The following is a 125,481-nucleotide window of genomic DNA, read 5'->3' as shown; positions in this document are numbered from 1 at the left end:
GAGGACGTGTTTCCTTTATAAGACGCTCACACAGTCTGCAGCAGGAAAACTGCAGGAACAGAGTTTTACTGACTGATTCTGTTACAGTAACAACAGAAAACACGAGTTCATGTTCGCTCAATAATCTGTGGCTTTCTAGTGAACGATTGACGTCATGATGTTTGTAAACAACTGTGAAATAAACTTTATATTTTCATGGTAAACCCCGCACCTTACAGAGGGTTACTGGGCTCGTGGACCCTTCTGTAAACAATGTAACCATATCTAAAGTTCTCCGTGACGTCACTGGGCCCTGTCCTCCTGTGATTGGCTGTCTCTGGAGGTTCGGTCTTCCCCTGACAACCGCCGCCCCGCCCTGCCGGTCCACCCGCTCACCGCCCGCTGCCACATCCTGGACAGATTAACGGACGGAAGGCGACGGCTCCCGAGCACCGACACGACCAAGGAACGACCGCCGACACGGTGAGCTCACTGGGCACCTGCAGCCCGGAGGTTTGTCTCCTGCGGCCGAGCGACGGAGCTGACTAACGGTACCGGAATCACAGAGGCTTGGTCGGTTTGTTCGCAATGAACACGGAGAGTTAAACGGTCAAAGCGCCGGTAACAGACCCGGAACAGACCTGAAGACACGCGGCCACACGCGCTTTAACTCTGCCGTTATTCTAACAGTCGTTCCGCTGTGAAGGCACCGAATTTAATGTTGAACACGCGTTAGCTGGTTCCATTATCGGACAGAGTCGCTTTATTTTTATTTTCTGTCAAAAAACCGATCAAACCTGCGGAATGTTCCGAGTTACAGCTCGAAGATAACACACCGATAGAAAACCATCGTGTGAGGAGGTGAACGTGTCTGTGTCTCACTGAAGGGTCAGAAACGTTAAAGCCTGATCAGACATGGAAGTGTCCGATAATGGAAGCAGTTGATTAGGTTTAGTGGTAATTAGCGGCAGCTGCGGAAGCTTCGGTCCTGTCTCTTTAAGCTGAGCTCCTCACATTCACCTCATCACTGTCTCTGCCCCGGTGAAGAGGATCACGGTAATCACCAACCGGAATTCACCGTCAGCTCGTGCGTTTTATTGTGTTAGCTTTTAGCCTGCTGATGCTAACAGAGAGGGACTTCCTGGTTCCTGCATCTGTCTGTAGTTTGAGTCCGGACTGCAGAGGTTGTGTGTCTGCTGGACCGAGCACCTGCCTCATTGTGTCTCTGGTTTTATTCCAGGTCTGAGCTCTGTGGTGAAACAGCTGGCTGGAGTCCTGCAGCAGGAGACACTCTCCATCCTCAGTAGGCACACCAGGCTCTGAGGGTAAACCTGCAGAGCGGTTGAACCAGCAGACCGGCTCAGTGATCCATGTTGGAGTGGTGAGTGTACCTGTGTAACCTGGTCCAGGAGCTAGTTAAGACCTAAGCCAGGATCTGACTGCAGCCTCATAATAATCCTCCTAAAGAGCATTAGCGGGCTAAGTTTGTCCTGTTCCAGCTCCAGGTTTGCTCACTATGATGCCAGATATCTGACTCCTACAACCAGAAGAACTCTCTGTTCAACGCCATGAACCGCTTCATCGGTGCCGTCAACAACATGGACCAGACAGTGATGGTGCCCAGCCTGCTGCGGGACGTCCCGCTGGACGACGGTGGTGGTGGCGATGACGTGAAGGCGGTGAGGACCCCTGGCAGCACCGCCCCCGGCCGCCAACCGGCACCGGCCTACTTCCACCAGGACGCCGACATGTACAGCTCGTACGTCCTGCTCAAGTCCCATCCGCAACGACATCGAGTGGGGCGTCCTACAGGGCGACGGGGCGGGGGAAGGAGCGGGCGGGCGTGATGGAGGTGCCGCGGCCGGAGGCGGAGGAGGACGACCTGGAGAAACAGTTCCACTACCACCTGAACGGACTCCACACGGTTCTGTCCAAACTGACCCGCAAAGCCAACACGCTGGACGAACCGCTACAAGGAGGAGATCGGCTGCAGGAACTGACCCAGGACCAGGTCCTTTTAAACAAGTCCCAGAAAAGGGATCAGCTCATTAACCACAGATACCGCACCAACACCAGGGAACAACAACCAGACCTGGAACTCACTCTGTCCTGTCAGTCCAGACCATTTCAGACCTGAGTCCAGTTCAGCCTCCACAGCTCCTGGTGCTGGTTCTGCTCCAGGTCTTTGTCTAAACCTGTGGTTTCCAACCTTTTTGACCTCTGACCCCTGAAAACAAAGTGACTCCTCACAGGATCAGTCCTGGACCTCTACCAGACCACAGTGAACAGTCAGACGAGGAAATGAAACCAAACCAGGAGCTACAGGTCTGAACAGAACCTGGTCCAGAGTGTTTGACACCAGCACTTCCTGGACATGTTCACTGACTTCAGTTCATCTCTGTTAGACAAGTTAAAGAGTGAGACCTGCTGCAGGTTCAGCTCACAGCTCAGCTTTGTACGAGGTTGACTCTATGATAAAGATCAGCAGCAGAATACCAAACATTAAAGGTCAAAGCGTCCTTGAACGCACCACCAAGGAGTTCTCTAATCAGTGCTGTTGAGATAAGCTGCTGTGAGTCCAGGTCTCTGAGGGTCTACAGAGGACTGTGGTCTGTGGTTCATGAGCTGAGGTTGAGGGTCAGAGGTTGGACCCAGGAGCTGCTGATGCTGTTTGTTTGCACTGTGTGTTTTCAGGGTGTGTGTGTGTGTGTGTGTGTGTGTGTGTGTGTGTGTGTGTGTGTCCTCTTCATTTCACGCTGTCAATTCAAAACTATGCAAACGCACTGAGACGAGCTGACGGTCTCTGACCCGCCACGATCCAGGAAACAGACACATGACCACACCAATCACAGAGTGATCGGCCAACATTCATCAATGTTTCCATCACTGATCAATCAGCACAACGGTGATCAATAATGAACTGTCAATAATGAAAGAAATCAGAGGATCTAAACTGTTGCTGGGTAAATTTCCTGACAGTGGTAAAAACCTGTTGGACTGATTTCATTGGCTCGTTAACCTGCAGCTCATTCAGAACTCCAGCTAAATTTTCCTCAATTTAAAAAACAGCAGAATGTGTGAAGATGAACGAGGCGTCGTCTTTATGGTCCAGCACTGAGACGAGCTGTGATGACAGAGAGGACACTGTTTGAACACGATGATTCAGCACAGCTATGCACTTTTCTATTTCATGTCCAGCTTGGTGATTAAAGGTTTTGATGAGTAGTTTGATGTTCTGCTTCTTTCTCACAGATCTGAGATCAGATAGGAAACATCTCTGTATATCAGCCACCAGACTCCATTGAGAAAAACAGGGATTTAACCAGGAGCTGCTGGAATAGCACTGCCTCCATCTGTTAGTGTCTGTGTTGCTGGTGAAGGTGGAGGCAGAGTTTCCAGCAGCTCCTGTTCACATTAACATCCACCACATCCTAGTGATGAGCTGATGAAATGATGTGTCATTAGACAGAAGCTGGAAGGTTTGATGGTTTTCCTCAGATGAGGGGGAGGGGGGTTCCTGGTGGAGGGGTTTCCTGAAGTGACTCAGTTTCCTTCCTGGAACAGGACGATGTTTGACTCATCTCAGAGAACAGACGTCAGGATGAAGCAGGTCAGTCTGATGTCGCATCTCTGTTCATACAGAAGCTTCTACACTGACTCTGCTCATCACACGAGTCAGTGGAGAGGCCACGCTGCACACTGCACCAGACTCCACTGACAAAACCACTGATTTTAGCTGTGAACAGTGTGTGTGTTAGTGAGTCTGTGCTTCAGACAGACTCACTAACTCTGATCCTGCTGTCTGATTTCACACTGAACTCAAACGGTCACATTTGTTTTCTGTCCAAATGTTCAAACCTGTTTGTCTCTGACCCGTTACAGCTTGAAATCACCGTGACAACCAGCAGCAGCTTCCATCACCTATGGTATTCACACACACACACACACACACAGGTGACTGCAGGTGTGTGTTGATGTGTCGTCAGGTTCCAGTTTGTTTTCCTGTGAAACTGAACGTCAGCAAGTTTCATCTTAACAGACAATCTAACCTGACAGTGAACACATCACACCACTGAAGGACCAGGACCAGGACCAGGACTCTGACTTTGATCTCAGAGTTCTAGAATCCTGAGATCAAAGTCAGGATTCTGCAGTGTTTGTGTGTGTGTGCTGGTTCTGATCCTGGATCTGTGACTGAAATAAACTCAGTCATTTATCAGAGGAAACAGAGACTCTGCTGTTCCTCAGTCTTATATAACCTGATCCACTCACCTGTAATCTCCCATAATCCCTCTGACCTCAGAGCTAAACCTCACCTGTCTGCTGCTGAGGAGTCAGTGAACGCCTCATGGACAGAATTTCAGCGTCGATTACCAAAACAATACCTGCTGATTAAACAGGTGACTGGTCAAACGTGATGTGTTTAATGAGTGAAAATAACTTCAAAGATGTGAGGCAGAAATCTGAATGACATTTCTAATAATCTGATCAGGCACTAAACTGAGTGTTAACAGAGTTTAATTAAAGAAATCAATCATTCATTTCTCATCAGTCACAAAATAAGAACAGATACATCTTGACAGAGCGAGAGAAACATGAGACAATTCATTGATAACTGAGATTAAATCTAAAAACAGAATGAAATATAGTTCCTGATGTTGAGAATTGATCACAAACATCAGATGTCAGGATCAGGGTCAGGGTCAGGATCAGGGTGTAGGGTCAGGATCAGGGTCAGGGTCATACAGAGTCCGATGTCTGATGCATGTTGGAGCTGTTGTTGTTTGTCTATCTTTGTTAAATAAAGGTTCAACAAACACTCGACCTCCTCATAGTCTCAGGGACAATGGAGGGCAGAGGGTTACCATAGCGACGCCATGTTTACCGTGTCACCGTGACACTGTGAGACCGAACACTGAGAAACTGAAGTCGACGTCCACAATGTTAAAGCTGAGTCTGCTCCTGACAGAGCTCAGATAAACAACGGCCTGTGAACACACCGTCAGTTACACAACATGAGAACATGACATTATATCAGGCTTTGTTAAAACCACATGACTCAATAATAATATCAGTGATTATTCAAAAACTGTGTCAACTGCTGGAGGAGGCCCCTGACATTGGGGAGTGTATCTGGTCTACAGCAGTGTTCAGTGGTGGTACGAGTCAAAGTAACATCCAGATGACTGAAGGAGCCGGGGCCTCCCAGCAGAACACTGGTGTGAAAGGTTTGTGCAGGTTCTGATGAAGAGTTTTATGGTCGTCGTTTTCTTACTGTGGTTTCAGAAAGTGTTCAGTGAGCTCCCCCTGGTGGTCTCTTCTGTTTCCAGCTGCTTTAGACCAAGAAGAAAACTCAGTGGTTCAGCAGCTTCACTTCATGTCGACTGTCTGCTGAGTCTTCAACTCACCTGAGCTCAGGTTTCTGTCCTTAAACACTGGTCTGAGTGTAGAGATGGAAACACCTTTACACATCAGCTGTGACTCCAACAGAACATCAACAACATGGGGTTCAGGTCTGACTGAGCTGAGCTTCATTCACTGCAGCTCCATGACTCCATCTAGTGGACTGATAGTAGAAGTACAGCAGCTGATGCAATGACTCTTCCCCTCCTCCTCCATTTCCTGGTTAAAGTTTAGTTTCACTTTCTGAACACTGTGACGCAGTTTGTTTTCTCCGTCTGAAGGTAAAGTGACTGTTTTTACTGTTTTACTGGTGAACACCTGTCGTTACCTGAGTTACCTGCAGTTACTGAAGTGTTATTCTAATGTTATTCTACTGTTGTTTTAATGTTACTGTAGCAGAGTCAGAGCTGTAAATGTAAAGATATGAACTCTCTCCTCCATGTTGTGTGTGTAGCTGTATCAGTGGAGTCAGAGTCAGTTGTAGTTGCAGGATTTCTCCTTGTGTAAGCTGCAGTGTGTGATGTTGTTTCTCTTCATTGTGATGTGGTGAAATGTTTTCCTTGTGTTAGTTTTGGACGACAGCTCAGTAGGAACTGAGGACCAACTGTACCTGATCCATGTGATCAAACAGATCCAGAAATCCAGAGAGAAGCTGGTTCTGTCTCTGTGGTTGTTGACAGTCAAACAGAAAAGCTGTTTCTGTTGAAGACAGGGTCTCTGAGTCTCTGTGGTCTGTTGCTGGATTACAGGTCTATGATGGTCAGAGACCAAATACTGAAGAAGCTCCATGACTCCATCTAGTGGACTGATAGAAGAAGTACAGCAGCTGATGAACTGACTGACCTTGTTCACTGGTTAAAGTTTAGTTTCACTTTTACTGAACACTGTGACGCAGTTTGTTTTCTCCACCTGAAGGTAAAGTGACTGTTTTTACTGTTTTACTGGTGAACACCTGTCGTTACCTGAGTTACCATAGAAACAGAAATGTGGCGCTCCAGTTGTTTTAGTATGTAACTGAGTCAGAGCTGTAACTGTTACAGAGCGTTTAGTCCTGAGACTCTGCAGGTTCCATCAGCTCAGACTGTCTCTGTTACTGTGGAGGGAAACCTCAGTCTGAACAGGTAGGACAGGTGAACTTATCAGGAGTTTACAGACACATTAAAACTCATTCTTATTTTCAACAGCAGGATCTGTCAGAGCTGCAACAGCTGTTGGATCAACAGGAAATGAATGTGCAGATATTTAGATCATCATCCACACAGTGGTTTTCTACAGGGAGGCTGTGGACACAGAGACAGTGTCAGAGAAACTCAGTGGATCTCAGTCCTTCTGTGTGTCAGTCAATGAAATGGTCGTCCATGCATCGAGTGTGAGCTGAGCTGCTGTTGACTGCAGCTCCATGACTCCATCTAGTGGACTGATAGTAGAAGTAGAGCAGCTGATGGCAGCTTCCTCTGCCTCACTGCTGTCTGACTGCATTCAACTGACACTGATATGAAAGAGGAAAGAAGAAGATCAGTGGAGGAGCAGCTGAGATTTCTCCAGGAGAAATGATTGGAGTTGATGAGCAGATGAATGATTAGTGTTTTGTGTTTTCTCAGCATGAGTGATGAGGACAGAGAGGAGGGAGTCCCTCCCTCTAAAACCACTCTGTGTGGGGAACATGAGAGCCAGACCAAAGCTCAGAGGTGAGATGAGGATCTCTAACTGTCCATGACTCTTCTCCATGTCAGAGCTCAGCACTCACATCACTGCACCATCATGATTCACACTCACTGCTCTGTGTGTGTTGTATTCAAGCCCAGAGCAGCAGCACTCACCACACTCTGCTGGACCTGGACCTGAACCTGGACCTGGACCTGGACCCAGCTGTGTGTCCATGAAGAGAGACCGATCAGCATCTCCTTCTCTTCTTTCAGATTTCAAACAATCTGTTGATGGAAGGTCAGAATTAAAAACTGACAGAAAAACAAAGTTAGTTGCTGTGTTTATTAAAATATTGAACATATTTTTCACTAGTTTTTATCCAACATGCAGATTCATCAGTTCTGTTTTTGTTTCAGGATCCAGCAGCAGAGACCAGACTCTCCTGGACCCAGCTGTCTGTCTTTAAAGAGCAACGAGTCGAAGGACCCGTTCATTGACTTTAAAGGTCGACGTCCATCAGCTGATCAGATGTAAGCTGTAACTGACAGTGAGACTCAGGTTATTCTAGAAAAGAACTAGTTTGTACGACGTGTTGTTGGACCACGTCTGAAATCAAAGTGTTTCTATCTGTTGTGAACGTCCACACTGGAAGGTGGAGGTAAAACTCCGGCCGTCATAGAGAGGGGGAGACGTGATGTGGTTTAAATATGGAGATAACTCCTCCCATGTTCAGACAGTCTCTCCTGGAAGACATTCATAGTGTCCACCTCAGTCGTTCACATGAAAAGAGACAGAAACAGTTTGTGTTGATTCTCAGTGGGATCAGCAGGACTAGTAAACCTTTACCACTACAGGGAGTCGTCTGATTCACTCTTCACATCCAAATATGACTTGATGGACCTTTAGCTTGTGTCTGTCTCTGTGTGGACAGACATAATGTGAGCTAATTCTTCATGATTCCTCCACAGAGTGGACCAGGAGAGCTCAGAGGTTCCCAGTGGTCAGTCTGCCCAGCAGCATCAAACACACCTGGACTCCATATTTATGGTCTGTACATGGACAACAACTACTTTTACATCTGTTGTGTTGACAATAATCTCCATGCTGCACTTTTTAGACCAGTGGATTGTCAGTGTGTCCAACATGGATCTGATGTTTGGCTCCATGATTTTAGTTTGATGGAGTCATTCATATAGTTTTCTGTTCCAGCTGCTGGAGGAGAACATCGTCACTTTTGTGAAGAAGGAGCTGAAGAAGATGCAGAAGGTTCTGAGTCCAGATTACCCAGAATGCTTAGAGAGTCAGAGGGAGGATGAGGAGGTGTTGGTCGGTGAGGATGAAGAGCAGAGGAGGAGCAGCAGAGAGGAGTTTCTGAAGATCACACTGAACTTCCTGAGGAGAATGAAGCAGGAGGAGCTGGCTGACTGTCTGCAGAGCAGTAAGAGGATTTCTCTAAAGATTTAACATGATGGAGAAATGAGACGTTTACTGACGTCTCAACACATGGAGGGAAATATGTTCATATGTGTGTTAGTTAGAGAGATTAACACTGTCATATATGGTTTATAAATCACTTATTTAGGTCTTCTCTTGGTTGTTCATTTAGGATCTCCTATTGGAGTTTGTCAACCTAAACTTAAATCTAACCTGAAGAAGAAGTTCCAGTGTTTGTTTGAGGGCATCTCTAAACCAGGAAACCCAACCCTTCTGAATCAGATCTACACAGAGCTCTACATCACAGAGGGAGGGACTGGAGAGGTCAGTGATGAACATGAGGTCAGACAGATGGAAACAACATCCAGGAAACCAGACAGACCAGAAACAACCATCAGACAAGAAGACATCTTTAAAGCCTCACCTGGAAGAGATGAACCAATCAGAACAGTGATGACAAAGGGAGTGGCTGGCATTGGGAAAACAGTCTTAACACAGAAGTTCACTCTGGACTGGGCTGAAGACAAAGCCAACCAGGACATACACTTCACATTTCCATTCACTTTCAGAGAGCTGAATGTGCTGAAAGAGAAAAAGTTGAGCTTGGTGGAACTTGTTCATCACTTCTTTACTGAAACCAAAGAAGCAGGAATCTGCAGGTTTGAAGAGTTCCAGGTTGTGTTCATCTTTGACGGTCTGGATGAGTGTCGACTTCCTCTGGACTTCCACAACACTGAGATCCTGACTGATGTTACAGAGTCCACCTCAGTGGACGTGCTGCTGACAAACCTCATCAGGGGGAAACTGCTTCCCTCTGCTCGCCTCTGGATAACCACACGACCTGCAGCAGCCAATCAGATCCCTCCTGAGTGTGTTGACATGGTGACAGAGGTCAGAGGGTTCACTGACCCACAGAAGGAGGAGTACTTCAGGAAGAGGTTCAGAGATGAGGATCAGGCCAGCAGGATCATCTCCCACATCAAGACCTCACGAAGCCTCCACATCATGTGCCACATCCCAGTCTTCTGCTGGATCACTGCTACAGTTCTGGAGGATGTGTTGAAAACCAGAGAGGGAGGAGAGCTGCCCAAGACCCTGACTGAGATGTACATCTACTTCCTGGTAGTTCAGACCAAACTGAAGAACATCAAGTATGATGGAGGATCTGGGTCAGATCCACACTGGAGTCCAGAGACCAGGAAGATGATTGAGTCTCTGGGAAAACTGGCTTTTGATCAGCTGCAGAAAGGAAACCTGATCTTCTATGAATCAGACCTGACAGAGTGTGGCATCGATATCAGAGCAGCCTCAGTGTACTCAGGAGTGTTCACACAGATCTTTATAGAGGAGAGAGGACTGTACCAGGACAAGGTGTTCTGCTTCGTCCATCTGAGTGTTCAGGAGTTTCTGGCTGCTCTTCATGTCCATCTGACCTTCATCAACTCTGGAGTCAATCTGCTGTCAGAAGAACAACCAACCTCCCAGAAGTCTGAAACAAGAAAAGATGAATCTGCAGAGACACAGTTCTACCAGAGAGCTGTGGACAAGGCCTTACAGAGTCCAAATGGACACCTGGACCTGTTCCTCCGCTTCCTCCTGGGTCTTTCACTGCAGACCAATCAGAGTCTCCTACGAGGTCTGCTGACTCAGACAGGAAGTGGTTCAGAGACCAATCAGGAAACAGTCCAGTACATCAAGAAGAAGATTGAAGAGACTCCCTCTGCAGAGAGAAGCATCAACCTGTTCCACTGTCTGAATGAACTGAATGATCGTTCTCTAGTGGAGAAGATCCAACAGTCCCTGAGTTCAGGAAGTCTCTCCACAGACAAACTGTCTCCTGCTCAATGGTCAGCTCTGGGCTTCATCTTACTGTCATCAGAGAAAGATCTGGACGTGTTTGACCTGAAGAAATACTCTGCTTCAGAGGAGGCTCTTCTGAGGCTGCTGCCAGTGGTCAAAGCCTCTAACAAAGCTCTGTAAGTATATAGATAGTTGGATTCATTCATCGTTATATAAAGACACTGCTGTCTTTTCAACAGGAGAGAAAATAAATTCCTTTCTTCTTTAATTCCTTATCATCATCTCTTCAGACTGAGTGGCTGTAACCTCTCAGAGAGAAGCTGTGAAGCTCTGTCCTCAGTTCTCAGCTCCCAGTCCTCTAGTCTGACAGATCTGGACCTGAGTAACAACGACCTGAAGGATTCAGGACTGAAGACTCTGTCTGTTGGACTGAAGAGTCCACACTGTTCACTGGAGACTCTCAGGTCAGATCAAGTTACTGTTAATTTTAAATGACTATAGATGTTGAAGTCCGACAATGCTGATTTCAGAGGGACCCATACAGTTTAAAACCTCTGTAATGATGTTTCACAGCTTATAAAACTGACAAGCTGCCAAGCACAGCTGTCCCACTGGTTAAAGGACAGAGCCATGTCTGAGTCTCTGTGTGTATCTGGAGAGAATGATAGTTAATAGTTGAGGAGGAGGAAGAGAAAGAAGTGTAACAGTCCAGCACCATGTATGTGAGTGTATGTCAAGGAGAGAGTCAAGAGGGTGGACAGCAGGTCAGGGATGATTGGTAGATGAGGAGCTGAACATCCCTGGGTACAAAGGCGATCCCACTCTCTGTATCCCACTGCCCAGGCTGTGGGATACAGAGAGTGGGATCCAGAGCCCCTCTGGACGCCCTCTGGAGGCCACAGGGCGTGGTACTGGTCTGGTGGAATTTTGCCAGCTTTCCTTATTACCTGCTGCTTACACAGGGTGGAGAGGGCTTGGACAGGGAGTCGACTAATTTTCAAACAGATGTTGACAGCACTCTGCAGCTTCTGTTGTGAAGACTGATATAGTGAAAGCAACATGTAAAGGAAAATGTAATGATGCTCTCTACAAAGGAGTAGTAGAATGTTTTGAGGGTGTCCTTGCTGAAGGCAAAAGAATTGAGCCTTTTCAGGAGATACTGCTGGCATTTCCTGAGAATCTCATGTGTTGGAGTTGAATTTCAGCTGTTTATCAAAGATTGTTCCCAAATACTTGTACTCCTCTACCAGTCCTACAGGCTCCCCATGGATGGTGGTGATGACTGCCTCAGCTAGATCTCTGTTTGTTAGAAAAGGTCACAGCCATCTTTGTGATATCTTTGGTCTTGTTCATGTTCAATTCCAGGTTCTTATGGATGGTGTCAGTGATGAATGCTTTGGTAGCTCTTCACCTCTCTGTTCACCTCCTTTTTTCAGCCTCTGAGCCTGAGAAGATTCTCTTTTTCTTATTGAGGATGTCTTGTCTGAATTTTTATGAGGTGTACAGTGATTAAAATTGAAAAAAGACTGTTCTAAGGTGTTCTTCCCCAAATCATTGATCTTTGACCTAAGACAGTCAACGATCTAAATCTTCCCAATGCCCAGTAATGAAACATCACTATGTTATCCCATGTTTTAGCTTTTCCTCTCAAGATAAACCCAGACAGCGAACAGGATTTTAGTGAATCAGCCTCTGAATGACAAGGTGCTCTGCAGTGGAAAGTACAGATATCTGTGCTAATGCTAAAATCAGACAGCAGTTTAGAGTTACCGAGGAGAGTCAGTCTATACACAACAAAGATGGACACAGCCATCTAACCATGGCAAATGTACACAATAACGATGGCTCAGTCACCCACAGCAATGGCAACAAGTTACCATGCAAGGTGTGGGACTGGCCATCAGGAGCATGGATTATAGAATTATTAGCACTGAATAATTTTCATAGATTTCATAGATCATAGTTTTGACTCAAACACATTGAAGCTGAACCAAAGTGAAACAACAAACAAACAGAGCAGCAAGTGTTGACAGAGGGTTCCTGTGTGTTGTGTGTTTTCAGTCTGTCAGGCTGTCTGATCACAGAGGAAGGCTGTGCTTCTCTGGTCTCAGCTCTGAGATCCAACCCCTCCCATCTGAGAGAGCTGGACCTGAGCTACAATCATCCAGGAGACTCAGGAGTGAAGCTGCTGTCTGCTGGACTGGAGGATCCAGACTGGAGACTGGACACTCTCAGGTATGGAGAGGCCTGCTGCAGCCACAGACAATGTCTGATAGAGGAGGAAGAGCTGGAAACATTTTCTCTGTCACAGCTGATGACAGATCTCTACACAAGAGCTTTGACTTCAACAACAACAAGAGAATAATCCAACAGTCTGTGTATGAGAGCCATGTAATGTCCATGTTAGCATGCTGAAAGAGAATGTGCTGGTCTGACCCCCCTCCTCCTTTCAGAGTGGAGCCTGGTGGAGTCCGATGGTTGAGACCAGGTCTGAGGAAGTGTAAGTGTGTTTTTAATGTGATTCCTGAAAACAAAGCAGCTTCAAACTGTCACATCACTGATGTCATGAGTCATCATCAAACTGTCAATCAATGATCAGATCATCCATCAATAACTGCAGCTGTATTGTGTCTTGTTCTCTCCATCAGATTCCTGTCAACTCACAATCGACACAAACACAGTGAACACAAAGATCGAACTGTCTGACAACAACAGGAAGGTGACACTTGTGGATGAGGATCAGTCATATCCTGATCATCCAGACAGATTTGACCAGTGTCCTCAGCTGCTGTGTACAACTGGTCTGACTGGTCGCTGTTACTGGGAGGTCGAGTGGAGAGGAAGGGTTTATATATCAGTGAGTTACAGAGGAATCAGAAGGAAAGGAGACAGTGACTGTGTGTTTGGGAGGAACGATCAGTCCTGGACCCTGTACTGCTCTGGTGGTGGTTACTACTTCTGGCACAGTAGCAGAGGAACATCCATGTCCTCCTCCTCCTCCTCCTCCTCCTCCTCTTCCTCTTCCTCCTCCTCCTCTTCCTCCTCCTCCTCCTCCTCCTCCTCTGTCTCTAACAGAGTAGCAGTGTATGTGGACTGTCCTGCTGGCTCTCTGTCCTTCTACAGAGTCTCCTCTGACTCTCTGATCCACCTCCACACCTTCAACACCACATTCACTGAATCTCTGTATCCTGGGTTTGGGTTTGGTTTTTGGCCTAGGTTCTCTTCTGTTTCCTCATTGTCTCTGTGTTCAGTGTAGCAGAGTCTCCTCCTGTCAGAGAAACTCTCTCTCTGTTGAACAGATAGTTCAGTCTGTTCATATCTGTCTCTGTCACTCACAGTTTTGTCCCTTATGGAAGCTATGATTATTATAGAATGACTCTGTGTAAGTCTGTGCAGAGTCTTGCAAACACAATTTATGCTGATGCAGAAAGTCAAAGTATAACATTTGCTTCATATTTTGAAAGTATATTATTTATAAGCAATAATAAAAAAAACTCACCTTTTGTAATATAGAACCACTTGACACTATAATCAGATCTATAGTTATTTGTTTCTTTGTGGTAAAATTCAGATTTTCTGTATAAAACCTTGAAAAACTGAATCTAGTGAAAATGCTTTTACTGAGTTTTATCTTCCTGTTCTGTCAAACACAGTGAAACAGCTGCAGCTCAGTGTTCACAGAAGAAATCTCTCATATTTCTATTAAACTGTTTTAGAGATTAATATTTACATGAACTATTTTATACTAATACACAGATTTACAAGAATTTATAGACTTTTTCTGGTAAAAGACTTTTTATTTTTGCATTATTGTTTATTCATTTAGTCATTTTGCTCTTAAAGTCTTCAGAATATAGAACATATTAATGTGTGAAATTATCTCTGTGTAAATCCTCTAATATAGTCAGTGTTTGTGTTGACAAATCTTAATAAAGTTGTTATATTTTAAAGAAAATCACTGTGGTGAAGGACAAAGTTCAATATTTCCCTTTGAAGTTTCCAGGAGCAGAAGGATAAAGAAACAGAAAATTAAATACTAATACTAATAAGTATCTGTGAGTTTAGTGTATAAATACTCGTTTATGTATCATGTGACCTTGTTTATCTGCTCATTTCTTTCTGTTTGTCTATTGTAAATTGGAGTTTTTAAATAAAGCTACATTCAAAAACAGTTTTTCAATGACGTAATCACGTCAGCGACGCTCTCTTACGTAGCGGTTGTTGTCGTTTCGCTGCAGAGTCTCAGAGAGAAGCTTCAGCTCGGACCGGCAGCGGACAGAAACGACAGAAATGTGGTTTTAAATATTTGTATTTTTACTTTTTACCAAGCGGACAGCACGTGCTTCCCGCCACATGAGCCGCACGGGGTGTTTACGGGCGTTTAACAAGAAGAAGAAGAAGTCAGGCAGCAGCTAACTTAGCTCACCGCTAGCTAGCTAGCAGCTTAGCTCCGCCAGACATAAGGTTGGTGAATTCAAAGCCTGAGAGCTGCTTTAACTTTATATTAACGACACGGTCATTACATCGTTTTATATGAGAGCTGAACTAAATTGTATAATAACTCTGTTTGCTTTGCCTGAGGCTACAGTTTAACAGAGGACATTCTGTTAAAACTGTACTTCCTACAGGATCTCCGTAGAGAAATATCGCTATTTCAAGTTTTGTCGCTTAGATGGATTCGTACACACATGTTATGATTAGAATAAAGACTTTGCAGGAATTCAGAAGGTTTGCTGACGGATTCGGCTTACGAATAAACCACGAACAGGAATGTAAACAGCAGAAACACGTTATTTTATAGACGGCTGACGCTCCCTGTCTGCTCACGGAGCTCCATATTTAGGGCCCGAGCAACGAGTTGCGTGGGCCCAACGGGGCCATGCAACGAGTTGCAAGGACCCTCTTGTTTTCGTTCGGTTTATTATTATTATTATTATTATTATTTTTTTTCTTCTTTTTCCGCCTCTTTGATCGCCTTTTTGAAGGCCTTAACATGCGTCAAAACTCCTGAAAATTTGCAGACGCGTCAGGCACGGCGAAAAATTTAAGAATTTAGGGGTCTTGAGCATGGGTGTGGCAAAATGGCCTCGGTAGCGCCACCTACATTTTTAAACGGAACAGCCCCTCAAGCCCGTTGCGCCTAAAAATCTGAAAATCTGCACACATATGTAACATCCCATGACGCACCAAAAAGTCTCTTGGAGCCATATTCTAAACCCAACAGAAAGTATTTTTATTTTGACCGGAAGGTGAAAAAATTGTGTGTTTTTGGCCATTTCCAGGGGTCGCTTGAACGCGAACTAGTCCTAGACGCATTATCCGATTGACTTCAAAATTTGATAATTTGTTCTTAAGACATAGACGAAGTTAAATTGCAAAAGTTTCGGACTTTTCATTGAAGGGCGTGGAAGTTATGGCCCCTCAAAGTTCGATTACTCGCAACGAAACAGGAAGTTGCTTTATATTTGCTATATTTCGGCCATACTTTGTCCAAACTGCATCAAACTTTACAGGATTGTTAATGGTACCTATCTGCACACATCCATATGTCAATATTCATACAATTGTTGTAGCGCCACCTATTTATAGCAGGAAATGACATATTTTATAGTGTGATGTCCAGTTTCTAGACGGGTGACCAGATTCACTTCAAATGTTGTCAGCCCCTCCTTGAGGATTTTTTGGAAGACTGGCTCCGAAAATTGTGAGTTTTGGTCGAAGCGTGTGCCGGTTCTGGCCCGTCAAAGTTCAGAAACCCAACTTCCTGTTTGAAACCTCAGATTTTGGGGTAACTTCCTGTTGCGACTCTCTACTTTATCCTATAGATGGAGCCATTGTATTACTCTTTGATGGGTTTTTGGAAGGGGGTCTCTGTGTGTGTGTGTGTGTGTGTGTGTGTGTGTTTGTGTTTGTGTTTGAGGGGGGAGGGGAAGAGGAGTTCATTGAGTCTGTGAGAAGCTGCCACAGAGAGGTTACAGTCAGGAGAGCCAAGAGCTGCTTTACACGCGGTATAAAAACTTCAGTTAAGATTTGAGCTGTCACTTGAGAAAGCATCATGCCAAAAACTAAGGAAATCACTGTAGACTTGAAGAATTGTCGATGCTCAGGAAGCAGGAGAAGGATATACAAAGTTATAACAGTATTTCCAAGCGTCAAGAACTCAAATGAGAAACGTCACCGAGAAATTCAAGGAGAGCCACACTGTGCAGAACAAGCCTGGCAGAGGTAGGAAGCCAAAGATTTCAATGACCCTGGAAAGAAAACCAGTGAGAGACCTGTCTAAAGAACCCATAAACGCTGCCAAGACACTAGTGAATGACTTAGTTAAGTCTGAAATTGTAGCCTCAAAGAAGATTACATGAATTCATGTAATCTTACCATATGTCTCCCCTTGACCAAAGCTGAGCGTGGATTGATGCTGTCTTTACAGTTTGGTTTTGATCAGTTAGGAAATTTCACACGGGGTCAGCTGATTTTTTTCGTGTTACTCAGTGTACGGCGACAGGAAAAGTGCACTAGGTCCACCGGCGTCGAGGTGAACCAGCTGAATATAAGCCACTCAAGTTGACGACAAGTGCATTGAAAAGTAAAAGCTGCTGGCCTTTACCTTTTCTTTGTAAAAGCGCCTGTTCGGCCAGTAGTTAGTAAAGTAATATTTTCAGCGTTGTCCACAGTCTCATGACATGTTTAACACGAAGCACAGCACGCTGGTTAAGCTCATGGCAAACTGTTACTAACAGCTAAAATGAAAGCTTGTCTGTATGTAGTCTAACTGGTTAGTTTGTCACTAATCTCCAAATTTGGCAAATTGCTATAAACTTCACTCTCTTAAACCAGTAACAGTCTGAGCTGGACTGATAGGAGTCTGTATGGATAAAGATAAAATCCTAATGATACCCATCCCTACAGCTGGTTAGTGGCTTCGCCCTGACTTTAGGCAGATGAGATATTCACTGTTCAAATAACTTCATTATAACCCTTGTTTAAGCATAAATGATTTATATATGCACCCAATAACAGAACTTGCAAAAAAATGCTTTTGCTCAAAGCTCAAAGCTTGTAAACTCAAGTTAAAACTGAGTTTTATCTCCTTTTGGGAGGGGGTATCTGTGTGTGTGTGTGTGTTTGTGTTTGTGTTTGAGGGGGGAGGGGAAGAGGAGTTGATTGAGTCTGTGAGAAGCTGCCACAGAGAGGTTACAGTCAGGAGAGCCATGAGCTGTCACAGATGATGAGCTCTGAAAAATATTATCACAGAAAATAATTAGCATAAAAGCTTTTATTTTAAATTTTTACATCTCGGAAGTGTGAACTGTTACGCCAGCGTGTGCCCTGCGACCTGCGTTGACCCCGCGGTTGCCGGGGTCCCGCGGTCGCCGCTCCCCCGACGGGCGCCGGGTGCGAGGGCCCGTTCAACGCTGCTCGCAGCTTTAATTCAGTGGTTGAACTGAGGGGAAATGAGCCGCAGCTGCATGTGATCTCTTCATTAGTTTCATATTCTTCCTGTGAAAGACCTGTCTCTAATGATGGAGTAATGTAAAACTACAACAATGTGAATTTGTTATTTTCTATAATGGAGGTTGTTTATCCGTGTTTTCTGAGTCCCAGGAGCACAGCACTTAAAAACCTGCTTTTTTCAGTGGAGTTCTGTATGGTGACCTCCTTTTAATGCATGGTCTCCATACAGCAGACAGATGGGACGGTGTCTGTAGTTTTGTGTTTTTTTTCTAGGAGGTTTGGTCTGAGTGTGTTTCCTGTGTTTCAGGATGGCGTCTCCCTTTAAAATACCGAAGAAGAAACAGCCTGCAGGGTCTGACTCCGCCCCCCTGCACCTGCAGTCCCCGCTGTCCCGCCTCCAGAGCCCCGCTTCACAAGTTAAGGTAGTATTTCTCACCTGTCAACATCTCTACAAGGGGGTCTGTCTGATGTCTTGGGTCCTTTAAGGTGGTATTATTGATGTTAGAGTTCAGGTGGTATCACAAGGGATTCATTTAACCTGCTCTTTTAAGGTGGTATTACTGATCAGTCATTCTCTCTTTAGAGAACAGATTTGTTATTGTCTGTAAAGGTGGTCAGTGTGATTTATTTCGTTCATTTAAGGTGGTATTACTGATTTATTTATCTGTTGAATGTGTTGTATCTGCTCTGTAGAGACAGTAATTGGTATACATGATCTGCTGACCGTGTTAAGGTGGTATTCTTTGTTTTCCTTTTAGATATCATTTGCAGCATTTGGTAATTAATTTAAGGTGGTATGAATACGCTAGATTAAGTGTGGTATAAGTGATCTTCTAGCTCTTTTAAGGTGGTCTAGACAACCCACTCTGCCATTTTAAGATGAATAGCGGGGTCTCATGGATCTTTTAAGGTGGTATGATGATGACCAAAAACCAACAGATCTGATCTGCCATGATCCTTAAACTTATTTCATCTAAATGTTTTGTGTGACAGGAGCTGGATCTTTAAAGTGCTTGTCTGCTAATCTGTTTAAGGTGGAATATCTAATCTGCTGGTTCTTTTAAGGTGGTATTCTGATAGACATTAAGTATCAGTGGTTTCTGTCAGAGTAAATGTGTTTTGTTAAAAAGATGTTTTCACTCTGGTCTGTCTTGTTTCGTCTGATCAGGGTTATGGAGATCAGTCCAGCAGAAGAGGTGCTGACAGGGTGCATGCTGGGAACTCCCTCGGCTCCCCTACACACAGACAGAGGTTGGTAAAACGCCCCCTACAGGCTGCAGAGTTCATCGCACCTCAAACACAGCTGATGTGTTTCTTTCTGTGTCCGAGCAGCGCGACGTGTAAACCGCTGTTCAGGGACGTGGTGAAAACGCTGCTGGGACTCAACAGCCCGGACAGAGGCGGAGCTTCAGCAGCCAATCACAGATCACCAGGAAGCTGGAGGAGCCAATCACAGGCAGGAGAGAGGGCGGAGTCGTCCTCGGCCTCAAACGGGTTCGTTAGGAGGAGTTCATCGTGTCTGAACTTTAGGATAAACAAAGACGTTTTAATCTGAACTGATTTAAACCAGTTTCTCAGGTCAGAGTCACCTCGTCTCTGTTTAACAAGAACTAACTCTGACCTCTGCTGTTCCATGTTTCATCCACCAGGTGGCGTCCTAAGAGAGCGTCAGACCGGCTGCTGCGGCCTGAGGTGACCTCCGAGTGCCTGTCTCCACCACAGAAGAAGAAAAGTGATGAATCCTCAGGTGAGAACAGTTTGATATCTTATGTTTCAGTTCTTTAAGGCGGAATTACTGATCTGTCTGATGTCTCAGTTCTTTAAGGTGGTAACACTGATCTGTCTGATGTCTCAGTTCTTTAAGGTGGTAACACTGATCTGTCTGATGTCTCAGTTCTTTAAGGTGGTCGTCCTGTGGCTTTTGAAGAAGCTTTATTGTTACAGTTGATCATCAGAACTGAACAGTAAAGACTCTGTTGGTGTTTTCATCTCCAGGTTCGTCCTCAGGGACTCGGAGCATCTCTGTGGAGTCGGTGGACTCTCTGGCGAAGCTGCGAGGTGAGGTGCATGCTGGGAGTCGGAGTCCTCCGACGCTCGGAGCGAGGACGTGGAGGAGAGTCGAGCCCGGCGGAGACACGACGAGACGGGACGCCGCTGAGGGGAAGGTAGAGGTCGAAGGCCGTTTTTTAAATGTTCAGTGTGGAGGGAAAGATGATTGACAGCTCTCTCTGCCAATCAGACAGCAGCAGGAACAGAACAACTGATTATTGATTATTGAGATGAAGACCTGAGTGTTCTCTTGAATGTGATTTCTCTAAGACACCTCAGAGGACGTGGGGTCAGAGGTCAACAACCACGAGGAGGTGGTTGTAGTTTAGTACAAGAAATGAGTGTAAACATCAGAGTGCAGCAGACAGGTGGAGGTGTGTTTATTTGAACTGGAGGTCTGTCACTGTCTCCGTCTGTTTCAGAGCGACGCAGATAAATCTCCTGAGAAGAAGAACTCATGTCTCTCAGGTTCAGATCAGACGTCAGACGACGACTTCGTCTCTCCGTCCAGAACCCTCGGCCGCAGACCTTCCTCCTCCTCCTCCTCCGTCTCCGCGGTGATGTCACCGGGGACGACGCCGGGCAGGAGGCGGAGTCTGGACAGGACGGCGTGGATCGCCGCCAGCAGCCACCTGAACGAGGACGTGAGGGAGCAGGAGAGACGGAGGTGGAGGGAGTTCAGAGAGAGGAAGACCCGAACCCTGCAGCCTCGACCGAAGAGACCCAGACAGAGTCCAGCAGAGCCCAGTGAGTACGACCAGAACCCTGAGACCTGAACCCAGAGACCAGGTTGTATTTCCTCTGATGTGGTTTGTCTGTGATCGTCTCTCCATCTTCAGTTGTGCTGTCGAGCGAGGAGGAGGAGGAGGAAGGAGACGGAGCGAAGAGGACGTCCCTCAGCAGCAGGCGGGCGGAGGAACCCCGTCCAGGAAACTCAGGACAGAAACAGGTAAGAGACACACCTGAGACAAACCAGACCAGACAACAGTGAGTTTCCTCTGAGGGGTCAGGACCCAAACATGATCTGAACTGTTTCCACTTTCCTCTGGTTTCTGTGGATTAGTGGATCGTTCTGTGACTCGCTCACACGCTCCAAGTTTCCGCTCAACATTTCAACCAAGTTTCCAGAAAATGTTCCAAAATAAAAACCTGGGTGAGGACGAGCCGATTCTCCGCTCGCTGCCCGTTAAACCACCACAGAAGAAGAAGAGCAGCTCCAGTCAAAGCCGAACCCTCAGACGATGAAGGACACGGTGAGGAAGACCTCCAAACCGCAGAGTCCAGATCAGCCGGACCGGCTGCTGCTGGTTTCTACGTGAGTCACGTTGAATGACAGCAGGATTTCATTTACTGAGTCCACCTGCAGCTGTTCAGATACAGGACTGACCTCAAAACCTGCAGCTGCTGGACTCATGTGAACTCTGAACCCAAACTCTGCAGTGACAAAAGTCAGCATATATATACCAACAGTACGTCTCTGTGGTCTGGTCTGGTCTGACCTGGTCTGTGGTCTGGTCTGGTCTGACCTGGTCTGTGGTCTGGTCTGTTTCCAGTTCTCGTAAGGTCCAGGTCTGGGGCACTGACCCAGTTTTGGTCTCTGGTCTCTGTTGCATGTCTGAGGTTGAGGTGAGTCATGTAGTTTGTTTGTGGCTCTTCAGGCCTGTAAACAGCCGTCAGACCCCCGCTGGGACTGTAACCAGATCCAGACCTGGACCTGGACCTGTTTACTGACGCCGGTCCTGAGACCAGCTGAGCAGCTTCATAAAAACCAGTAACTGAAACACTGACCCAGATCTGGGTCTGAGGAGACGTGATGTGGGTCTGTGCTGTGTTGATTGTGTACCTGGGTTTTATCTGACAGGGTCTCCAGACCAGGAACCAGGTCTGTTCCTCCAGAGCTGAACCAGGTCTGGACCAGCCACGGACGCCGCCGCCGCCTTCGTTCCTGCAGCTGGAGTTCACCTCGCTCCACGCCGGCCTGACGCACGCCGACGCCGACGGAGACGTGCTGGTGGGTACAGACCTGAACTCACCTGAACTCACCTGAACTCAGACACACCTATGCTCCTGTACAAACACTGCCAGCGGTGCGTTCACTGCCAGGCGGCTGCTGTTGGACATTTCAGCGTTCCCCATCTCCAACACTTTCACCGTGTTTCTCTTTTTCTTTTTCCACATCCTGCTCCAGATCTCTCACACACACACACACACACACACACACACACACACACACACACACACACACACACACACACACACACACACACTCTCTCTCTCTCACTAATTTGATTGGCCCATAACTGCACTCTGCTTGTTCTGTAGGTTTAATAATTCACATGTGTTTTCCAGCGTCCTCTCCTCTCACCAGTTGGTTTTGTTTGTTTTATTGTGTGTGTGTGTGTGTGTGTGTGTGTGTTCATACCTGCACTCCTTCAAAATAAAAGTAGAAATATGAACAGAAGTGCAGCAGAGAAACTCCTCCACTGAGGCCGTGAAGCGTTTAAAGAATCAGACGTTAATGAGCGATTGGAGGACGAGAGACTTCTGTCTTTATTAGTTTTTGTCTGATGGTTTGTCGTCTGTTTCTTTCCACAGCTGGAGCTGAGTCGTCAGTCCTGAGTCTGATGGTTTGAGTTTAATGAACAAGTCAGAACAGAAAAGACCAGAGAGCGACTCTGAGTCTGTGAACACAGCGTCTTTTGTTTCAGATCCACAGCAGCTGCTGTGTCACTGGTTTTTCTTCCTGAGCTTCATGTGCAAATAAAAATAAATGCGCTGTTTGTAAATCTGTGAAAACTCATTCAGAGATTTATCTTCTCTCTTTCTGTCCAGATCACTGAAAACGGCATCACTGTTCCTCTGAAAGGTAAAACACCTTCTCTAAATATCACAAATACTCTGACTGTAACTGTTAATATATTATTAAATATGATAAATATAAATTTACGTCTTCAGATTCTTTCCTCTGTAGTTTTTTGTACTTTATTATAATGATTCCTGTAAATTCTGTAAATCACTGAACTTTTTCTCCCTGAACAGTTTTAACGTCACTGCTGGAATATTTGGACGTTTCTCTTCAAACATTACGACATTTTACTGAAACATATTTTGACTTTATCGTGGTTTTGTTTCCCTGACGACAGAGTTAAAGTTTCTCCTCCTGTGTGTCAGTATCAGGAGCAGAGGAGCTGGATGTGACCGTGGTGGCGTCGCAGCTTCGTGGTTACGGCGTTTGGGACGGAGGCGTGGCTCAGGGCGGGGCTCTGCTCGCCGGTCGGGAAGGCCCGGCGCCGTCGCTGCTCTTCCTGTGGGTGACGGACGCTCAGGCCAACCTGCTGCACAGAGAGCTGTCGGCCGGCCGGAGCTCCGCCTCCTCAGGTGAACACACACACCTGTGAACACGTCGCTGCTGCAAACACACGTCAGTGTTTCTCTCACAGTTTCCAGCCTCAACACTCGAAAACAAGTTGCTGTGTTCTGCTGATGAATAAACAGATAAGTAATGTGTTGGCACAGTCAGAGAAACTCTGTGTAGTTTCCATCATCACACTCTTTCCACACACACAGTCTGTTCTTGAAGTGAAATGGAGGGAGGTCTCACTCTGACGCTGTTTCCTCACACAGCACAGAGAAGATGAGACAGAACTCCATTTAAAAAACAGGTGAAATAAGAAGCGTGTGCAGCTCTGAAACAGCAGTTACCTGTGGCTGTGAGCTGAACCTACAGACGACACAGAACATGTTATTGTACAGGTGGAGTCTCTGCTGTGTTTTCATCGCGTAGTGACTCATCTTCCCACACCGATGATCTCTGCTGCAGCGTGTACCCTCCAGTCCAAAAACCAGGATTTTCTGAATGAAAGCTTGACTGGAGCTGTGAAGCTTCACGGAAAATTAACTTTTGACAGCTTCTGCCTCCCTCCAGCGCTGGGCAGGAACCAGGCAGCCAATCAGACGGCTGCTCCCGAGCCGCCCGGCCAATCACGGGGCAGTTAGAGGGCGGACTCCGTGTCCGGCTGCACGTATTGATTACGGCTCTGAAATCATCCGTGCTGGGAAAACACCGATCACTGCCAGAACTCCTGTGGGTGGAAACAGGAGGGGGAGGAGGGGGAGGAGGGGGAGGACACCCGCCATGTTTCTGTTGTTTACTGGGAACCACACGGCACCAGAACCTGGTCTAAACTGGGCCGAGATTCAAATGTGAACGTTGTCTCCTCAGGTCCGCCCTGCTCCTTCCTCCTGCTGGTGTTGAAGGAGCAGCTGCAGGAGCTCCAGGCCGCTCTGCTGGCCTCCATCCTGGACATGGACGAGTACAAGAAGGGCCGCTCCTCCTCCTCCTCCTCCTCCTCCTCCTCTGGGCTGACCTCCCCTCTGGACTGGACCGACGGGCTGCTGCTCCTCCACAGCTGTCCTCCTCCTCTGGACCAGCACCTCCTCCAGCTGCTGGGACACTCTGCAGTAAGACTCCTGCCTCCTCTCCTCCTCTCCTCCTCCTCCTCTCCTCCTTCTCCTAGTTAAAACCTCTCCTCTCTCTTCTTCAGAAACCCAGTGAAGTCAGAAACAGTCAGAGGAAGAAGTCCGGCCTGAACTCCTCTGGTCTGCAGCAGCTTCCTGCCAGGTAAACCAGGTGAACCAGGTGAACCAGGTGAAACCAGGTGAACCAGGTGAAACCAGGTGAACCAGGTGAACCAGGTGAAACCAGGTGAAACCAGGTAAACCAGGTAAACCAGGTGAAACCAGGTGAAACCAGGTGAAACCAGGTGAACCAGGTGAAACCAGTTGAAACCAGGTGAAACCAGGTGAAACCAGGTGAACCAGGTGAACCAGGTGAACCAGGTTAAACCAGTTGAGTTTAGTGCTTTAACCCTGAATCTGGTCTTCAGGTTGATCCAGTACCCCGCGGCACCGTGTAAAGGCCGGATCTCCGTGACGAAGGAGGACCTGGCGTGTCTGAGCGACGGCGAGTTCCTCAACGACGTCATCATCGATTTCTACCTCAAGTCAGTGGAACACAGGTGTAATGAGTTCAGTGTAGTTCCTGTCAGTCACCACTGGGGGCGCTCAGACTCATGTGCTCCTCTCTCAGGTATCTCCTCCTGGAGGGAGTGGGAGGAGCTGTGGCCGAGCGGAGTCACGTCTTCAGCAGCTTCTTCTACAAACAGCTGAGCAGACGGAGAGCGGCCGGAGAGGACGACGCCCCCTCTGTCCCGTAAGAAAAACTACATCCAACATGGAGGACTGTCAGGAGTCCAGCTGATTGATCCAAATAAAAATATGAACTTTATTAGTTTAAATTATTGATCAGATATCAATTTAAGTTTAACAGAAACATCTTGACAGAAACAGGGATTTAACAGGAGCTGCTGGAATACCACTGCCTCCATCTGTTAGTGTGTCTGTGTTACTGTGTGACTTTCAGTGGTGGAAGAAGTAATCAGATACTTTACTGAAGTAAAAGTACCACACAGTAACACAGACACACTAACAGATGGAGGCAGTGGTATTCCAGCAGCTCCTGGTTAAATCCCTGTTTTTGTCAATGGAGTCTGGTATGGTGATATATAGAGCTGTTCCTCTGACACTGAGAGTAACTGAAGCTTTACTGATCAGAGACTCGTTAACTCTTCGTCCTGATCTTCCTGCAGCGACCGTCACATGAGGCATCAGAGGGTGAAGACCTGGACTCGCCACGTCGACATTTTCACCAAAGACTTCCTGTTCGTGCCTGTCAATCAAGAGTAAGAGACTGTGATGTAGTAAAGTGTGTGTTTTTATGGTCAGCACTTTGTTGGAGGTGGAGGTGGTTTCCAGCCTCAGATTCTGGAGTCGCCGGAGCCGAGCTCAGCTCTTTGTCCCAGATTTAAAGACGCCAGTTTGGAGTTTTGACCTCTGTTGGGACGTTTAAATAAACCCTCTGTGATTCCACTTCCCTTCAGCCACTTCATCAGCGTCTCCACCTGCCAACAGGGCAACAGACTGACCGGCTCAGGTCACCTCTGCCGGATCAGCTCTGATGAATCTCAATGGCTTTACCAGACTCTGCCTCTCTGCTGAGTTCAACTCTCATTTCACCAAAATCACAAGAGCTCAGATCCACAAACCTTCATCAGCTCATCACGTCTCCGAGGGACTCAGTCATCTGAATTAACAACTTTGTGCCATTTGAGTTTAATATTTCTGACATTTTTACACCATTTTCATCAGTTTTTGTCCCAATTTGTTCCAGTTTTTCTACTTTTCTCCCAGTTTTGTCTTTTTGTCTCATTTTTTGAGACAAGAACGAACATTTTATAGAATTTTTGTTTATTTTTATGCTGTTTTCATCAGTCTTCCACCACGTGTGTGCACTTTGTGAAGTTTTTGCTCAGGTTTTTCAGCTGCAGTGTTTATAACACCACACAGTAAAGCTTCCATCTTTTTGTGACATTTTCATGAGTTTTAATCTGTTTTTGTTGAATTTTGTTTCCGTTTGCAGCACAGTTCTGTTCCATACAGACATTCAGTTCAGTTTGAGATTAAAATGATGTTTCTGTCCTGATCTTTCAGAGCTCACTGGTACCTGGTGGTGGTCTGTTTCCCGGGTCTGGAGGAGTCTCAGTACGAGGACTTTGAGAGGAGAACAGGTGAGCAGTTAGTTTTCTGTCCTGGTTCAGGAGAGTCCAGAGTTTGTGGCAGCGTCTGTAATCGTCTGCTGCAGGGAGACAGTGGAGGGGTATCTGGGGTATCTGGGGTATCTGGGGTATCTGGGGTATCTGGGGCAGAGTGTTCCCCCAGCGCTGATTAAATCTCCATGTTGGAGTTTTTCACACCAAACATTAAAGGATTAAATGTTCCAGACGTAAATATCTTCTCCTCTGAACACTAAGCTCCAACATTTGGTCCCAGAGTCGACTTCATTCATCACTTTATACTTTTATTGTCTATAATTGAACTTATTAAAAATTCAAAAGAGGGAAAAACTGGTTTTATTTCAACATCTCTGGTTTGAGTTTTGACTTTTTCCGTCACTGTGTCTTTAGAGAAGCTTGATCATTTATAATCCTCCTCAGCTTTTTGTTCCTGTGTGAAGTCTACTCTTTCTTTTTCTCTGCATCTGAAGCAGCGAGGCTTTTATTTTGAAGCAGCCACAGGAAATTTTAGATTATTATTTATTTTACAGTAAAAAAAAGTTCTAAATTCTTGGAAAGTGTTTTTTTTTGGCTCTAAATACTACATTACCCATGATCCTCAGCGACAGCTGCTGAGGAGAAGAAGCAGCCGATCACAGACTTTTTGTCATCGACTGAATTGAGATGTTTTTTATTTGAAGACAGAAGTTTGAAGCTCAAAGATAAACAGAGAGATTTCAGAGTTTAGACCGAGGTCCGGCTGTGAGCTGTGCTGGAGCTGAAACTCAGCTGTTTGTGTTTCAGGTGGATCAGAGCAGACGACAGGAAACACAAACTTCAGCCTGAGAACACAACAACCACCGGTGAATATAACACAACACCACAACACTGAAACACACTCCTGAGCTTTTCTTTAGGTTTCATCGTCTGCGTTTCCTCCTGACGTTTAACTGGAGAGCGAACAGACAGGTTCCTTTGTCTTGTTGTTTTTGTAAAACCTTTCCCACAGTGGATAAATCAGAGTGTGGGTGTCAGACCTTGTTGAACATCAGGTGTGTGTGGTTTTTGCAGGAGTGCACTCAGCAGGGCTGGCAGAGGGACACGGTGATGAAGAGGTGAGTCTTCAGGGAAGAATCTGCTCCATACACCTGTAAGCTTTTATCTTGACGTGAGCTTTGTTCTCTCCAGGCCGTGCATCCTGGTCATGGACTCTCTGAAGCTGTCGTACCATGAGAACGTGTGCAGGCTGCTCAGAGAGTGAGTCCTCCTCTGTGACCACAGAGACGTTTTTAAATTCCCCTCCCGTCACCACATGAACTAATGGAACCGTTCCTCCTGGTGTTTGAAGCTACCTGCAGGTGGAGTGGGAGGTCCGGAGACGGACGCCTCGACTCTTCACGTCCGACAACATGAGGAGCTCCAACTGCAGAGTTCCTCAGCAGGACAACAGCAGCGACTGTGGACTGTACCTGCTGCAGTACGTCGAGAGCTTCCTGCAGGTAAACACACACCTGAGTGTTTGTTTGCTAATGTCACAGTTTCACAGGTCAGTCAATAGAAAATGATCTGATGTGCTCAAAGTGTTAAGGCAGAAATCTCAGACGTCTGCTGCTTGTAGCTTCATAAGATTAGATGCGACAGTGAAACAGATTCTGGAGCGTTGCTCAGATGATGAAGATGTTTTCTTTGCATGTTTGAAGTCAGAGCAGCTGATTTTAATCCACTGGTGGTGAAAATAGTCTTTCGTTGCTCCTCAGTAAACAAACTGCTCCTGAGATTAAAACACAGTGAAACTCTGTGATAAGCAGCTGACAGAGCGTCGTCACCACAGTCACAACATGCAACATGAATTATTCTCAGCATCCATGACTGAAAACAGATTAATGTCCGTCACAGTCTTTAAATGTCCTGTCGGGTCCCAACAATCCACAACCCAAATCTGTTCCTCTAACATCAGCAAAGACCGAGAGAAACTCACCTTTCCTCCTTCAGAGAGAAGAAGAGAGAGTTCTCCCTGATTTATCCAAAAACATTCAAAGTAAACGTGAACACGTGAACTCAGAAAGAGAGAAACCTGAAAGCAGCTTTTGGTTTCATGGGAGAAAAGTGGAGCAGCTGAGCGACTCAGCATTTTCTCAAACTGATATTAAAAAATCTGGACCCCTCCCTCCCCCCTCCCTCCTGCCTCCTGCCTCCTGCCCCCTCCCACTCACCTCTGATTGGCTCTGCAGAATCCCGTCGTGCACTTCGACTTCCCGTTGTGTTTGACCAACTGGTTTCCGCGGCAACGGGTGCGACAGAAGCGCGAGGAGATTCGACGTCTGATCATGAGGATGCACCAGAGTCAGCGGGTCAACGAAGACCAGAACTGAAACCACTGAGACCAAAACAGACTGTGGCACCGAGCCGTTAATTCACCTGTGCAATAAATAACTTCTATTTTTCTAAACTGTTCACAGGAATTTTCCTCTTTTACACGTTGATGTTAGAAACTTTCTTACTGAAGATCTGAAATGATTTAGTTTGGTTTGCATTGTAAATATGTTTCTACTCATCGTTCAGCTGCTGAAATAAACTTTATTTATTTTGATTTGGAGCCGTCAGTGTTTTTTCAGAGGAGCGGGGCTTTTATTTTGAAGCTGCTCTTGTCTCAAACATTCAGAGCTGGTCCAGAAGAAATAAATGTCCCTGTGGTTTCTGGAGAGAAAACTGCTTCATGTTGGTCTCATAAAGTCTGAATGTAAAGAAAACAGCTGAAACAGTTTTTCAGTTTCATTGTGATGGAGAATCTGGCTGTGATTCAACAATGTAAAGAGACGAAGAGACGACGTAACAACACGAAACCTCAAGGACGTAGAAACAGTTAAACACGATAAAGACCAGAGGAAGACGTCACGTTCATCTCGCTTTATCCAGGACGCGTTTACAACACGTTCCTTAATGGATCCAACGAGAGCAAATTTCCCCCAAAACAGACGCGTTCAGTCGCCTCCACTGTGGAGGAACAGCTTCATCCTTTCATTATTCATTATCATCTCATAACAGCTGTAAAGTTTCAGTTCCTGCTCTAACTCAGGTGTTTCTAATTTTCTGATCGCCTCATGTGAAACACAAACAGCTCCCAGTACAACAACAATAACAACAACAACAATAATAATAATAATAATAATAATAATAATAATAATAACTGTCTTTATTAGCTGAAGAAATTCATGTTTTTATTCTTTATAACAACAGTGAAGAAAGTGATGAAACTAGAGAAATAATAAAACCGTGTTAATAAGGACAGTGTTGATCAGTTGTGTGATGTGAGCTGAGTGTGTCCTCGGTGTCTAAACTGAGGTCAAAGGTCACTGGGTCTCCGTCAGTGTCATTTATCAGATTTGCTCTGTTTTTATTTCCCTGATCGTTTGGACTCGTCTCCTCTCATGCTGTCCTCTGTGTGAATGTCACTGTGTGTTATGGTATATTTGTGTGTGTCTGTGTCTGTGTGTGTGGGCTGCTTTCATAATCTCGGGGTTTTATCAGCCCCCCCCCCCCCGCTGAGGACCAATCAGCTTACAGCTCATTAACTGGATCAGACTGGAGGGGGTACAAGGCTGAAGACAAAACAACAAGCACACAGCTCATTAACAGAAAACACAGCGAGAACAACGACCACTCGTTATTTACAACCACAACCTCAACAACACTCACTCAGTGTAAAGGAAACAGATGCAGAGACATTTACATGTGTGAATAACTAAAGCTCTGACAGAGAAATAGAAATCTAATGTTTATAATCACATCAGAAATGTTTGGTAACACTTTCACAAATGTGCCAGTTTTTGTTGAAATATTATGATTTAAATATTTAATATTTAAGTAAATATACTTTTCATCTTTAAACTGAACAGCAGGAGATGGTCTGATCTGGGTCTGGTCTGGTCCAGGTCTGGGCCTGGTCTGGCAGTAGCCGGTGTAGAGGTCATGTTTAGTCCTGTAGAGGAGTCTAATCTGAGCGATGGGAGGTTAAGATTAGACGGTTTAGGCCTCATGAAGCCTCCCAAATATAATCTGAGTGAGTCCTGAAGATGGAAAACTGATCCTGATTCCCTGCTGGACTCAGATCTGTCTGTCTGGGAGGAGGGAGGACGTCTGTAGATCCAGAGTTTAAGATACTGTTAATAACTAAATTCACAGCATCAGGACTTTTAAAATCATTTGTGTGACTGGAGTTTAAATTTCCGTGTTTCAGTTTTCCCTCCTCTCCTCGTTTCCTCTCTTCTCCTTCCTGTTAATCCAATTATCCAATAAAAGATGTCCGCCATTGTTGACTGTGTGAAGCGGCAGGGGGTGAGGAGGGGTGAGGGGGTGAGGGGGGGGTCACAGTCTGGACGAGGACGAGGCTAATTATAGAGAAGTGACTGAGTGCAACAGCTTCTAATTTAATGATCAGTCTGTGGTGACTGTAAAAATACTTTGTTTACACATCTCAGCTCTTTATTTCTAGTTAATATGTACAATATATATATATTTATATATATATATGTATACATATATATAATGACCATGATAAATATTTGTTAATGTATTTTAACGTTATCACATTAATACAGTTTATGGGCAACTAAATAATTATGTTATTTGGCAGTCACTGCATTAGAAAATTGCCTAAATGCATTTTGTTTTGTTTCTATTATTTCTATAATTTCTATATTACACACAAGACAAAACTATTAAATTATTTTACTGTAGTTTACAAGATAAAATAATAACAAATCTTATTAATGTTATAAAGACATTTATAAAACTCAAAATGTAAATTAAGTTTTGAATTAATCTGTAAAAATACAATCACTATTGTAAGAGGTTCCGTGTATTTGGATTTTTGGTGATTTTATATTAATGTACTTAAGATGAATAAATGTTTAAAAACCCATTGAATCAGCCAGTAAAGAATTTATCATGAATGTATGAACAGTAACTAAATTCACACTGCTGAATAGTTTTTATAGACTGCAGGTGTTTTATTCTGATTTAAACTCTTTCTAACGAGCCTCTTTTTTATTTTAATCACAGTTGAAGTTAATTTAGTGAAAACAGGTGAAAAGTGTGAGTCCGTCGCTTCATTATCACCTTCAACCTTTTAATGCTTAATGTGACCTTGCAGCGTGTTCATGTAATCCACTCCGACTGGTCCATCATAAAGACCACCTGGCTGACTCCTGGCTTCCTCAGCGCTGAACTGTGATTCTGGCTGAAGTCCGGCTGAAGTCCGGCTGGATTCTGGTTGGATTGTGAAGCAGCTTTGTCACATCATTGAATGGAGATCTCGCCCCAGAAAAATAAATCCAAGACATGTTTAAGTTCATAATTGCAACCAGTGGGCCCAATAGGACAATATTTGATGGGAATGTGATCCAACCAGAACCAACAGGAACCCAACAGGAACCCAGCTGGAATCCAGAGAGTATTTATCAATAGTTCTAACTTGCTGTTCATTGCATGTTTCTACAGTGTTAATAGTCTGTTGATGATTCTGTCCTTATATTAAAGGTTTATGGACTAAAACCAGACCTGATCTGGACACATTTCCACATTTGTAAGAAGCTATGAGTCATGCATCACCAGTTTTTTGGACTAGAGTAGAGTTGTAGCAGAGCCCAGGTAAAACATACGCGTCATACCTGAAGTATCGTACGTTCATTTTGAGTTTAATTCAGCTGTTTTTAACCTGATCTGTTGTACGAAGTGGAACCTTTCTTTTCAACACAATCAGTGTGTTAGTTTGATTTCCTTTAAGCCACACTGACCCGTTGCTCTGGTGCACCGTGGCTCTGACAGTCATCCACTCCAGCAGCTTAACAAATAGGATTAGAGCAAAGAGAAAAAAATCTCCAGCAGCAGCAAAGTCCCATCTGCTCACCTGACAGGGAGCAACGAGCAACCCGGCGACGCCACGTCAGGACCATCCCGAGCCTCTGGACAATATCCCTCCATTTCCTTTTTAAACTTTCTGACAAATGCTGTGCAGAGTGGTGGATGGATGACTGTGAGAAGGAGGCCGCTGATGAGCTGAGGACGTGGAAATAAGAAGCAGCGAGTCCGGGGGCTGGAGCTCTGGAGGAGTTTTTAAAAGAAATGTCTGGAAAGCGTGGGAGGTTGGTGCTGTGGGCGCTCGGAGCCGTGCTGCTTTCAGGGTACATGTGCATGGAAACAGGTTTGTATGAAGTCTTTAATACGTATTTATGCTTTCTTTAAGAAGCATTTAGATCCTTTAAGTAGCAATACGTGGATATAAAATACTGAGCCACTCCAGTGCAAAGTAAAACTACAGTATTATCAGCAAATATACTCCAAGTATTGAAGTAGAAGTACTCCTGTTACTGATGAAACATTAATCACTTGAACAGTTACTGAAATGAAACCAATGGAGAGGTTTAGAGGGGAAATGTTTCTTTGGTGGACCTGCCACTATTGAGTCAATTAATTGATGACTTGATCATAAAATATTTTCAGTTCAACCTAAAATATAAATCAGTAAAAGTAACTAACTGTAACTACAAAGGTCAGTATATCAGTAAATGTACGTTTGCTTTCACTGAATGTCTCTGATTTTTCGGATGCCTGGATAGATGCCTCACATGACCTGAAGGTGGATTCGGAGGAGCATGGTGGACACCTGGGCGAGCCAATGGTGGACTCAGATCAGCTTTTATACAGACGACACGCCGCACTAACTCGAAGAAAAAGGGACATCTTGTTTCCCAGCGGCGTCAAACTTTGCACTCAGGAGACGTTCGACCAGGCCGTCGTCAACCATCTCTACTACTTTCACCTCAGAGGTACGTTACTGTTCACTGGGTTTGGATTTCTTTACATTCAAGTTCAAAAAAGTCTCTGAGCTGACTGATGTTTTATGTGTCGTTCAGAGTATTTCAGGAAGTCAGATATTCCCTTTACCTCATCTTTTCTATCTTTAACACTGGAGGTGTTTCACTGAAGCCCTTATCCAAACGGACTTACAGGCTTAAATACCAAGTCTGCCGTCATTAATGGCAGCCGATCCCACAGGGGTCAGAGGTCATGCAGAGCCAGATGCACTGCAAAAACACGACCTTCTTAATACGTCATTTTGTCTCAGGTTTAAGATTTAGGTTTTTTTTTTTTTTTTTGCTGCTTCAAGGCTTCATTTGTTGTTTTAGAGCCTCACATCTAGAGATAAAGCCAGGTTCTGTCAGTGATCTCTTACAGCATGAACTAATATGATCACAGGTCTGTTATACCCTCAGATAATCATCAGTGTAATGACCTTTGTGATGTTGCTCACCTTGGTCACTGAACAGCTGATGTTTACTGACATTTTATCCAAATGTGGTCTGCTCTGTTGCCATCATCGTCTAAATTTAAGTGTTTTGGACCCAGATTAAGTCAACGTGGACGTCTATTTCAGGCTGTTTGGTTTTGCACAGTAAGGGTTGCTTTGTGAAAACATCCTGCTCATCAGTGAACGGTCTGACCTGTAGCTTTCAGGCTGAAAGGACTCCAGCAGTAAACAATAAACAGGATCTGCTGATGGCTTCACAATATCAACTTTTCAAGAATACAAACAGCTTTGTTTTAAACTTTATTTAGTTTGATCCAAGGAACATTTTCTAAGAATCTGAGTGAGGATCGTTTGGACAATCTGAGAACATGTTACTCACACAAGTTACCAGATGATCGAAAGTCAAACATGTGGAGTATAGTCGGTGACGGGCCAGTTAAGGTCATGTCAGGACGAGTTTGTGTGTGTTTTAGTGTGTCAGGAGACGGTGTGGGAGGCCTTTAAGATCTTCTGGGACCGGCTGCCGGACCGGGACGAGTACCAGGACTGGGTCGGTCGCTGTAAGAACGGCTCCATCAGCGTCATGGACATCGGCAGCTTCTTCAGCCAATCAGAGGAGCACATCAACCTCATCAAGAGTGTGAGTGTTTTATGTTCAACCAGAAACTGTTTCTCGCTGTGATTGTGTGTTTGGGTCTTACGGTTGACTGGTTGGTGTAGGAAACAGATAAAACATGTTTATGATTATAAGAACAGAACAAATCAAGGTTCTCTGTTTATAATCGATGATGTGTTTCTGTCTTTCAGAGAGTTGCCATGGCGACTGCGAAGAACAGGTCAGTGTACAATCGTTTCACGACTGTTTGAGAGTCACATGTTGTGTTCTTGTGTCAGTGTTCATGAAACTATAGAAAAGGAAAAATATTGATTTTAACAGTCATTTAGCGACGTGTCAAGTCTCTTTTCTTTAAAATGTGAAAACTAAATCTGCTCACTGGTTGAAATGAGGTAAAAATACCTTATATTTCTCTTTTTGACTTAAATTCTTTTAACCATCGTCTCAAGATACAATTATTCCTTATTTAAATAAACTGACTTCTGTGGAAAACTAGATGAAATATTCTCACTGCACCAGCACATGATAAGATAAAAGCTTTGTTGTGTCCTTCAGGGGCGTTTAAAATAAAATAATCATCCTACAGCGTCAGAGAATTTACAGATAATGTAATTTAATGTTCATTTAACGTGTTAAACACCAGTGGTGATTAATCAGAGGTACAGACTGAAGGTCTCTGTGGTTGTGTATTGACACCTGTGCTGTGTTTCATCACCTGCTGCAGTGTGCCCATCACCTCAGGCCCTACTCCATGCAGGTAGGCCTCAAACACCAAACACCCACCTACAGAGCTGGAGTCAGTTCACCAAGAGAAACAGGACAGAAATATACTGAAGATAAACAACATATCAGTCACATATATGTGTACAGATAATACTATTTGTCCAATATATTGGACTTTTTATTGAAAAGCTGATAGTCTGGTATAGTACATGGATTATTTTTGCATGTACATAAAACTAGAGAGAAACTGGACTTTTCAGTTTCAATGACTCCATCCCAGAAACAGGAAACAGGGGTGCTTTGCTGCTTTCTTTGCGTTCAGCCAGACGACTTCTTGTTCTTGTGTTCGGAGGAGTCAAACGCGAGTGTGTTTGTGTGTGAGAAGCTTGTTTGTTGTTGTTGTTTATTCGGCTTGTTGCGTATTTTACAGTCGTGTGGTTTTTGTTAATTTTCACTGTAAAAATGCTGCGGTCCAGCTGTGTTGGAATGGCTGCGTTTTAATGAATTTAAAGGGGAATGCCAACTATTTTAAGGCTTTGCAGATGTTTTTCTACATTAACAATCACTGGGACTCTGTGTGTTGACTTGTTAGGTTTATGTGTGAGTTTCTGCAAATCCTAAAATATAGACTTTGATTTGGAGACTGTGATTTTCTTTGATTTTTGTAGCTTTGAGATTAGAAACACTGACTGACATACAGGAAATCCTAAAATAGGTGAAATTCCCCTTTAAAAATCATAATATGAAGCTTTATTCTGCTTTTGCTCAGCTCTTTTTACTGATGTCTCTTTTAAAAACAGCAGGTATCATGTCTGTTATCTCGAAAGTTTCACTCTTGGACACAAGTTTGGACACTTTTGCTTTTATTGATTTTATTTTCATATTTTAATATCATGGATTTAATAAAGCTGTAACTGTAAACTTACAGTTTACAGCATATTGACATGAAATCAGATGAAGAGCAGGATTTTCTGTGAGACATCAAGCTGCTGATTGACGTAGATCATCTACTGACGCTGGAGAAAACTGTTTGAAATGTCTCTCGGTCTCTCAGCTTGTTTAGGTTGTTAAAAGCTTTGCTGTCCTCTCTCTTTCCCCTGCAGCTCTGAAACAACAACGGTCCAAACTGGAGACTCAGCGACTGAGACCCTGCCAGGTAAATACAAAGCTGAAACCCACTCTCTGAACCTTTTCATCTTAGCATGTTTAGTTTGATGCTTGTAAACATGAAGACATGGAGAATATTAAATCTTTCATTCACAAACAAGCAAATTCAGCTTTTTCTGTAGCTTCATTGACATTTTGAATAAAAACAGAATGTTCTGATGAACAGATCCAGGAAAATATCTTTTCTATCATCAGAACTATGAATGGAAAACACTTCCTTCTTCATTTTTAAAAGCTACCAGGCGTTATGCCTTCTGTAATAGTTTAAATCAGTTAAACTCTTTGGATAACAATCTGTTTGTTTAGCAGATGCTTTTATCCAAAGTGACGTACATGTTCACACGTTCATTCAAGCTCAACAGGAACAACAGTTAGGCATCATCAGGCATTTGAAGGGATGTATTTTTACAAGAAGTCTATTCATTTGCATGCTTTTTTTGTGAAATTCACAAACAGGGTTTATTTTCATAGCTCAACAGCTTCAGTGTCTTATACTTTGCAGCTTTTACAGACACTACAACAGTTAAAATGTTTACTTGAGGTTAAAATTTAAATTGTAAATATTTGTTTAAAAGCAGGGAAGCTGTTTTGACAGACTTTGGCTGACGACAGATGGGTAGAAGCATCTTATTGGTGACCCCTTGGTGACCGATTCAATGTCCTCCATGACCCCCCTGACGGACGACGACCCACACTTTGAGAAACAGTAGTTATACAAACCTTGATGTCCATCCAAGTTTACAAGTCTGTTGTCAGCGGCTGCAGTCGCTCACCTTACACCCCCAATCTGTCTTATGTGAGGGACGAGTGGGTGCTGATTCCCGTCACACGCTCTGCTCTCAGAATAGATCTGTAAGCCTATTTACAAGCAGCAGTCTGGTCAATGAAGGGAGGCTGAGCGGAGGACCAACAGCAGAGATGTAGACGTGACTGAGTTACCGCAGGACAAGTATCAGGGTTAGTGAGATCACAGCTACAGGTGGTGGAAACGCTGGGTTTGTAGCAGCAACAGTCTTATGTCTCTGTTTAAAATCTTTCAGAGCATCAAACAGTAAGTCCCATCCAACCCCCCCAAAAAAACAAAAGCAGCAAAAAAACTCCTTTAGAGGTCACATATATCAATTTCCACACCACTTGCAGTGTTGTGGGCCAGTTTCTTTCCTCGTGGAGATGCCATGGAAGATTTCCAGTGGAGCAAGTAGAGTCCTGTTAGCTACCATTAAAACAGCTACAGAGTTCACGGTTCAGATACATATATTGTTTCTGTTACTGTCATTTTACAGGAGAGGATGTTGTCATCATTGAATCAGAGACAATGGCAACCGACCAAATCAGCGGTACACCAGGCTTCAGGGTCACTGCTTCAACCCCTCTGCTCTCTCCAACTGAAGGGTCGGATCAAGAGGTTCCTGTAACATATTTAACTGAGATTCCTGTGGATTTGACTTCTGCACCTGCTGTTGCTGCCAAGCCAATTGACACTGAAGACATCCAGGAGACTGGAGGCAGCATCACTTCAGATAGTCCACCTTCAGTCATGACTGACATTGAGATTCCCACTGAGTCTGAAGATGGAGATGTTTCATACATTGCTGAGAATACTGTGGAGGTTGCCACAGAGGTTGCTGACTCTGTTACCCATAAGCCCCTTGATGGGAAAGAAGACAAAACTGTCCCAGATACAACAAAAGAGACAATGGATGTTGTAGAGGAAGATAACGAGATCCTTGAGTTTGTTCCTGAGGATGTGGTTTTACCTGATCCAGGGCTGATTGAGGAAGTTACCCCAAAAGGTGAGGAGCCCCCCTCAGAAGCTGTGGCTCAAGAGGTCCTCACTGAAGCTACTGTTGCAGTTTTTACTATGCCCACTACAATACCTGCTACAGAAGCTGTCACAGAGGAGGAAGTAGGGCAGGGAGTATCTCCAGAACCTGGTACAGAGGAACCATCAGAAATCATGACGGAGGTTATCCCAGAGACAACTGTTGAGGTCATCGTCGGCCCAGATGTTGAAGAAATGCTAGACAATCCTTTGGATATCACTCCAAACATAACCTTGACTGATAAGGTTTTAGAGGAACCCACTGAGGATTCACCTGGGCTAATCACTGAAACAGGACCAGATGTACCTGATCCAGTTGAGGCAGCAGTTCTTGAAGAACCTGAAGGTGAAATACAGAAACCACCAGTTGAACACCCGTCAGAGGCTGTTGTAGTAGTTAGCCATGATGAAACTGAAATCAGCACAGAAGCAGTTCAGACTGTGTTTCTGATAACAGATTCAGATTCAGAAGATAAAATATTCATAAATGTGACTCCAGAACAAGAATCTGTCTCAAATGTAGAAACAGAAATTCCATCCCAGGCTTCTATTCTGGTGACAACAGACAAGATAGAAGAAAGAGTTACTGAAGACAAACCGACATTAATGGCAGAGGTTACTCCTGAGCCTGCTGTGGTGATCTTACAAGGTGAAAAGGATGAAGACACCTCTCATGTCGCTGAGGAAATACCACCAAATACTACTGTGGCAGAAAAAGAGACAACAGACAAAGATACACCTGGTGAAACTGTAGAAGAAGCAGCAGTGGTTGAAACAGACAAAGCAGACGGGGAAGTAGAGGTAGAAATCAAACACGAAGAAGATAAACCGACAGTTGTTTCTGAAGATAAAATAACTGAAGCTGCTGTTGAGGTGGAGTCTCCTGAGGTGGTAACAATAAAGACAGATGTAAAAGAGATAGTTGAGACTGTTGTTGAAGAAACGGCTGAAGAAGAACTAGCAGTTCAAACAGAAAAGATCAATGTGGCAGAAGGAGAAGAAAAACTGGCCAAGGAAGCAGAGGGGACAACATTTACTGTGGAGGATATTGAAGAAGCTCCAGTAGAAGTTACAAAAGAAGAAGAACCAGTTGAAGCTGAAATAGAAACAAGTGTTGTGGAAGAGCCAGTGAAGAGAGTAGACACAAAACAAATAGAGAAAGAGGCAGTTGAAGCTACAGGAGAACCAACTGAAGGTGGAGAAGAAACACCTGAAGCACCAATAGAACCTGCTGAGGAGGAAAGAGGAGAGATAATCGAAACTGCAGTAGAAAGTGTACAAGAGCCAGAACCTGTAGAAGAAACTGTAGACATAATAGAAACTACAGAGGGTTCTGTGAAAGAAGCAGAACCTGCACAAGAAGTTGAATCTGTAGAAGAACCACAACAAAAACCAGAACTTGTAGAAGACATTACAGAAGATATCAAACCCACAGGAGAATCAACACAGGATGTAGAAGTCATAGAAGAAATTGTAGAAGAGTTAGAACCCACAGAAGAACCAGCACAAGAACCTGAACTTGTAGAAGATGCCTCAGAAGGGATAAAATCCATAGTTGAACCAGCACAAGATGTAGAACTTGTAGAAGAAATTGTACCCACAGAAGAACTAGTACAAGAACCTGAACTTGTAGAAGACATTGCAGAAGCCATCGAACCCACAGGAGAACCAACACAAGAAATTTTAAAAGAGTCAGAACTGACAGAAGAACTAGCACAAGAACTAGAACCTGTAGAAGAAGTTGCAGAAGAGAAGAAACCTACAGGAGGGACTGCACTAGAAGCAGAACACAAAGTACCTGATGAGGATAAAACCGATCCTGGAGTTACATCTGTAGATATTACAAAAGAAGCAGTTGGAGGTGAACCATCTGAGGAAAGAGAGGAGGCAACTTCTGAGGCTTCTGAGGAGATAACACAAGATATTGATTTTGGAGAACCAGGAGCAGGGGGAGCTAAACCAGATGTTACAGAGGAGGTTCTACTAGAGATTCCTTCAGAGTGTGACGAGGACATCACTCCAGTTGTTGTTGTTATTCCAGAAGACACAGAGGAATCATTGCCAGGGACTGAGGTGGAGGAAACACCTGAACCAGAAATAATGGTAGAACCTCCGGGAGATTCTGAGGTAGAAGTACCTTCAGAACTCACCAAGGAGAGTACTACCCAGGCGGTTGAGCCTTCAAGTGATGTCTCAGAACCTGGATACTTTCCAGAAGTTGAGGAAGAAATCACCCCAGAGGTTCCAAGTGAAACTCCAGAAGCTGTGACTCACATCCAACCAGGGACAATTTCAGAGGTAGAAACCCCTGAGGAGGTCATCCGCGAGTCACCTGAAGAGCTTGCCCCAGAATCTGCACCTAAGGAAGACAGCACACCAAGTAAAGACAGTATCCAGGTTGTTCCAGAAAAGGTTGCCCCAGAGGTTGAACCTGAGGAAGATGGTGGTCCCAGAGAGGACAGTGTCCAGGTTGCTCCGGCAGAGGTTCCCCCAGAGAAAACTGATGGTATCTCTCCAGAAGTTGCAGCAGAGGATGCAGGGAAAATTATGACGGAGGCTCCAGCTGAAGGACCATCTGAGTCTACAGATGAGATCATCCCAGAGACTGTTACTGCCACTGAGGAGGCCACCCCTGGTACCTCGTTGGAAGTCACAACCAAATATGAAGTAGAGTACAACAATGGCAACTTCCCTGACTCAACAGAAAGGCCTTATGTTGTAGATGACGACTTACTGGGAAACAACGGCTTTGGGTTGGAAAACGAGGTGGAGAACTCGGTAAGAAAATGTGGATTTGTGGTAGAATGTCTAATTATTGATTAAGACACCAGATTTTCAATACCAATACCAAACCTATATCTATATAATTTCTGTGTATTTTCCTCCATATTCAGATTGGTAATGAGATCGACGACACCTTGTTGCGACCTCTGAGGCCCCTGAAGGACCATGTTGTGGAGCTGAGCATCAAGCTGAGAGGAGAAACCTACAACGACGCTCTGAGAGACCCGAGCAGCTTCCACTACCAGCAGCTGGCCAGACACTTCACACGCAAGGTAAGGCCATTTTTACAAGGTCCTGATGATGACCATGGGATGGGATGTTACAGTCTTACTTTGTAATACATTTCAAACACTCATAAACAATCATTCTTAATGTTAGTTTAGCTTTATAGTTCATAGCATATAGTATACTGCATACAGAAATACAGACTGTATGAAAAACGTTTAATTGAGACTTGGACTATACATTACATACTTATAAAAGTCGCTTCATGTTCAGTCCAAAAACAAAACAGAACATCTTTTCATTTGCTTTCTCTGACATCACATGTAAAGAACAGCTATAAGCTGACATTTTTAGCCCTGCTAAAAATTACAGATCTTTGTGGAGATATTTGTTTGACAGAGTTTTATCATTATACGCCAAAAAAAAAGAAATGAGTAAGGCTCAGAGCTAACACTTTAGCATGTACCGTGTAAGGCCCCTGGCTAACTTTTAGGATAGGTTACATTATATTTAGTGAGGCTGCAATACTAGCAAGCAGCTCTGAAGTTCAACATTAAAACTAAAGTTAAGTAATAAAAGACAGTGCTACTCAACATTGTTGATGCCAAGTTGTTATTGTAGAGCTGCTGTAGCATGAAGCAGTATTTTCTCAGTATGACCCACACTGTTGTCGTCATCTTATTGTGTAAACTGATGAGTGTACAGAGCTGTGGTTTGTTTATCTGCCAGTTTTGTCATTCTTGTGCTTCCTGGCTACACCTCCTCCTCCTCTTCTTAACTCCCTCTGTCATTTCTCCTCCTTTGCTCCTCTCTCTGACGTCCAGGATGCATGCTCATTACCAAATTGACTTGCTTTGTGGTTTCCTACAAACTGCAGACTCAGGAGTTTGGCTCTGCATTAAAGGCCTGTTTTTCACGCTTTAAGGATCTTCACGCTTTAAAGCTCAGTTTCCTCAGCCCTGCCAGCGATTGCTATACGAGCCGGCCGAGGCAGAAACAGAGCTGGAAAACTTCAGAGGACGTACAGTATACGAGCAGTGACTCACTTCGAACTGTTGGAAAAACCACTCCTGCCAGGAAAGCAGAGAGTGCCGGTGTGTTCCCGTACCGCTGGGAGGTTTTCAGGCTCAGTGACGCGGGAAGCCAGTTTATGGTTTGTGTGTCGGGGTCAGGGTCATTAATGAGGGAATATGAAGTGGATAACAGGGCTAATAGAAACAGCAGGAGTTCGACTGCAGCACAGAAACAGAGTAGAGGCAGTAGAGTGCAGCCACGGGCCACCGCAAACTGAAGATGGTGATTTTTATCCCAAATAAGAGCAACAGATTTCACCAACTAACACAAGTTTACCAGAGACACATCTAAATAACCACAGATATAAATTTAAAATCAGTCATCAGAACATCCAGGTGTTTATGTCAGATGATCAAACAGCATCTGAAACAGTTAAATCTCTTCATCTTCATCTTCTGTTCAATAACAAACAACAAAACTTCATCACACTCTACAGCCCACTGATAACATCTGTATTTTATAATAAAATAGACGTACTGAGTTAGTTAGTCATTCTCATTGACAGATTTTTCTCTTTCTGTCGTCAGACACTGAACTAGGAGGAAATAAACACCACATGTTAACCAGCTGTCAGCCTCAAGCTGCTGCTGCTGAGAAAATCACTAATTTATAATGGAGATGTCGACATTTCCCTTATTATTCATACAGTTGAATCAACACCTCTCAAACAGATTGAACACAAACTGAAACTCAAACATTATAACTTTGATTTAGGAAGAGTTATTGTAGAGCTGTTACATGAGACTAGATTAGTTTTAGCTTGGAGTACCTAATAAACCTAATAAACTGAGTGTATTTCTGAATAGAAAATATCTCCAGCAACCCTTTGTGATCAGATGTCACTTCTCTACTCCATATCGAAATAAACACAGATAATTTTTATGGACGTCAGTTGAGTAGGCGGTCCTTCAGCGCTCATGGTCCAGACCACCTCCAAATGTGGTCTGAGCGATCGGATCTAAATGCGTCTTTTACACCTCTACTCAGAGCTGTCCACTTCCGATCGGATCACCCAGGTGCCAGGTAGGTCACTGACTCTGGGTTAAGGTGTAAACTAAACTTTCCCTCTCTATAACTTCCAGATTGAAGACGCCTTTGAGAGGCTGCCAGGCTTTAAGAACGTCTATGTCGTTGAGTTCAGGTACGAACTCTGCTGAATGTTGGCATTTTAAAAGGTTTTAATCAACAGGTAGAGCACATAGTAAAAGCCTTTGTTTGGGTTTGTTTTTACATGCTTTTGTGTTGTTTTGTTTCTGTTCTCAGGCCACAGAAGGACCTGGAGCGGTAAGTCTATCAAACCTTTGTCAGTTTTACATCATTGGCCTTATATTGGAGGGAATTTAGCCTCCTTTCAGACACAGTTTTATCACTAAATATCAAAAAACTACTGTACTGGAATCTTTCAGCTGAAGGAATACATGATGGCTCTGTGATTTAGTGATATATTTTAAACCTTTACGGGTCCTGATCTCACCCAGAGACCTCTGAAACAGCAGAGTCTGATAAATCCATCCCATCAACCCGTGACTTTACTGCAGAGTCCACCGTCCCTTTAGTGTGTGCAGGGCCTGATTGGAAACTCAGCTGCCATGTTTGGGACGATGCAGAAATATTTTGTTTTGCAAATACTTTCTTCCTTTTTGAGATATAAAGGAAAAGTCTAACCTCAGTAATGTGTTAAGATGGTTCTTTTTTCACTACATTATTAGTGTATTTTGTGACATTTCAAACACTCATAATGTCTCATCAACTTGGTTTTTATATTTCCAAATCTCTCCTCTATCCATTCAGATACTGATGTTAACTGTGTGAGGGCATAACAGACAAAAACCTCCTTGGATATCTCCAGAACTTAGATACTTAGAGTTAGAGTTAGAGACTTTAGATAAGTCCTGTTGTTGTTGGTTGAGTGTAGGAGTCTGAATCTGACACGAACTGACTTCAGAGGGATTTCCTCACCTTGTAGCCTTGTCCTCACAGACCGTCTCCCCTCTCTGAAAGCCCCTTTCACCTGCCTGTTGCAGTAAATAACGACTCTGCTGCTACTCTGCTCTACTTTCCACTTAATGTCCTTAACAATAGTCAATCAGCTCTTAAGTGGGATAAGACGCTCGCTGCTCGTCGGCCACCTGCAGCAGCCGTAGGATTATTGTTAAAGGTTTACGACAGGCTCACTGCCCCCCCCCCCCCCCTCTGTCCAGGAAAACCCCCTCCCCTCCACCGCGGGTTAGTCTGTCACTGTCTGACCACACTGATAAATTCACTTTGTGAGCTCAGAGAGACTCTTAATCTCACCTGAACTCTGCGGAGTCGTAGAACGTCGACTCAGCGTGAAGCCCGAAGCTGCAGGAGGAGAAAAACGATCCGGTCGTGAAGTCGTCAGGTTCTGGGTTTCTTAAACGCTCACCTCAGAAATTAATCTCAGAGTGAAGGATCGAGGTCAGGCAGACAAGATGAACAGATGTTAAACCACAGGACGGTCATCATGTCAGTGCACAGGCTCTCTGTAGGAACTGATTTGGTGGTTTGCAGGTTTAAAGAGCTGGAATCAACATTAGGTTTGGTTGTGATATAAATCCATGGCCAGTTAATTTCTAGACAAAAACTGTTGAGATGTAGATTTTAGCAAACACACTGAAGTTTTGACCACTGACTCGTCTTCTTGCCTCTCAGGGGTTTGGTGGTCCTGGTCCACTACACCATCACTCTGGAGGTCGACAGCGGCGGCATCACCAATGACACGCTGGACTTCATCTCTCTGCAAAACAACCTGGTGGAGAAGAACTACCCCGGAGCCGCCGAGCAGCCCACCGTCGTCTACACCATCACTGACTTCCGCAACTATATCACTGAAGCGCTGCACAAAGACAACTTCATGACCAACAGCAGCCTGGAGACGCAGCCCGACCCGCTGCAGCTGGAGAACGGTACAACACCAGAGATACACCACAGATCTTTAACGTCACTGCTGCAGATGTTAATAGCGACTTTAGAAATGTTTTGACTCTAACACATTTTGACTCTTTTCTGCAGCTGAGAACTTGTTGCCTTCTGGGAAGCCTACGATCCAACCGGTGGACACCTACGACAACATGGTGAGTTGGACTGACCATGGCGTTAACTGCATCACTGCTGCACTTTAAGATGTTTCTGTAACTTCATCCTACATTCAACTCTTTAATCTCTTTTCAGGATAACGTACTTGCTGCAGAGAAGCCTCCTGATGCTCCGAGCCACGAGGTGGACAGTAGTGATGTTTTCCTGAAGAAGGAGGACTTCCTGTTCGACCCCTTTGACCCATGGAAAGGTCCTCAGAGTGGTGGGGTGAGCGAGAACGACGTCTTCATGTTTGACGAGAGCACAGCTCCTCCACCGCCAGCCAAAATCTCCGAGAGGACGTTAGACCTGGAGCAAACAACTCAAGATAGTGAGTGAAACAGAAAAGAGACAAATGCAAATTTTTCTTTTAAGTTTGAACTAAATTCATGAGTGGTTCAGACTTTTTGTACGATGTTTCATCACCATGGCTTCAGATTTACTGAAAAGTTTTGGATTTTTCCTTTCTTTATTGTGATTGTAAAATGCTGTTATCAAGCTCCGATGGGTCAGAATATATTTTTCTCTTTTTTTTACTCAATTATCAATATAGTCAATTGGCTAATTGATTAATTGCAACTCTAATATAGATAATTCATAAAAACAGAAGTCAGAATACAAAACAGAAATAGAAGTGGACATTTGCAGAAATTTAATTAGAGAAACAGCTTCACATCTGATCAAATAACAGTAACTCAGTGTTTTACAGTGATACTCTGAGTGAGAGAGAGAGAGAAAAAAACACCTAAAGAGACCAAAATGGTATCAATACTCCTGGTCCTATCAGGTTTTCTCATTGCGATGTGAGATTGTAAACACATATTCTGTTGGAGTTTGTTTTAGTTTGACGTCCATCTGGGCTCTGACGAGGGAGATCCCAGCCGTAAACCTCTCCATGTGTTTTTCTGCTTTACAGATAATGGAAATATTGAAGATGAGGGATTTCTCCTCAGTAACACTCTCGGCGCCGGAGACAATACCCCCCGAGGGGACGATGTAGTCAGTCCTGAAGGCTCCTCTGCTGCCCCTCCTCCACTGCTGAAACCTCAGACTGGCTCTGAGAGCACACTGGATGACGGATCTGGCTCTGGTTTCTCTGGAGACGGCCAAGGAGCTGATCTCTGGTCCTGGCAGCCCACAGCGACATCTGACGGGACCGGCTCTTACAACAATGGGGATGGTAGCCTGGAGGTGCTACCACCACCTGATCTTGAGGAGAATGATGAGGAGGACGAAGACCAGGAGGAGGAGGAGGTTGTGGCAGAGTCACCAAACACTGAGAGAGATGATTTGGTTGCAGTGGGAGTAGAATTCACCAGTACTCCCAGTTTACAGACAACAACAGCTCCTGCTTTTGAGGAGTCAGTGCTAGATGGAGGCATTGAGGAACCTTTTCTGGATAAAGTTCTGGTCACACCACACATCAGCACTGACCCGCGGTATTCAACCACGATCCAAGCACCTGTATTCTCGCCCAAAGGAACCCTGACTGTCGAACTGTCAGTGCAGACAGTCGAAGCATCAGGCACATATGATGACTATTCCATGACGGAACCACATTTGATTGTGGCGCCAGTCACAGATTATCCTGAACCCGAAGCTTGGACTCATGAGGCCCCTGTTTTTGCAGGACTAACTGATGCAGCAATCAAGCTTCAAGAAACCACTGAAGTGGTGGAAGTAACTACTGCAGCAGCAGTGCAGCTTCCAGTAGTTACAGTTGGGTCGTCATCAGCAGAAGATCTACCTGAAGAGGAGGAAGTTGAAGTCATTGTTGCGCCTGAAGTGTCTGAAGACCTGGAAGTCCCTGTTACTGATGTCTCCTCAACAGAAGAGTTTCCTTCGTTTGTGGAAGTCCAGGCAGTCACAGTCAAAGAATCAAGCTTTGTTACAGAAAAGCCGTCAGATGTCAAGGTACTTACGGAGAAACCAGAACTACTGGATGAGGTTGAGATTTTGGAGGAGCAGCACATAGGTGCCACTGATCCTACAACAACAACAACAGCCTTAGCGGTTGGAGTGCTAGACAGAGACCTGGTTGTGGATGAAGTCATGGTCGTCACTACAACAACTGCTGCTCCGGTTCCAACTGCATCCATAAGCTCAGACCACAGCAGCTACATTGTGCTCTCACCTGAAAAGGACTCACCGTTCACTCGAGTGTCGGATTCTGTGCCAGAAGATGAGGAACCGGTTCAAGATGAGCACCTAAACCATGAAGATGTTCACGAAGTTCCAATAAGCACCACGTCTTCAGCTGTTACTCAGTGGCTACCGACAGTTGTGGTCACAAACGAAACAGAAAGTGCTCCAACAGATGCAGCCAGAAGGTTTGCAGGATGGAGATTTGGCTTCAACCTTGACAGGTACTTTGCAAGAGGAAGAAGATACAGGTATCCTCCAAACAACAACTTCCTCGCTTCAGGAAGTCAAAGACAGCACTCCAGCTGCCGAAATCCAAATCTTTGAGCACGATTTCTCCAACATACCAAGCATCGACGTCAGCTTTGATGTGTTCCAGTATGGTGGTGTGGCAACTGAAGGCGACAGCAGTGGCTTCTTCAGCGGGGCTCAAGGGTCAGATTTGGACGCCATTGCATTACCAACCCGACCTGGCAGGGCCCTCACTGTGTTCTTCAGCCTGAGGGTGACCAACATGGCATTCTCCATGGACCTGTTCAACAAGAGCTCCTCTGAATACAAGGCCCTGGAGCAGCGCTTCCTACAACTGGTGTGAACTCAAAGAATCTGGTCTCAGTGATTAAACGTCTAGATCCAGGTGTCATGTTTCTCATGTGTCTCTGTCTTCATCTTGCAGCTGGTCCCGTACCTGCAGTCCAACCTGAACAACTTCCAGAACCTGGAGATTCTCAACTTCAGAAACGGCAGCATAGTGGTGAACAGCAGGATGAGGTTCGGTAAGCCAGTTCCCAGAGGCGTCACTAACGTTGTCTACCTGATCCTGGAGGACTTCGCCAACACCGCCTACCAGACGATGAACCTGGCCATCGACAAGTACTCCCTGGATGTCGAATCAGGTAAAGTTACGCCTGGAGCTATAGGCTGTCGCCTCTTCAAACCAATTTTAACGTTTAAATGTTTTTGTGTTCGACCAGTCACAGCTAACGTCTCTCTGAAAAGTGTTGTTTTTCTTACTTTGACTTTGTGCAGGGCTTCCCAGTGTTTTTGCTAGTGAACCTGTAATGTGAAGCAAAGTCTGCTTGGAACACTTTGTTACAGGGAGAAGACTGGTTTTACCCTCTGAGACCGTTTCATTTAAATACTTGTTAAACTTCCAATGAGGTTAAACCATCCTGTATTACACACAAGACTGGAGAAGAAAACATAGTGTTAGATTTTCTTATTTTCTACTGAGGTAATCAGTGATTCCTTGTTCTAGAGACTTTTCAGATTTGATGTTTGAGAAACCTCCAGAAGACTGTAATCTGTTTAACAAAATACTCTAGTTTGGACCTTCAGATGGTGTTTTTGGACGCCTCGGACATCTCGGCATTGTTATAAGACGTTTCAGGCTCGGTTGAATCCTCTGTGTATCTGCAGCGGCTCAGCTGCTTTGACAGGGCTCTGATCTAATACCTGAGATAATCTGTCTGGGAGGAACGTGAGCAGCAGCAGCAGCACACACTGACTCACTCTGATGAATCAACATCATGGCAGCTGTTTACCTCCGTCTATCTGAGCCTGTACACCGTGTCTCTGTCCACTCCTTATATCTGCAGCTTTATCTGCTTTGTGGCTGAAAGGTGTGTGAGGATGTTGATGTGACTGAGGCTAAGACTCAATCTCCAACTGGTATTAACCTGAGATCTGTATCTGAATATGTTATCTTCATTGTAATCGCAGGCCTTTGCATTTACGCTCAGTGTACACCCATCAGCAGCAACATTAAAGCCAGTTACTGGTTAATGTTGTGACTTAATGTTGTATATAGATATACAACATTGATGTTGGACCTGTCTAACATCGTGTAGGAAACCCTCATACCGCCAAAACAGCTCTGACCTGTTGGGCCAATGACACGACACCTCTGGGGGTTCAGTTCATTTATTTATTCCAGATAAACTTGGTTTGCAGTCAGGTGACAACAATAAAAGACAACAGCACAGTACAGAAAGAACAAAACAATACAAAAGTACATATATATTATCTGAAATATCTCCATCACAAGATGCAAAAACAACAAAACAATCTCTAAAATGCTAATAGCTAGAAAGAGCTAAACATTTTAATTTACATAGAATTACATGTGCAAATTTAGCCAGTTTATTGCACAAGGAATTAAGTTTTTACTCCTGTTGCTCTTGAGCCATTGTATTATGAACTGGGGCTGTCCTCTGGTGTCTGGCACCGGGACACTGGCAGTGGATAAATGGCTAAAAAAGTCTCTCAACATGACGTTTGAAGAAGTATGATCGCTCCAGCTCCTGCAGTGCGACACAACTGTTCTTAGAACTTTGAAAAAGTTCCTCTTGAAACACCGATGGTAGACCAGGGTTCACATCTCCTACCAGCAGTTGTCATATGGAAGATAAAAGACAACAACACAGTACAGAAAGAACAAAAGTATAGTAAGTAAGTACATACGCAGTGGATTCTTTGGGTCCTGTGGGTTGTGGCGTGGGGGGCTCTATGGGTCTGACATGTTCTGGATTATAACACAGATGCTGGAAGTTAACATCTGTTATATAAGGTTACATCAAACATGAAACATGTGAGCTCTTGTCTTTTGTCACAGAGATGGTGCAAAAAGAATCTTAAATTAATAATACAAAACATGCCCAGTTTACATCTGCTGTAACTCAACTGTGGTTGGCTTGGTAAGCTTTTATTTTGACAGGCAGGATGTAGCTAAGCTGTCTAGCCGTCATTCACCCCTGAGTGAGATGGAGAATTTTCTGTGTGATAGTGATGCACAGCAGGATGGTTTCTCCAGCTAAGGTGAATCAGTCATGTGAAATGTTCTGTTGTTTCCTCCACCACGTCCATCTCTGCTGAGCTGCAGCTCTTTAATCTGTCTGAGCCAATCAGAGGAGCTCCTGACAGCCCGATAACCCTAATCTACAGCAGTGAGTCACCGTGGTCAGGACTCACTGTGGACACGATAATCAGTTTACTCCTCTCATCTTCACTGCGCTTTGAGGGAAGGTTTTCCATTGCACCAGCACATGATCCGCCCTGTCATAATACAGCCTCTACTTTAGAGATTAATGTTTATTTCATCTTATTTTATTTGTGTGGCTAAATCTGATTAGTTCTAACCCTCAAACGTCCACATTTACTTGGGTTTTACTAAATGGAGAAGAGGGTGACTTTTACCTGAACCTTAATGTATCACTGTGACGGTTCAGTGAATGTAACAGGGAGAATGGAGCCTCTCAAACTCAGCAAGGCTCAGGCTCAGCAAGCTCCAGAATAATGCTGAACTGTAGAAGTCATTAGAAACCAGTGTGCATCTCTGATATGCAGCCAGGAAACTGACGGAAACGTAGAAACAGTTTGATGCGTTTGTTGATTCTGTTTTAGGTTAGAGTCAAAGTGTGAAGGTCATCTTCTGTTGTTCATTCAAGAATATTCCTGTCCTAATAATTTGTTTTTGTTTTTTAAAAATGTTGTTCTGTTTTGCTTTTGTCCAAATGTCCTCATGTCAGAAAGAGACACTTCTGAGGAAGCACAGAAGAGGATCTCTCAGTAAAACATATTATTTATTTGTTGAATTTCTCAGTTTTGGTTGTTTGAATATGTATTACTTTGAATGTTTACTGTAAAAGTATAAGACTTTATTCTGATGTAACCAGAGGTCGTCCATATTACAGGCAAGGCAGACTGCCTCAGCTCAAAAAACTGAGCAGGTTATAGAAGTAATTCGCACTCATCTCTTCTTCTTCTGTTTATTTGTTGTTGCTGTTTCTTCTCAGGTGACGGAGCGGATCCCTGTAAGTTCCAGGCGTGTAACGAGTTTTCCAAATGTATGGTGAATCAGTGGTCGGGTGAGGCCGAGTGCGTTTGCGACCCCGGGTACCTGAGCGTGGACGGTCTGCCGTGTCAGAGCGTCTGTGAGGTGCAACACGACTTCTGCCTCAACGATGGAAAATGCGACATCATCCCTGGCAGGGGCGCCATCTGCAGGTCGGAGGAGGTTTCACACTCTTTGGTCCTAAAATACCAACATAAGAGTACTCAGATTACTTTCTGTTACTTTATTGATCAGCATATTTTACATAAGTTTTTCCAAATGATTCACTGGGAATCAAACCTCTAACTCTCCTGCAGATGTCGGGTTGGAGAGAACTGGTGGTATCGGGGTGAGCACTGCGAGGAGTATGTTTCTGAGCCACTGGTGGTGGGCATCGCCATAGCCTCGGTGGCCGGTTTCCTCATGGTGGCAGCCGGTATCATCTTCTTCCTGGCGAGGACGCTGCGAGAGCAGTACGACGGGGAGGACACTGAGGACCCACTAAGGTGAGCAACTCGTTTAAAGTCCAGCTTAGTTTTTGTTTAGATCGACCAAGTAGCTGCAGAATTTTAAGAGTACTTTAAGAGTTTAACACTTAGAGTTTTCATTTTCTCGCTAGACGTGGTGACAGTGTACCAACACTGGAGCGTGCTGCCAAGTTCAACCCAATGTTTGAGAGCGACCCGGTCACCGCCCAGTACTACCGTCGCTATGAGGACGACATGCCCCAGTACTATCGCCGCCGTGACCCCGACATCCCCGAGTACAGCAGCTCTGCAAGTGTAGACGGCTCCAAAGACTTCAGCAGTGAGGAGATACAACACATTTATCAGAACACCACGCTCACTAAAGAGGTAAGAAAACTGTGTTTATTATCACATACATAGTTTATTTTGTTTATTTCTGTCAGATGGTTCTTCTATGAAAGGCAGCACAAACTGGCTTCGTACAGCAGAGTGTCATCAGCATAGAGGTTTACTTCAATATTAATATCTGATTGTTAGCAGCATAGTCACACCAGGTAAACGGAAATGAAACAATTAACTATTTTTGTTCTCAAGTTAAACAAGAAATGTATTAACTGTTTACACAGTGACAGTGCAACAGTTGTTCAGTCCCACCCAGGTCCATTCAGTAGCTGTTCTAGAGCTTTTCATTCATATTACGATCTTTATCAGCTGAGAGGGCGCTCAGACAAATGGAAATTTGAACATCTACAATGCAAGAACAGCAACTAAACGGACCTCATGGTGAGAAGTTTTAAATTCCTCATATGTTCAAAGAGGAGTTTGATCTGAGCGAACAACACTCTTTAAATATCCTCGTAGACCTGGATCGGGCGCCAGCTTCTAAAGGAGGCGAAGCTGTTGGTTCTTTTCTCTGCTCCTGCTTTACTTTCTCCTTTTACAGAGAGACTTGGCTTCAGTCTCTGAAGCTGCAGGAAGTATTTAGAAAAGTGAGCTTGAGTCTTTGAATAGAGCCGACCGGGTGTTGTGACATTTTTCTGGCTCAGTGGTTTTCAGTCTCAGCAGGAGGTCTGTACGCTGCAGACAAGTATTTTTACCTACAGGACCTCCTCCTCCTCCTCCTCAGTCTACACCTCTTCACTTCTGACCTCTCAGTCCCGACAGTTACATAAACATGTTTTCTCTGTGTTGACCTCTGACCTCTCTGCAGGAGATCCAGGAGCGTCTGAGGATAATCGAGTTGTGTGCCAGGGATCGACACTTTGCAGAATTTGTGCAACAGACTCAAGTGTAAGTGATTTAATGTCTGTCTGTGAAGTTACAGTAAGAGATGTTCATGTTCATTCGTGTCATTTTTTAAATGTAAAAAAAAAAAAAAAAATATAGATGATTACTATTACTATTATTATGACATACAATACTGCACCTGTTTTATGATAATAGAAAACAACAACTAAAATGGTAACATTTTAAAAAAAGTAAATATATCCTTTAAAAAACAGAAAAAACCTCTGCAGAAGTTTAAAAATGTAGAATAAAATAGAAGAGAAAGAAACACGTACTGTTAATGTAAACAACCAAAATAAAATCAATAAAAATAGTAAATAAATGCTTTTCATGAATGCATGAATACACTATATTTAAATATTTTCCATTACCCACTGTTGATTGGCTCTGTCCCTGACCAGTCAGATGGTCCCAGCCTCCTGCCTGCTGTCCTCATAGAGATTATGGAGTCTGTGGAGGCGTAAAGACTCCACCTCCACCTGTCGGCCTGAAACAGAAATCCACCTGTACCTGAGACTGAAACATCTATCTGCCATTACTCTGTAACAGCAGATGAGTCTTTCTCTGTGGAGACAGATATGAATGAAATATTCAGCTTCTCTAAAAAAAACTTTTGTAATTTGAGTTACAGACTCTTTTCTCATCTGTAGTTTAGATTTGACTGCAGATTTTCTTGTCCTGAGCTGAGCTGACTGTTTTTATTCACCACAAAGACAGACACTGTTTTTCAAAACCATTTAAAGCTTTTGATGAGTCTCATTTATTCATTTTTTATCGATCTGTTTTTGCTCCAGAGAAGAAAATATCTCAACATATCACCTTCCTGCTTTAATGAGCTCCTGACCTTTTCCTTAAAGTCAAACTAATTATTTCAAACAAACCGGAGCTGTGTGTAGTAGAGTGTGGAGGTGTCGTCCACCTGCTCCAAGTGTCCATTTCCAGACAGAAACTGGACGTCCAGACGAGCAGACTTCCTCTGCAGATGGAAATTTACTAGCATGAAAGACAAAATGAAAGATGAGGAAGCGACTGTCCAGACCGAACACCTCTGATGAACTGTCAAACATCAGAAGTAGTAAAAGGAATATTCTTGTTTTTACTTATTTTGGAGCTGCTGCTCAGTCATATAACTGAGGAGAATTTGAAGTGAACTTTTGAAATGTTGCAGAAAAGAAAATGGTTTGGAGAGAATAAATAAATAGACGATGCTCTTTCAAGAACAGAGAATTCACACAGTTCTTCACAGAGGAGATAAAAACAGAATAAACAGGATAAAGTAGGTCTTCAGCTGCTTTTTGAACCAAACTAAAACTAGTTAAAAGGTCAATTCAGGCCTGGAGTTTTGAGTAGCACTGGTTAGAAGATATTCTCTGTAAAACCCTCAGTATCAGACCGACTAACACCATCTGCAGCCGTTTTAGACCAAACAAACAGCAGGATTGTTGCACAGAAACCCCACAGAGTCCAGTTTTAAACAGAATATCCACCAAACTAATCTGCTTCATGATCTGGATTTGGATTCTTGTGTTGAAGGAAAAAAAGTAGGAAACATTTAAAAATAGCAGAACGGTTTGGAGACGCTCCAGCAGCAGCATCAAAGAACCAAACAAACAGCAGTTTGACCTAAAATATGTCCAGATACACAGACAATAATCTTCCTTCCTCTCTCCACTCATCTGTTTATGTTTGGGGTTCTACTCTGAGGGTTTTTTGTGGTTTGGACGTCGCCTGTTTGTGCCACATCCCTGAGCGGCCAAAACCACCAAACTAATCCAATTTACTCTTGTTTTGTGGAGCAGATTCCTGGAGAGAAGAGGCAGCTCCACCACATAGTGAACAGCGAGATGGTGACCTCGAGGTACGAATGTCATCTTGTTCTGAGACACTTTTCCCAACTTTAATGGCTGATTTTTATCATTTTTATCTGTTTTTTCATGACTTTATAAACTCTGTCCAGATGTTTCAAACTCAAAATCAGTTCTGTGACATAGAAAACATGATTCTAGTCTAATGTGTCATAAGAAACGTAGGAAACACCCCTAACATTGTGACCTGTCTGTCTCTACAGAAACCCGCCTTTGTGTTCGACTCTGGGAAGGAAGAGGAGTTTGTCGTCACCTCGCTGCGGCCGGAGGTTGAAGGTGATGAGATGCTGAGACTTTTTGGGAGTTTGTTTTCTCTAAGGACTCTTTCTGCTCTGTTGGACGGGTTTCCTCCTCCTCCTCCTTTTAAGGACTTTGAAATGAACTTTGACCTTTGCAGGGTCACCTGTTCCTCTTATCTTTCCCTACTTCTGTAAATACTTGTGTCGTTTGAATTTTGTTTTCCTAAGTAACACTTCAGTTTCTGTTCAATGCTTTCACTGTTTCCACTGCTGCGTACCTCTGTCTTACACTTTCTAAAGGGTTTCATGGCTTTCATCTTTAGCCTGATTTTAAGGGTTTCTGTCTGCGTCCCAATCTGCATGTCACCGCTAGAAAAAAAACATGTCACGTCATTTTTCTGCGATCGTTGAGTTGAGTTTAGGGGCCTTGCGACTGGTCACCAGAGAAAAAGGTCGTATCTTTGTTTTCATTCCACAAAATCATTTAAATTTTCTTGCTTCCTTTCTTTCATTTAACTTGGACGTTTTTCTGATGTGGTTTCTCCTTTAAAGCCGTGACTCCTCCCCATCAGTGCCTTCACCGCTCTGTTCGCTGCTTTTTTTTGGGATTTGATGCGTAGAACCTCAGAGCCCTTGACGTTACATCAGCGCTCCCGTCACTCCATGACAACCCGGATCAGTAAACTGCCTGTTTTCTGTCTTTTTATTCATCCAATCAGCTGCTTACCGAACGCGAGCCGGCACGCCTGCGATTCACATGAATGTTTACATTTCTCAATCAATGCTGGAGTGTTAACTGATGCATAGATCATGTGTAGTCTGTCAGTGTCTTGTATGTGCATGTTTTTCTAAAGAAGTCCTACCTATGAATGTTCGAATTGGGTTCCCCAACAGGGAACTACAGGGACCAGTTTCTGACAGTCCTTTAGATTGTCAACGACCGGAGAAATGTTGAACGTGTCAACCAAGTTTTAATGTTTCCATCGTATCAGCTTTTAGATAATATCTTGCTCATGCAATCTTCAGTATATCTTGTTTGCTAGTGACTTTGTTCTTACAAGTTATCATCTTATTCGTGAAAGATTTTATCTTGTCCACGCTACATTCAAATGAACTTGTTCGTACATGACATTATCTTGTTTGAACAAGAAGAACAAAGTAATAAAAAATATTGATACTGACGTGTTTAAAGACCCTGGAGACCTTGACACACAACGACTAATTTAAATAAAGTTATCGGAGTATTGAAATCCCAGGACAACTAGCAACATCTCTCCGAACCTTTTTCAGTTTTTAATGATTTGATTTTTCTTTGTTGCGTTTACTTGAAGAGTTTCTGCTTAAACTCACCCACCTGAAATGTAAATGAAGTATATTCCCATAGACAAACAGCTGATATTTATTGTTGTATGTTTAGATACTGAATGTTTCAGTGTTTTTTCACTAGAGACCCCTCAAACCCAATACAGCTGTTTGAATCAGCGAGTCGACAGGTTTCCTATCCCCACGATTCACACAGGAACGTTAAAATCAACTGATGCTTGTGTTGATGTTTGTTTGTGCAGGTCGGGGTGTCTGTTGTCTGTGGTGTTTTGTATTGTGTTTTCTATACTGTGCGTCCAACTAGAGTGTGAAGAGGAAAAAACTAAACTATGATGTGTTAGTGCGAGCAGGCACGCTCATACTTTTCTAAAATAAAGAGATAATATTTTTTACAGACTCGTCTGCCTGACTTGCTGCTTTTAAAGAGTGGAAAGTACAGTTTTGTCATGAAGGGATGCATTGTGTATATTGGTTTGTTTTTAGTCCTTTATCCTTGAAAAATAACTCTCAATATCTTCTTAAAGTTTTTCAAACCTAACCTGTTAAAAGGCCTCAGGCATCAGTCTATTTACTGGAAGGTTTCTACTAAGAATCTGCTGATGTTCTGTTGTGAGAGCAGAGAAAAGACTCGGAGGAATGTGACCAGGTTCAACAAATACCTAAGACGGGAGGGGGGGGCTCCACCTGTCAGTCAAACTCATCATCATAACGACCTGATGACAGCAGAGGTGTGTGTAAATAAAGGTTTGAACAAACGAGAAGATTTCAGGTTTTCATCACTGAGATGTGAAGCAGAGGTCGCTCTCCTCCTCTTCATCATCTTCATCTTCTGCTGGTTTCTTTTTATTTCTTTATTTAGATTATTTTATTTTTATCATTTCCTTTTTAATTAGTTTTAGTAAAAAAATATTGGGTGGTTGATTTTTTCTTAAATGTTTTGTTCCCTATTTTGTAAATTATTTACATATATATTTTTTTATCTGTAATGTGTGAGCCTTGTGTTGTCTCTGGATCAGTCTGAGCTGATGTTATGCTGATGTTGTGTGTCAGGATTGTGTAATAATCTGCTGCGTGGTGTCTCATCACCTCCTCACAGACTCGGCAGCGACGCTGACGTGAGCGTTGACAGATTTCAGTCGTCGTCGAACACAAAGACAAAAGACTGACGACAAACGGTCGACTCTGGGGAAGAGGAAATATTCTCCGTTTTCATCGAGCGCTGCAGGAAGGAATGTGTGAGGGTCTCACAGGACGACTGAGTTCTGTAACAGTAACTGCAACACAGCACAACAGAGGACATGAAAACACAACAACCAAACAGAAACTGACAAAACTCAACATTTCAGACAGGAAATTAGAACACGTTATCAATCGATCGATTATTGAAGAACAACCATTATCATCACTGACACACTAAAACCACAACTTTACAACAAATACAGACTAATACAGCTCAGGTTTATGGTCTAGATTCTGACTCTACAGGACCGGGACCACATGGTGGAGGGTGGAGGACCAATCAGTGATTCATCAGACCATGCAGACCCCCAGGATCCTGAGTAAACTTGGCTTTGGGGCTCTGGACTGTTGCTGTTGCAAACTCTGTAGATCCCAATCTGATCCAGCATCTGTGGGATGATCCAGAACAAGCCAGATTCATGGAGCCCCCCCAACCTACAGGACCCAAAGGATCCACAGAGCCACCACCCCCCAGCGGTTGGTTTAGTGGAGGTCAGTATGTGTTATGTAACAGATGTTGACTGATCAGCTGTTTGTCACTGTTACCTCGTCCTCTCTCTAAATGTTTATTTCCATAGTGACCGTGATGTTTCCACCGTCCGATGTTCGGAAAGTTTGTTTCAACACTTTTGAAACTCCGGGCTGGTTTGTGTCAGACGTGTGAAAACCTGAACCTCCTCCTCTTCTTTCTCCTCCAGTTTTCTATTTTTGGGTTTTTCCAGAGTTGGGTTTTGTTGTGGAGGAGGAACCTCGCTGCACGTTCTGGACTCTGTTCTAACTCTGGACTATGTTTTTCATTTATTCTCTCCTCTCTGAGCAGCTCTATTTGACAGAGTTAAAGCTGCTCTGATGCAGCGTGATGTCTGTTAACTTTAACTTTTTATGACCTTGTCATCACTTAGCTGTGCTGTTGGCCTGTTTTAGCCTCCTTTAGGACAAAACACACATTTTTAAACCCACAGAAACTCAAACGGCTTTAAATTCACACTGTAAAAGAACTACACAGGAGTCCAGTCCACAGCCACAGTGACAATGATGCACTGTTAGGACCAGAAATAAACCAGTTGACTCTGGTGGTTCTGATGGATCAGGTGGTTCTGTTGATTCTGTTTGACCTGCTGGATTAGGTGGTTCTGTGGACTCTCTTGAATCTATGGGATCCGTTTTATCTGCTGGATCTGTTGGATCTGATACCTCTGGTGGTTCTGGTGATTCAGGTTCTGGTGGGTGATGCTGACAACAGTAAACCCAGTCACGTAGTCCAATGTGTTGTTGCTGTTACTGTGGTGTTAAGTTGTGTGTTGTTGGACCACTCTGGTCCGTGTGATCCGACTCATTGATGAATCCAAGTCACTTCATGTTCTGATCATTTTCCAAATCAACTCGTCCACAAACTGATGCATGGTGTGGAAAATGGAAAATATACAAGAGCTGAATCGTGGAAAAACCCTGGACTGGTCCTTTAGTTCCACATGTTTTCAGTCTCTAAAGTCAAACAGGGAATCCCCAGAAACCCTGAAGAACCCGGCTGCCAAACTCAGAGAGGCTTAAAGTGAAATCCCCCATCGTTTCCCTGGAAGAGAAAACACAAAGCTCCAACATAAACAGTTGGTTCTGATGTAAAACAGCAAAGTGAGCCACACAAACACAAACTGATCAGGAAACTTTCACTTTGAATACGTTTTCTTTTTCATTTTCTCTTTTCATTTCAACAACTAACTGTGAAATGTGAAACATTTTAGACTGAGACATTGTTGTGGACACGTTTCTCTAAAACTCAGTGTAAATAATGTTAATGTCAGAGGATTAATCTCCCTGCAGCTCTGTGTGGATTAAAACTTAAAGGGAACTCGAGGTCACTTTCCTCTGTTTCACCTTTTCTTGGAGCTGGTTTGAGTTTTAATTGAGTCTGAGTTGAGCACCTTTCAGTAACCCTCACAGAGGAAGTTATAAAAGTCCACAACATGTCCAGGCTGCCAGCGTCTGACAGGACGTCGTCTCCAGGCTTTTATTTTGGAGACTGAGGAGACAACACGGAGCAGGAAGACAAAATAAAAGCATCAGGAGTTCTGTCCTTTTATGTGACTCCAGTCACTAGATTTTGATTGGACAGATAGCGGCTGACACTGTCCTCTGTGAGGCCTCGATGACCCTGAGAACCGAACCAGTCTAGGACCCGGTCCAGGATCTGAGCTGAGCCAAGAACCTTTATTACATAAACTCTGTCCACACTGCAAAAAATAACATCTGACAGGCCGATGATCAAAACCAGTCGCTTCACGAGGGACTGATCTGACCTCTGATCAGATTCAGGTCTGACTTTAATCAACTGAAGGCTGCAGCACGGAGTCTGTAAGAGTCCAGGTGACTTTAGAGGCAGTTTAGGGTTTGAGTTGTGTTAAATTATAGAACAAATGAACTTAAATCAGTCAAACTTTGATTCTTCTATTCTCAAACTGAACTGTCTTAACCTCCTTTACATTCTCAAATCCTTTAAAGCACTTTTACAACTCGACTGAAAGCTGAACATCTTAAATCAGATTCTGTCCAGCAGACATTTGGAGACCAGATCATGACGGCAGCAGAGAGGGAAGGATTCTGGGATGGCGTTATCATCTCCGTCTGTTATGTAACTCCAGTGGAGGAAGACTCTCTGTTTTTGTTTTGGAAGTTTGGCAGAGCGTCGAGCGTCTTCATCACCTTTCCACTCGAACAAATGCTCTGACTGTCAGGTGTTTCCTAAGGGTTTTTGTGTGTGTGTTTTATTACCCACAATGCTCAGCTGCTGTTTGGGATCGTCACCATGGACACGGTTATGTAAGATCAGACTTTGGATGTGAGGAGGAAGATAAAAGAAAGAAAATAAAACATCATGTATGAAAAGAACAATAATGATAGATGAATGTTTAATTTGAGCGAGGACGTAGAAGTGACTTTGTTTCTCACTTCCTGTTTGTTATTCAGCATTGTTTTTGTTTTTATCTAACAGATCGAGTGTTAGTTAGTTAATTAGTTTTTGTTGTGCAGAGCATTTAACGCCTCCACCGAAACCTGAGGGAAATATTTAGCTTAGTATTTACAAACACAAGAGAAGTTTGTTCAGGGTTAATGGAGTTTATTGCTCCTGTTCTTGTGCTTTGAGTTGAGAATCTGGAACTGACACACTTTGTGATCATGACATGATGTTGTTGTGTCTGACAGATTTCAGACCAGAATAAGAAGGTGGGGAGTGATGAACAGGTCTTGTTGTTTGACATAATTGAAGACCTGCGATGTGGCATCTGGAACGACCCAAAACACCAACAAAAAGTCCAGGACGTCAGAAGTTATTTGTATTTTTCTGCCTGGTGTGACGCCTCCTACAATCTGTTCCTTCACATTGACCAATAGGATGACGGAGCGCTGTCTTATGGTTACATCAGCACCTGTTGGTTTCACATTGTGTTTACGAGCAAGGACATGAACTGTGATTTGTTAGAGTCAGACTTGTAGCGCTGCCAGTTTCCAGACCAAGCCGCTGCACAAATTTATGGTGCTATGATCAGTTAATCTGACATGGTGACAATGGTGAAAGACGAAAACATCATGGAGTCTGATCCTGGTTCAACCCTGTGGATTGAAACCGGTCTGATTTAGAGTGTTACTCTGATTTTAAAGTCAGAAATCATCTGAGGTGGTCCTGGACTGTTATCAGCTGAGAGCCGTCAAACTACAAACCTCTGAGTCTGTAACAAACTCAGCTCATAAAGCTGAGGTTCTTACAGAAATTAATTTGTTTGCAGAACGACTTCCACAGTCCTTGGCTTGCTTCAGGTCTTCAGTTCACTGAGACCAAATGAAATAATAGTAAAGTAAGTGTGTGTTTGGAAAGCCACAGGAAAACCAGGACACACTCTGCTGACAGTTAAATCAGCTCATGAAGAATCACCGGCTGGAACACAGGATGACTTTTTACTCATTTAAGGCTGAATTATGAATCCAGAGGTTTGTTTTGGTTGGCGTCAGTGCTGCGGTGAAACCAGAGACGCACGACAATGCTGCAATAACAACTTTTACTCAGAGTGGATGGAGTTGGTTTTATGACTGTTACAGATGGTTTTATGTCGCTCTGTGGTGGATGAGTGGACGTCTGCAATGACAAACTCAAGTTAAAGCAGGAAAATCCTCCCAGGAGCCTCAGCTTTGTTACCCTGCATTAACCTGTCTCATCTTGTTGGACTGCACTTAGGGCTTTCCTACATTTCTCAGCATGCCTGTTGACAACTCCTGGATAATAGATGGTTAAAATGAAGTTTTTCACATAAAGAATACACAAACGTTTGATAAAATTAGGTTTTACAGTTAGCTCCTCCTCTGGTTTTAGATCTCACAGCCACTAATTTGTAATCGGGGTAATTAGAAATGATAGAAGTGCTGATTCTAACCCGGACTATTGTGTGATGTTTCAGTTGGAAATGACAGGTCCATGAGTCTCTCACAGGGAAACAATTAGACTGTGGAGGACTGATGATTAAAGTCTTCAGTTTAATCGCAGGAATGATTTCCCAGCCTGCTTTGTGTCGCGTTATTAAAACCAGGCCAAACGTCGAGGCCGTAGCCGGCGGCAGGTGGCTCACACGTGGACGTCAAAGAACATGATCCGTGTTGACAATCAGAGGATCACAAATATTATCTCCTCCCTGTTGTTGGGGCCCTGGGGCCAAACCGAGGCTCTGACAGCTCTTAACCTCGGCCCCCCATCAGCCGGGATGACTCTGAAACCTGAACCCTGACGCTGAGCGAGGATGACGACTGCTAATGGCAGGATTAACTCTGAGAGGCTTTGAAGGACGATTCAGGAAATTGTTGAGAAACTTTAAAGGAGCAGTCCAACTCGCTCTAATCTTCCTCCGAGCCTGATGTTTCAGATGGATATCAGTTTAATCTTGTCTTTCATCAGCCTTCTCTCAGTTGTTGACTTAGTGACAACAATTCAGTCAAACACATGGACAGTTCATTCTCCTGTCCTCAGCATCTCCAAATGTCTTGTTTTGTTCAACCAACAGTCCAAAACACAGGGATGATGAGTTCACATTGATTTCAGTCAGCTGTGCATCATTACATTGAACTGCAGTTATCATCGAGCGACTGGTGGGGTACAATCCATTAACACACCGTTTATAATTCAACAGATGGTGATGGTGGGTTGGGCTTCTGGTGGTGTTGGACTGGACAAAAGACAGAGTAGAACCAATGGTTAAAGTTAAAAACTGCCCTCCCTATAGACCAAGAGCCACAGTGACAGTAAGCAAACTGTACACCTCATCATCACCCTGCATGGGTAAAGGACCAGAGACAATTGATGAGAATTGAGTCAAAGATGAGCTGAGAGATGAATGTGGTAATGTTAGAAGACAATAGTTGAGGTGTGGCAGACTGCAGAAATGTCTAAGATGAGTAAGAATAGTATTCTTCTAAAGTAAAACCGTGGTGTATTGACATTCTAGCAGGTTTGGATCAGGCTAGGATCATGTCAACAACTTGTGGCTCTTTTGAAGTGAAACCTGCATTTGAATTTTGTGGGTTAAAGTTCAGGATCTGAACGTGGCAGAAACCCTGGTTTGAGATTTCAATGCCTCTTTGCAGGCACTCTGCACGTACGTGAGCTGGCTGAGCGTTAAAACCTGGAGCCAACGCTGTGATAATGCATCATTTCCAGGAGGAAGAAGGTGAGGAAGGCGAGCCAGAGCTAAAGTCAGAGCATTTGGCAGCAACGATGAAGGTTTTTCTTTAAAACAAAACTACATTTTGGCTGTGAAGGAGCTGATCTGAGGTTCACAGTGGTTTTGGTCGGACAGGTGCCTCTTTGAAAAGTTATCTTACAGCGACTGGAAAGTATCTGGACTTGGCCGTGTGGGGGTTTAATGCGAAACACAGTCCTCAGTTAGAACAAGTGCCCCTCTGATTGTTTCCCTCCTCGGTCTGGACTCAAACTCAGTCGACCTTCCTGTCAGAGGTGGTTAGCTTCGGTTGCGTAACTGCTTTGCAATAAGAATCTTTAAAAAAAAAAAAAAAAGAACCTCAAAATGGTGAGGTGTGTTTTTTTTTCTTACAGCTTCAAGCGATCAATTTCATCTAATGTGAGGCAGGTTGTGTTTCATTTACTGGAAAAAAAGCTGAATTCTGGGATTGAGTATCAGTTTGACGTCGCTTCAGACAGAACAGGTGACGTCTGGAACACCTGTGACTGTCAGGAGCTTTAATGAAGACGACAACAGAGGTCACAGGTCACAGTTTAGGTTACCTGAGCTGCTGCAGGGTTTTATTATTGACAGTACTGAGAGAGGGATGCTGGTACTGGACAAAAAACTGAAGTATTTATTCTTTGAAATATGTTTCTGTGGCAACGCTTTGCCAGGATTAAAGTGATGATTTCATGAATAACTTACCTTTTCTCTTGTAATTATGACGTATAAAATTCTATTTTTAGTGCAACTTACTTCCAACTTTATTGTCAAATTTGTCAAATGTTAAATGTTGCAGGTTCAATTCCAGAGTTTACTGTTTTCTTGATACTGTCAGTGGTGTAGAAGCAGATCATTTCCCTTCTTTTGTTTTTGGCCTGCAGGTTGTGGGTGGAGCTTATCAATTAACTCAGGTGTGTTCGGTGCCCAGCCAGGCTGTCTCTCTTTGGACCAGCAAGGACAACAAAACCTGAACAAAGCCACTGACACTAACTCAAGGTAACAACACAAAATCAATATCGCTGCTTTCATCTGCAAGGTGGTTTTGAGTCTCTTTTGTCATTTTGTTTTTGACATTCAGGTGAAGCCCAGCAGCTCAGGGCGTGTGCTAAACCAAACTCTATTATAATTGGTTACATTTAATGATTAAAAGCTGAAATCACAGAATAAATTCAGTTGGAAAGGGCAGAGAATGTTTGTGTTAAAAGCCACTGAAGTAAATTTACCAGTGATATACTGGTAAATGTGCAGTTTACCAGTTACACTGCTAATGAACTGTATTGTGTCATACCTGTTTCTAATATTTTATCCGTTCCTTTTATATCAAGTAGAGAAATAATATGTCTTATTCCGTCAGTTTATTTCAGTCTTTGACTCAAGCCTTCAAACTCAGTAACTTGTTCCACTGCAGCGGCCGTTCACAGTGACAAGACAGAAATAGTTTGTTTCGTCACTTTGACACAGAGAACACAGAAAACCTGTCGTCTGCAGCTGGAGGACGTTCAGGAAAGTTCAAAACCCTCGAACGTGATGTTTTTCAATTCAGCACGTTTTAGCAGCTAAAAAAAGGCACGAATGCTGAGCCCACTATTAAACCTGTGAGTCATCTGAAGACTCATTGAGCGCTGCTGCAGTTTCTAAATATCGACGTATTTCTGTAAGAAGCAAAACAGTTCCAGCTTAATCATACAGCCTTTCAGTTTGGAGTCATTTTCAGTTTGGGTGTAGTCATGGAAAAGAGACATTTGTCTTTTGTTTTTACATCAGAGATTAATTTAAATTTGAGTCTCATGTGTTCCTAGAAATACTGAGGAGTAAAACTGAAAATGCAGAAAGACGTGTGCAAAACAAGTAATGAAAACCGTTAGAGGCTCCATATTTTTCATGTTTTCCTGGGTTTTATTTGAAGTATTGATGCTTAAGAAGATATATTTGAGATTAGATTTAGGTTTCAAACATCAGAACAGTGGTGTTCATCTGTGAAGGTTATCTGATCAACTAAACCTGGAAGGATCAGAAACTTTCATTTATTTTCTGTAATAATGAAACTTTTTGTTGAGGAAACCAGGGCGATGCTACCTTCTGGGCTGGATCCCTGCAGCTCTGTATTAGCCATCAGTTTTTAGATTGTTTTCCCTCCTTCCAGATCGACAGTGGCTGCAGTTTATTTCTATTTTATCAACTTGCTGCAGACAGAGTTTGAAACAGTCGATGTTAAGTCAGTCTTAGTTGTTGAAATTGTAATACAGCTGTGAACAGAGAGTTTTCCTTTTGTTGCATTCAGGAACTTGAACTTCAAACAAATCCACCCTAACAGAACTGTAAAATTAGCTACAGAATAAAATCTATCTGGTATTTTGGGGGATTTCCTTAAATTGTGGAAGAACTGGTCTTATTTAAGTCTTTCACTAGCAGCTGAAGAGGGGGATTATTTTGGTATAAACTCTCTCTGAGGAGGCGTTCGCTCCTCTCTGGGCCTCACAGAGCTTTTTCTTCATGTAAGCTGGCATGGAAAATAAGCCATCCTCTTCTCCGCTCTGCTTTCCAAACTTAAGACGATCCAAGTGGGGGAGCTGACATGGTGGCGTTGGCCTGCACAGGCGACATCTGCAAACACTTTCCAAATCACTGCACCAGCTGAGCAACAAGAGGAGGAGAAGAAGAAGAACAAAAAAACCCAGTTTCTAATGTGATTTTTGGATGAGTCCGTTCTCCTGGGCAGCTGATCTTTGTGCCCTGATGTATCATCCATCTTAAGCAGCTTTAGGTGGACGTCTGTAAATCTCTGCATTCATGGCTCCTTTTGCAAAACAGTTTCACAGGAGGATTCAGAGATTCTGCATGTGCACAGGTGTCATTTTCACCTGAACAGAAAGGTTTTATAAAAGGTTGAACGTACTTGAAGTGTTTCTCTAAAGACACCTGGTTTCAGACCTCTGATTTACAGCCTGGAGCTTTTTGGGATTCAAGGTTTGAAAATTCCTGTGTCGGAGCTATAAAATGGCTGAATGATGCAGCTGTGGAGGTTGTTATAAGCTGACTTGCAAAAATAACAAGTTAAATCAACACATTTGTTAAATTGACGTGACAAACATTAACTTTAGCTAGCATCTGCTGCCTCAGCTTTTGTGTTGACTGTATCATATTTGGATGTTGGTGCTCAGATACAAGTCTGGATTATCCAGTGTTGGTACAAAACGTTCATGTGATCAAATATGACCCAGAGACAAACCTGGATGTCCTGGTAACTGGGCATCCTTTGAATGCATCATATGGACAAAGGGACCGGTTATCAAATGTAATATGTAAATGTAAGTCTGAGGATCAGCCTGCTCATCAACCTCCATCCAGATTTCTTTAGAAAGCTTTTTGGATGATCAGATTCATCTTTATACATCAGGAACAACATACAATAATCAACTGGTGTGGATGAGTTAATTCACTGCCAGAGTATTATGCCCTACACCAACTGAATACAAGATTTTTGAAGGCCCAGATTTGATTTTGCAGCATGCAGATGTTTTGAAGGGTATGTTTATATTTTCATAATTGGAAGTTTACCATTTCAGTAAACAGAGAGAAGTGTGAATGCATCGTTGACTTTGTGGATGTTTTGGGGCTCCAGCTGCAGATTGAGGCGATAAAACAAACCGACGAGGAGTTGACAGTGGAGCAGAAACTGTCAGAGTCACTGTGACCTACATAATCCACTGAACTACATCCAGAGTGGAAAAAGCACAGGAGTCTTCCTTCGTGATGGATTGAGTTAGAGCTGATTTACAGCTCCATGAGAGCCGAACATGGAATTAGAGGTCTGCTCCTCCACACTAGAGCCTCCTCTGGGTTTAGCAGGAGTCAAGATTTATTTAGAAAGCTTCTTTGTCTTTATACAGTGGACTTTCTCTGAGCTACAGGACATAAAACTTTCTCTCCAATCTATATGACTGTATATGAATTAACCAGGATAAAAGATGAGAAGGTTACTTACCTTGCTTCCTTCCATTCCTCTTTCCTCCAACCTTACTCTGTTTACACCACATTGTGTGTGGTCCAATACACTGGAGCGCTGAAAAATATTTTAGTTTCCCAGTCGTAATTATAGCTCCATAGAAGCTCACGAAGATAATAACTTGTACTAATAAGGCAATAACTTGAGCAAACTATTTAAACACTTATATAAACATGATTATTACGTGCACCAACCAAATAGCTTGTTGGAACGGGATTACTTGTGCAGCTAATAATAAAGCTAATAGAGTGGTGACATGTTTCTGTAGTCCAGTCCTGAAGTTAGCATCAGCCTGGTTCCTCCACAAAAAGCCAATTAAGATTTTTTCATTGTGTTTTTGATTATTCCAGAAAATAAACTGTGACTAACTAAAGTTTCTGATCCTTCAGGTTTAGTTGATCAGATAATCTTCACAGATGAACACCACTGTTCTGATGTTTGAAGCCTAAATCCAATCTCCAGAAGTAAGAAGCTAATGTTAGGCTATAAACCAACTACACCACGGTCACATGACGTCAACGTCTCCACCACTAAGCTTCCAACTGGTCATTTCATTTAGCTCTGAGCTCTTCTACAAAAGCCTTTCTTCTTAGAAAGTTAGTGAGAGTTTGAAAGAGCGTGAGTAGAAACACAACCGAGGCTGTAAAGGTGGACTGGTGAGTAGATGGGTTTTCATGTTAACGTCCCCGACAACCTCTGTAGTCTCATTTAGACACTCGTTAGCAACCGCCTTTTTTAAGACACGTAAAAGCGGAAAAGCTTCAAATAATCAAGGGAGGTAATTAGATGATAAGGTGACGTCAAAGTTATATTGGAAGTTCAGCCTTATTTTGATAGTTTTGTCGATTTCTCTCATGATCATATTTTTAATAAGAAGTCAGATGATGTTTACATCAGATGCTTTACGTTTCAATTTTAGTTTTTGTTTTCTATTCCAAATAAGTTTGGTTTACCTCGAAGGCCGACTCATCTCCATCACCAAACCGTTCCGTCACCGTTTCCCTCGTCTCTTCTCCAGTTTCCTAGCAGCCCCTGAACGCTGCACAGCTGAGGACTAAAGACCTCTTTGTGTTTTTAAACTTTCCTCTTTCTGTCTCGTCTGCCATTTCATCTGAAGCCCCTCCACCCTCCTGACAGGAGTCTGAGGCTCTGCACACTCTTTGGCTCGAGTCCTGCAGACTCCACATGAGTCTCTGGGAATCTGTTCAAGGTGTTCGGAAAGAAATCGCTCCGGTAATTACCTCATTACCCAGCACCCACCTGTGAGCCGGAGGAGGTGGCTGGCATGGCCCGTCCTCGATCGGTGACCGGCTGGAAGATGATACTTCCTGACAGTTTAGTCATGGAGTGAAAACTGGCGTTCGCTTTACTGCACCTTGAAAGGAACAGGTGGGAGAAAACTGGAGGGCCACCGGTTGGAGCTGTCAGCAGTGCTAGATGAGTTCTTGAAAATGTGGTCTTGAATTCTTGGACCTTCTTGGAACTGAAGAGTTCTTGGTCCACCTGGTTCATCAGGATACTGTAGGGGCTAAGTGACAGATCATTTTTTGATGGTTGATCATTTTCGTCCCTTGGACTTTTGTTTTTCCTTGTAGATTTCTGATATGTGGTCGGTTTATCCAGATAACGTCTGTTTGAAAATTTGTTCCAATGAGATCTCAGCAGCTAACACCCCGACACTAAAATAACAGTCTCTGAACCTTGTTTTTCCTGTAATTAAAACCAATTAGTTTTGTTCAGGAAATTATTAGGAAATAACAGACCTGTTAAACAAGTCATACACAAGTCTGATCGTGTCATAATCCAGACTGAGAAAGACCCATGACAGACATGTCAACAGCTAACACATCCACTGTTATGGTGGGTGTTTGTAGCAGAGCATGTTTAGCCTAGCTTAGCACAAAGACTGGAAGCAAGGTGAAACAAAACATCCTTCGAAATCGGTTTAATCTCATTGTTTTATCTTGTGTTATGGAAATTTTCTTGTTATCCGACAAGCTAATCACCAATCCATTCAACAGTCTGGTTTTGGTTGACAGGGGAGTTAGCTCTAAAGCTAAGTGATGCTAAAGCCTCAGTATCTTTATTTTTCTTGTTTCGTGTTCAACAACATGTAAATCAGACAAAACTTGAGTTGTTGGTTGTTGTTGTGTACTTAGTGATGTATAAAGGGAAAAAAAGTACTATTAACAATCAGATTGAGTCCAGATGAAGCTAATCGGTCAGGGGTCATTAAATACATCAATTTAATGGTTCTTTTCACATTAATAACCCTGTAAACTGCACAATTAAATCCCTTAATTACTGTCGTCTCCATAATTCAAACAGTGAGAAATCCCTTAAAACCCCCTCTCACATTTATTATGCATAATTAATCCTGATTTAATGCACAAATTAAGGACATTTAAAGGATAAGCTCATGTGTCCTGGGTATATTTTTACTGTTAAAGTTGTGTATTTGAGCTTTTTTAAAGGTTTCTGTGCTTGTTGTGAGTATTTTTTCTGTCTGTCTTCAAGCTGTTGCCCAGGCCCGAGGGCAGACAAAGGCAGCATTGTACAGCAGGAACAATTTTCCCTTAAAGAAAAAGAGAAGCAGAGAGAAGGAGGTTATATAAGCGTTGCTGGGTTTTCTCCTCCTCTGGCTTCAGCGTTCATCACCATGATGCGATGCAGGTGCCGCGTGGGCTCTGGCACACCGGATCAACGCCGGCACTTTGGCAAGAAGAGACGTTTGATTGGTTTAAGAGCTCCCTGTTCCCGGGAACAGCTGGGCCTATCAGCTGAGGATGGAGGTACACTGTAAAAAATATGTCAGCTTCGTCTCTAAATTATCTATTTAGAAAGATTAGAAAGTTTTTAATGAACCTGTCACCATGTTTTAAAAGTTTCATTGAAGTTACACAGAAAAATGTCAGTTTAGTCTCAAATCTTTTCGTCTAGCTCATTAGATTTTAAGCTTAATGAGACTGAGATCATTTTACAACCTTAAAATAGAATAAAATAAACCTTCATCTTTTTTCTTTAGTTATAAAGATGATTATGTGGCAGGACTGGACTTTACTTTAAACTAGAGGAACTATCTCACCTGTTCTGCAGATTTTTACTTAATAAGTCTGATTATTAGAGGAAATTATTGAATGAAATGGATGTTTTACAGTGTTGTTATCTTGTGGCTCTGCAGCCTCACAAACTTAAAGGAGATGAGCTCATGTTTCCTCAGTCTTCAGGGTGGGATGAATTCATCATCCTCCAAACTCAGCTTAGTTTTCTAGCGTTCTAACGTTCTTGACTCCAGTGACGTCAGACTGGATTTATTTTAAGACGTGGAAGCTCCAGTTCAGGAATATTCTCCTCCAGGAACTTTGGAAATTCAGTTGTTTGGAAAGCCTGTTGATGGATCGTTGTTTTTGTGTTTTGAGAACTTAAAATAAGATTAATAATTCAGATACATGTTCCAACAACTTCAGCTTGTTCCTGGTGCTTCTTCTCTTTCATGACTTTTCTAGGATTAGCAGAACACCTGACTAAACAGACAGAACAAGGCAGATTCATGGCTTCTAGAAAAGTCAAATCTAGTTCAGTTTAAATTATTTTTTTCTTAAAGTGAAGACTAAACATAAGTGTAAACTGTTCTCAGGTCATTTGGGTCAAAACTCGTAAATATGTCGATCAGATCATGGAGCCAACACTGGCCCAACGTTGGTCGGCCTGATCCCATTTTCAGCCTGAAGTCTGCAACGCCAGAACTGGCTCACAGTTCATCCTCCCGTTCTTCAACATCCTACATTTCCCATCATGCACTTGTAAAAAAAAAAACTGTGGAATGCTTCTTTAAATGTCTTGGTTTTCGAGATTTTCCTAACTCGTCCTTCAGTTTCCAGTTTAAGTCTTTTATTGTGAAGGGCTGTGTGTTCAGCGCAGAGTGACAGTAAAGGTCGTGAGTCGGAGTGAGGCGCTGGCAGCTCTCAGCCTCCAGAGACTCTGGAAACAAACTGCTGCTGGCTCTCTAATAACAGCTGCATTGTTTCATGTGTTCAGTCTGAAAAAAGAGAAGAAGCTGCTGGAGGTGTAAATGTTGCTGCTGAGGGACGGAAACACCTCTCTGATCTGTTTAAAGTCCTGTTTTTGTGCTTTAAATAAACAGGATTTACCTTCCTGTGAACCAGAGAAGTGACCTGATACCTGACCTGATCTGATCAGGTCTGAGTTTTAGGATCTGAATTAGACTTAGACGGACTTATGTCTAAGTAATTGAATTTCAATTTGTGAAATAAAGTTTTTAAAATAACCAACAACAACAGTGTAATTAATGCAGTAACAGATATTCTCCCAGTTCAGATATATGCAGACAATGTACGACTTTTTGTGAAAGGTGAGTTTGACTTTCACTGCTTTCTCAGGTTGTAAGGGAAATATAAAGTTTTTATTGTTGTTATTAGCAGTAGTAACAGTGGTCGTATTAATGATAAATGTTTGCCATTAGACTTTAGTTTTATTTGGTAATCAACTTGTTTTCTGTCAGAGTTGACTCTAAATCAGCCACAGCAGCTCGTTAGCCTAATTGGAGGTGTTAGCCTCGTTAGCCTAATTAGCAGAGTGCAGTGGGAGCGTTGAGCCTCGGGCTCTGAGCGTGTTTGTAATGACACCGTCTTTAATTAGTCTGAGCCCGTCGAGCCTCGCCGCTGTTTGATGTGGGAGCGTTTAAGTTTTACAGGATGAGGCGTGGAGCCGCTCAGCTGCTCGCCGGCAAAAAACAAACTATGTGAAGGTGAAGGGAGAAAGAAAGAGAGAGGGGGAGAAAAGAGGAGTGAACTGAAGTGTTGAGTTTGGCCGGCAGCGAGTTGAAGCTTGTTGTTTGCAGCTGTCAGACTCTTTACTGCTGCTTTCACACTTCAAAGACTCAAGATGAGAATCTGATCCACGGTTTCTTCACCTCATGTCCTCAGGATTTTACCTGGTGTCTCTTTCTTTCCTCCCTGCACGCTCAAAACATGCTGCTGTGTTTGAAGTTTTAGTTCCTTAACTACAAATCACATCGACTTTCAGCTGCATGCTGTACTTGGATATTTAGTTTATTTAGTTTTCCTACCACTGCAGACACTTGTTTGTTCTTGTGGCACTGATGTCTGACATCGCAGAACGGGTAAAATGGAGGAAAATGGGATGTATGTTGGCTGAAATTAGGGAGAGAAAATGGGGTAAAATAGTTTGCGGTAAATACGGAAACAGCAGGAGCAAGCTAACTGCTAACAGAGTGGAAATAAATGGAGGAAATTGGAAGAAAAGTGAGATGTAAATTAGTGAGTAGTGAAGTTAGGAAGGTGAAATGTGTGAAAAAAATTGAGGTTGACTTGGCAGAAAATGTAATAAAAAGTAGAAAACTTGAGTGGAAATGAGACTTGACAAAATGCTTCCGTGATTTTTAGTTGTAGTACTGCAGGTGGCCACAGGGGGAGCTGTTGATAGGAGGTGTAACTTTGATCAGCCGTGAGTTGTTAACGTGACTGACAGGTGCTTTAAGTATCAGGTGTAAAACTCTGTTCACACCTCGTATTTCTTCTCATCTTTCATCACGTTCTCATTTCTCGCAGTTTTCCGACGTTTGTCATCAGCTCCGATCTTTTGTCCTGTTGCTCCTGAAAAAGCTGCTTTTTCTTTCTCTTTCTTTCTCTCTCTGCTTCAGCTGCTGTTTGGCAGCGCTGCACCTTCCCTGCGTCCGGTCGCATGCGACGGCACGTGTTGGACCGACTGCGCCCACAAACCTGAGTCCAGGGCCGGTGTTCGGGTTTTCCCTCTACCCTCCTCCTCCTCCTCCTCTTCATCACCATCCCTCCTTCACTCCAGCTCGGAGAAAACATGTCAGCAGTCCTGGCTCCTCAGCTGTTCCCAGCATGCACGTGTGAGGCGGGCGGATGTGTTGTGATGCGGGTGGGGTTTGTGTGTGTGTGTGTGTGTGTGTGTGTGTGTGATGTTGTGGTGTTTCATTCTTCCCATCATGCTCTGGGGCCACCGAGGACGCTCTGATTTCATGAGTGTTTCTGGAAACACGTGGAGAAACCTCAGCGACACACACACACTCACTGTGCTGCTGGGTGTGTGTGTTGACAGGCGTCCCACTGACAGACGCTCGTTGTGGTAATTTGCCGGGATTTTAGTGTGAAAGCGTAAAACGTCCACAGCTGATTTACATTCCTGTGATTCCTGTCGCTGCAGAGCTCAGAGCTCCTCCTACGACTTTGACCTGCAGCTGCTGCTCGTCCTGCACAACAAACTGATTCAAATCATTTAGCTTCAATAACAACACATCTGCTTCTAATTACACTCTGATGTTGAAGCATTAAAGGACCAGAGGAGCTGGTTATGACAGACCGCTCATATGTTCACACTGTGTCAGGGTCAACTCAGTCAGGGGCCCAAAGTCTGTTTGAAATGACTGGTAACCTCTCTCTGGTAAAACAAGGGATGTCCTGATGGAGAGACACAGAAAGATTAGAGAGACATAAAACTCTACACATTAACCTGAGCTGTAACTGTAACTGTAACAGTAACTGTAACTGTGGTTTGATTGTGTTGTTGTTGTTTTGTGATCTCAGCTCGTGTCTTTGTTTCCTCCACAGCTGTAATCTGCTCAGTGAGTGGATTATAAAGTGTCAAAACTCGACTGGAAAACAACACATTAAGAAGAGGGAGGAGTGAGGGAGGAGTAGAGGAGGAGGAGGAGGAGGAGAGGAGGAGGAGGTGAGGTGTACATGATGAGGAGAGCAGGGAGGGAGTAAAAAGAAAAAAAAGAGAAGAATTCATGTTAGAGGTCCAGAAGGGAGGAGGGGGGAGGGCAGAGAGAGCTGCAGAGGGAGGGGGGAGGGTACAGTACGTGAGGACACTGCAGGGTTTGGTTGGGCGCGGTGGGGGAGGTGGTGGTGGTGATGTAATCCAGGCCCCGCCCACCTACCGAGGATATAGATGGTGGTGTTTTGGTGGTCCACCTCTCCACACCGAGGACGTCCGACAGCTGAACAAGTCCTAAGACCGACCGACCGACGCTTAGTGAAGTTGTCCAGCTCCTGGTCGCTCCTCATCCTCCTCATCCTCCTCATCCTCGTCTCCTGGAAGCTGAAGCTCTGAGAGGTCATGGCGGGCATCGCTCTCCTCCTCCGGGTCCTCCTCCTGCTGCTCGGAGGGACGATTCTCCTCAACGGCATCCCTGCACAGAGGATCAGAGGCAAGTGCACCGAGCATTAACTTTTAAAGACAGGAGGTTTAAATCTAAGTTTAACAGGATGAAAATTAACTGTAAACTGGGAGAAATAAACTTTAAATAGAAGCTGAATGAATAGAAAAGCAGTGCAGGAGAGATGAGGTGCAGAAGATGGAGGTAGATGGGAAAATAAAGAGAAGAAAATGTGACATGAATGAGCTGCAAGGAGAAGAAACAAGGCAGGAATAAACAGTTTGTATTTCTATCAAAACGAGGGAAATAAAATGCACAAATAAACTGGTAACTATTAAATTAATAAACGAGTAAAACTGGATAAAAAACAAACTGTGTAATGTGATGCAGAAATAAGCAAGGTGCAAAAAATCTGCGAGCATATTGATTAACTTCCAGTAAAATAAACAGAAAACTGAAGAATTTCAGCTGAAAATGTTTCAAAGATCAAACTTTTCCTGCAGCTCAGCAGGAAATGAGCTTTGCAAGATGAGGGAGTCATGTCTGCAGCTTGTGTTTAAATCTCAGTATAAATAAAGTTTAGATTCTGATCATATCTTCAGATACGGAGACGACTGATAAAGATTAGTTTCCGGCGTGTTTGATCTCCCGTACAGGCTCGTACTGAACTGTGCCGGTGTTCGATTCTGACGTCGACCCTTTTCTCTTCTTGTGCAGGTTTTTGCTGAGTCAGCATCTGGCACTTTTTAAAACTTTGAGCTCTTCTGTTGAACTCTGCTGATGCATGTTGAGGTGGATTTGGTTTTTGCTCTGATGTTCTGCATCAGTCAGGTGGTGCAGGCAGGTGTGCAGCTCGCCCTGAGGTGGGCGGGGCTAATTCATGATATAACCTGTGATTGTTCCGCCTCATTGAGAATTTAAAGTTATGTAAGATGATAAAACCCCTTCAACAGAGGGGACGAGTATCAGAGCGACACAGTGGTCTGATGTGACGGAGAGGAGAGGGTTACGTCAACGAGCGAGAGACAGCCAAGACCGAGAGAGAGAGAGAGAGAGCGAGCTTCTCTTTCTGCAAAATTTTCATGTGTTTCTTTATATGGAAGTTTATTAGCGACAAAACTACTGAGTGAGCAAAAAAAAGTAATGAATGTTGTAAAAGAATAAAGAGCACTGAGGGACAGATCTGAAAGTGCAGAACAAGTTTCATATAAAATCCTGATTTGGTGTTTTTTTCTTTTTGTGTGAGGTTTTTGTTTCCTGCATCTGTTTTGTTTTGATTGTTTTTTTTTAGTTGTTTTGAAGAATGTGTGAGGACAACACGCCCGTATCCAACTGTGGGACTCATTACTTTTTCACACTTTAAGATGTTAAATAAAAAATAAAGAAGTTGATGGAGCTCCAGTTTACTGAGAGGACAGGATCTAAAACACATGTCACTTCAGCCTCAGGTCAAATCTGTTAAAGAAAAAAAAAGAAGTTGTTTACTGTTTACTTAATATGTAATATTAGCAATACCACATTGTAGAAATACTGAGTAATCTAACAAATCTTCATGCTTTTGTAGTAATAATTATAATAATACATCATTCAGATTCAGATTCCTTCATTTGTTTTTGTAGGAACATAAAAACAAAATAACATTTCACAGTAAAAAAACACCTTTCAGTGCAACATAAAAATATGAAATAATCACTGGATAAAAACGTATTAAATCAGTGCTCAAAGTGCAGTGGTTAGCAAAAATTAGCTAACTTATGTTTAATTTTAATTTTTCTGCACTCGTTTCCTCTCACACACTGGTATAAATAAAACATTTGTGTTGATCTGTAGGGGGCGCCAAACTGCCCCATCACTTTTATTGACATCATGACATTGAGAGTCGTTTGTTTTGTTTCATTTCCCCAGTAAAACGTCCAGAATTGTTCTATTTCCTTTCCCTGAAACTGGGCAGCCTTTAAAAGTCAAACTAAAATGTTTTTGAGTTGATCTGTAGGGGGCGCTAAATCACCTCTTGACATTTGTTAATTAGCTGATGCTCAGAGTCGTCGATTGTTTTAGTTTTTCGCCTGTTTTGACACGATGGTGCAGCCGTTTAGAGTCAAACTAAGATGTGTTTGAGTTGATCTGTAGGAGGCGCTACAGCACCACCTTATTCTGATTTCTACAGAGTTTGGTGGTAATAAAGTATTTCAGAGGTTTGTGATAGTCGGCAGTTTGGTTTTCCCTCTCGTCGTGTGAACCCAGTTAACCCAGTAAAACCAGCAGCAGCTCATTAGATGAGAGAGTTTGTATCAGAGAGTTTATTTTCCATCCCAGAGTTTTTTACTGTTCACAGCCACAGAAAGACTTCAGGTGATTCCTCTCATTAACACCACGACTGCAAAACATTATCGAGTTATCTTTAACGATCAATGAGCCTGTGAAAACAATAAATAATCAATATAAAGCTGCAGACAAACAATCCGAGTGTGAGTGTTTACCTCACTTTGCAGTACTTTGTGGTACTCTTACTTCTTCACACCCTGTACTGGAGTACTTATGTGTGTGGTACATTGTTATGTACTTTGGTTCTTCTTGTACTCCTGAGTACTTTAAGTTACTTTTGATTCTTTGTGGTATTGTGGGGGGGTGTGGTACTTTTTGTGGTATCTGTGGTAATCTTTGTGGTACTTACTCGGTCATATTGTACACTTTACAGTGGTTTTTACTACATTGTGGTACTTTTCATCTCTCTAGTACTTTACTGTGCCCTCTACTTTTCCTGTTTTACTCATGATACTGCAGTACTTGTGTGTCTTTAAACTGTCATAGCAGTTCTGTAGTACTCATGTCACTCAGTTACTTCCTGTGGTTGTTGGTTGGTCTTGTTGTTTACAGTACTTTGTTTTACCTTGGTTGTGTTTCTTCTCTGTGGTTACTGCTGGTACTTTGTTGTACACAGTTGCAGTACACAGGACAGTTTGTGGTACTTCAGATTCTTTGTGGAGCAGTTTGTCGTACGTCTTCTCAGTACATTCAGAGTTATTTGTTTTGGACTTTATTTCCTCTTCTGCTTCATGTTTTTCCTTCCTCTTGACTTATTTGCAACAGCTTAGCTTCTATTTTACTTTACTGTACTTTACTGTGGCAGTGCTTGTGTTGGAGGTGAAATATCTGAGCTGTAGTCGTTGTTAAAGCAGCGTTTTGAAGACAAATGAGCGTCATTAGGTTCATATTAGCCTGTTTTGACACAGAGTTTCTGTGCCAGCGAGTGAATAAAACGACTCCTGAACTTCTGCAGCTGTCGGCCTGTAACAGCAGAGTGAGACGTTATCCAGGCTGTTAGGAGGGAGGACTTTCCTCTATGTTAAACACAGGGTTTTTCAGAGGGGGGGGGTGATGTCTTTCATGTAGAGGTTTATCCCCTCCACTCAATCAGCTGCTGTTGGAAAGACTTGGACAGGCCGAGCGACGCTGCCAAGAACGAGCTGCATGACTCCACATGTCCGGCGTGTCGACCTCTCTGCAGGCTTTTCCCACACTGATCTGCAGGAACAAACACCCCCTGAACAAAACACCCTGGAACAAGGCCGATGTTCTCAACATCGAACACAATGTGCCTCTTGGAAAATCCAGCCCCCACCCGCCCCCCTCGAGGAAAACCAACACCGGGCTAATGATGGAGGCACAGGCTGTTCCTCGCGGCTCTGTTGACTCGTTCAGATCCGAGCAGGAGGTTTTAATGCCTAATTAGACCTGATTGTTTGGCTGTGCGGCAGCCCAAGGCGACGCAGAGAGTTAATCAGCTACAAAAACACAGTTCAGCAGGAGAAATGATCCTCACACTGAGTTTATCCCCTAAACTGTCCCATTACTTCATACTGTAAAACCTGAGCAGATACCTTCAGAATATCCAGGATCGTCCTGAATTTACAGGTTTATCTGCTAAAGAAGTGAATGTGATTGAAAGCACTGGAACAGCTACTAAATGGATGTTGTTTTGTCAGCGTATAACTTTGTGGAATTTGGTTCAAGTATTGTTCAGATTTTTCAGGTGAAATTTCTTCACAAAGGAAAACCAGTTAGTTCTGCAGATATAAGGAGCATTTTTTCTGGTTTTGAAATGGGTTTATAGAAATGATCCACAGTGGATGTTTGAGGTATTGACAGTGTCTGAAAGCTGAGTCCTCCTCTGTCTCAGTCCGTCAGAGCTTCTGAGTCCTGGAAAAATAAAAGAGTTTATAGTTCCTGAGGAAACCCAGTGGGACTGAAACATTCTGTACTTGTTAAAGTTTTAAAAGTCGACCGTGACGTTTGGTTTGAACCCTGGAGGAGCAGAGGTCAGGTCGATCTGCTGCCCAACGCCAAACATGTTCATTAACTGTTCAACCAGAGGGGGAGTCATAAAAACTCAGGGAGGTCAGTTTGTAGATGAGATATCCATCTCAGAAATGAGAGAGCATGAAATGAAATCAGTGATTCCTCGTACAGAACAGACTGAAGCTTCAGACTGAGAGGAAACATGATAAAGGTCCCGATCGTCGTCCTGAGGATCGTCGCTGTACACAGAATATTAATGTTTTCACATAGAGGGTGAAAACAGACGTTTGGATGATCAAACAAGACAAACGTCAAACAAACACGATAGTTTGTTTCACGTAGAAAACCAGTAAAGTACAGTAAAGAAACACAGTAAAGTAAATAATTGCAGTAGAGTACAGTAAAGACGGGATCAGAGTTTGATGTGCTTTATGTTTGAGGTGTTTCCTATAGATCTGTAATATCTTGGCATCTCTGAGCCTCTGTAGTAGTAGTGGAGGTATTTCTAGCAGCACTACTCCCAGTGTTTTAGTATTTATAGCAGTAGTAGCAGTAGCAGCAACACTAGTAGTAGTAGTAGTAGTAGTAGTATTTTTAGCAGAGTACTCCCAGTGTTTGAATCTGACCTCAGCTCAGTCTTTAAATCTCCTCGGAGCCAAAACAAACGAGTGAAGCTGCCAAACCTCTGAACAGGAAGAGAAACGTTACAACATGTCGAGGATCCACTGACTCACATCAAACAACAGCACAGGTTTAAATCTGCTGCTGCTCAATGGCACTATGGCAACAACAACAACTGAATGAGTTGGTTCTTTAAAATAGTTTCTAACTGTCCTTACTGTCTTCTTCTTCTTCTCCTCAGTTCGCCGTCAGAACATGAAGGTTCGGATCAACGCCACCGGCGACACCATTGTGATGAAGTTTGTGCGTCCGAGTCCTGACGTGAAGTTGGAGGGTTACATCCTGGGATACGGCAGCAGCATGTTCTCCAAACAGTTCATCCAGCTGCCTGAGAACGGACAACCCTACGAGACCGAGATGGGTAAGATTGGAGGGGCGACTACGGAAGCCGAAGGGTTTTATCTCAAAGGATTTCTATAGAGAGAGACCAGAAACATCACTGTATATCAGTACCAGACTCCATTGACGAAAACAGGGATTTTACTGGGAGCTGCTGGAATACCACTGCCTCCATCTGTTAGTGTGTCTGTGTTACTATATATATATATATATATATATATATATATATATATATATATAACACTGTAATATACACAAATCTTTTTTAGACTGATTAGTAAACACTAAGAGTTTTATTTTTAAAGTCTAGAATTTTCTTGTGGGACTGAATGTTTTTGTTTCTGTGTGTGACCAACAACCCTCCCACCCCCATGTCTAAACCCTGGTACCCGTGGGAAGCTGAATTTCTGCAGAAATACTTTTGGGGAAAACCAGAACGTGAGAAGCTTTGAGAAGGACTCTGCAGCAGCAGGTGGTTCTGATCCTTGTTCTGAAGCTCAGCCAAGAATTTCTATCCCATCGTGACAAGAAAACACTAAAAGTTATGATGGCGTGATGTGTTGAAGGGAGCGTATCATCAGCCGAAGCGAGAGGGTTAACAGAAAACCTGCTGAAAGTCGTCCTTCAGCACCAGGTCCTCCAGAGACCGGTTCTGTTTGTGCTCTCGCAGATTTTTGGGTAAATCACTGCAGCATGTTCTCACAGTTTGACCTCAGTGTTTGTGAAAGCCTGATAACTTTAATAACACTGATGCAGAGACATTAACTTTGTGTTTAAAAGTGTTACATTTCAGCTGGAGTTTGGTGGTGGATACTTGGAGACTTCTCTTGAATCTGTAAAACGTGAGAAGTCTTATTTTTCCTTTCCTAATAAGGGCCCAGGTTTCTCCATATGTCTGCAAACTGTGCGGTCAAAATGCCTCTAAATTTGGCTGAAGTTTGGTTGACAGATCACCACCACATAAGCTCTGCACTGTGTTTAAAAATGTCTCTGAATTTGGCTGACGTTTGGTGGTAGTCTTTTGGATACTTGGTCTCAGTTTCTCTCTGTGTGTTGGCAAGATGCTGAGTTAAAACGCCTCCAAAATTGGCTGGAGTTTGGTGCACAGCTCACTTCTTACTCAAGCGATCATGACTTATGCTGTGATAAAAAACATCAAGACGTGGCTGGAGTTTGGTGGACGTCTCTTGAATACTTTGTGCGAGTGTTAGCAAGATAAACACCTCTAAATTTGGCTGGAGTTTGGTGGACAGGTCACCAAGTCTTCAAGTCAGTGAGAGCTTTATGACCTTTATAAAATTGTCAAACTTTTGGCTGGAGTTTGGCAGTGGACTTTTGTATTCTTCCCAAAGAAGCTGAAGAGACTCTACCCCAGATCCTGAGTCAAAATGTCTTAAAATTTGGCTGAAGTTTGGTGGATGGATCAGCAACAACAATCCAAACATATTTCTTTGTTTAAGTCTTATCGACTGTGAGAGCTTCATTTCTTTCCTGATGATGGCGGAAGAACATTACCTGTTTAGTATGTTTAAAAACGTCAGAATTTTGGCTGAGGTTTGGTGCACAGATCTCCAACAACCCACATGTGTAGTAAATCTTTTATTTTAATAATTCAAATATGGTTTTTCCATCAGCTTCCTTTTTTGGCAGCATGTGAGGTGCTGTGTTCAAGCGCTGCTGGGAATATCAGACATCCCAGTCGTCCATGTTGCGTTTACTTTCCACTCTGAGGTTAAATTAAACCCAGAAGATAAATGACAAACAGATATAAACAGTTAGTTTCAGGAGGAAGTTCCAGCTCCACTGGGAGACTTTTAATTTAATCGCTGTTTCCATTTTCGTCGCTGCTGTTTCTGCCTCGAGGGCAACTGTCAATCAAAGAGCAGTGGGCGGGGCTGCGGTGTCAGAGCTGCTCTTAAACACTTCGTGTGGTGTTTACCTTCCTGGTTAAAAGCTTCAGTCGAGGACAATCCGTCAGCAGCCGAGGGAGGAGGAGGACGACCACAGTGTTGACTCTGTAAATCCGACGCTGCCGGTGGTTTCTGGGCTTTGGTTTGTTTCAGCCACAAACGTTGCTGCAGTGAAACTTTCTCTGCACCTTCCTCATGACAAACACTCGGCCGGGTTGAACTCCAACCTCCGTGACAAACGCAGCCAATAAATTTTCCCCCAAGACAAAAAAAGAAACAGTGAATGGCGATTAGCTCAGCTGACAGGATAGATGAGGTCAGGAGTGTGTAAAGAAACTGAATGAAACCTCCTCGGCTGAGTTTGTTTTAGGGACAAAGCTCCATCTCACTGCAGGAAATAAATCTAACTTAGTCCAGAGTTTAGTCTGAAGGAAGTCTGGTGCGGGGGAGAGATCTGTTAAAGAAGACAGTGTCATTCATCATCAGCAGCAGGTAGAGAGGTATCCACAGAGGGTTGATAAACAAGAGAGGGGCCTGTATTGACTGTAAACATTCACAGAAGTGTTAGTTAAAGGTCGTTCTGCCACAAAATGGAATGAATCTGCCTCGACCTGAGTGGAAGTTCACAGGAAACCTAGAAGTTGACAGTTCACATGTGAATAATTTCCAACAAAACTTCACTGTCCGCCTGAAAAACTGCAGAAATATCAAGTAAACAAAGGTTTTACAAAGACAACAGAGCAGGAAAAACCAGAATTTAATGGTCATTATAATAAAACATGTTAGCAAGATAAACTGCTTCAAACCTGGCTGGAGTTTGGTGGTCAGATCAACAACAACAACACAAACATTTACAGGTTCATTTATGATAATGTTTCTTTTCAATGTTTTTTTTTCAGTCTAATCCTCTGTGAGAGCTTTATTTCTCTGCTGATGACAGCAAGAACATTAAAAACGTCAGTATTTGTTTGGTGCACAGATCACTAACAACCAGAGGAAGCAAAAACCTTTGAATTTTAAAGTAATAATTATCATGAAAAGAGCAAATACAGTGTGTCAGACCTACAGCTGTGTTTGTGCAGTTTAAAGTGATAAAGACTGAAAGTAAAGCAAAGAAAAAGGAATGAAAAGAAGCTGAAACAGAGGGAAGAAAAGGAGAAAAGGGGCCGAGCTCTGGATGAAAATCAGATTATTATGAAAGAAGCTGTGAGTGTTTTCACATGTGGATGTTTAAACTGTCGTCCTTGTGTTTCAGCAGAAGTCGTCCTCTGTCTGTAATCGCTCACACGTGTGCGTCTGTTTTCTGTCCGTCTACCCTTTAAGGAGGTGGGGGGGTTGAGGGGGTTAACGGGCCAACAATACCCGCCATGACATCACCATCTTCATCACGTTTCCAAAACACAGTCGAACATTCCTCACATGTTTGTGCTGCTCTGAGCTCCCACAGGGGATGTTCAGGGTGGAGGAAGAACCTGGACTCGAGGTGGTTTTCAACGTCCTTGGTCTTGATTCTGGTCTTGATTCTGGTCTTGACTATGGCGCTGATTCATGGATATGTCAGTACCTCACAGAAAAACAAATGTAAACAGTCAAATATTTAGAGAATAAAATCAGGAGCAGAGCAGAGAGACCTGAGAGGAAAACCACAGTTTACTGTAGAGACATTTCATTTCTATCAACAAACAAAGAGACTGTTTGTTTGTTTCTGTGTCAGGAAAACAAACCTAATCTGATCTAAACCTGGATCCATGTCTTGTTTCAGACGCAGAGCCAAAGTACCTGGTGGCTGTGCAGCCAATCCCGGTCAACGACGTGAAGAAACACTGCACAGGTACGTCAACCACTTCCTGTTAGGGTTGAACTAAACCCGACAGGAGGTCTCACTCTGTCCTCACCTGTGTGCACAGGTAAGGTGAACCTGGAGAAGCCACTCCACCTGGTGATCGGCTCCGTCAGCCCGACAGCGGTGCTGCTGTCCTGGGGGAACTACCTTAAGACGCCCTACGAAGGGAACATCATGAACGAGTGTCTGGAGGACGGGTGAGAGCCGGGGAGGCGGGTGAAAAGATTTTGTAATTAAATGATGTGTTAGTCGTAATGAAAGAAGTTACGTGTACTGTATGTCATGCTAATGAGAAAAGAACTCATCCTGTTATCCACAAATCTAAAATATCTTGTAGTCCTACATCGTGATTGAGAGAAATCTGAATTACATAATCCAAATGTCATCTTTACAAGAGATGATCGCATTAGTACGTGACAATACAGTTTTTACATTTCATCATTATTTGATTGATTTGTCGTAATTACGAGAAAATATTTTGTAGTCATGAGAATGTGTGTGTCATTGTTACAAAAACTAATCTTGTAATATTTAAAAATGACGATACATGATAATTAAGAGAAAATGAGAGAAAAGAAACTGCAGTCGACAGATTTGTACATCACACTCACAAGACAAAAAGTCGTAATGATATGATTTGTGTCGCAATTTTAAGAATAACGTAATTTTCATGTCATAAAACAAAGTTATGAGAAAAAAAGCTGTAATTATGTCGTCTGTACCAAGAAAATATTTTAATTATGTAATTACGTGATCCGCATGTGATAGTTACAAATAAAACATCTGATAATTAGATGATCTATATATGATGATGACAAGAAAATGACTTGTAATTTTGTAATTGTGATCTAAAAAAACAAAACAAAAACAGGCTCCGACCTTTAACCCCACAGGAAACCAGATGTTTTCCTCTCTGGCAGCTTCCTGTCTGCAGAATTGAAAGAGTTACTTTCAAAATAAGAGCTGTTCCAGACAGAGAGAAACATGACTGATATTTATCTCCTGTAGAGAACAGACTGTTTATCATGTAATGGAACTGATAAGTTAAATCCAGGCTGAAATGAAACAAAAACCTGACATTTAAAACAAATGGAGCTGATTACAGGCGGAATATTTTAAGTTAGTTTAAGTCAGAGGGATTTTATATTCATTTTTTGGATGGGTTCATCTTTCTGGATCTCAGCGTTTTTCTAACTTTAAATAACCCAGAGACATTTTGTTTTTAGGAGTTTATATTATTGAATTTAATAAAGATGTTTTGGTTTTAACACTGCTGTGACCAAACATTAACACCTTCCCGTCTTTTTTCTTTTTTTTACAAAACTGTTTCTCCCTTATCAACATTTTAGACAAATTTCATTTTCCTATTCATACGATTCATCCATTTCCTTTACACTCTAGTTTTGAACGACCCCGTTCATTTGAAGCAGACTGAGGTCTTCAGATGTTGTTCTAGGGGGATGAAAATATCCAGTAAAGCTCAGGAAACCAACCTGTCAGTGACGGAAACAGTTTAAACTGCTATGTGGTAAAATATAAAATACAAACGACTGATTGTCAACCGATCAGGATCACCTTTATGGTCAGGACCCTCACATATGTTACAGATTCATCATAAAACTGTTCAGACTCTTTCATCTCTGACACGACAGGACGTCTTAGGTTTTCTGAACATGAAAGATTTTACCTCCTTTCATGTGTGTTTAAGGGCCTTCAGGCCTTTTCTCTGCGCTGAGCGGCCAAACCTTCAACCAATCAAGAAGATGAATGGTTTGACTTGAAACCCTGAAAACTCTGCTGCTGTTGTGTTTGAATCGTCCAAGCGTGTTGAGTGATATTACACCGACTGCAACGCTTTTTTCCATCGCCTCTCGCTCTCTCCCGCCTCCAGTTGTACATATTTTTTCCTTCCCTGTCAAATGAGTTGGAGGAGTCATTGGAAAGCCTGACCTAGGCGTCCTCTGCCACTCTGGGCGTCTTATTAAAAGCTAATGTCGGCTCCATCTGTCGAGTGTTTGGCTGAAAAACACAACACGAGGGGGTGAAAGTGGAGATCGGCCGAGCTGCTCGCCAGAATTAACAACACCTAATGGGAGAAGCTGTTTCCACGCTGAGGTCAGAGAAACCACATGGGCTCAAGACTTGGCCTCCGATTGTTCATGTCACTCATAACTCGTGCTTCGGGGTCTTTTAAGCCTCGGGAATGAGCATTAGCAAGGCGCTAAACTCCAGTCGTGGGCAAAGTCAATGAATCGCGCTAAGTCGCCTTTGATGTTCGTCAGGTCAGCAATGTAAATTCGTACTTTGGTTTACGACCAAATACCTACAGAGCTAAAGCTGTTCCTGGTTGTAACTTTGACTTTTTTAAATGTGAGAATTAGCTTGATAGTTTTGCTTAAGAGAACCTGGGAAGTACATGTTGTTCAACTCGTCTGTTTCCACCTCCAACCTCTGTCCTCTGTCTGCAGGTTTTACACCATCCGCTACAGGGAGAGGAACAGGAAGTGGAATTACCAGACCTGCCCGACCAGCGACACGGTCATCGACAACCTGAAACCCAACACGCCCTACGAGTTCGGCGTCCGATCGAACAAGGACGACCGTAGCGGCATGTGGAGCAAACCGGTCATCCACAACACCAACATGGGCAGTAAGGAATTGATTTTTACCAGAATTAGAGGCGTTGTTGAACTTGGTGTTTGCCAACAGCTTCGTAGTGTTTTCTACAACTAAACAACCAACTGCAGAGTAGATGATCTACTTCCTGTTTATGGAGCTAAAACTCACCTGGACGGAAATCGTTTTAGTTTTAAACATAAAAGAAGTCATATAAAGAACAAACTGTCCTCACTGCTTTTTCCCTCAACTGATTCTCAAACACCTTCTCTGTATTTCACAGATAAAAATGCACAGAAGCCGTACAAGATTCGCAATCCTCTCGCCAAGCCATTGGTACGTAACCACCTCTGAATGATCTTTAATCTCTTTATTCAAGCTTCAGTAACCTTTAACCAAATAGTTGGACTGTTAATTGAATTAAAAACCAACAAAATGAACCAGAATTACTCGAAAAATCGATGTATTAACTTTACCCACTGTTTTAGTCTTACTCTGATATCATGAAGGGATAATGAAATATTTATCGTACAATCACAAAATTCAACATTAATTTAGTAAATAAGTAAAGTAAATAAACGTAAATAAAGATGAACATGCTTTTTAGTTTTATGTTTCATGCTGTACATATTTCACTGACCATAGTCTCCATTTAATCAACAACAGGCCTAATGTGACACCAGTCGTCCACCAAAAGTCAAATGTATTCCTGATTTAAACTCTGTTTAAAGGTCAGAGCAGATTTCAGCTCAGATTTATGTGAGAGGAAGATAAAAGCCTTTAGGACCTCACACACACATTTCTGTCATGTCTCACTTCCTGTGGGCTCCTCTGCCTGTTAACATGTCCTCAGCACATGTATGTAGTATGACGTACAGCTCCCAGCAGACACACAGGTTCACGTGTGTGTTCTTTAAAGGTTAAAGGTCAAGGTTGTGTTAGTCTTAGCTGAGATCTTATTAAATTATTTTTCATTTTGTATTCCTGTGCACATGATTTATAACGAATTAAAGTTTATTTACATCTGTTTAAAATCAAAAAGAGTAAATTAAAGTCAAATTTACATTTTCAACTAAAGTAAATGTATATATTTTTATTTTACTTTTTATTGTATAACAACAACAAATAAGAATAATACTAATAATGATAGTAATAATGATGATTAATGAAGGAAAACATTGATTTAAAGGGGAAAAAACAACAGATTCAAATACAGAAGTCCAATTTGGACTTTTATTTTGAAGGTGTGTCTGAAATCTGAGATAAACCTCACCTGTCAGAAGTTTCTTTTGACATGACAGACAAAATCCGGGGGGAAAAACCCAGCATCCATTACTCACTGCTGCTCACAAACCTGAACATCACACAAATCCAGATTTAACAGAATAATAAAGGTTTATCTCGCTGGCTTTCAGCAGAATTTGAAGCTCTCCGATTGGATGTTTCTTACCTAGTAATTCAAACTGAAGAGATTAATTTTATAATAAATTAATCCTGAGCCTGAAGTCAGTGTTTTTTTGTTTTCCAGAAACCTCATGGACCTCACACTCTGTTCCCTCCTCGTCCTGGTAAGATTTAAAAATAGAATTAACAAACAGTAAAATCTGACTTGTTGAGGCAGCGTTTGTTGCTGCTTAGTCGTTATTTCCACCTGACATTACTCAAGGAATCTGTTCAGTGAGTTCACTGCAATCCACCTCCATCTGTTTCCATGATAATAAAGACAGAGAATAAAGGCTCTGACAGTCACTGCATGTTCAGGCTGGTTCCAAACTCAGTCTGCAGGAGAAGCTGCAGAAATGTCACAGAGCTCAGGTTCAGGACAGAAATACAGATCTGAGGTGAAATGTGGGCTATGTGTAATGTCTGAAACAAGAAATGTTCAGGACAAAATAAGAGACAGAGACAAGTCTGAATCAAAATAACAGAGACCAAGACGAGTCAGAGTCGTTGACTGCTCAGACTAACAAAGGTTAAACTGTCAGTGGTTTTATTTCCTGTGATCTCTCGACCTGTTCGCAGCTCTGCACAACCGGACGCAGCCACGACTTTCTCCTCCACTCAAAAACCCAGGTTTCTCCGGAGCTCCACGCACTTCTTTTGGTGATTATCTCCTCTTCTTCTGTTGTTTCCTCCATGCACACAAACACATTCAGACTTTTATTTTTCCACTCAGGGCTGCAGAGACATTTTCACTTTCATATACAGGAACTCAGCAGCTTCTGTTGGGTTCGACTGATCGGAAAAATACATTTTTGTCACAATAATTGCAAAAAACCTGCAGAAAAACCAGCATCATTGTCCAGTTTCATGCTGGAAACAGGCTCTGTTTTAAAATCAGCCTCAAAGTCCACATCAGTCGAACCTGACCGCTGCACTTTCACCTGTTTTACTTTGATGTTTATTTTCTTTCCCCTCATATAAAACCAAACATATTATTTCCCACAGCGCCACCTGAGAGCCAGCAGGAAACTTTACCTCTCCCCGGCTCTGCTGAGCCTAAATGGCCTCATGTGTCACTCGGTAACAAAAAAGACGCTCCTTTATTTGTCTAATCATCCAGCTTTATCCGCAGCCAGTCTTTACCTGCTTCGGCTGAGCCCAGTGATGCACCTGGGAGGGGAGGGGGCGGGGTCTGGGACATGCAGCTGTTGTGATTGGCTGCATGCTAGCATGCTTTGAGCCTAGTTAGAAAGTCCACACAAGTCTCGAAGGTGACGTCAGGTGATACGAGTAAGTTCACTTTGCCCCACGCAGACAGCGGCCGTGGCTATTATACTATTATAAACCACGCTGCTAAAGGTCATGTCTTAGCCACGATGCTTCATCTGTGCATCCGAAGAGTTCGTCGGCCGCCAGTTTTCTTCTTCTGCTTTTCTTCTTTCACTCTAAAATAATCTGTTGGTTTACGCATCACCTCCATCTTTTCTTTCTTACCTCAAAATTCAGTATTTTTCTCCTCTCAGAGCCTACTGATCTAAAATATATTTCTAACCAATTTATCAGTAAATCAGTGACAAACTCGAGTTCCATGTTCAATATTCAGTATTTACTCTTGATTCTGTAAAAAATGTCATGTTTTACACATATTTCACCAAATCTCCAGAGGGATCTTTGGAAACTTTTGTTACGTTAGGTTTAGCTACAAGTTTCATTGGATTTGAACAACATTCGTCAAACAACATGAGCCAATGATCCAGCAGAGTTAAAAGGTAAACAGAATGTTTTAGAACTTAATAATGGACTAAATAACTTGGTAGGATGGATATTTTAGCTCCATTTGTTGATGTGAAAAAAATGGTTGAGGTCAAAGGACATTTGAAGTTAATGAATCCAAACCTCTCTCATCTTATTTTACAGTGATTCAACTCACTTATGTGATGAACTCACATAAGAACCACTATTACTCAATGACCCCTCATCCATCTTTCCATCCATTCATTCCTCCATCTCTCTATCTGTCTGTCCACCTGTTCCTGTCTTCAGTCCTCACTGCCATGTTCGATCAGTCTGCATGACAGGACTGCATGTAACCAGTTCAGACGCAGACGTGGTTGGACTTTCCCACCAGGGAAAGACAACACAAGTCGTTCTGCTTAAATCCTCAAACTCCTCCTTGTCTGTCTGTCTCACAAGAACATTGTCTTCTGGACTTTTCTGTATTTCTATGAGGTACATGATTATGGGACCAGAACCAGACATTTGTTGGCCAAACAGAGAATCTTGTTTGAAAGTAGGACTGGTCAGAGAGTAAGTCAGCACATTACAGATCAGACCTGACATTCAGTACTTGGTTGGTTTTTAGGGTGAATACCCAGCCCTAAACCAAAGAAAATGAAAAAGACTTCCAAGCTTTCAAAGACATGTATCTGGTGACTTTCATTTCTCCATAACTGCTGGAGATGATGAGATGAATCAAAATACATGTCTGTTTACTTTAAGATACATTTCATCTGCTGTAAATCATCTGCAGACAAGAGGAATGATCAGACGATCAGATTCCCATGATTACAGTACCTCTCTCCTCTCTTGCTCCAGACAAAGGAAACACTGTTAAAAACGACTCCGACCAACTGGTGGATCCTCCTACTTCTGCCCTCCCCCGACTCCTGCCAACCAAAGCCCCTTCTGCCAGCACCACAGCCTCCCCCCTTACTAAATTAAACTCCTATGGTGACTTGCTTCAGGGGCAGACTACTAAGGCGCCCACTAATACACCTGAGAAGCCTCATAACCCTACTGGTAATTTCCACTTACCAACTTCCCTCTTTATTTTCTCTTTTTGTGAAATAATCGCCACGTTTTGGAAAACTGGATGGAAATCTTTTTGGATTACTGTGCTGTAAATTAATAAGACCCTTGATATTTAGAGGAGAGCATCTGTATCTCCAACAGACTCTTTATCACCTCCATGAAAATAAAAGTGTCGTCTACAAACAGTCACACTTTATAGACCAAGCTGCTGTTTACATTTCAGAATTGCCTCCTTTTAACATCAAAGTCAATACCTTGTGACCTTTTTTTAACTTTTCAGCTGAGTGTGAAATAATGTTGAAAGATGTTTGAAAGATGTCCACAAACATAACTGTTATTCTGCAGACAGCTAAAATGTTTAAGTGTTGTTTTATGTTTTTCTTCCCTTGATCTGTGTCTGTGACTTTAACCTCCACAAACATGACAGTGTCATCTGCAAAGAGTTAAATATCCTTAAAATATTTTAGCGCTTAGTCTGAATGTGACAAGCATCCAGGCTTTACTTAACTTTCATTTTAATTTGACAGGTTGTGGACCATCTCTTACACCAACAAATGTCTGGGTCTTTCCGGTGTTAAACCTTCTTTCTCCCACACAGCTTTCGGCAAATCACAGGATGGATCATCGCTGCTGAGAACAGCTCTGGCCAATGAGCGGGCCAAGAGTAACACCTGGGGTAATAATGACCTCATGAAATGCTTTCTGCAAGGCAGCCTTGCTCTTTCTGTCTTTGTCTGCTGTTAATCTGCAACCATCTCATTCCCTCGAGCTTCCAGTCGGCTTCCAGTTGAACTTGCAGCTGAGGTTTTGTCCACAGGAATGGCTGCTCGCTCCAGGAGATGCAGCTTTACACATATTTCGTCCAACATGGCCTCTTGGTGTCTGCATGCAGCACACAATCTTACAGTCATGGTTGAGTCATCTCAACTCATCAACAGCTTAAATGACTGTGGTTTCCTAAGATTGTGAATGCTTAAAGATTCATCATGATCCCATCAAATTCATATTGAGAAATATCTTAGATGTCACTGTCCATCAGAGAAACAACTTCCATCACTAACATCACCGCTCAGGGCTGCTGCAAGCTCGCTTGACTGGCAACTCAGATAAAGACAAAATCAGATTGTAACACAGACCTTGCAACTGTTTTTGGTCTTTTAGGTCAAGGCAGCAAAAGAACTCTCACCCCGTCGCTGCCTTTGCAGCCCTACAACTCGGCAGATACCACAGCCACCAGATCCATGAGGCCTGCAGCTAGAAACCCCCTCTTTCCCTACTCTAATGGCTTCAGACAGCCCCACTCTTCTTCTAGACCCAGTAACTCGTCCCCAACCACCGGGATACTCGGGGGTAATCCTCCTTGTACCTGTTTCTTGACTCTTCTCACCCTCTTTTGTTTCAGTTTGCCCCCCCTGAGACTTATGCTGCCCTCCAAAAAAGCCTAGAAGTGACGGAAAATTTTGACAATTTGTGCCCTCAAAATACCAGTTTACAACGGGTATACTTGGTTAATTCAAATATAATACGAAACACAGATTGCATATGGGTTAAATCTGATCTTGACCTGAGGGATGTTTGGATTTATGTTGGGTTTTATCTTTGTTACTTTGTGTTACCTTTAATATTGTGTTGAAGTTAAATCATCTGAAATGTAACTTTTAATTTAAGAATGATGTGAGTCTGAATTATCCAAATAAGTTTAATTAGTATTTTGAGGGAATGATTTGTCAAAAGGTTTCCTCATGATACTGGCCAGGCTTCACAGTGTGCAGCATAGGGGAATGATCTTAATCAACACAAAATGTGAAGTTACGGTCTCAAGGGGCTCAGGTTGATTGGCCTCCTTTTGATTTTTCTCATCAGTGCTTGGGTTTTGCAATTTGTCACGATTGTCTGTTTCATAAACACTCAGGTGAAGCTGACTTTGGGGTTTTGATTTGATTTGGTGTTGAAATCACTGGGTTCTGGTTTTGTCTCAGCTGATTTGCTGCATCATTTGACTTTCCTTTGATTTCAAAGGAAAGGAAAGGAAATCCTGACAGGTTGAATTCATCTCCTCACCTCACAGAGTCACATCTGTTTTCACACTTTAACAGTTTTACTCTGTTGTTTTTGACTTTTGTTTTCTGACTTACACCCACTTTGTTTTACTGTTGGCTGCTACATGAATCTGGCAGTTGAACAACCAAACAAGTCCATTTTAAGTTTGAATCCCTTGCTTGACTGAGGAAGTTAACTCATCCCATCTCATGATGTTTTACAAATAACTTTAGACTTATAAAAACAAATCAGATTTCTTCAGTGTTATTACTATTCCAAGGACTTGGATGGTTGTTCTATTGCTGGATTCGGTTTTCAGAGACAGTTTCTTTCCCTTCGTAACACTCAGCTTTCTCCCAACAGTAAATGGACAGCCGCACCGGGGCATTTCCCCACCTAAACCAGCCTTATGGTACAGACCTCGACTGGGTAAAACAAAAGACCTTGTTCGTTTTTTTTTTGTGTTCCATCATTAACCCTCCAGTCGCTTTCGCAGCATCTTCACCTCCGCAGCTCATGTTGGTGTTTTTGTCTTCATCCATTTTGTTTATTAATACTTTTATGTCCATTCACCCATCCATCCATCCATCCACCCATTGGTCTGTCCGTCCTTATTGCCTTTTTGTCTGACGTGTTTGCTGTTTCTAGTCGAGCTTCTGCAGGTCTTCAGCAAAGCTTCTGGCAGCGACTTCTTCAAATAATCAAGTGGATGTTGGAGTTGGAGCTTGATTATTTGAGTTGGTTACATAAGTCCAGTAACAGCAGCAGATTATGTCACTGTGTGTTCTTGTGGTGGTGGTGGGGGATGTTTTAAACGTCTGAGTTTGAGGTTGTGGTGGGGGGTTTTGAGTCTCTCTCAAAGTTCTCACAGAAACCAAAGCAGTTTCTCTGAGACCTGTTGGGGCTCTCTGGGCTACAGAAAGTTTTCTATTACAAATTTTATCTGATAAACATGTAAAAATGATTTGGCAAATATACAGAAATGTGAAGGAGATCAAGTTTCATTTAGCTTTCAAACTTTCCTCAGTCTTTCTCAGGAGATTGAGTTTAAATAAATTTATTACATGTGTAAGAAAATTCCATCCACTGAAGACCAAGAGATGCAGTTAAAAAGCCCCTGAAAAAAGCTAGTGGACCTGAGTTAAAATGTTTTGTCTGAGTATTTTGTTTTACTTTATACCAAGAGTCCTGAAATCTGGGAAACAGATTTGTCATATTTTACTATTTTTCATGGTTGTTAATCTCTTTACTCTTTAAATTATCCCCAAATGTTTTTAAATCTTTTCACAAATATCCAACATCCCCACATTTCCCTAAAAATATCTTTGGAAACTTTGGGTTCTCCACAATATTTAAAAATAAAAAAGGTTCAATCTGTTTGTAGAGTTCGGAGGTTAATAAGTGACATTACGTGTTGTTATGTAATACGTAATTGAGTATGTTTATACAGAATTGTATAATTATTAACACGTGTTAAGACGTAAATAGGGCCTTTACTTTTCCACCTGGTATTAATAAGTGTTCTTGTTATCTGAATTCTTTCCACTTTATGATCAAGTGGTCCAGACCACCTTCGAGTCTGGATGATCCAGTTGCATTCTGATCGCAATTTACAGCAATTTTTTCGCATTTAGAAAGAGATCCAGATACAGATCCTATGGTAATACCAGGTGGAGACAGGGTCTAGATTCTTGATGATCTTTGTCATTGTGCATGATTTCATGGTGTGCATGGGGCATGAGCTGGTTTTTGGTTTTCCTTTGTTCTGCTGTATGTTAATATCTATAAAAGGTTGATCCAGGACATTTTGACAGGAACTCCTTTGTGTTAAAAATGCAAAACAGTGGAATGCTCGAGGAGTTGAAAGCAGCAATGATTCAGTGTTCAGACAAAGGTAGAAATAAGTCTTAATCTCAGTGCCTTTCCTGCTGCAGTGAACAACTCATTGCTGGAAGACAAGAAGTCTGAATTCCCTGATGTGTTTGGTCGTTCGGGTCCCACCGTTGAAGAGCGGTTTTATGGTTGGTAATGGCATGAATCTCGCCTGTCTGCACCCAGAACTTGCCCGTGCCGTGTGCTGACTGGCGCTTCAGTTGCTCTACAGCGCCAAGACTGCATGGTTTGGCCTTGTTAGATGTCCAGAGATGAAGCTTTAAAAGGACCAGGAAAGAAAACACCAGTCGTCAGCTTGAAAGCTTTGGCTAAAGGCTTCAGCAGAGCCTGTGGAAAATACTTTCCCTTGTCGGAAAGTATGTGCTCTTGTGATCGTTAGCTTACTTTTTAAGAACTTCACTTTGCCGAGCTTTGAGCTTTTTGTCGCCACAGAAACTTAAAGAAACTGTTTCTAATTAGCCTATGACCAACCTGCCGTCTGGATTGGACTATTTGGTGTTATTTTAAATTTTCCTGTCCAGGGTCCACGTGCTGCAGCCTTTGCTTCTTGCTTGATTGCGAGTATTGTAAGTGCCATGAGCTTCAGACAATGTTGCTGCAGAGATGCCGTGTTTAGAAAAGCCCTCACGCAACCAGGACAGCATGGCGTGCATTGAGCAGTTTTCATCAGAATGTGGAAACCGCTGTTTGCTTTTTATTTCAGGGTTGTTTGTGTGAAAAGAGAAAAGCATACGAATATTTATTTTGTTTACTCTTGCACTGTAATCACGAGACATTGCTGAATATGGAATATAATTACAGCAGTTTCCACCATGAATTTGTTTGAAACACTTCTTTGAATCATTTTCTGAATGTTGTACCTCTAATAGCTCCATATTGTGTTGACAGAGCTCTGATTGTATGTTCAAGAATAATAGAGGCTTTACACAAGAAAGGAGAAGAGTTGTTTGAAGCCCAAATAATTTCATGTAAACTATATTTCAAAGAACAGTAAATATTCACTGAAGCACAGTGCAACAGGCAGCCTGGCGTCTCCTCTGCCATCGTACAGATTTACATGTGACTGATTGAAAGGAATGCGTCTGTATTGTTTCATGTTACGAGCTAAAATGTTTCAGGACTCCACCATCTTTCATGTTCCTGGCTTTGCATTTATTCCATTTAGTTTTGGAACCAGATCAATTCCTTGATTGTGAAGAATTTTGGCTTCTCCCTAAATGAAAGAAGGGGGTGGGGAGGGGTAATTGGCTGCAGGTTCTGGACTTCAGCCTGAAAAACACATACTCTACAACTTCGTGGAATTACACGGGATTGTTCATGTTTTCAGGTTCATTTGGCATTTGGAAATGGGTATCGAGTTCCACCTCAGGAGAGAAGAATAGATTTTCCAGGAGATTAGAAAGCACCTAGCTAGAAAATGTTGATGTGAAACCTTCAGTGTTTGCATTGTTTAGACAGAAAAGTGAAACATGTCTGAATTTGATTACAGCACAGACATGTCTGTCATGTAATGTAACACTTCAAAAAGTTATGAAAGCATTTTATATTAATGGTGGTGAATGGAGTGTTCCACTGTTTTCCATTAAATACACCCTGAAATGTTCAAAAGCATCGTCTTGTAAATGTATTCATCTTTTGAACAGAGCCACAAATCGTTGGCTTTCGGCTGTTGTAGGAAGTTCACAGATCAATATATGATGTATGTTGTTCCAGGATCCCCTGCTCACCCGTCCATACCGATCAACAAGAGACCAAATTTGGTGGGGAAACCTGGAGAAACAGGTAAGACCTGAAAAAGAGTCAAGAAATGATGAACAGCATCTGTTCCCTCAGGTGGATGTCTTCAATCAAAGCATGTTTAGATATCACAATGCTATTTTTTACTTGAAGACAGATGATGATCAAGTTTTCTCTATGTTCTCCATCAGACAAGATGAACAACTTTAAGGAGACGGACAAGTTGCCAATCCTGAAAGTCCCACCAAGCAACTGCCAAGCCAACCAAACAGGAGCGGAAACAGACCACAACCATCACACCAACAACAACTGGTACAGAAATATGCAGTTCTTCTTCCATCTTCCTCTCCTCAGGTGCATGTTTAACCAACACAGGACTCATGTTTGAACATGTGAACGTTCTGAGATCCTCTTCTTTCTTTGTTTACTGTTTTAGCAAATCGACAGGAAACTTGGGAGGACTCTGACCTGTTTAAATCTCAGCCGACCTCTGACCTTGATGCCATGGGCAAGAAACGTTACGTGGGTGAGCAGAAATAGACTCCTTGGCACTTTGCACAAGTGAATTGATCCAAACAGATCAAGGACACTGACTAATCAACCCCCTCCTCCTCCTGCAGCACCTCACGTTGTCTACCAAACAGGCAAGAGGCCAGACGAGCCTTGCTCCATCACCTCCTCTCTCAACTACTTCCCTGAGGATGAACCTGGCGAGGCGAATGTGACGGCACCGCCCAAGAATCCGCCCTCCAACCTCACCGTGGTGACGGTGGAGGGATGCCCCTCCTTCATCATCCTGGACTGGGAGAAGACTGACAATGACACCACCGGTACGAACAAATAAGATGTTAAAATTTTTGAGCTTTTCACGGCTTCATTTTTTAGTTATGGCCTCCATTTCCAAAAGGCCCTTCAGAGGATTTGCAAACTTTACTCATTCCAATTTTTATTTCTAGCAATAACTTGCTAAAATTTCATCCAACCTACCTTTTACTCATAAATATCCCCATAAATAAGCAGAAAATACACAACATGTAGTAGATTTGATTGATCTTGTATCCCAGTGAAAACCATGTTCCTCTATTTAAACAAACATTTTGGGGAATCTTCTTTCTTGCAGTCCTTCCCAAAATCTTTCTTGAAATGTTTCAGATGGATGTTATCAGCTCAAAGACTGGACCTCACTTCAACAAAAGGAGTCAGGACCAAAGCTGACCAGTTTTATAGAGTAGTATGATTCTGTTGGTCATGGTCATTCTGTTGTCCTCTCCTCAGAGTATGAAGTAATCTCCACCGCCAAAGGACCTGATGGCGAGCAGGTTTCCATCCTGACCACCAACCAGACTCACACTGCTGTAGAGAACCTCAAACCTGAGAGCAGGTACGCTCGACAACAGGCTTTAGTCAACAAGTCGTCTGAGTCAACTCAAAGTTGATACCAAGATCAGGTTTTTTGGATCTGGTCTTTAAAGGTCAAAACCAAGGCCTGACTAAAACTGGTGAAGAGCCGTACCAAACCACAGAGATTCAGATCTGTTGACTTATTTGTAAGAAAATGACTCGAGAAAACATGAACATGAAAAGGTTATATATGACCACATGGTGCTCGCTCTATTTTGAAATTTAGGATTTAAACATTGCATCAGAGCAGGTCTATAAAATGAAGCGTTCAGATCTGACAGAACGTCTGCTGCTTCCCGCTCAGCTGTCCAAACACGCCAAGGCAGTCGAGCAATTAGAGTCGAGCCGAGCGTCACGGCCAGACATTCAGGGAGTAAAATAAGCAGAGTTTGTCCGTCACGCTCACTGAGGTTTTAATGAGCCTGGAGATGGGAAAACTATTTGGTGTGAAGGAAGGTGGTTGGAAATGAAGCCTGGCACGTGTGGACGACTCTGAGCGCCGACATCAGCGTCCAACAGCACATAGCTGCAGGCTGAGGTGGTTTTCTTCACTGAGGTGAAACCGTACATGACGTTAGAAACTATTCCACCTGTTAAAAACCACTGCAGCAAAATAACAAGTAGAGTCATAGTGGACTAATTCCACTCTGTAAAAAATACTCCACACATGACTGAAGGAAGGTTTTGAATACAGGGCTTTCATTTGTGATTGAGGTTTTTACATTGTTGTATAGGGACTTTTACTAATGTGAAGGAAATAAGATCAAAGTTTTATCTCCAGGACGAACAGGAAGCAGAATTCCCTCCAAACTTAGCTGATGTTAACGTGGAACTGTAGCGCCATGTTCTTAACACAATGAATTCACCTTTTCTCTGTGTTTGTTTCTAGTTACGAGTTCAAGGTGAAGCCAAAGAACGAGCTGGGTGCAGGTCCTCCCAGTGAGCCGGTCTCCTTCAACACTGAGTCAGGTACAGTAACGCAGAGTTCCCCTCCACCAGTCTGCTGGTTTCACTTCAGTGTGACTAAAAACAACTTTCAGGATTTCACAGTGTTTTCTTTCTTTTCTTCTTTTAGCGGATCCTCGAGTGAGCGAGAACGTTTCAGGTGAGGTTTAGTCACTCACATGATCATGGTCATCAGTACTGAGCAGTACATTTTAATCAATGAAACCCTCCTGTCTCTGTAGGTAAAGACGCCATCTGGACTCAGTTCCCCTTTAAGACGGACTCGTACTCTGACTGCCACGGTAAACAGTACGTGAAGAGGACCTGGTACCGCAAGTTTGTTGGCGTCCAGCTGTGCAACTCGCTCAGGTACAAGATCTACCTGAGCGACACGCTCAATGGTGAGTGGTGAGATGGATTTCCCAACAGAGCATTGGATTGTAACAAGACTGTGGTTAGATGTTGATCAGCTGATCCGTTTTTGTCCATTTTCCTGCTCAGGTAAATTCTACAACATCGGAGATCAGACCGGCTTTGGTGAAGATCACTGTCAGTTCGTTGATTCGTTCCTGGATGGAAGAACAGGCCGGCAGCTCAGAGCCGACCAGCTCCCAGACAGACCTGGTGAGAACCTGACTTCATATAAAACATTTAGTTTGCAAAAATCACAGTCCTTCTGTGTCAGATAATGACACATATATTTTTAGATTTAGTGTGACTTCCTGAGGATACCATTATCTCTGATGTCCTTTCAAAATAAACCTCCAGAGTAGAGGTCACAGAACTACTTCAGTATCACAGTGATTCAGAGCGTCAGGAAAGTACCAGAGTAATCAGTATTCATCCTCTGGGAATCATGAATGTTTGAACCCAGTTTAATAACAATCCACACAGTAGTTGTTCTGATATTTCATGGGTGTATTTTTAAGCTACAAGCAGTGGTTTCTTTAAATTTCAGCTGTTGATGCTCCAGTTTGTCGTCTGTGATGTGTTTCTGCTGCATTCAGGGAACAAGTAGTCGAATAGTAAACCACAGTATTTAAAGATTGGACTGTACAGCCTTTAATCTCCAACACAAGTCATTTGTCACATCTGGTTTTGTTGTTTCTGGTCCAGGTTTCTACAGAGCTGTGCGTCAGGAGCCCGTCCACTTCGGACAGATAGGAGGTCACTCCCACGTCAACTACGTCTCATGGTACGAGTGTGGAACGCCCATCCCCGGCAAATGGTAAACGGACTCAGAGTCGTCCTCGGAGAAGCCTGAGAGAGGATCGGTTGCCCAGGCTGGGATGGCGATGACAACAGGAGGAGGGGGACGTCCAAACTCCCTCCACTTCATGTTCCACCACCGTACCCAGTGCTGTAAAAACATGTACAGGACATACTCGTCAGGGAATTTGTAATGAGAGAGCATTTTTTAAAAACATGTAATAGCAAACGTGCATCATCTTTACTATTTATCAAGCAACAAGGCTGAAGTGATAAAAGAGCAGGAAGATACGTGGAAGTTTGGTCACTCTCTGCAGCGTTGGGGGGAGGCAAACTCACGCTAGATATATTTTATTTTGTGTTAAAATAATGGGAAGCTGGCTCCCTGGAATACTATTTTCATAACTTGTGAGATGTTATTTATCAAAAGGTCTTTGATTACATTTGGTCACGAGGGCGAGAAGTCACAGGATTGTCTGGTGTGCAGTGCTTCTGCTGTTCCTCTGGTGTAGATTTACAGAACATTGTGTTTGTTTTCAGTTTGAGCTCGTTCCTGTTGATTTGCATTAAAAAGGCAGAAGGTTTAAAAAAGGAAACCAGGCAGCATCCTGCTTCACTTTCACACAAGTCTGTGCGTTAACAACTGTCTCCTACTGGGGGCTGTGAAGCAAGATGGATGCTCAGTGTAGAGAATATAGAAACTGTGTGATAAACTTGCTGGATATTTGCTATTTTCTGCCTCATGAATGTGCTCTAAGTACATTAACTGACTACAGAAGACCCTGACAGTTAATTACCAACCTGCTCCACTGACAAAAAATGCCAATTTGGACAAATATATTGGATGAAGTTTATCCTTTTCTTCTATACAATGTCAGAGAATAGAGGATACTGTTCTCTAATGGCTCTTCTTTGTCCAACCAACAATCCCAAACTGAAACAAAATCACATTTGAGAAGCTGAAACCATCAAATATTTGGCCTTTTTTTGCTAAAAAATGGACTTGATTTAGTTGATGAATCATTGCAGCTGTGGTCGTAGTCTATAAAACATATCATGCAGGTCTTTTTCTCGGTGCTTCAAACTAATCGTACATTTTTGGGGCCTGAAACTCATCAGTCAGACGTCGACACACCAGCTGTGTTGATCAAACGCTGCCTCCACTGCCTTCAGCCTCACACAGGGGAAACTCGCTGGCGTGAGGCTTCTACACTTGCAATTTGCACAACAGAAATGTATTTATATGTATATGGAGAGAATGTAGTTTTTCAATACATTGTTGCAGATGCATTTCCCTCATCATGGCCTTTTTAAGTGTACTATAACATGTCTTCTTCTTCTTGTTGCCTCATGCTAAAACAGGGCGGGAAGCATACCATTCAGCGAAATGGCGAGTAAATCATAAAATACATGGATTCAACAAACCTGCTTTTTATTTTTCAGAAGAGTAAAGAACCTCTAGACTTCAGCTGTGGCCTTGGCGGGTATTTCAAATGATTAAAGAAAGGCTAGCAACATTAGCAAAGCTATATCAATGCTGCGTGATAGCTACATGGCTAGCTAACTAAAGTTTCCTGCCTCCCAATGAATTCGTATTTTCCCTTAAAGAATTGTACAAACTTCTAAATGACTGAAATTTCCAGGGCAGGAACCTAATCACATAACCCAACTACTTGGAAGTCTAAACCAAATCTGGGCTAGCTAGGTTAGCGAGGGTAAAGCTATGGCTAATTGTTTCCATGGCTATCTTGATAATTAAGCTTAGACACCAGCTTCATTCGCTCAGACGTTCATAAAATTTGTTTACGTTCATAAAATATCTGGCTAGCTAACCAGATACTCGTAACAAATAGCTGAACTAAGTAGCCAGATAGACATGGAAACATTGTGACTAGACATCTCGCAGTTGATGTAATTTTTTTCTAATTTTACAAACCGCTACATGACTGAAATGTCCTAAAATGCTAATTGCATTTTATAGTTTTAAAAATTTTGCTTGTTGCTGCCATTAATTTCCTGTCCCGCCCTCACCCCTCACCTCACCCACCATAATATGGAGGGTGATGGAGGCGGGGTACGCCATCCAAATGATGCAGGGCATTTTCTGATTCTTTTTCAGGATGTAGCACCGTCCTGATCAGACGCTGTCTCCTGAACGTAAACAGTGTACTGTGCCTTTAACTTTCAGCTGGAGCCCTGACTGTATTCATGCATAGACCCCATTATTATAAAACAGGGATCATTTAAAACAAGAGAGTGCTTTAGGGAAACCAGAATGTATGTTAACATGAGGCTGTGTTGTTGATGTTTTTCTACATAAGTTTGTTTCTATATTGATTTTCAACAATAAAGAAGTTTTGATTCCTTTTTTAAAATTGTCTTCTGTCATGTTTTGTTTCTAGGTAGCTAGTATCATGTTGTTATTCAGGCTATAAACCACATCTTGATTGAACAGGACAAGTTAAAGTACTCTAACATGTTTTTCCAGAGCATGTCTAATTGGTTTTATCCAGTGTGTTAGCAGACTGGCACCAGAACCATCCAGTAAACTGTCCAACTGCTATGCTAACTATGTAGCATGAGCTAACTATTTCAGAGGGAGTTCAGAGAAACAATTGAAAACAGTGAAAATATTGAAACAATGGCGTCCCTCAACATCATACAACATGAAAAAAGATACTGGGGGTTTGTTATTCTTTCTCAGTCATGTTTTAGGGATAATCATGCTCTGTATTGTGGAACTACAGCCCCCACAATGCTTTGGCGCATGTGTGCCGGAAGTGGAATGGCACCGTTGTCAGTGAGTTAGCCGCGGGTCTTTCTTTAGTTTTTATCTTGTCTTATTGGCGCCGAATTGTCCGTGATTAGCTCCTGTTTGCAGTGAACTCGTGGATGTTCAGACACCGGTCGCTAAATCACTGTGGTACTGAAGAAAAGTTGAAAACACGATGATTCTCAGGCAGGTTCGGGAGCTGACAGCTGCGTCTTCTCTCCCGTCACTTCTCCTCGGATTTATGGACGTTTAATCCCGGCAGACATCAGAGAAAATGACACACGGTGAAAGTGTAAGTCAAACTGAAGCTGTTAATGTGAGGAGAACGGGTTTTAATGTTAATCTGGCGCCATTTTTTACCATAGTCGCGTGCCTGTGTTTTCAGGCAGCGGATGTTTTTGTGTTTGTTGTGAAACAAACATCGACAGTTGTTTGAAAACATTAAAGTCAAACAACAGTTGAAACTGAGCAGAGCTTCAGGAAAGCACCTGTTTGATTTTATTGTGCAACAAACAGAATTTCTCTTCATCCATCAGGTGTGTTTGATTTAATTATAGCCCCGCCCCCTTCCTCACCTGACCATTTGTGACGTCACTTACAGGTTTCTGATGGAGGCGGTGGGAGGAGCTTCACGAGGTCACTGTCAGGAATCAAGGAACAGGTAATTGCTAACTTCCTGTCCTCAGATCATGTCTGACCTGTGTGGTAACCATGGTAACCAGGGTCCAGGCCGCCCTGTGATCCTGCAGTTAGCCCAGAGAGGCCGACCCAGGTCACATATTCCCCTCCCTGCTCTCCTGTGGCAGCCATCTTTGCTCTGTCTCTGTTAGCACCACAGTTAGCGTTGGTGTAGGCTAGCTGTCATGATGCTAGTTAGCTCAACTGTCCAGACTTTACTGCTCCTTTCAGCCGTAAAGGATCAGGGCTGGCTCACCTGACAGACAGTTGGTGTTTAATGGAGGAAACATGCAGCAGGTTGATTGGTTGTTGTTGTTTGTCGCTCAGTTTATGTAGCGGAGATGTTTCTGATTGGTCGTCAGTGTCAGTTTCAGCTCCTCAGTGTTTCAGAGAGACAACGTATTAATGAGACGGAAAACTGAGATTCCACACTGACACATGGAGTCATTAAACTGACGGAGGGATCGTATTGTGTTAGCCTCCCCCCCGCCTCCCCCCTCCCTCTCCTGACCAGACCATCCATCCTCATATTACCCATCACCCCCCTCTTCGGTGTCACTGATCCGACCGCAGCCTCAGTTAGAAACACCAGCGCTGATGTGACGGATTACATCACTTTTCCAGACACGTCTCTGAAAAGAAAAAGAAAAAACCACAGAGGGGTGAAGATATGGGCTTTATGTACTGTCGCCGTGGCAACCGGGGGAAAAATCTGACAAGTTCTTGACTCCGTGAGGAGTTTTTATTCACCACAGAGGAGGGAGGGAAAAAAAAGAAAAATAAGAGCAGGAAATCTCGTCAGAATAAGAGCGCGGAGCTGTAATTTCACCCTGCTGCAGAAACACACAGCGTTATGTAACACATGAACACATGAACACATGAATGCTCCCACCGGGAACCAGAAAAAGTTCCATTAAGGAGAAATGGGACAACTGCAGGGTGAGGTAATGCCCTGTTTTCATCTGACAGAGTGTGAAAGCTGCAGCTGCTCATCACTCACATGTTGTTACATCAGGAAAAATAAAAGACTGAACAACAAGGATTAAAAATAAAGATAATAAAGACATCTTATTGTCAAAGTTATCAGTACCAGACTCCTATTGACAAAAACAGGGATTTAACTGGGAGCTGCTGGAATACCACTGCCTCCATCTGTTAGTGTGTCTGTGTTACTGTGTGGTACTTTTACTTCAGTAAAGTATCTGATTACTTCTTCCACCACTGAAAGTCACACAGTAACACAGACACACTAACAGATGGAGGCAGTGGTATTCCAGCAGCTCCTGGTTAAATCCCTGTTTTTGTCAATGGAGTCTGGTGGAGATATATAGAGATAAAATGTCCAGTAAAAGACAGGAAGTGATGTCACACAGTGCAGTTTGATGTGTTGGAGTCAGATCTGCTTGGTCGTACTTAACGAGGAGGAGTTATGTAACGCTGCAGAAACGAGAGGTCAAAGGTCACTGATCTGCAGCTGGAGAGAAACATGTAGCTGCTGCAGCCACACTCCTCCTTCTGTGTGTACTGATGAATGAAGTGGTGCATGCTGGGAAACTGAGTCCTGTTTGTTTTTTCCCTCCCTCAGGTGTCAGCAGCAGCAGCAGACCTGAGGTGTGACAGAGCAGGTACAGTTTAAACTCCTCCTCCTCTCACCTGTAGAACAACACCTGAGTATCTGTTAGAGACGAACAGCAGCTTTGATTTCAGAGGTTTCCTGAGGAGAAACCTGAGCTGAGGAGGACCAGGGTCTGCAGAGACTCACATCTGTGTCAGGTTTATTCAGTCCAGATGTTGAAGAGGTGTGAAGATCACACTGAGGTAAACTCACCTGGACTCAAAGATGCACTCATTATATGTTGGCAGTTAAAGGTCAAAGGTCACTGACCTGACAGAACATGTCTTGATCATAACTCAAGAACTGGGACGTTGATAAACTGCAGCTGGACTGACAGCCACCAGGTGATGATCCTCGTTAATCCTGACGTGGATGTAAAATGTGCTGTGATTGGTCGAACACGAACCAATGACGCTGTTTTTCAGTGTCTGGTTGAAGCTCAGGAATAAAAATGTCACATGATGTTTTAGTTGATTGTGTTGAATCAGATGACATCGTCTCGTATCGATGTCGAAAAATCAAACTGTATCAGATTTTTACATCGAGTCGTCGTCTGTTCCTCAGAACCGTCCGGGCTGAATTCATCCTGTCTTTGCTTTGAAAACAAAGATTTCTCAGTCAGAGCTCAGAGGCAGTTGTTTGAGTGAAAGAGGCCGACTGTCGCTGCAGAGGAAACACACAACACCTCATGAATCAAACTGCTCTGAAACCTGATCCTGGTCCTGGTCCCTGAGACTCAGAGCAGAATTGAGTCCACATGAGGCCCGAGGACTCTCACCATGAAACCTGGCTCGGATTAAAAAAAAAAAAAAAAAACGTGTTGCCGTGGGCGACAGCGATGTCTCCTGGAAACACTCACCTGCCCCCATCACCGTCTGACGTTCCTGGAAAAGCCTGATCTGAGGCCAGACCGAGGGATTCTGGGTAATTCTCTGAGGTCATTTCCTGTGGAGTGAAAGTCTTGTTTGGTAACGATTAATTTCACAGTCAGAGGTTCTGGAGCTGTGAGTGTTGGTCTTGGCGAACGTAACTTGGATCAGTCGTTGTCTTTCAGAAACCGATAATGTGATCACATAAATACTCCGATCACGATGTGTTTTCACTCTCAGAGACCTCCGGAGACTCCAGCTGATTCACAGAGTGAATAACTGTCCAGGAGCGACTCTACAGACCAACAGAGTTTAGAAATCCAGAACGCTGAACAGCCCACATCTGTTATTATTTAGTTAACAGCACTAATGGAGGAGCGCAGTCAGTTTGGTCAATTTAAAAAAACCTTACAACACACCAGGGCAGGTTTCAGTTTTCTCAAGATGCTTTCAAATTCAAGAGTTACTCATGAAATGTTTTTGTTGGTGATTTTAGCAACAACTGGCTGGAAAATCCTCCGATTCTCTGCTGCTTCTCCAGGTCGTTTTTCAAAGACATCATCAGGAGTAATTGTCAGGAACAGCTGTGAAGTCATGGACTAATCCTAGACCTCATCAGCCCTGCTGATTCTCACTGAGGCAACGGTCTTAATGATAAACTTTATTTTTAAAGCAGCTTTCATTCACAAACTCAGCTTTAAAATGTTTTTTGTTGACTTTATTTGTTTGTAGAGTTAAAAAAAAAAATACAGTGACTATAAAACTACACTAAGACCTGCTGAGACCTGGACTCTATAAGACCTCTGAAGGTCCCTGTGGTACCTGGTGGTCTTAGCAGCATCTGCAGGTCCCGACCAACCTTGACTATGACCTGGTCCTGGAGGTGGGACCTTTGGGGTTATTATTCATCTTCAATGAATTGATTGTGATAAATACTCCGACATGGATCCAAAGTAAACCTGAGTGGGGTTGGAAGCTGAGACGTCTCCTAAACACTCCTGAAGACACCACTTTGACTTGGATAAACTCAATGCTTCGGTCCTCCTGCACCTGCCCACACATCAACCTGCCATCTTGACCGACAGTCTTGTCCCTGAATGCCTCATCCATCTGTTAAACGTCCTGTTTCCGTCCATGCAGGAAGTTATTGGTCTGCAGAGGTTCAGTTGTTAATTGTTTTCGCAGTGATGGAGAGTTCGACCTGCAGCAGCGACTCGGCCCTGTACATCACTTTGTGTTTGGATGTTGTGATGAATGTTTCACAGGATGTTTGTACTTGTTACAGAAATCTGAGTTTCCAAATTTCTGTTCTTTCCTCCAACATGTTATCAGTCTTTACACACTTCAGGGACTCCCTCATTTTTCTACAGATTCCGTGGCAGTAGTTTTATTTTCTTGGATTCTTTTTTTTTTTTTTGGACTGAACCATCAGTGTCCACTCCAAAGTATTTCACTTATCCCAGGAGTAACGGACTTGTTATGTAATGTCTTGGATTAATCACTTCATTCCTGATCTCTTTGTGCTGAAAGTGTGATTCTGAGTTATTCTGCTGTGGGCAGACTGGACGGTTTCCCACACAGTTTATTGGTCAGTTAAAACATGTTTTGACTTGTTGGTGTTGTCTCTGGACCTGTTTAACATGGATCTTATCTGAGCTGACTTGGGATATGACTCGGGACTTAGTCTTGTCTTTGTCCTTAACTTGGGATTTGTTGGCCATGTCCAGGAACTTGTCGGTCTGTGTGGACATGATTTTGTAATTGTCTTGATGTGGGACTTGCTCTTTTGGACTTGTCGGTCTTGGTATTTGCTGATCTTTAAGTGTGACATAAAGTCAAGTCTTATTAGTCTTGACTTGGGACTTGGTGGCCCTAATGTGGGACATGACTTTGGACTTGTTGGTCTGTATATGAGAAATGATTTTGTACTTGTTGGTCTTGACCCTGGACTTCTTAGTCTTTATCTGGACCTTGACTTGGCTTCAAGTCCAACTCGAGTCATGAATCTGATGACTTTAGGAACTTGAGACTTTATAGATTGATTGATCTTTGATCAGTAAATCAGCTGATAGTTCTCTGATCCTGTTTAAAGTTGTAACAGAAGGATCGTCTTTGCCGGTCTCCTCCAGAGTCTCTGATCTGGACTCCAAATCTTTCCCTCTTTGTTCCCTTGTTTTTCTTGTCATCGTCCTCCCTCGAGTCTCTCTGACAGATGAGTTACGATGCATAGCGCCCCCCACCCCCCCCCCCATCTCATCTGGCCTGGCCTGGGATTCCCTTGTTTTAGGAAAATCAGACTTGGCTGGACTGAGCAGAGAGAACAGGGGGAGGACGAGGGAAGGACGAGGGGAGGACACGATGAAGGACGAGGGCCGTTTGTTAGGGAAACCCCGGACGCTGCCGAGGCGAGAATCTCAGAGATTGATAACCTCTGCTGCCGGTGATGAGTTCCTCCTGTTGATCTATTTCACAGCAGTTTTTGGTGAAGTTGACGACGTCCTTGCTAATCCACATGAGCCCCAGTCCTGACGGTTCATTGACCTGGACCATGAGAATCCGTCTCACTGTTGGGCTGAAGGCTTTAAAACTGACCTCAGATCCCCTCTCCGCTCATGTTTCACTCAGAGGCTCTGTTCACACTGAAGCTGAGAAAGTCTGGATTGTTGCCCATCACACATGGATCAGATAAATCCTAAAATCAGCCACTCAGACGGACGCTTCAGTAAAGAATGTTTAAGAGGAAAAAAGAGAGTTCGGGACAAAACATTCACAAAAGCATCGAGTAACAGTTAGCTGTGTAAAATAAGTAACGGTGCTTTAAGTAGGAAGTAAACCAGGCCAACTTCTACAAAATAAAGCATAAGAAAGTTTATTTCTGAGGCAGTGTAGTGGTGCTCCACTCTATTACACGCTTTTATTCTGAAAAGTCTGTTGCTGGTTGACAAACAGCCGACATGTGATGTGTGGTATGAAATAAATAAAACCAGTTCCACACATGTGAACAGTAACAAAACAAATTCCAGTTGAATTTTTTATCAATCAGTTTCTTAAATTAGCCTTTGATTATGTTCTGGACACCATCTGTAACCCTGCTGTGACTCGACTTTAACGATGAATCGATTATTGAAATGATTTTTTGTTGGCTGCAGCTGTTGTTCATAAAGTAAAAAGGGTAAAAAAGACAAATCAAACTGTCAGATTTTCTTAATTTATTTTATTTTGAACATTTCTGCATCAAACTCTAGATAAATGTAACTTTTCCTGGTGGGTCAAAGGTCAGACTCCTTGACAAGACGTGTTGTTTTAATGTCTGTGGGGAAATCAGGCAACAGAAGCAACCTGAACTTTAACTGAAAAGCACACGAACGTCAGTCCTCATGGTTTGTCCTGACAGCAGCGTGGACGTGTATATTTACTGTGAATCAGGTTTAATCGATTGGGAAGCCGACAGAACGGACCGACGCTAAAAGGCTGAAAATGTAAACCAGAGGAGGACGGAGGGAAACGGAGACTTATTAGTTCGTCAGCATGCACATGGAGCGGATTTGTGACGATGGGAAACGTTCAGAGGAAAAAGAAGAGGCTGTTATGTCACACGTGGCCGGAGGTGAAGCCAGATTCCTGCAGAAAGAGCCGGCAGAGATTTAAAGAATCCAGAAGAAATGAAAAGATTTATGTCGAGTGTGTTTCAGTCTCCAGGCGGTAGGAATAAAAGTCAAACATCAACAGGTCCTCAAAGATGGAAAATAAAGCTTTTATATATTATATATTCTCTTACATTTGTCTTCATAAGAAACCAGATTAGAGGCAGAAATCAGGTCAACGCCAAATGAGAGCGTGGGGCATTCAGGGACTAAGAGGAACATGGGACATTTGGGAACTATGGTGAACTTATACAAGACGTTGGATTATGACTTTACATGTTTGGAAGTCTGGAAAGATTTAGATGATAATAACATCATTGCTCGAGTCTGCTCCTGGTGAATAAAGGACTGGATTTTGATGATGAACTAATGCTAACAGCGGCTACGTAGCATGTACACAAACGTACACATAGCACCTTTAAACAGAATCTGATTGGCTGGAGGTGACGGTGCAGACCTGAGGCCTCTCTGCTCAGTGTTTTTCCCTCCGTGAGCTGACATGGTGTTTTTTGTTGGCATTGACGTTATTGGCGCTCAGCTGCTTCCTGTTGTGTTCACAGTAGAACGTCATCAATCAGGCCTCCATGACTCCATTATGTCCCACACTGTGGTGTTTCCAGGGTTGCCCAACTCAGCGTGAGCAGATTACAACAAGATGAAGCTCAGCGGGCAAAACAGGAATCAAGAGTTTTGGCAGAACCTCGACCTCTATGAGCCAGAAACCACCAGCTTTCAAAATAAGAGCGCTGATGGCAGCTCACACCGTGACACAACCATCAACCCCCTGAATGTTTTTCCTGAGTGAAGAACTCCAAAACTGTTTCTCCTTAAATCTGGAGGTTTTGATCGTTATTTGGATCATGGAGGTCGTAACTCTGATCTCACTCACATCGTCTGGGTTCGTCCACATTTGAATATTAATCTCTCAACAGTTTTGTCCAAAAGCAATACGTCGGACGTCAGATTTTGGACTAAAATCCTGAATATTTTCACTTATTCAACGTCATTTTATTGAGGAGGTGTTGGAGGAAAACCAGACAGGAGCTCACTTTATTTGATTTTACAACACGTGGCTCAGGAGGAAGTCCATGTGTAGAAAGAACCTGTCCTTGAGCTGCAGAGCTGCTAACCATCAAACCCAGTTACATAATCCAGGATCTCAGGTTCAGGTCCAGTCGTCCGTCCTTGAATCCAGAGGGGACGTCAGAGTCCTCGTCACGCCTGAAGCACTTTCTTCCTCTGTGGTGGTTTTGTGTGTAAGGATTCCTCAGACATTCTTTGAGTAATGTCTGGCTCGGCCTTGGCGAGCGGCGAGCGTGACCCCGATCATTAAAGACGACCTCGGCACATTTAAAACACCTGTTCGTCCCGAAACACTCGTCCAGCTCACAGTCGCTGTGGTCCAGGACTCAGATCACAGACTACTGGCTTTATCCCTGCGCTGCTCCGCGGTCCCACTTCAACACAAATCAGAAACTGATCAGATCAGTTTGATTCATGTTCAAATAAATGGTTTACAAAGGATAAAGTGGGATCAGTCCTTTAACCTGAGGTCTGATCTGTTGATTTTGAAGTGTAGTATCATCATCTGCTTCTTTACACTGCAGCACATTTATACTTTCACTGATGATACTGTGACTGAGTCTGAGCTCAGGAAACATTCTCAGTCTCAGTCTGTGGATTGTCACACAGAGCGACAAACAACAAACAAGAGACGTCATCGTCTGCCATGTTTGTTTCCTCTGAAGCCGTGTTTGACCATGAGATGTGAGTCCAGACTCTGGTTGTTGATCTGTTGGTGTGAGATCAGTGACACACTTCCTGTTCCTGTCGTCTCAGTTCCTTATTAAGCGTCGTTTTAATTTTACACCTGTTGTTATTTCATGTCCTAAAAGTCCCATGTGGTTTTGTTTGATGTAAATATGAACAGCACATAAAGGACCTGAGACCCCTGCACAATAATTAGACGTGTTGTTATCTGAGAGTGAGAGGCTGATTAATGAGACGACATGTTGTGTTGTTGGTTTCATGTCGGACGTGTTGTTGCTCCTCTCTGTTTCACCATCTGCTCTCATGGAGATTTTCCTCTGAGTTTCAAACAAAAGCCTGAACCTGAACCAAACCAGCTCTTCCAAAAGACATCACTTAATCAGCGTTGGCCCCCAGATCTCCCACCAGGGGCCCGTCCAAACCGGGGTCCCACCGGGTCCAGGAACCTGATTACTCAAACAGACTCAAACGAACCGGGGTCCAAAAGAAAAAGCTGATTGTTTGAGCAGAGAGAGCAGAGAGAGCAGAGAGAGCGAGGCTCGGCGTGGCTGTCAGTGGGTTTAAATTCCCAGAAGGATGATCTTAATCGAAGGTTTCTTTCAGAGGAGGAGGAGGAGGAGGAGGAGGAGGAGGAGGGGGAGCGCTTTGTGTGGAGGTTTCACTCATTTCCAAAACATCTGTGTGCGGCTGGTGTGTGTGGTTGTAATTAGGCTTTTAGAGGAGTTATGTGCAGTGTTGTTGTTGCTCTGACAGGACGCCTCCGGACAGCTCTGGCTTGTAAAGCGGCAGATCTGACGACATGAGCGCCGTAAACATCTCAGCCCGAGGATACGGCCCCTGAGAGACGATTCGTCGACCTTGCAGCTCAGAGATTTAGTTAAAAAAAAAGCTCTTTTAAAATATAATTGGTCGTCCCCCGAGGGGCCCGGGGGCCTCACGTGAGCTCGCTGTACCCGCGGTTTAAGAGGCGGTTAAAGAGCTGAAGCAGGTCCAGCTCTGCTCTGCATGGTTCTCATTTACCAGAGGAAAATGGCTGCGAGCTGAGAGGTTACACAACAGGCCCGAGGAGGAGACTGATGGACGACATGTCCACAGATCAGTCATCATGTTTCACCTTCAGAAATCTGACCTGATGAGTCGGTCTGAGAGGTTTGTTAACATTCACTTTGACTTTCAAGTATAAAAGAATCGTACGGCTGTTTGTGCAGGAATTCATTTACTGGAGGACCCAGCTGAGGAACTTCAAGGTCCTTGTGGCCTGATTCTCTGCTCAGTGATGTGGACTTTGTACCGGACCTGAGCCTTGAACACAAATATTCAGGAAGGTAATGAAGACATTAAAAGGTCAAAGGTCAGCTTCTCTGTGACATCATAACCTGAAAAACAAACGCTCCAGATGTTAAAACTTCCAGAATTACCTCCATCAACAAGTCCAGCTGACCTTTGACCTTTAAAGCACAGGTAGATCACACATGTTCTGATGTCTGTGAGAAACAGAGGACTGGTCCTTTAGTTCCTGTTATTCGGTCTCAGATGAACTCAGCCGGCTGCGGTGTGATCACAGGATATTTGAGGCTTTACCTCCTGACGAGTGAGGTTTCATTTCGAGGCGAACTGCTCCTTTAGGGAAACATTTGAAATGAAGATTAATGCCGTTCACAGGCCGTTTAAACCACGTCTGCGGCTCCGTAAATCTGATTTACCGCCCAGCTTCTCTTTCAATAAAACCTCAATTTGACACAAGATGGATGTTGCTCTAAAAGCTTTTTATTTTGTGCTGCTCTGTGAGATCGGAGAAGACGTCTGAGCCGACAGCTTCATCGCTCTGATGGACGACAAAGGTGTTTTTTTCTGCTCTCTGTCAGAGTGACTGGCAGAGAGAATCAGCTAAAGAGGTTAATGAAGCAGAAACTGACAGAAACCAGGAACCAGATCCTCTCCTCACTTTACACCGTCGACGCCTCCCGGCCTGGAAGACGAGTTTTGGAAATATTTTGGACGCAGCTGAAGTGTTTTTCATTTTAATCTTGCTCAGTGAAACTGCTCACATTCCTGCTGAAGTGATGTTAACACACTTCTTCCACCATGTGTCGTCACACGTGCAGTCGATGGTGTGTTTCATATTTACACAACAAGAACCTTCAGTTTGTTTAAAGGACAAATCCAGGTCCAAACGTTTGAAAGGATGAAACGTTTTGGGTGTAAATGATGGAGAGGATTCACACAGAGTCAGAGCTTTAAATTACAGAGGAAGATCCTTCTAGTTTAACCAGAATCATCTCTATATCTCCACCAGACTCCATTGACAGAAACAGGGATTTAACCAGGAGCTGCTGGAATATCACTGCCTCCATCTGTTAGTGTGTCTGTGTTACTGTGTGGTACTTTTACTTCAGTAAAGTATCTGATTACTTCTTCCACCACTGAAAGTCACACAGTAACACAGACACACTAACAGATGGAGGCAGTGGTATTCCAGCAGCTCCTGGTTAAATCCCTGTTTTTCTCTATGGAGTCTGGTATTGATACACAGATGTTTTTGGGTGCAGTCCTCTTGATCAATACTGCACTGATTCCAAAACAAAAACATAAAGAATGAGTAGTTTCATTGGTAAATACTTTGCTGCCTTCTCTTTACTCCTCAGAAAAACAAGTCTTTCAGTTTTTCCACCGATCCAGATCGTCCTGGACGAGGCTGCAGAGGAAACACTGAGCGTGAATCAGATCACATCATTTTCACCTCCTTCATGTGGAAAAGTCAAACCTCCTGCTGAGGCTGGATCAGGCGCTGATGTTTCTTTAGCCCCTGAACCTCACAGCGAGCGAGAAAGACAGATATTTCAGACCTGTTTGATTCCCGGGACTTGTCGATGTAGGGGGTCCTCTCTGGAAAAAAAAAGAATCTGGACTGCTTCACCTCCACAGGAGAGATTTGTGAGGAAGCTGTGATCCAGCAGCTCATACTTTACTTTATCGTGTAGAACGAACGCCGGAGCAGCAGAGGAATAAAACTTTAACCTGTCAGGAGATAAAACCACAAAACTGTTGACAAACTCTCAGGCCTGCAAACAGCTGGAATCAAACCCCTGTAGTTAAAGAACATTTAGAGAATTTCATTGTCAAAATGAAGCAGTTTAGATGTTTTGAAAAGCTTTAACAAGATGCTGTTAATCAGAGAAACAGTTCATATATGGATCATCACCAGACTCCATTGACAAAAACAGGAATTTTACCGAGTTGATCAGATCAACACTGTTCTGATGTTTGAAGCCTGAATCCAATCTCCAGAAGTAAAAAGCTAATGTTAGGCTATAATCCAGTTCTATAGCAGTTCAGCTGTTTTAACATAAGAAAACAAACCCTGCTACGTTGAAAAATCTGTGTTGGCGCCTGTAGCGCCCCCGGTGGTAGATAGCAGCATATTCCCCAAACTCTGTAAATAACAGTTGATATTTCAGAGAGGAGCTCTCTGGTCCAAAATAGTAAAATCTCTAATGTGAAGCTAAATAAAGTCCAAGCTGCGACTCTGGTTTCCAGCTCTGGGAGAAGTGTGTTTTTGTTGCGCTTCTTCATCTTCATGGACAGTTCGTCCTCTCATCGCTCAGCTCGCCACATGTTTCCAATCTCAGCTCTCATCACCGTCATTAAAGAGAAAATTAGATTACAGCTGCGAGCTCTCTCTGCAGCCGGGGAGGCCTCCGACCAGCCAGAGTCCTCGAGTCCAAACCGCCGCCGCGCTCAGGATCGGCCTGGAGAACGCCGCTCCTGATTGGCCGTGGCAGGTCTGAGCCGCAGAGCTGATTGGCTGGGAGTTCAGAGTCGGGTTAAGACACACACACAGGAACACGTATGAAGATTCCCACATACCAGCAAACACACATCGTTAATCAGTGGAGCCGTCGAACAGGCAACAGATTGGAAACAAGACGTGAAGCTGCCAGAGAGGAAATGTTGCAACACTGAGGAGATCCCTCTTTAAAACTCATCAGAAAACTGTCACATCTGTTGTTGTTTTCAGACTCAGGCTGATGTAAACACACAAACATGAAACACACATTTTTAGATTCTCTGTGCCTAAAACTTCCTCATCTCTAATCTTTGTCGTCCATAAACCTCCATAAATCCACTTTCAAATGAGCGAAAAAAACGTTCCCTCTAATGCAGAACTCCATTGAGATTCCTCCTGTTTTTAAGTTTTCTTCAGTTACAAATCAGGGACTTGAGACTTGACCCCCTGAAGACCTGTGAACATGATTTGTTAGTGTCTTTGTGTTACTGTGTGACTTTCAGTGGTGGCAGAATAAATCAGATACTTAACTGAAGTAAAAGTACGAGGCAGTGGTACGTGTGTTCTGCTCTGTTAAATTCCTGTTTTTGTCAATGGAGTCTGGTAGTGATAAACAGAGAGGGTCTGTAAAAGTGCATCAATCTTCAGTCTCATCATCGTGTGAGAATCTCCTGAAACCAGCTGAGGAGGAAAACGCCGCAGAGACGCTCGACATACTCTCCGCTGTCAACACCTCCATCATCACCGTCCGTCCTCTCGCTCGCGTCTTCAGCACTTTTCTTTTCCCTCCGTAACAAACTGCAGATGTTCGTTACTGCACACGGGTTGAAGTGCAGGTTCATCTCTAACTATCAGGCTCAGGTGGAGAGTTTGAAGCCGTTACTTATTGATGATCTGAAGGTTTGTGTTGTGGCGGAGAGAACGCCTGCAGGCAGAACTCAGGGCTGAAGAACCTGCAGGTTAAACAGTTTTATTAATGATGGATTCACAGAGCGACCAGAGAAACGCTCAGTCCTCCTCTAACATGAAGCCTGAGCGCCCTGTTACATAACTGTGACCCCGCTGCTGCAGGGTGGTTTGTTTCCTCTGCGGGGGTGTGCAGGCGGGGCGGGTGGGACCGAGCCTGGAGCAGATTAAACAATGATCGGACCTCCTCTGACTGGAACCAGATGTGGAGCTGCAGCCTGTGGTTTGTGACTTCATGAGTCCTGCACAGGGGTTTTCCTCCAGATCTGGACCTGAGGTGGTTTTCACAGAGCAGAGTTCACCACACAGAGCGGGAGGGAAACATCCACAGCGCTCAGGACCAGGATCTTAAACTCAGCACCAGGATCCACGTTCCTGTCTGAGTTTAACAAGAGAACACGATGTTCAGAGAAAACACGTTCATCATCAGAGCAGGTCTGAGCTCTGTTCACCAAGCAAGTCCTGGGAACCTGGATCACTTTGGTCGAGATTCAGTCCAGACCAGGTCTGAGTTTGTGGTGGTTTCAGTGTAGAGGGACTCTCAGAGAGCAGGTCTGGTCTGACCCCTTCAGACCTGGTCTGTGATGGTCTGTCAGCTCCTCCCAGGTGTTTCATTTCCGGCAGCCGAGCGAGGAACAGGTCAAAGGGCAAAGGTCACCTGCTCCAAACCACAGGTGCTGCTGCCTTCACTGAACGCAGCAGAGTCCGGAGAAAGCAGCTTCACAGCAGGAAGTGGACTGATGTGGAGCAGCAGAGCCGTGTTGTGTCTCCTCATGCTAAGCTAATGTTAGCATCAGGCCTCAGCTGCTCCTGTCGTGTGAAGCTCCGTGTTCAGTCCGTTCTGTCCTCACAGCAGCTGGTCCGTGGCGTCACTGATCCTGGATCAGCTGCAGCTGAATCCACAACAAACAGAGACCTGGAGCCAGAGGCTGAGTCAGCGGGAAACCCCGAGTCCTCAGCGATGAGTCAGGGCAAGAGTCGGAATCTCCTCTGTCACACGTCCTCCATCCCAGGACCAGCAGACACTGAACCCAGATCAGAGAGTGAAACGTCATTGAAGAACAGTTCTGTCTCCGCTCACAGGAGTCAGTGAACACAGAAAATACAAGTCTCTGTTTTTATACAACTGAGTGTCACAGGTCAGAGGTCAGAGGTCAGAGGTCAGGAGCCTCCAGCTGTTGTCAGAACAGAAGATCAGTTTAGGTTCATCCTTCTTTCCATCCTCTCCTTCCCACCTTGTCTCTTCCACCCTCTCTCCTCTCTCCTCTGGACATCAGTCTCTCTTCTTCTTTGTCTCTTTTCATCCTCGGCAGCGGTTCTTGGATGCTGCCGAGCCGTTGCCGTGGTAACCCTCTGCTGTTTCCTGATTGGACGTGATGAGGAGTTTTACCTCGTTAGAGACGAAGCTTCAGTTTGAACCTGTGAACAGGTGTGAACAGGTGTGACGATCAACACGTCACAGTGAACCCTGCGTCTCTGAGGACTCAGTGTCCGTCCGCTCAGGAGACAGAGATATAAACACTGTTGTTTGTATTTAAACAGCTGCTACGGCAACTGAGAGGAGCCAAACTCTGACATAACCGTGGATTAGTTTGTTCTAATGAACAAAACTTCACTTGTGTCTCTTTGACTCTGATGAACGAGGGACTTACAGAGTCCATGAAAAACCTCCATAAAGCCTGAGCAGGACTCAGGTGAACCCAGGTCTCTGTCCGTCAGCGAGTTAAATCGACCTCCACTTCCTGTGACTGTTTCAAATTAAAAGCCTTCTTCAGTCGTGTAATTGCAGCTTCGTAACTTTACGCTCATTTTCCCGCCTTTAGCCGTGAAGCTGAAGCTACTGGAAGGAGTCACAGTCACATGACCTCCACTGGTTAAACATGGCCGCCTGAGTCTAATCCAGGTCACTACAGAGAGACCTCTGGGTCTGAGGATCGTCGTGACCGTCCCTGACCCCGAGGTCCTCTCAGTCCAGACCGATGTGGTCTGTGGTTCTCTGATGGTGGAACCAGTGTAAAAACCACTGATGGTTGAGTTCAGGTTAAACTCTTCCATCCTGCTGAACAGTCATTTATCAGCTCTGACCCTGGATCAGCTGCAGCTCTGATTAAAGTGCTGGACCGAGCAGCAGCTGCCTCTTTTTCCATGGAAATCTGCTCGTTTTTCCGCCACATGTTGGATCTTTGCTCCTCTTCAACCCTGGAAATAGTTTTTATAACTGAAGTCAATTCAAGGGAAACTGAGAGAAATCATGTGTCGTGGAAAATTTATGGAGTAATATTGATCAGTGAGTCTGACAGCAGCTGCAGCCTGGAGTTAAAGGAGACGTCCACCGTTTCCTCTGTGCTGATCATTCACAGGTTAACAGGAGCTGATCTGAGTCCTGCTGAGAGCAGGCAGGAAAACACTGAACATGATCCTTAAAGGCCTCGTCAGCCTCTCTCAGACCCACAGCTCCCAGACTGACTGACTGACTGACTGACTGACTGACTGAGGGACTGAGGGACTGAGGACTGACTGACTGACTGAGGGACTGAGGACTGAGGGACTGACTGACTGACTGACTGAGGGACTGAGGACTGACTGACTGACTGACTGACTGAGGGACTGACTGACTGACTGACTGACTGACTGACTGAGGGACTGACTGAGGACTGACTGAGGACTGAGGGACTGACTGACTGAGGGACTGACTGACTGACTGACTGACTGAGGGACTGAGGGACTGAGGGACTGACTGACTGACTGACTGAGGGACTGAGGGACTGAGGGACTGACTGACTGACTGAGGGACTGAGGGACTGACTGACTGACTGACTGACTGACTGACTGACTGAGATGGATGCAGGTCTGTTAATAACAGGTCATGATGAACGTGGAGTCACACACTGATCTGTTACTGAACGACCTGTAACCAGTCAGCGTGGGGTTAGGACGCCCTCCAGTGGCTCGTCACAGTTACTGCGTGTCTTTATTCACCCACTGCAGCTGATAAGAGTTTTATTTACTGTTCAGGATTTCAAACTGGTTCAGGTCTGAGCAGGAAAAGAACCAGTTTACACTAGTACAGACCATTTAAATCTGTTCTCACCATCACTCATTAAAAGACTGATTTCAGATGAACAGAGTTGAATTGAATCTAGACCTTTAAAAGCCCAGTTTAGATTAAAAACATTTAGAGCAAATGCAAAGTTGACTTTCAAACACATTAACAGCAGTTTTTATTTAAAGTGACACAGATTGTTCTCATGAATCACCTCAGTGATTCTCTGTTTACAGTGAAATCAAGTTAAAATAATATTACTATTATATTATTATTATAGTTACTGATAAATGTTCACTGTGTTTAAAGCCTCTCAGCTTTATCATGGTTCTATCATCAGACGTCTGAGGAGCAGAGTTAGTGCAGTATAACATAAATTAAAATAATAATAATAAAATAAGATAATATGATACAAGAGCAACAGTACAAAGTTTGAGTAAATGATACAGATACAGAAAACAGGTTTAACAGTGTTTAACTCAGACACATCTGTGAGTTCAAAGAGCTAAAGACAGAGATCTGACTCGATCTGACTCGACCTGCCGAGGCTCTTCATCAGCTCGTGTGCTCGTCTTTCAGGTCTCTGTAGGACTCGGAGGCGGTGTTCCTCATCCAGCCCTTCAGCAGGTTGTACCTTGAGTTCTGCAGCGGGATGTTGACGGAGGAGGCGTACTGCAGAGTCCGGGAGACGCTGGCTCTGAACGACGGCTTCCTGGCTGTGAACAGGACGAAGATCTGAAAACCCTGAAGAGACGAGAGGAGGAGGTCAGTCTGTGGAAACACTCTTCATACTGTGGTGGAGGGAGGATAACACAGATGTACCTGTGTGGTCGTACAGACGCAGAATAAGATGCTGAAGACCAGGTGTGCGTGTCCTGTAGTGACGAGGACCAGGTACCCCAGAGTCCAGGAAAGACCCAGTAACACAGCCAGAGAGAAACTGCTGAGGAACTTCTTCTTCAGAGTCAGGTGACTGGTGCTGCAACACAACAGGTGAGTGAGGGAGAGTTTACAGAGGAAACAGACTGACTCTGCAGCAGTCTACCTTAATCTGGATCACTGATGTGGTCTGATGTGGACTGATGTGGACTGGAGACAGACTGAAATAAACTCAGCTAATCGTTTGGATCAGTGAGTTTTCAGTTGTTACCTCTTCAGAGTCGGGTCTGTCCTGCACATGGTCAGAGAGGTGAGAACAAACAGCACGATGTTGTAGACCAGGATCAGACCAACCGGGACCAGGAAAGACCAGAACATCGGTCTCCCAAAGTGAAACTGTTTGTCTTTGTCCAGAGCTGCAAGCCAGCAGCTGCAGGATCAGAACAACTCGGATCAGAACCGTGTGGGAAACAGAAACTTCATTCATCAAACAGATAATAAGAGTGGACTCACAACTCCTCCTGTCTGTAGCCCAGAGGATTGTCCACCCTGTAGGTCGCTCCCAGCGTGACCGCCATGAAGACAGCCGGGACTCCTGACACACAACAACACACAGATATGAAGGAATAAGACCAAACCACGTCTGTGTGGTTCACTAGAGTCTCTACGAGTCTCCTTTATGTCTCGTACCCCATCCCACAGCGATGCTGAGCAGAGTCCAGTTCGGAGGAAGACTGCGGCGCATGGTCCGGACCAGCAACACCAGCTGAGTCCCGTACACGCTGTTCCACGTGAAGGTGGCCAACAGGAAGAAGTGAAGCAGAGCGGCCACCGCCTGTGCACGAGCCGCGGTCCGGGTCCACGTGTTCGTCAGAGTCCGGGATGACGTTAGTTTGAGGTACGACCTTCAGCTCAGCGTCGTCCCGTCTGTTTTCAACTCCAGAGAGGAAGGTGATGATGAAGGCCAGCAGGCTGACGTAGATACACAGCGGAGCGATCTTTGAGTTGATGTCGCTCTGACGAGTCTTCATCCCAAAACTACAAGAGAAGGTGGAAAACATCAGGAATAAAGAAGAAGAAGGAAAAGAAACAGGAGATAATCATCAGCTTTTCATCCTTTGTTTTTCTCTCAAAGCAACAGTTTATTTGTAATTGAGTGGTGGAAGATAATCAGATCATTTAAAACTGACTGAATAATACATGAAACTGCTCAGAACGTCCTTTATGAACGTGTGAATCAAGGAAAGAAAAGCAGATGATGAAAGAAACACAGTGTAAATCATACTTGTCTCGAATGTGGTAAACGATGGTTACAACCAAACCCAGAATAGAAACAGAAAGTCCGATGATGGAGATCACGTCCAGAGCGTCTGAGTACTCATAATTCTCTCTGAAAGACTGACACACACACAGTGTTACTCATATATAACACATTACTTAGACTGACAGTAACGTGGTATTTGACATGAGGCCGTCTTCACCCAGAGAGCAGCGAAGTTAGTGGTGTGGTTACAGAAACACCTGAGGACTCCGTCTGAGGCGTTTCCTTTGGAGCAGCCGGCAGCGCTCCAGTCCTCCACGCTGTAGTCCCAGAACACACAGGAGAAGTCGTTCAGAGACGTCCCGTTCCTCAGCTGCAACACACACACACACACACACACACACACACACACACACACACACACACACAACGTCCAACAGCAGTAAATAATCACACAGCTGCAGATTCCAGTGATTGATTTATCAGAGCCATAAAAACCAACCATCAACAGCTCACTGAGAACAAACACACTGAGAAACAACACCTGAGTCACACCTGAACACATGCTGATCTGAGTCAGTGTGACTTCCACTTCCTGTGACTAACGTCCTTTCAGAATAAAGCTCAGAGGAAACAGTGAAGCTAATTCAGCTCCTCTAATGAAGACGTGGAAACAGACAGAGGCTCAGATTGTAGCTCAGACTTTGAAAACCCTCCACTAGTTAATGTATGTGTGTCGAGGCTGAAAAAAGACGATAAAGGTCATGAAATCTCAACCATTTAAAGTTGCTGGGAGAAGCTGTTGTTCTTACCATTGGTCTGAACAGCATCTCCACATGCTGCGGCACCACGCTGCGCTCCTGACCTTTGACACTGGCCGACAGGACCCTGATGGTGGCGTGACGCCTCCTGTAGAGCCTTGACCTGAAGAAACGGTCGTTCTGGTAGAGGACGAAACCCAGAGAGACGTTTGACGGCTTCTGATGTCTGCTGACAGTTTCTTCAAGAGAAAGACAGTTACTCTGTTATTGGTAGAAAATCAGTGGAAAATAAAGCTGAAATGACTTTTTCAGTTAAACCAATCACAGCTTCTTAAAACGTTCTCTACAGTCAAACATCAGGCGGTGAACGGAGCTCACCTGGTGGAAATCGTATGTATATCAGGGCGTCGGCTATGAACCTGTTTTCTACCACAACTGTTGACGTGTTGGTGTTGAGCTGAATCCGGTCGGACACAAAACTGCCTGACTTTCCTGAAAACAGGAAGAAAACAGTTCACAGGCTTTGAAAATGTAAAGACGTTCACTGACAAAGAAGTGAGGTTTCGTTCTGTGATCAGTGCCTTTATTTAAGTATCTGCTGTTTATTTTGTCTCCTTCAGGCTCCTGTAGACCTTCGATATCGGTTTTATCTCAGGGACAGAACACAGTTTATAAACTCCAGTCTGTGGCTGTTTGAATTGTCAGCATTGTCATAAACAGTCAGTCATAAACAGTCAGTCATAAACAGTCAGTCATAAACATGGGAATGTTTCCAGGAGCTGTTCCATCACACATGACGTGAAACAAACTGACAGTGTGTCAACACTCAAAACAGAATGAGTTACTCTTATTTAAATGCTGCAAAAGTAAAATAACCATGACGACAAACCAAATGTACAAGACAAAATAAAAGACTAAACAATGAGCAAGTCATAGGAGAAGAATCATAAAATAGACGGTCAAACATCATAAAAGTATAAATGATTCAGCCAACACGTGTTTTATCCAGGAGGTGAAATAACACCACAGCTGGACAGGACAGAGGCTCATAGAAAGAGGATCCTGTCTCTGACCTGTGAGGGAGGTGAACTGGACTCCCTGAGTGTCGGCAGCAGGGACCTGGGCTGACTGGACCACCAGGTTTGGTTGAACCACCTGAGACTGAGTCGTATTGAGGCTGGAGCTGAGGTTGACAGAGAGCTGGTCCAGAGTCTGCGTCAGGCTGGACACAAAGACATGAAACACCTGAATCTTCATCGTTACATTTAGAGGATCAAATATTCGTCCAGCTGAACTGTAGCAGCTGCTCCTTTAACAATTCACCCAAATTCAGAGTCTCTTTGCTGAGACGCAGTCAGGACCACAGCGATGTTTGATCCCAGACATGCGAGATCAAGATTGAAAAACTTCTTTCATCTTACATTATGTTTAGTTTGTTCACGTTTTCTCATCTCAATCAGAAAATCACAGTTTGCAGTTTAAACCCTGATTTATTGAGAAGCTTTGAAACTGTGATATATTGTCTTTCAGGACGAACCAGCTTCCTGTGAGTAGCCAGGCTTTTATTTGTTACAGAGGGAGTCAGTGTGACTATTAATGATCTATCTAACTATAAATGATATATCTGAAAATCAAACAAATATGGACTACCTGAACCAAACCGTCAAGAAAGGCCAGAAAGGTGGTGTGTGTTCACAGAGACCTCGACCTTTGACCACCAAACTCACATCAGTTCATTCTTAACATAGTGCCACATGTCCAGTTGTTCACCCTCATTTGTAGAGAAACTTGTTTTTATTTTCTAAACTAAATAACTAAAACAGGAAACAAAAACAGTTCGGTAATTTCAGCACAGAAAGCGTTCAGTTTACCTCAGAGTGGTGTTGTTCTCATCGGTGTCGGTGTCTGGAGTGCTGGCGTTGAGCAGCTGGCTGACTGTAGCTACTGCTGCCACCCTGACGCTCTGCAGCACAAACATCAACACAGTCCAAACTCTGAGGTTGTAGGAGCTTAGTCTTGGACCAGAAACATACTGAAGCTCTGAGGTTGTGTTTACAGTGACCGTTCGTACCTCTGTGGCCTGAGGAGACAGCAGCAGAGTGTTGGCGATCTGAGCTGCCGTCGTAACGTTGTCGGCCGTCAGCTCCTCGGGTTTGGACGTCAGAATCTGAGTGCTGCTCGCCAACGTCTCTAAATCAGCCACACTGGTGAGCTGAGAGAGGAAAGACATCAGCCATGCATTTCTTTCCTGAATCAGGTGTGCTTCATTTAGCCTGTCTCTGCAGCTGCTTTATATGAAATGAACATTCAGCCTTTTCTTCAGGGTTGAATATAAAAACACAGTATTTCTTACGTTCTCTTTAATGTCACTGAGGGTCTGGTCACACTTGAAGACCTGAGGTGGATGTTCAAAACTGGGTGATCCGGTCTTGATGGTGCATCTGGTTGAAGCCCGTGATTTACCAGCTGGATGGAAAATAACACTGTTATGATTTACCTGATGGACAGAGGTGAGGCTGACAGGTGGAGACTGATAGATGGATGTGCAGTAGAAACTTACCTCCACTTGTTCCTGTGGGACAGAGTTCTTCAGAGTATGCGAACCAGCCGATGGGTGTCTCTGGGAAACTGAATCCTCCTATCTTGTTGTCTTTGCAGGAATTTTCTAAGAGGAAAAGTTCATTAATAGAAGAGATGGACAGTTGGTTTGTCTTGGCAGTGTCTAAGGGTTGATAATAGCTAGCTCACAGCTAACGTCTGCATAGTTCCTACATTAGCTTAAGTGTTAGCTTTCTGCTATTTGATGTATAATGCTTCTAATGTTTGTTGGCGTATAATTACCTACTGAACACGTCTCTCCGGTCCATTTATCAGGACAGATGCAGACACCACTCTCTAATATCCCACCATTGACACAAACCAGAGGGGTGGTGGTGGGGGCAGGAGTGGTAGTAGTACGAGTAGTAGTAGTAGTAGGAGTGGTAGTGGGGGGAGTAGTGGTAGGAGAAGTAGTAGTAGTAGGGATAGTGGTCATAGTATTAGTAGGGATTGCAGTAGTAGTAGTATTTGTAGGGGTTGTAGTAGTAGTCATAGTATTAGCAGGGTTGTAGTAGTAGTAGTATTAATAGGAATTGTAGTAGTAGTAGTATTAGGGATTGCAGTAGTAGGAATAGTCGAGATTGCAGTAGTAGTAGTATTAATAGGGATTGTAGTAGTAGTTGTAGTATTAGTAGGGATTGCAGTAGTAGTAGTATTTGTAGGGGTTGTAGTAGTAGTTCGTAGTATTAGCAGGGATTGTAGTAGTAGTAGTAGTAGTAGTATTAGAGGGATTGCAGTAGTAGGAATAGTAGAGATTGCAGTAGTAGTAGTATTAATAGGGATTGTAGTAGTAGTTGTTGTATTAGCAGGGATTGTAGTAGTAGTAGTATTAATAGGGATTGTAGTAGTAGTAGTATTAGGGATTGCAGTAGTAGGAATAGTAGAGATTGCAGTAGTAGTAGTATTAGCAGGGATTGTAGTAGTAGTAGTAGTATTAGCAGGGATTGCAGTAGTAGTAGTATTAATAGGGATTGCAGTAGTAGTAGTATTAGGGATTGCAGTAGTAGGAATAGTAGAGATTGCAGTAGTAGTAGTATTAGGGTTGCAGTAGTAGGAATAGTAGAGATTGCAGTAGTAGTAGTATTAGGGGTTGCAGTAGTAGGAATAGTAGAGATTGCAGTAGTAGTAGTATTAGGGTTGCAGTAGTAGAATAGTAGAGATTGCAGTAGTAGTAGTATTAAT

General features: G+C 43.4%; 5 protein-coding genes, 1 long non-coding RNA gene and 1 pseudogene across 10 annotated transcripts; 6 read left to right on the top strand and 1 right to left on the bottom strand.

The window, feature by feature from the left end:
* The first annotated feature begins 1,321 nt into the window (after positions 1-1,321).
* LOC108873679 (mid1-interacting protein 1-B-like) lies at positions 1,322-1,994 on the top strand (annotated as a pseudogene).
* A 3,610-nt stretch (positions 1,995-5,604) lies between these two features.
* LOC108873676 (NLR family CARD domain-containing protein 3) lies at positions 5,605-14,434 on the top strand. Of its 3 annotated transcripts, XM_051065757.1 has the most exons (12): positions 5,611-5,663; positions 6,132-6,297; positions 6,984-7,070; positions 7,183-7,356; positions 7,446-7,559; positions 7,998-8,076; positions 8,239-8,467; positions 8,636-10,439; positions 10,554-10,727; positions 12,325-12,498; positions 12,717-12,763; positions 12,912-14,434. In XM_051065757.1, the coding sequence occupies exons 3-12, from the start codon at positions 6,985-6,987 to the stop codon at positions 13,517-13,519; spliced, it is 3,489 nt and encodes a 1,162-aa protein (XP_050921714.1). In that variant the 5' UTR covers positions 5,611-5,663; positions 6,132-6,297; position 6,984; the 3' UTR covers positions 13,520-14,434. The 3 variants fall into 3 exon arrangements, with proteins under 3 accessions (XP_018517493.2, XP_050921714.1, XP_050921716.1); XM_018661977.2 differs by lacking the exon at positions 6,132-6,297 and having other exon boundaries at positions 5,605-5,663; XM_051065759.1 differs by lacking the exons at positions 5,611-5,663; positions 6,132-6,297 and adding an exon at positions 6,397-6,503.
* Positions 14,435-14,473: 39 nt separating this feature from the next.
* On the top strand, positions 14,474-28,968 carry senp7b (SUMO specific peptidase 7b). 2 transcript variants are annotated; one of them, XM_018661978.2, is made up of 22 exons: positions 14,474-14,727; positions 18,026-18,140; positions 18,887-18,969; positions 19,051-19,212; positions 19,368-19,465; positions 19,714-19,883; positions 20,190-20,514; positions 20,607-20,716; positions 21,629-21,778; positions 22,600-22,633; positions 22,939-23,145; positions 23,990-24,228; positions 24,312-24,388; positions 24,654-24,770; positions 24,857-24,979; positions 25,416-25,508; positions 26,317-26,393; positions 27,183-27,241; positions 27,450-27,493; positions 27,567-27,635; positions 27,727-27,877; positions 28,610-28,968. In XM_018661978.2, exons 2-22 carry the CDS (start codon positions 18,027-18,029, stop codon positions 28,748-28,750), a joined length of 2,643 nt encoding a protein of 880 aa, XP_018517494.1. In that variant the 5' UTR covers positions 14,474-14,727; position 18,026; the 3' UTR covers positions 28,751-28,968. The 2 variants fall into 2 exon arrangements, with proteins under 2 accessions (XP_018517494.1, XP_050921777.1); XM_051065820.1 differs by lacking the exon at positions 28,610-28,968 and adding an exon at positions 28,136-28,589.
* Positions 28,969-29,084: 116 nt separating this feature from the next.
* Positions 29,085-56,745, top strand: impg2b (interphotoreceptor matrix proteoglycan 2b). 2 transcript variants are annotated; one of them, XM_051065755.1, is made up of 21 exons: positions 29,085-33,205; positions 34,161-34,327; positions 34,495-34,523; positions 35,028-35,060; positions 36,130-36,182; positions 37,477-40,793; positions 40,910-41,071; positions 43,181-43,239; positions 43,362-43,382; positions 44,772-45,025; positions 45,132-45,193; positions 45,291-45,525; positions 46,111-47,474; positions 47,575-47,925; positions 48,013-48,232; positions 51,131-51,341; positions 51,486-51,674; positions 51,788-52,022; positions 52,846-52,925; positions 54,722-54,780; positions 54,991-56,745. In XM_051065755.1, the coding sequence occupies exons 1-20, from the start codon at positions 33,055-33,057 to the stop codon at positions 54,753-54,755; spliced, it is 7,227 nt and encodes a 2,408-aa protein (XP_050921712.1). In that variant the 5' UTR covers positions 29,085-33,054; the 3' UTR covers positions 54,756-54,780; positions 54,991-56,745. The 2 variants fall into 2 exon arrangements, with proteins under 2 accessions (XP_050921712.1, XP_050921711.1); XM_051065754.1 differs by lacking the exons at positions 35,028-35,060; positions 48,013-48,232; positions 51,131-51,341; ... (3 more) ...; positions 54,722-54,780; positions 54,991-56,745 and having other exon boundaries at positions 46,111-47,793.
* A 17,409-nt stretch (positions 56,746-74,154) lies between these two features.
* Positions 74,155-102,030, top strand: LOC108873672 (target of Nesh-SH3-like). The gene is given in 25 exon segments (XM_018661975.2): positions 74,155-74,539; positions 79,650-79,829; positions 83,480-83,548; positions 83,625-83,757; positions 86,029-86,210; positions 86,460-86,512; positions 87,705-87,744; positions 88,199-88,279; positions 88,625-88,699; positions 90,215-90,418; positions 91,029-91,106; positions 91,592-91,780; positions 92,834-92,899; positions 94,405-94,491; positions 96,077-96,145; positions 96,292-96,344; positions 96,346-96,412; positions 96,537-96,626; positions 96,721-96,930; positions 97,376-97,481; positions 98,391-98,470; positions 98,577-98,606; positions 98,689-98,847; positions 98,948-99,070; positions 99,563-102,030. Coding segments are annotated over 25 exon segments (2,631 nt in total). The 5' UTR covers positions 74,155-74,448; the 3' UTR covers positions 99,679-102,030.
* A 256-nt stretch (positions 102,031-102,286) lies between these two features.
* On the top strand, positions 102,287-119,765 carry LOC108873675 (uncharacterized). The gene is made up of 5 exons (XR_007809097.1): positions 102,287-102,720; positions 103,030-103,089; positions 104,692-104,731; positions 119,380-119,565; positions 119,639-119,765. It is a non-coding gene; the product is annotated as an uncharacterized LOC108873675 (long non-coding RNA).
* Positions 118,807-124,954, bottom strand: adgrg7.1 (adhesion G protein-coupled receptor G7, tandem duplicate 1). Its single transcript, XM_018661976.2, is given in 16 exon segments — positions 118,807-119,544; positions 119,623-119,779; positions 119,951-120,109; positions 120,193-120,274; positions 120,370-120,514; positions 120,516-120,717; positions 120,965-121,077; positions 121,161-121,313; positions 121,753-121,940; positions 122,080-122,193; positions 122,775-122,923; positions 123,573-123,664; positions 123,773-123,913; positions 124,055-124,167; positions 124,262-124,366; positions 124,543-124,954. Coding segments are annotated over 16 exon segments (2,352 nt in total). The 5' UTR covers positions 124,793-124,954; the 3' UTR covers positions 118,807-119,355.
* Between the last annotated feature and the right edge of the window lie 527 nt (positions 124,955-125,481).

This window comes from Lates calcarifer, linkage group LG7_2 (assembly GCF_001640805.2).
Source record: "Lates calcarifer isolate ASB-BC8 linkage group LG7_2, TLL_Latcal_v3, whole genome shotgun sequence".
NCBI lineage: Eukaryota > Metazoa > Chordata > Actinopteri > Centropomidae > Lates > Lates calcarifer.
Note: the sequence above shows the minus strand (reverse complement) of the source record. Positions and strands in the feature narration are given on the sequence as shown.

Bases quoted from the DNA above. Each gene is read 5' to 3' on its own strand.
- LOC108873676 (XM_018661977.2), top strand. From the start codon at position 6,985: ATGAGTGATGAGGACAGAGAGGAGGGAGTCCCTCCCTCTAAAACCACT. The intron at 7,071-7,182 runs GTGAGATGAGGA...GTTGTATTCAAG, and splicing joins AGCCAGACCAAAGCTCAGAG to CCCAGAGCAGCAGCACTCAC. The intron at 8,077-8,238 runs GTCTGTACATGG...TTTCTGTTCCAG, and splicing joins ACCTGGACTCCATATTTATG to CTGCTGGAGGAGAACATCGT.
- senp7b (XM_018661978.2), top strand. From the start codon at position 18,027: ATGGCGTCTCCCTTTAAAATACCGAAGAAGAAACAGCCTGCAGGGTCT. The intron at 18,970-19,050 runs GTTGGTAAAACG...GTGTCCGAGCAG, and splicing joins TCCCCTACACACAGACAGAG to CGCGACGTGTAAACCGCTGT. The intron at 27,494-27,566 runs GTGAGTCTTCAG...TGTTCTCTCCAG, and splicing joins AGGGACACGGTGATGAAGAG to GCCGTGCATCCTGGTCATGG.
- impg2b (XM_051065755.1), top strand. From the start codon at position 33,055: ATGGTGGACTCAGATCAGCTTTTATACAGACGACACGCCGCACTAACT. The intron at 48,233-51,130 runs GTAAAGTTACGC...GTTTCTTCTCAG, and splicing joins CTCCCTGGATGTCGAATCAG to GTGACGGAGCGGATCCCTGT. The intron at 51,342-51,485 runs GTCGGAGGAGGT...ACTCTCCTGCAG, and splicing joins GGCAGGGGCGCCATCTGCAG to ATGTCGGGTTGGAGAGAACT.